This window comes from Petromyzon marinus, chromosome 14, assembly GCF_048934315.1.
Source record: "Petromyzon marinus isolate PM22_M1 ecotype Great Lakes invasive population chromosome 14, UKy_Petmar_22M1.pri1.0, whole genome shotgun sequence".
NCBI lineage: Eukaryota > Metazoa > Chordata > Hyperoartia > Petromyzontiformes > Petromyzontidae > Petromyzon > Petromyzon marinus.
In genome coordinates this window covers 12,771,231-12,915,409 of record NC_133680.1, presented here as the reverse complement: position 1 = coordinate 12,915,409, position 144,179 = coordinate 12,771,231, and the positions used below count along the sequence as shown (strand labels likewise).

General features: G+C 47.4%; 2 protein-coding genes across 8 annotated transcripts; both read right to left on the bottom strand.

The window, feature by feature from the left end:
- Positions 1–72,473: 72,473 nt before the first annotated feature.
- LOC116942311 (von Willebrand factor A domain-containing protein 5A-like) lies at positions 72,474–132,521 on the bottom strand. Of its 7 annotated transcripts, XM_076067100.1 has the most exons (24): positions 128,555–128,946; positions 110,884–111,007; positions 109,826–110,031; positions 104,855–105,071; positions 104,310–104,473; positions 100,158–100,266; positions 98,140–98,291; positions 96,288–96,376; positions 93,979–94,123; positions 93,699–93,778; positions 91,068–91,182; positions 90,525–90,683; positions 87,542–87,651; positions 86,012–86,226; positions 85,058–85,153; positions 84,239–84,346; positions 80,891–80,992; positions 78,760–78,858; positions 77,333–77,404; positions 76,705–76,788; positions 75,389–75,495; positions 74,646–74,769; positions 74,447–74,530; positions 72,474–73,651 (listed from the first exon to the last, which is right to left on the bottom strand). In XM_076067100.1, exons 2-23 carry the CDS (start codon positions 110,924–110,926, stop codon positions 74,460–74,462), a joined length of 2,667 nt encoding a protein of 888 aa, XP_075923215.1. In that variant the 5' UTR covers positions 110,927–111,007; positions 128,555–128,946; the 3' UTR covers positions 72,474–73,651; positions 74,447–74,459. The 7 variants fall into 7 exon arrangements, with proteins under 7 accessions (XP_075923215.1, XP_075923212.1, XP_075923214.1 ...); XM_076067097.1 differs by lacking the exons at positions 74,447–74,530; positions 128,555–128,946 and adding an exon at positions 131,180–132,521; XM_076067099.1 differs by lacking the exons at positions 74,447–74,530; positions 128,555–128,946 and adding an exon at positions 131,180–132,521 and having other exon boundaries at positions 110,884–110,965.
- On the bottom strand, positions 111,041–119,705 carry LOC116942256 (TRPM8 channel-associated factor 2-like). Its single transcript, XM_076067095.1, has one exon. It carries the CDS (start codon positions 117,997–117,999, stop codon positions 114,946–114,948), a length of 3,054 nt encoding a protein of 1,017 aa, XP_075923210.1. The 5' UTR covers positions 118,000–119,705; the 3' UTR covers positions 111,041–114,945.
- Positions 132,522–144,179: the final 11,658 nt, after the last annotated feature.

The following is a 144,179-nucleotide window of genomic DNA, read 5'->3' as shown; positions in this document are numbered from 1 at the left end:
GCGCCCAACCTTATGGAAGAGGTACGTGGATGACACTTTTGTCATCTGGCCACATGGCCGGCCTGCTCTAGACCAATTCTTCGACCACATCAATTCCATACACCCAGCCATCCGATTTCCCATGGAAGTCGAAATAGATGGCAAGCTACCTTTTTTGGATGTCCTAATTAAAAAGAGACCTGATGGTTCAATGAGCCCATCTGTCTACAGGAAAGCTACCCATACGGATGCTTATCTGAAACCGGATTCCCACCACCATCCATCACAGAAGAATTCTCTCATCAAGACTCTGTATCATAGAGCCCAATGCATATCCGACCAGGAACACATAGGCAGTGAACTCAAGCACGTACACCAAGCTCTTAAGCCTAATGGTTACTCCGACTATAAAATCCGCAAAGCTATCACTCAAACCATGAAGAAGAACCCTCTTGAGGAGCCTTTCAAAACCATCACTTTACCCTACATTGCGGGGATCACAAAAAAGATCTCCAAAATCTTGAATAAACACAAGATCCAGGTCCGTTTCAACACATTACATAAAATCCGTGATCTGGTTCCATCTGTAAAAGATGTGATTCCGGACATACAATACCCTGGTGTCTACAAACTAAGTTGCCTCTGTGGTAGTAGTTACATTGGAGAAACCAAACGCAATGTCTCGGAGTGCATTCGTGAACACAAAGCAGACCTTAAACACGGTAGGACCAACACCTCGGCCGTGGCAGATCATTGTTATAATTCAGTAGGCTCACATGCCATTGACTTTTCCAAGACAGAGGTTCTTTGTAAGCCATCTGGCTACCATGAGAGATTCGTTCATGAGGCTATCCACATATACAAGCACAGAGACAATTTCAACAGAGAAGATGGATTCTATCTTAGCAATCATTGGAAAGATTTGATAAACGATTTCAGGTCTTAATTGATTGTTCACGCTTACAGTGGCTTTCAGACAGCATACATTAAAAAAAATTTTTGTCTCCCCCCTCCTCTTTTCAGAATATAGATGGACTAGTCCTAAATAAACTGCCAAATCGCTGCGCGTGGCGCTAACGTTTTTTATAAATAAATAAATACGCCGTTTAAAAATAAATTTATGCAAACCAACACACCTGAAGACGACCGTTTGTGTTATGGCCGAAACGTCGTGAGAATTTTTATTGTTTTATATATTTTATTATTTTGTTGTTTCCCTTCAACGTGACTTTACCGAAAGAACTAAGAATAATATTTATATTATGTTATTATGTCCCTTCTACGTGGTGACTTTACCGAAAGAACCAAGAATATGAATCCCTGCAGTCACGAAAGCTTCAAATCAAAATTTAAGTTGATCCGTGTGAACCCACACGGTTTAGCCGTATTCTTGTACGGGGAAAAATTTAGTTTTCTGGTCCATACGGCGTACAGCCGTTTCAATACGGTCAACAAAATGTACTGTTTGTGTTTCTCGCTTGCGATGGGACTTTGTAGGATGAACGTTGAGATTTTTAACGGGACGGGGTGACAAATGAGATCTTAATTGGTCTGTAATAAGATATAAGGTATTTAAGTTCAACGCACAGTTATATGCATTCAATGGGGCCTAGGATTCGTAACAAGTGACATTTAATACCTCAATCGATAACGAACCAGGGGAATGTATAACGACTGCCAATTAAAAAAAATCAGTAATTATTACGTCAACAAAAATCGCGTACAGTACTTTTCAATATTTCCAATCGACTCCATTTAATAATTAAAAACTGGAATCGATTACGAACGCCTTGACGTAGACGTCATCGAGAATCAATTCTTCTGTCTTAGATTCTGTTAGGATCGATCCCCCTTCCAGCCAGGGCCCGGCAAGAAGACTGCTCCGTCCGCTCTGCTGTGACCTCAGCTGCCTGCCGCAAAAGAGGTTAAGACGTACGATTGTCGCTGCACCATTGACGAAAGCTGTGCTTAGCTGGCAACGAGGAGATGTAGAGGTGTGGCTATCAGGCGCTACGTAGCTCGCTGCTATCATATTCAGCGAGGTACCTGTACTGTAGGAGGGGAGTGGCCGTATCGGTGAATGGCCGTCGTACAAGTGAGGTACTCTTTGTCAGCGATTGGCTTCATTATCACAATCAGAATATTTATACTGGATGGATCGTATGAGCTACAAAGAAAGTTTTCACAGATGTCCAGTGAAGTGACTGGTTAGACGAGCGAGGCGCTGTTTGTCGCTGCGTGGCTGCATTGGCGCCGTGGGACCCGTTTTAATCGGTGTAGTGTCTGAAAGAGTTGCAGCTGTATATTGCTGTACTGTATGAGGGTTCTGCTGCTGTCGTCAAGCGCTTCTAGGCTACTGTAGCTGTGTGTAGCTCTTCTTTTGTATTTGGACTGTGCCCGACAAGCTAAGGCCTGCAGCGATAGCCATTATACACCTCCGATTTAGCACGGTTGGTTACGTACGGCGCAAAAGAGGTTCAGCGTATCAGGGCTGTTTGACTCACCTGTGGCACTTGAACGCCTGTGGACACATGGGATTGAGAGACACGACCACGGCTATGGACATAGGTTACCCATCAAGAGTATGGAACTTACGTTTGTGCAATACCGAAGAACATGAGACTGTGGATTTAACTGCAGCTCCTGGAGATGTGAACCCATCAGTGTGTGGGGAATTCGAAATTGAGGGCTCGTGGGAAATTAGAAGCTGAGGAATACATTATGCGGGACCCTGGGACATGACTACTGAGCGAAGGCTTCCATGACAACAACATCTGTCATAGTCATTCGACGCAAATATCCGTCTAGCTTCAGCTTCGTCGTCGATGTTATCAATCAATGTCTGGTGGATGCCTTCTTGAGTAGGTTTGCTCACTTAGTCCACACCACCTGCCGTCACCCCTTCTCGCGACGTGTTGTACCCCCATGCCCACTGTTTTTTCTTAAGTTAAATAATGTCTCGAACTTGTACGTTGTCAATTGGAGATGCGTGCGGATCATCATACGTTGTTAGAATTGCTTGTGTATGGCTGCTTTACAGCTGTGAACTCGGCTGTGTACAATGTAACGTTTTACTGTAGAGTGCAGACTTAACCTTGGCATGACACCTTGGGCTGTGGACTAAACTGTGCAAAACATTTGGAGTTGACTTAGTCGAATGTCGTCACCAGCACTATGTACTGAGAGCGTAATGATTTACCTAACCACCACGGTGATCCGAAAAATTAATTCATAAAAGTCTCTCTCGTTTTTACCATCTCGTTTCTATTGTTGCTTGCTTTTGGTACGTCTCCATTTGTACACCTGCTTACTCCATAAGCCTAAGTAATGTTTGGATATGGTTGCCCTATTTAGATTTCACATACATTGAACATTTTCATGTTTACTCGATTCGCTGCATGTATTGTTTGCCTTTGTATGATATTAGTCGATGAAAAGATGCATCTATACTCAACCAAAGTACGTACTTTGTGGGCCTGGTAGAACTGTGGAAGAATGGACAAGGTTTTCGATGCCTCCTGGGGTCTGTCCAACGCTGAGCTCCTCCAGCAGGTACTGATGCACTGCCATTGGGTTGGTTCTGTACACCAAGGCCGTAATTATAATATATTGGGGGGGGGGGCACATCCCCAATATTCAAATATGCTCAAAATGTCCCCCAATATATTGCTATAAAAAATGCTATGCTATGTAAATAAAAACAACAATTTGCTAAACCTTAGACACAATATCTGGACTTGTATTCATATAAATCAATGCTTAGATTCCTGTTTATATGCTTGTGGTTATGGTTGTAATTTATTAATCCCTAATCTCTGTCATTACATACAATGAAACAAGAAATGGTAAAAAAGTCAAAAAACAGAAATGTAATACAATACTCTATTAGACATTATTGTAAAAAATAAAAAAGTCCATCCCATGTGTCAGTGATTTTTTTAATATTTTAGGCAGGAAATTAGTTTTAAAATTTAGATATTTTTTTGGGTTGGGACCCCCAGACACCCTGGAAGATTTGGTCCCCACCAATGTTGACTCCATGGCTACGGCCTTGCTGCACACCATTGGTGTGGATGGAATATTTTCCTTAATGAGAGCAGAATAGGAATTTGAAGTCTTTCAAGAGCAACCTGCACATTAACAGTCACATATGTTACTTCAAGAGGCCCTTGCATGCCAAGAACGCCGGTAAACAGTGTGGAACATTGCAGACGATCAGAATAAACATACATTTGCACACCTAGCTTTGACACGAAGATAATCGGGTAACCGTCAACCACAGAATACTGTATCAATTGGCCAATGAGCACATCTCTATCATGAATGAGTGCGTGCGGTCGTTGCCATGATACACAAACTTTGGGCCATAAAGTAAACCACTGCCATTTTCGCTCCTTCAATGGAGGAGGGATAGCAAAACTACACGAGCTCTCTCCTGAAGTGCTCCCGTGGGTAGCAGACCTCTGTTGGCATTTAGCTCCTCAACATTGCCATACGCAAGAATAGAATAGTGCAGCTCAGATACTTGAAGTAATGGATATATAACATTTGTGGGCCGCTTTGACGTGATAGGCCTCATGGGTTCATGGATTGTGTGATGTGAAGTCGTAGATGAGATTTGGCCCACGGGCTATAGGTTCCCCACTCCTGGTATATACACACATTTACAATAACATTACACATATAAGCAATGATGTCTATATTTAAGATGGCTTTCAGGAACACAATAGTCCAGTACACATTTCATTGTAAAAAATTATATTTCCAGCCCTCAATCTTCTTATGTAGAATTTGTAACGGAATTTGTAATGGCATATTACTTTCATGAATCATAGATATAATCGATTCTCACACCCATTAATTTATTAAAATCAATGAATCATTATTACATGCCAATTATTTACTTTAGGGGACTGACTTTGTCCTTAATTAACATTACTTTTATTAATATTTTTGGTCTTTTCCCCATTTTTATCCCAGTTGTGCTAATGATGTTACGTTATAAGATTAATATATGGTTATCTCAAAGCATTGCAACCATTTGTTTTAGAGAATGGCTTACAGAAGCAGATATAACAGAGCAACCTCTGAAATTATTTCAAGTGACCTTTAGGCCACACATTCAGGGGCAGCATTTTCTCACTCCTGAGAGTAACCTGTCCTATGATGGTCAAACCAACATTTTTATTCCTTTTGATGAAGTTGGAATTAAACCAAATTAAGTGCAGAACCAAATGTAATGTGATGCTTGTTTGTGCAATCATTGGTAGCAGGGCTGAAACCATAAACCCGCTTCACTTGAGAATCCCGTTTAATCAAAGCTATGTTAAATCTAACGCAGAATCTCGGCGAGCTGCCCAACATCTCCAATAACTTTTGAATCTCCTTCAAATTTACTACCACTATCCAACACATGAGAGCAGATGGGGTTGCTGAGCTGGTTGTCCGGCAAGGAGACCACAAGTGACGCATACCAAGCAATCACAGCCGGCAAGGTCGCGTACGAGCTGTACAACCGCGTGACAGGCAAGGCTGAGATCGACAAATACAAGGTGCTTGTCCATGCATACCGGGAAGTCACCTACGGAGCACACTTCTTTGTGGTCCACTTTGCATGCCTGTAATTTAAGCGTGCATAATAGTTAAGATTACTGATCGTAATTTCTGAAATACTTCCTGATTGATGGCCTTATTATCTTACCTGATAGGATGATCCCAGCCCAGCAACTTTACACCAGATTGATCTTGTCCATTCCGCTTCCTCTTGTCTCTCATTTGTACTCATCCCTTCAACCCATCCCTGTAACCCCATTTGTATTCCTCTCCCTAGGCTGAGTGCCTGCAGGGCATCGTGAATTTCATCCGGGACAACCCAGGAGCCACGAAAACTGCCATCGACCAGGCCGTTCTGCTCCACGTTCAGATATTTGCTGCTCAGGTGGATGCGATGTAGGACTGAAGTGTGACTACGTAAACACCTGTTTGGTGGACATCTTTAGAATGAACCCCTTGTTGGACACCTTGAAGAATCAACATTTTCTGTTAACTTTGCCATGCAGCCTTTTTCATAACATTTTAAATGGTTTATCTATGAGGCATCTAAATACACTCGTATTTCTATGCATCATATTGGAGTGGGCAACAACACCGTGGACTGGAGTGCAACAAGTGTGGGGGAGCCAACACGTGCACATGGGTTCTTAAGTTACGCAAAGTCACAAGCATATTACAATAAATAAATTGGAGTTTTATGCCATGCAATGGATCGCATCGCGCGGATTATCACATTTCAACAATGAACACGTATGTATTGCCATTGATAAGACAATAGGTTTTTCCCCTTTTTTCTGGCAACAAAACAGGAGTTAAGATGTTAAAACACCAAACTGAAACCTTTTACAAGGAATCATGTCTGCATTAACCACAATGCTTGTGGTCAGAATGCAAACAAAACACATACTCTAATAATATGATATTGCCATTGAATTGTAACTTCATATGTACGTCAATAATACAAACAACTTTCGATTTAAAGCTTTCGTGACTGCAATGATTCATCTTCTTTGGTTCTTTCGGTAAAGTCACGTAGAATGAGAATAAAATAATAAATTGATAAAATAAAATAACACAATAATATTCTCACGACGTTTCGGCCACAACACAAGCGGCCTTCATCAGGTGAAGGGAGCGAGACTGTCTGGTAGGACAGCGCTGGAGTGAGAGAGCCACGTTCAGATCACGGCTTTTAAGCTGTGTGAGAAGAACAAAGAGCCTTGACGAAGGAATTAGCATAAAATTTAGCATTGAAAAGGCTGAATGATTAGCTTGTGACTGGTCACAGAAATAGCTATGTTAAAAGTTAAAGCATACACATCCGCAGAGGCACCCATTGTTAAAAGGAATTAGCATAGAATTTAGCATTGAAATAGCTAAATTAAGGCATTCGCTTGTAACTGCTACAGAAATAGTTACGTTGAAGTCAGAGCATACACATTCACCGAGGCACTTAGTACAAATCAAAACAGGAGAATTTAGCATTGAAATAACTAGGCGAATTTAGCATTGAAATAACTGGGTGATTTGCTGGTGACTGGTCACAGAATACTATATACTATATAGTGAACCAATAAAAACTAAAATATAAATTACCTTCATGTTATCAATAAACTCTATATTCTCCAATCAGCTAAGCTACCAACCATAAGTCGTTATATATCACAATGCTATATGGCGAAAAAATGGGTGGATTCTTACCCTCAAATTTCCGTACCACGGATAGCTACGGGCCCCGTTCAGACGGACGAGTTCGTCCATGGTCGGAACAGAGGAGGGGGAGAGAGACAGCTGCGAAGCCCTAGTATACTCCATGTTGTAAACCATACCATTAACCGTGGTGTGAGAGGTATTAAGAGGCAATGCTGGCGAAAGAGCTGCGGTCTGAAGGTCATCGTAAAATTACAATTAATTAATGAAACGTCGTGAGAATATTATTGTGTTATTTTATTTTATCAATTTATTATTTTATTCTCATTCTACGTGACTTTACCGAAAGAACCAAAGAAGATGAATACAAACAACATTTAAGAATTTGCTTTGAAATGTATCCACAATGCTTGGTTAGCTTCCTTTTCCTTTGTTATTTGGCAGCGATTCGGCATCAAGACGTTGGGTCTCAGTGGGCCGTCGCCTGGTGGATGCAGCAGCGCCACCCAAGGTGGGCGGCAGCCTGCTCCGTCGAATCTCGAAGCCTGATGTTTATGTACTTCAGGGAGGACTTGAGGGTGTCCTTGAACTGCTTCCTTTGTCCTCCCCTCGTCCGCTGCCCATTAGAGAGCTGGGAGAAAAGGATCTGGTGGGGAAGGCAGTTCTCAGGTACGCGGAAGCAGTGGCCAGTCCATCAAGGTTGTTTTTTTAGAAGTATTGCTTCAATGCTGGTGGTGTCAGCATGGAGGACACTTGCACTTGATCCCCTGGATTTGATGGAGGCAGTGCTGTTGGAAGCGCTCAAGCGCAATGACATGGCACCAATACATAGACAACCTACCGGCAAGACTTAAAATCCTAGCATACCATCTTTAAAACTATCACATCTACACAAACACCGAGTACACACAACATGTAGCTTCAGATAATTAATTTCGGTGCAACAAAAAACAGATGGTTACTCATGACAGCCACATGGTAGATTATGTTGGCACAAACAAAACCTTTCCGTTAACGCTTATCAGAATATTTATTTATACAGCAGGAATCCGATGAGCTCTAAACCTCTTTTTCACAGGTGTCCAGTCGGGGCAGGTGAGAATAATACAACACGTAACACAAAAACTTGACAGTGAAAAGTATAGCAAATATATACAAATAATACTAAACTATTTTTTATCCTACCAGGTAAAGCCTACTGAGCTATGAGCCTCTCATTCAGAAGCAACCTGGCAACAAATGATAGCTTAATAAACTGGTTTATCTTATAGAAATTTATTACAGCAAAATAATCTAAATAATCTAAACAAATTTTGATTTAAATCTTTCGTGACTGCAGTAATTCATATTCTTAGCTCTTTCGGTAAAGTCACGTTGAAGGGAAATAATAAAATAATAAAATATATAAAACAATAAAAATGCTCACGACGTTTCGACCATAACACCGGATGGTGACCGTTTGTGTTATGGTCGAAACGTCGTGAGAATTTTTATTGTTTTATATATATTTTATTATTTCCCTTCAACGTGACTTTACCGAAAGAGCTAAGAATATAATCTAAACAAATGTTTGTACAAGTGACCCCATCATATCAGATGTTTATTAATTTCCTTCCTTCTGAGAAACCTAGACCATTATCGCTCACTAGGCGGGTTAGGATTGAAAACTAACTACAGGCAGTCCCCGGATTATAGGGATGAAACTACAGTAATTAAAGAAAACAGTACGGGAGGCACAACTATTTCCGGCTATGGGATTTTATCTAGATTTGGGGGAAATTGTTGAGTTTCCGACACGGAAAATTCAGGTTGCGGATCTTCCTCGGGAACCTAACGCTTCCGTAACCCGGGGATTGCCTGTAAGGAGGGAGCATCTGATATCAGTCTAAATCTCTAAGTCTCCAATGTGTCTGCTAAGGTGCGCTTGTGTGTGTATGCAGTGTGTCTCCGGCTCGTCTTCTTTCTTCCTTGAGTGTCCTTCTTTGTGTAGTCCGAGCACTTGGGAGCTCTCTTTGTGTCCTTGATGCCACCCAGTTTGAAGACTGATGTCCACTGGGATGGCATTCTACTCTGGTGACCTACACATAGCACACATCATCATCACCACAATTATTCCACTGGCCAACGGCACCACAGAAAACTACCTGTCATTGAAACTACCTAGATAAATTAATTGCACCGAAAATGGCTGATAACTCACGTGGTAACCACCTTCAAAATATAATTGTGGGCCGAGTAAGAGTGTGTACAACACTGTCAGACAACACTGTTTGACTTAGGGTAAATTCTCCAGTTTGAGGTTTTATGGTTTGTGAAAATACATCATGAGTACAACTTACCTCATATAGAAGAGGATGTAGGCCTGGTCTTGAAAAACTTCTGAATTGGCGACTGGCTCCACGTCAGCATCGTCCATTCTGAACCAGCTGCCATTGCTGACCTGAAGGAAAAAATACATCTACACTTAATTACGATCATTACCCAATTGCACCTGACTCATTTAAAAGCCAGCCATAGTGACAGATCATGAAAGTAGAATGTTATATGGAAGTTAACACGTGTACTAATATGCTTCGTGTGTGTGTATGTATTATCATAGTGGGAAACATTAGCGTAGCGGTTAGCACATTGCACTACGAACCCGGCAACCAGAGGTCGATTCCCGCTTACAACGTAACACCAGTGACGATTATCTCAACTGGTCCTGGGCCTCATTCCCTCGGTCCACTCAGCCTCAAATGAACACATGGTGCAATATGTAAAAAATACCACTCAGGGGACAAAGGCGGCCGGGCGTAGTGCTGGCCACCCACCCCCGCGTGTGTCATTCTGGCTTTGACAGGTGCTCATGAACAGCACTTGCCCCAACAGTCGGATAAGGCTATATGGGGGATATTTGTTTTTTTCGTTTATCATGCAGAACATCACCTTGTTGTACGAGTAGTAGTGGCCGCTATTGGTGGTGGTCCCGTGGTGCACAATCACTGAGTAGAGTGAATAAAGTTCCGACTCTTGCACAACCTGATTGGACATAAACGGCCGTATGTCCAGTTTTTCAGGGAAGAGGAACTCCTACAAGGGATGAGGGAGGAGACAGTGATGGGCCAAGCATTAAAAGAGAGGAAAATAGGGAGCTGGCTAAGCAGGGGCAGAAGAGGGGAGCAAATTAACGTATTGGCGGTACACTGGTGCACCCTATATATATAAAAAAACTAAAATCACATTTTTCACAATGATGATATATTTTCCTGCGATTCGCAACCCATTTCAGGAAATATTGTGGGGGTGTGTCAAAATAATTTATCGTGATCTCAAATCAGTCGGAAGATGAGTGTCGATTCACATTTTGATGTTCTACTGTTTTATGAGGACCGGTGTGTCATGCTGCACCGGTGTACCGCCAATACGTCCAAATGACAAAAAAAAACGTTGAATACAAATATATCTGAATATCAGATTGCATTCTGTGCAGCAAGTAAAATTCACCTCGTCGATTTTGTTGCCAAACTCATCGTATCGCTTAATGGTGACGATAAGCACATTGGGCACCACGTGCAGGCTCACTCTCTTCGTCGATTTCCCCACGCGTGAGCACCTGTTCGCCAGACAATAGCAACGTTAGTTTACGGACGAGGTGCGTGTTTGATCACACACTGTATAAATGGGGATATACACGAACGTTTCAAGGTGCACGATGGAAGATTGCATACTCACATTCCACATCTGTATTCTGCAAGATTCTCGGTCTTTGTGAATTCATAAAAAGCCTTCACCAGGGATTTCTGTCAAAAGCCAAGAAAGCACAATAATGGAAAAGTATTACTTTGAATAGAAATTCAGAAAAAAATTAGCTAAGTTGCTCTCTGCAGTCAACTGGTTGTGGTACATAAATATAATGAATGACAGAAAAAATCGACATCAGGCTGCAGCCTTCCCAATTCTTACGTTGATATTAAGAGAGATGTCAAGGCAAGCGTCCAACGTGTCTGAGATGCTGAAGCACTGCCTGCACTCAACTGTGAAAACACATAATATGAAAACATACAATATTACTGCTGCACATTGCATAATCATAATCAAAAGTATTCACACGTTAACTGCCTAATATCATGAAAATTTTCAGATACCACCAACCCAGATGCGACTATAATTATAAACATATTTGGTGAAAACTATAATGGCTATTAAATACATTTATTGTTGATACTGTGTTGGCAGTGGTGCCCTAACATAAATCACAGGTACTCAACACATTCGTCAATAGCACTGCCTTACAAGTAAAAATATGCAATTGGTGACATTTTCAGGAGTGATCATTATTCATAGCACAGAAGCCAGAAACATAGGGTGGGCTACGAGTTGGATACTGCACTGTACACCACGTGGCCTGATGAGAAATTACATTTGGCGTACACAAAGCTTTGATTAACTCTTGCGTAATAAACGTGTGAAATCTACTTCCGTATTCGGCATCTTTACTCACTTGTGTAGTCAATGATGATCGGGATGGTCTGATAATAATACAACTTTCTACTAACGATGAAATACCGGCAACTACAAAACACCGCTCAGTGCCACGCGCACGATGGCTCCGCCCTCTCTGTCCAAAATGGCTCCACCCCTTTTTACCCTGAGGACCTCATCGAAATACTCTACACATGTATGATGACAAACTAATTTGTATTCAATGTTAAAGTTTAAAATGTTGCTGGCAGATTGCATGTTGGGTAGCCTCGTCGCAGCGTGGTCAAAGAAATAAGCATTAGCACAATCCAGTTAATGATGTTCGCATATTGTTTTATATTTTTATTATTTTATTGTTTCCCTTCTACGTGGTGACTTCACCGAAAGAACCAAGAATATGAATCCCTGCAGTCACGAAAGCTTTAAATCAAAAAATGTTCGTATAGTTGATGTAACACCTTTTAACCCAAGAACTCCACGGGAATGGGAGTAGAGTGAATGATATAACTTGTAAACAATAAAAAAGAAACGGGAAAGGGAATGCATATTTTGTGCATGTGTGCTTATGTCCTTGTGTACGTGTGTTTTTTACATCTACAGAGAATATAAGGTCGCATGCGAGAGCTTGCATAGCCCAGTATGGATTGTGACATTGGGTGAAATCACTACTTAAAGGGTGGATGTTTCCAAAAGGAGCACAGGTACCTACCTCTCGATTTCAGGTACCCCCTGAAGATCTGGTGGATCAATGTTGGGGTCTCCATGTCAATATTCAGCCTGGAAAAACACGCAATGAAACACACAGACAGCAACTCCAGAGGCAATGTCTTTACCAGATGAACACTCGGGAGAGTTACATGTTTTTCCCTCCTAGTATTAACTCGCTGAAGTGGCAGTCTTAACTACCTCGCCAGCTATACAGGTTATGGGTTTGATCCCAATGCTGACGCCTGTAAATTTGCAGTTGGCATTTACTCCCTGTGGTTGCGTGAATTTTTTTTATACGAGCCCACCGATTTTTCCCTCCACATTTAGAAACATGCATTTAGTGTATTTGTTAAATAATAATTAAAATAAAGTGAATACAAATATGAATAATAAAATATACAATTAAAATAAAAAAACAAAAAAACCCACTAATGTAGACTGGTTCTTAATCGGAGTGAGCGTACTGGCAGTCTATAATGTAGACTGTAGTCTAGTTCTTAACCTCGGTGAGCGTACTGGCTGTCTATAATGTAGACTGTAGCCTGGTTTTTAAGCTTGGTCAGCGTATTGGCAGTCTATAATGTCGACTGTAGGCTGGTTATCCTGAGAACAAATATTTTTTCTGAACAATCCAGGCATCCATGTGCTGGTATTGTGCAACTATTTATGAGTTTGCTGGGGCATGCAGTACTTACTGGCTTTGGTTGAAGAGGCAGGATTGGTGCAGGGTATCTATCACGTAACTCAGAAAGACATGCGCATCTTCCTGCCTGCCAAAACACAGGTCCTCGCCGATGTCTGTGTGGAAATGGACAGAGGTTACAGATGATGTGGTCACACAGTTGCTGGCACAGTTAGTATATAACTTATGAAGTCCCTCATCAACTAAATCGGAAGATTTGTGGGTTAATCACAGAACTGGGTGTGGCTGGCAGTGTTTAGAACGAGCATCAAGAGAGTAATGCAAGACCGGAAGAACATCCGATGCATTGGAGTTGTAAAATCAGTGCTGACCAAAACGAGTAATTTTCTGTTCGATATTGTATACAAAAACTGATTCAAACTGCCCTTTCAGGAGATCTTTAGATGACCGATATTTCAACGTCAAAGACACTTGGGAATTGTGCTGGAACTTACTTTTGAAATTGAGAACTATGTCAATGGGATTGATGGCCATGCCCCGATTCATGAAGGTGTTGAAGACGTGTTTCTCCAACAGACACATCATGCAAAACTCAGTCTGTTTGCCTGTGAAGTGGGGCAGGGGTGACACACAGTGAAAATACAAACCAATCGCACAAATTGCTCAGCTGCGCACAGCCAAGTAATCTACACAACACTCGATTGTAGCTCGTCTCGAATGCAAAATATCTGGGAGAACTCACAGGTCCCTGAGTGATCGCTGTAAAGCAAAAAGTTTGCCAGCGGCGCCGTGTACGTGAGGCCCTGCAGGCTGGCATTCACGAAACACGTATTCCCGAGGTTGTTGAGCCCAGCACCCTCATGTAGATCCTCCTGCCACTTGAGAACTAAGTTGTCTGTCGCAGGTGTTATGAATTCTAAAGATGGAATGCTGTCCTCATCTGCACACATGATATGATGGAAACACATCATTAACGCTCACAGCACTTTTATAATAACTCACAGCACTGCTGAAGGGAATGGTTTAAAAATTGGGTGCCTTAGCCTGTACCCGTGCTGGCATTTTTTTTTGTGGTGCTGTTAGGTAGACACAATCGTCTTCACCAGCTGGCGAGATGTAAATGTATTAAATGTTTTTGAAGTGTTCAGCACTAGTAATAAGAATTGCCTGAAGAGCATCTTCAGCCTGTAAGTTTTACATCGACAGCAATGGCTAGACAACCACAGCAGCGTGACGAGATATCAAAGTGTACGTATGTGTGCACGTTGAACTTCTTTCACACCGCGCGTCGCCATCCATACTAATCAGAGGGACAGGGTCACGCCAGCAAACACTTACCTCCCGCATTAGGTTTGTGCAGCCCAGTCGTGTTGGACTCGGTCACGAAAGACACGGCGGATGGAACGGTGCTGTGTTGGATCTCCAGCCCCTTGTCATCTGCTGCTGACACCGCCGGGGGTGATGTGGATGCCTCATCCTTGACGACGATGCTGGAGATGGTGTCCCCTTCTGCCCGTTGAATACTCTTGGCCTCCTCCTACGGTAACAGTAAAAGCAGCCTTAAGTCACGGACACGCATCGCCACTACACTGCAGCATTGCTCAAACTGCGAAGTGCGGATTCTTATTTCGAATAATGTTGCTGCACTTTAAACAACATGGCAAGCCAATCTAATAATGGAGACTCTGCTTTGCTTTTAGATACCTAGGATCTATCCTTGTTTCCAAAGAAGTTGGACAAAAACATACTCCATGTCTAAATTCTCCTTAGTGATATTCTGAAGACGTTACATTAAAAAGATGCATGTGATATCACTTGAGCGCAAATACAGACCCATATGGACACACATTCCCATACGGGTATACATCCCATCATATGCCCTCCCCATTCTTGCAGTGCGTGAAATTGGAAATCATGCATATTTTAAAACTCAAATGGCATAATGTGCTATTCATGCATCGGTTAGCAATCTGGTGTTGTCGTACGGAATTTGGTGCTTCAATTTCCTGGCATGTCAGTAGAAATACATCCTTCCCACCTTTATTCACCCAGCAGTATAAATAGGGACACCACAGGTAGTCGATGGACAAGCCATGTGTGTTGTGGGGTCAGTTGTGGGTGCTCCCACATTTTCCAAGATATTTGGTGGGTGTAGAAGGTGAGTTTCCTCTCGTGCAAACCCAACCGCGAGCAATCGTATGATCAAACAATTTCAAGGCTGCACCTTTACGTGTGGACTAGTCTTCTTTGCAAGCTTTGCAACGTAAACTTAAATAATTTTTTACCTTAATTTTATCAATACTGATCTATACTACAGGTTTTTTTTCTTGTTAGATCGTGTAAATATATAAATGTTTCGTTAAACCGGCCACCACCCGACACAGCCAATTAGTAAGGTTTGTCACGTAAACAGAACGTGCCAATTCGTTACGAGTACAGCACACCGGTGTGTTGGAGAGCCAAGACACAACATTTACAATCCGAGTACGACGTTTCGCCAGTAATCTAACCCAAAAGAAAAAAAGAAAGGAAAAAACGGTATTATGGATGATTTTGCTCGCGAAAGCATACGTGATAATTGAATTTTGCCTAATCACCTACTGTGATATATCCTTCCTCTTTGCTGCTCCTACAGCCTCCCTTACCTTAGTCAGATGATCTGCATTGCTTTCATCAAATGATGATGTCTCCTCACCGTCCTTCCCCGCACCTCCGAGCAGCACGTTTGCCTAGGTACGGTGCGAAAGAAGTTCAACATGCATCACGACTTTAAACTGGTGTTGCAGCTTTCAAAAGACTCGAAAGAGGGCTGCCTTTTTTATCCTCACTTTCTGACTCAAACTGTTGTTGAAGCTTTCAACAACGTGAGCCTGCTTTATGTCGGCTTTAGCGTCACACTCTGTGGGAAGATTATATAACTTGGCTCAACGTAGTTTTTTAGGTAGTTAGTACGAGTTTTAAATTAATGTAGTGCTTCAGGCTTTCCCTGTCCATATATAGGTAAACCAAATCAACCTCTGAACTTATATTTTTCGTTCTCCAACTAAAAAATAAATTGTTATTGAATGTTTCTAGTTATTAGCACAGACTCCGGTAGATGTACCCAGTCACCTGCTGTGATTTATCCTCCCTCTTTGCTGCTCCTACAGCCTCCCTTACCTTAGTCAGATGATCTGCATTGCTTTCATCAGATGATGATGTCTCCTCACCGTCCTTCCCCGCATCTCCGATCAGCACGTTTGCCTAGGTACGATGCGAAAGAAGTTCAACATGCATCACGACTATAAACTGGTGTTGCAGCTTTCAAATGACTCGAAAGAGGACTGCCTCTTTTTTAATCTTATTCAACGAATCTGACTTCTGTCCATCAGATGATGATGATGTCTCCTCACTTTCTGCCTCAAACTGTTGTTGAGGCTTTCAACAACGTGAGCCTGCTTTATGTCGGCTTTAGCGTCACACTCTGTGGGAAGATTATCACTTGGCTCAACGTAGTTTTTTAGGTAGTTAGTACGGCTTTTAAATTAATGTAGTGCTTCAGGCGTACCCTGTCCATATATAGGTAAACCAAATGAACCTCTTAACTGTAATGTTTCGTTCTCCAAATAAAAACGAATTATTGAATGTTTCTAGTTATTCGCACAGACTCTGTTAGATGTGCCCAGTCACCCGCTATGATTCATCTCCCTCTCTGCAGCAGCTCTTACTGCCCTTACCTTAGTCAGATCATTTTCCTTGTGTCCATCGATTGATGCCTCCTGACTCGTTGACGTTAAACTGGTGTTGCAGCTCTGAAAAACGCTCTCACTGGAACGGCTGCCCACCAGACTCGAAAGAGGGCTGCCCTTGCGAACCGTAGCAGGACTGCCCAGCGAGGTCCCAGCATAGGTGTCCTCATCGTCAGAACTGCTTCGGCAACAGCAGCATAGCTTTTTGAAAAACTTTCTGAATAATTTCTTTACACCTTTCTTCATGGTGGCCATGCTACCAATGTGCCAGAGCACCGAAACTTTCCAAAAAATCTTATCACGAGAACGCCAGAGGGCAAGTGAAGACACCTCTGCTTCCCAAGAAATCCGAAGAGCCACCGTGAGATCTCACTCCACGCATCACCAGTAGGATGTGACGTCACACGCCGGACTGCAGTGACGTTACAATACGACACCTTATGACGAGTGTCACATGACGTCACACGCCGGACTGCAGTGACGTTACAATACGACACCTTATGACGAGGGTCACGTGACGTCACAGACTCCCGACTACACCGACGCCACACAACTAACTGCATTTTTATTCTTGGTTCTTTCGGTAAAGTCACGTAGAAGGGAAACAATAAAATAATAAAAATATAAAACAATAAATTTCTCACGACGTTTCGGCTGCAACACAAGCAATCGTCATCAGGTGTGAAAACCACAACAAGAAAATTTGATGATGATTGCTTGTGTTGCAGTCGAAACGTCGTGAGAATGTTATTGTTTTATATATTTTTTATTATTATTTTATTGTTTCCCTTTTACGTGACTTTACCGAAAGAACCAAGAAAATGAATACCTGCAGTCACGAAAGCTTTAAATAAAAATTTAACTGCATTTTCTTCTTGTGCTTTTCACACCTGATGATGATTGCTTGTGTTGCAGTCGAAACGTCGTGAGAATTGTATTGTTTTATATTTTTATTATTTTATCGTTTCCCTTCTATACGTGATTTTACCGAAAGAACCAAGAATATTAATCCCTGCAGTCACGAAAGCTTTAAATCAAAATTTAACTGCATTTGTTGCTCAAATAGCTTTCCTTGGTGCTAATTAACAGAGCTATTGCTTGCCTGCATTAGAAGCGTAACATCACACACAGCCCACTGTATGCGTTATTCTTCACTTAACATTAAACACCAGAATACACTCTAGCAAGAATTCCATCCTGGCATTGAGGATACCTTACGTTACATTACAGGTTTCCCAAAATTCCACTTTTATTAATTTACTCCCAAATTAAATTGTTCTGTACTTGTGACATGCTAAGCAACTAACGCTGTCTGATTGGCAACACACCTGCTCAAGCTCTGGGATAACAGGTGTGTATTGGGCATCAGTGCTTGTCAACTTTGCTCTAATTAGTGTATTTTTTAATCTTCAAAAACGTATTTAATTACTCATTGAGGTTTAATGAGCTCACCTGCCTCGATTTTTGTCCAGTTGTTGCAGATACGAGTCAGAACACTTGATTCATGTGCAGTGATATCAATGTGAATTAAAGTTCTCTGTTACCAATTAAGTACAATTTTGACTGGAGAAGATCAATCGGTGGAGTTTGAGAATCTGAGTCGGTACAATCGCGAATGTTAATCAAATCTACATATATGAGGGCTTAGCCTGCTTCACGTCGGCTTCAGTGGCACAATGTAATTTTTTCAAGTATTCAGGACGGGGTTTAATTAATGCAGCGCTTCAGGTTGACCCTGCTGAAATGTAGCTAACCCAATTCAATCTCCGATCAAAAATGTTTCGGGATTCAAAAACAAGATAAAAAAACAAAACTTACTCTTTGGTTCTATTGGGTAAAGTCACGTAGGTGAAAATAAAATAACAAAAAATCACGACGTTTCGGCCACAACACAAGCGGCCTTCATCAGGTGAAGGGACGAGACTGTCTGGAGGACAGCGCTGGAGTGGAAGAAGCCACGCTTAGATCACGACCTTTAAGCTGTGTGAGAAGAAAAAGACCAAGCGACTTGACAAAGGAATTAGCATATAATTTAGCATTGAAATGGCTCATTGAAATAGCTAAGTTAAAGTATACACATCCGCAGAGGTACCCCTTGACAAAGGAATTAGCATCGAATTTAGAATTGAAATAGCTGAGTGATTAGCTTGTAACTGGTCACAGAAATAGCTATATTTTGATTTAAAGCTTTCGGAACTGCAGTAATTCATATTCTTAGCTCTTTCGGTAAAGTCACGTTGAAGGGAAACAATAATAAATAAACTGCCACATCGCTGCGCGTGGCTCTGACGTTTTTTTATAAATAAATAAATGCACCGTTTGAAAATAAATAATTTAATGCGAACCGACACACCTGATGACGACCGTTAGTGTTATGGTCGAAACGTCGTGATAATTTTTATTGTTTTATATATATTTTATCATTTTATTGTTTCCCTTCAACGTGACTTTACCGAAAGAGCTAAGACTATAGAAATAGCTATGTTAAAGTTAGAGCATATACATTCACCGAGGCACCTAGTACTCATCAAACAGGAGAATTTAGCGAAACACAACCACGCTCAGACATCGGACCTGTGTGCGAGCAAACAAGGTGTTCTGACAAAGAAATTAGCATAAAAATTAGCATTTGATTGGCGGATTTTAGGAAAGAGGTGGTGTACGTGCCGGTGGACTTGCAGTTTGGCGCGGGGGGAGGGGGGAAAGTGGGGAGTTTACCTATTGATGGTGTGAAAAGGGGGAATTTATAAGAGCTGCGAAAGTTTGGGCTACCACTACTTGAAAAATATACTGTACCATTGAAATTAGTTTAATGTTTAGTTCGATTTAGAACATCTTTCCAATTGTTGCTTAATTTGAAACCATCCTCTCGGTGGAAATTGTGTCTGTGTTTGTAGATCTGAATTGCTTCGTGAACAAATATCTGATAAAAGCCCGGGGGTTTGCAAAGAACCTTGGTATCGGAGAAAATTATATCATGATCCCCCACAGCGTTGTAACAGTGATCAGCCACGGTAGAAGAATTCGTTTTGCCGTGTTTCAAATCTGATTTGTGCTCGCGAATTCGGTCAGAGACATGCCGCTTTGTCTCACCGATGTAGCAATCACCGCAGGTACAACTCAATTTGTAAACCCCGGGGTACTGTAAATCAGGAATGACATCCTTCACGGATGGGATCAGATCACGAATTTTGTGTACCTTATTGAACCGGACCTGGATCTTGTGTTTGTTTAGAATATTGGAAATATTTTTAGTAACGCCTGCTATATATGGAAGTGTGATGGTTTTGACCGGAGTATCAAGTGGTTGTTTCTGTATGGAGGGAGAGACAGCTTGGCGGATGGTACGGTCAGAGTAACCATTCCTTTTGAGGGCTAGGTGTACATGTTTTAATTCACTGGTCAGGTGGTGTTGGTCCGAAATGCAATGAGCCCTATGGTATAAAGTTTTGATGAGAGAATTCTTTTGGGCTGGGTGGTGGTGGGAATCAGGTTTCAAGTAGGAATCTGTGTGGGTGGGTTTCCTGTAGACAGAATGCCCCAATGAGCCATCAGGTCTCCTCTCAAACAGAACATCTAAGAATGGTAGCTTGCCATCTTTCTCCACTTACATGGTGAATTTGATGGCGGGATTTCTAGAATTGATGTGGTGTAGGAAAAGGTTCAGAGCTGGGAGGCCATGTGGCCAAATGACGAAAGTGTCATCCACATATCTCTTCCACAGGGAAGGTCTGAGGGTGGAAGTCTGGATGGCGTCTGATTCAAATTTCACCGGCACGTACACCACCTCTTTACTAAAGTCCGCCAATAAAATGCAAATTTTTATGCTAATTTCTTTGTCAGAACAACTTGTTTGCTCGCACATAGGTCCGATGTCTGAGCGTGGTTGTGTTTCGCTAAATTCTCCTGTTTGATGAGTACTAGGTGCCTCGGTGAATGTATATGCTCTAACTTTAACTTAGCTATTCCTGTGACCAGTTACAAGCTAATCACTCAGCTATTTCAATGCTAATTTCGATCCTAATTCCTTTGTCAAGGGGTAACTCTGCGGATGTGTATTCTTTAACTTAGCTATTTCAATGAGCCATTTCAATGCTAAATTATATGCTAATTCCTTTGTCAAGGCGCTTGGCCTTTTTATTCTCACACAGCTTAAAGGTCGTGATCTAAGCGTGGCTTCTTCCACTCCAGCGCTAATTCCTTTGTCAAGGAGTACCTCTGCGGATGTGTATACTTTAACTTAGCTAATTCAATGAGCCATTTCAATGTATAATTATATGCTAATTCCTTTGTCAAGGCACTTGGTCTTTTTCTTCTCACACAGCTTAAAGGTCGTGATCTAAGCGTGGCTTCTTCCACTCCAGCGCTGTCCTCCAGACAGTCTCGTCCCTTCACCTGATGAAGGCCGCTTGTGTTGTGGCCGAAACGTCGTGATTTTTTGTTATTTATTTTCACCTACGTGACTTTACCCAATAGAACCAAAGAGTATGGATCCTAGCAGTCACGAAAGCTTTAAATCTAAAAACAAAACTTGTTATTAGCACAGACTATTATATGCCCAACACTTCTGGAGTACAGCTTAATCACAACCGTTCATGTGTATTACATTACATTTTGGATTCACAAGCAATGACTTACGTCCGTGCAAAAAAGGCCTGTCTTTTTTGTGATTTAATTCACGAACTTTTAAATTACTTTCTGCGAGCAACAACAACAACAACGCCATGGCCCGGTGTTTGGAGAACTCTCGCTACAGCGCGTTTCCCAGGGCGGGTCGATTCTGGGTGGACTCTCCAAAGCCTATGTCGCCCGTGGTTGAGAGCCTGGAGCAAGGGGATTTGACGGCGGACCACAGCTTTGCGACTCGAGTGCACGGGCACGCAACAGAGTGGGGCGCCTTGAAAGGGGCTCCCGTGGTGGAGGGAGGTGTCAGTTTGGCTCTTGGCAGCTCGCTGCAGTCTCCTCCGCCTTTGGAACGAAGAAGACGGATTCAGGAGACGTGTCGTGCGGCCGGTCAAGTTCCAAGGAATATGCGATGGTGACGGCGATGATGATGGCAGAAGTAGGCGGTGGTGATGAAGAAGATGGTGTCAATGTTCGTGGTCATGATGCCGACGGTGGTGGTGAGGACATTGATTTTGCCGACAAAATCATGAATGTTGCAGAGTTTAAAAGAAATCGCAGTGGTGAAGTTCGTGACGACGATGATGGTGGTGTTGGTGATGACGAGCTCAGCGACAATAGCCTTAATTCCGGTGAGTGCGACAAAGGCAACGTCAACAATGACCCTGACATTTTTTTCAATGACGACTTCAGCGTCTCTTCCGTCGAAACGCGCAACTCGCCACCCGCCGACGCGCCAGCTCGATCCTTCTCCAAAGCACCCGAGGCTCCATCGCCTCGCGCAGCAGCGCAACACGACCAACGGGGATGGAGGAGACGAAGGCGGATCTCGGGCACGGGAGAGGGGCCTCTCGTGGGGATTTCAAAGGCCGTGCCCGCGGGCCAATGACCCAAGAGCTCGCACCGCCGAGTCGGTCGGACCGGCAGGCGGCGAGGAACCGGGGGAGAGCAGCAGTTTATTGGAGCTCTCCTCCGCAGAGACCCCGAGGCTTGGCGAGGAGGCGGAGCAAGAAATCGGCGGGAGCGGTGAGAAAATGAATCTAATCTTTTGATAGACACGCCACACACGACTAAAATAAATCGGTCATCAATCAACTGTTGGATGAGCGCCTCTCGGCGCCGCGCGGCGCGTGGGGGTTGTTTGACTATACTTCACAACATTGGTCAGTGCGGGGTAAAAGGCGGACAACATATACGTGGATGCATTGAAGTACAGAACGATTGTTTACGTAGCCCCGCAGAAGCCTATAGCACCTGTTTTTGCGTAGTAGTCATCGCCCATACAAGCCCTATCCAGATTAAACCCTGCTTAGCTCTCTGATCTTTTGGGATTGGACTCGTATTCTTCATCAGCTGCATTGACGATTGAACCTCGCCATCAATAGGTCATCCCTAACAGTTCATCATACTCATCCTCGAAATTATGTTTTGCCATAACGCTTGTTTACCCAATAATAAAAAAAATTCAGGCCGGTCCTAGCACGTTTTTGCAGTTTGTGGGGGTGATGATTGCCATGATTCCAATCGCGGGTACTTTTTTTACGTAACAAATTTGTATAAAAACGTCGGCACGCACAATGGCTTCATGCTTGCGAATGACGCCACGGGGATCTTGGATGCGGACTGCGAAGCAGACTGCGTATTTAAAAATGCATTCTAATCTATTGTTGTTGTTGATACTCCAGAGGTGTATAATTATCGGGGCGTCCGCAGGAATCGTAACGTAAATCCTCTGCAACGTGGAGCGGACGCAGAATCGCCGCCGATTATCATAATGGCACACACACACGCGTGATCATACGGTTTGATTTTTTTTTTAATTGAGGGAAAGGGGTTGGTGGATCACGCAGATTTGTCCAGTCCCAAATCGGCTCGACTCCCGAGGATGCAAGGCGATGCCTGTGCAGACACAGAAAAAAACCCACACGTTATCCTCGTGTTACGCGTTGTTCTCTCCCAGTATTCCTTTCACGTGAAGCCAAACTTCATGAGATTTGTAAAACGTCCCAACGCACCAGAACCCTCCTGACGACAAGTAATCTCGAGACTGAATGTGATTTTCCTGCGTAATTAGCATTATTCATCACGTGGCCATTAAATGTGGTGTATTTTTACATTTTTAAAGTCCAAGTTGTGTCACTTGAGGTGAGCTACCAGGAGAGGGCAGTGTGCAGAAAAAGGATTTGAATCATGTACACGGAGCTTTTTGAGTAGCGTGTTTTACCTCCCGCTTGGGTGGCTTTTCTCATGGTCCATGCAACACAAATATGGTCTAGAGCAGTGGTTCTTAACCTTGTTGGAGGTACCGAACCCCACCAGTTTCATATGCGCATTCACCGAACCCCTCTTTAGTGAAAAATAAAATGTGATTTTTTTCAAATTCAAGACGTAGATATGTTTTTTACTGGTACACAAAATGAGCCGTGCATGAACATTACCTTGTTCAAAGAATAAAACCAACACAATGCATAAACTCACAACAAATTACATACCTGGAAATCAATGTGACTTCTGCTGTTGCCTTTGAGAGATCAGTTCAGATATGCGTGGCTTCACCTTGGCAAGTGCCACACTGTCCAGCATCCTCGAAAAGGATTGCTCACAAAGATATGTTGTAACAAATGGTATAAAAAAATCCAGGGCTTTCTTAGCAATAACTGGATACTTGTTCATTTGTCGACACCAAAACGTTGAGAGCGTTGTTGTTCTGAAGAGTTGCTGTTGAACCTGGCTCTGCTGAATTTCAATGATTTCGTCGAGGAATTCATCATTGACATCTGCTGTTTCAACAGCAAACGTGAACGGCTGTCTCACCCATGCTGGATATGACTCTCTTGTAGGGAAATATCCGTCGAGAGACTTTGCAAGCTCATCTAAGTGCGTGGCAATTGTTTGCTTCAGTTCCGTGGATACAGAAATATCTCCGATTCCAGACACATCTTCGATCTTACTTGCACAGTCGTCCAGAAGCGGGAAGTTTGCGAAGTTATTGTTCTCTGTTCGTCGTTTCCATAACGGTAGCTTTTTTTGAAAAGCCTTCAGGTGTTCTTCCGCTTCCATGATATTGACTCCACCACCCTGCATCTGCTGATTGAGATGATTGAGAGCTGCGAATATATCAGCCATGTACGCTAAAATGAGAATGAACTCAGGATTTTTGAAGCAATCTGCATGGCAGTGTTGGTGCTCTTGCAAAAACAGGGCTAATTCCACACGCATGGCAAAAACACGATTCAGCACCTGTCCCCGGGATAACCACCGAATATTAGAATGGAGCAGAAGTACCTCAAATTCAGAGCCCATTTCTTTACACAGCTCACTGAAGATGCGGTGCCTCAGAGCACTTTTTCGCACATAGTTCACACATTCCACCACAGTTTTTAATACTTCTGCCATTTTTGGAGGTAAGGTTTTTGTTGCCAACGCATGCCTGTGCAGAATACAATGCGTCACAATGATGTGTGGTGCATCGGCCTTTACTAGCGCACCAAAACCAGACTTTCTTCCCAGCATGACTGGAGCTCCGTCCGTACAAACTGCAGAAACCATATCCCATGAAAGATTGTTGTCTCTGAAGAAGTCATCCACAAGCTTCTTCACATTGGCTGCCTTCATTGTTGTTGTAAGAGGCTTACAAAATAAAAACTCTTCTTTTATCATGTCGTCTTTCACATAGCGTACAAAAACAGCAAGCTGGCTTAGATCAGAAACGTCTGTGGTTTCGTCGAGTTGAAGGCTGAATTTTGCCGGGCTTGAAATCAGATCCGCGACTACTTGAGCCAAGATGTCTTTACTCATGTCTTCTATTCTGTCACTGACGGTGTCATTTGAAAAGGGAATTTGGGATAATTTACCTTCGGCCGCTGTTCCGAGTATCAGATTCGCCATCTTTAATGCAGCTGGTTTCACAAGTGTTTCACCAATGGTGTGTGGCTTGCCCTGCTTTGCGATCAGGTAAGCAACTTCGTACGATGCTGTCAGGATCGGTTTGTTAACAGGTACAAATCCAAGAGCAGGCAGAGTGGCCCTTTCATCGAATCTGGCTCTCTTCACCCTGAATTCAGCAAGTGTTGTGTTCTTGTATTCCCCGTCTCCATGCAGCTTCAAGAAGTGTTCCTTTAGTTTTGCCGGTGCAAGACTAGAGTTGCTCAACTTGGCGTTGCAAATCATGCAGATAGGACGCTCACTCCCATCACGTTCCGTGATACATGAGAATCCATGTTGTACATATTCGTCCGACCACTTTCTTCTTTTGCCCGACATAGTTAGTATGGATAAAATATTAAAGAAATCACACGACATACGACAACAACAGTCACACGTTGACTACTGAGTACGCACTAAATTCCCCGCAGCGCTGATTGGCCAAGCAGTGTAGCATGATCATCTGCAGCCAGTGATGGCCAAGCGGGCCGTGTGTGTCATCACAAATTTACACAATAATTCAAGTGTGTCCGGACCTCCGTGGCGGGGGCTCTGCCGAACCCCTGAGATCGACTCACCGAACCCCTGGGGTTCGATCGAACCCAGGTTAAGAACCACTGGTCTAGAGCCACGACCCATTGGAGGCGAACCTTACTGATAAAATTCCATCTTGCGTCTCTCGACCATACAAATAAAAACACACACTTGAGTCCATTAACCTATCTATCTTTTTTGATGAATGCTATCCACGCAGGAGCATCAGCAGCCATGATCAATTTACGACTTGATGAAGGCCTCCCCAAGCCGTTATAGGACCGCGAGCGATGTTCAATGTAACAACGCATAGAGCCACGTGCGCACGAGCCGATGTAACCGCTCCATCTGCGCGATGGAAGTTCTCTTTTGGCATATTCCTCTTCTTTGGCTGTAACTCCTTAATTGATCTCGACCATCGGTAATTCAAATATTATTACTGCAATTACAAAGTGGAATGACCTTCCCGCAAGGAGCGCCCGTGGATGATCCGTGGACCGAGTGAGTGTGCGTGCAGATCGAGGCGGCCGTGGAACACGAGCTGGTGGAGGAAGGAGGTCACGTCCCAGACCCAATCTTCATGCTCTAGGCCAGTGTTTTTCTCTAATTTTCAGAGGTGGGGGGGGGGTGGGGGCTACTTTCGCCAATAACACATCAGAGTGATGGTCGCCACGTATTTAAAATTATTGTGATTTGACAGCACGATGAACATTTTTCAAATGTGTCTTGTCGGGGGCTGCCCGTTAGGGGCCACACTAAAGGCCATCAGGGGCCACCAGTGGCTCGCGGGACTTGCAATGAAGAACACTGCTCTAGGCAATCATCGGCACCCTCACCGGTTGCATTCAATAATCGATTATTACGAGGGCTTCTGCACACTGGTATGATTATCTGACCATACTTCACCATTCCGATCATTGTGGTTTGAAGGCAGGGACCAAACGTGGGGATCATAAAAGTACAGTAGAACAGTGGATATTGCTGCATGTAGCCCCAAAGCCTTTAACAAGCTGGTAGGACGACCTATTTATCATTATCCAGCTCAAGTCTGCTTGGCTTCCGAGATCGGGTACATTCCGGGTGATTGTCACAGGTGGCATTAATATACATGGTAGAAATGTAATTACATTACTGCAAGGTAGACCTTATAAATGCCACATGAGCAGACGGCCATAGTGGGTATACAATAATACGTGAGTTTTTTTATGTAAGTATAATTTGTAAATGTAATGACGATCTGTACAAAATCGGAAAGCGTCTTATAATGGCATGTACGTTCATGTGCTCAATTAAAAGCACACCAGGGTACAACATATGTACAGTACAACGATGGATTGCAGATTTAGGGCCTGCAATCGATCGAAGTTTCAAACTAGTATTTTTTTCGTGAACGGCATCTGCAGCATCTGGTTTAAGTACGGCAGCGCTGACGACAATTTCACACATGCGTGGCCACTTTTATCCTTGGTTAGTTTATAACATGGAACACACAAGCCCGAATGACTGCCACCAGAAATGTGCGACCTTGTTAAGTGAGCGCTATATTACAACACAACATCGCGATAGCATGTGCAAAAAATATATATACTGTTTATACGTATATCACAGCGAAATTGCTTTTTCTCAAGCCAAGCCAATGTGTGGAAGCAGACAAGCGAGCGAATGAAGTTGTGTATGCACGATGAATTATCCTCCACCCCATTAGACACTTTACACACATTACTCAATCAAGGTACAACGAAGCAGAAAGAAAAACAAAGCAACCTACTTTTCGTTACTCTGTTAAAAGGAATAAACACTTTGCATAACTATTTCAAGAGCGTTTATTTGCGTGGCACATCACGGATTATTCGCGGTAACTGCAGCAAGAGGACAAACTAGCACGCTGCGGCAAACACGATGCTGCAAAGGGATCTGCCGGTGCACTTTGAAGTTGCTAGGCGAGCGCGAGAGGAATCTTCGAGGACCTAATAAACGCTTGCCTTTTATCACAAACTCTATTGGTGGCGGTGGTGTTTGATGGTCGGAACAAATGAAAGTTAAGCAAAGCCCGGCAGTCCCGAGCGTGCACATATCAGGCCAACTGTTGTAAAATGGGACTCCAGACATCGATGACCAACTCTCACCATAGGATCAGTCTGCGAACTGTGCTGTGGCCATCAGATTCATTCACTCAATGAATGGTTGGCCTCTTAATACAAAACCCACGTCTTTTGCAGGCAATAGACTGTCGATTCCAGTGGCATTTAAACAGGCCTTAATTTCAGCCGGATGTCCTCTGGTCAGCGACCCGTTAAAAATTTGTCCAACCACCACATCACATCCGGTAGATCTCTATGGCTGGAAAGTCGCATACCAATTCGGTGTACCAGCGATCTTAAATAAGCTAGAAATGAAGCCCTGCTTGTATTTCAAGCCTTTGTCGTGCTACTTCCTCCTCAATCGAGACCCCAGTTGGTGAAGATGGCTCTCGGCTCGTATCACTTGACCTGCTTCATGGCAGTCAAGCAACGTGTCCGTATTGCTGTGCGTCTGTCGATAAGCCATAGCAAGGGTGAAAGTGGCAAGCAGTTGTTCATGCTGCTATTCTGCCACGAATTATAACGGTGGCCACATTTCCAACATTTCTGGGCAAAAAATGGATTCGCACTACTACGGGTACTCCAGTTGATGTGTAGAGCAGTTGTGGATTTTCCCACAATGTTGCAGCAGAATTTTTTTTGTTTACTTAGTCAGATACTATTCGACAACCACCGACACCTGCTGACTGGCAAGCACGTGTCACGAAGTATGCTGGACATCGGAGGCATGCAAAGGTCCTTAAGCACTGAAGCCGAGACACAAATCTGAGCAATCAACACTGGTTATGGACACTGCTCTCCATAGCAGAGAGACCATATCCTTGGCACCAAATGATGATTGACACTGGTGGGTGGAGGGCAGGCGTGTTGGCACACGATCCATTGTCGCCTCAAGATACGTGGGCCACATCATCTGGACAAAGCGTGGACTGTGGACAAGCGAGCATGCCATGTAAAACTGAACACCTGTGCACAGCAACGATGCGCTTTTTTTGGTTGAGCACCGTAAATTGTGTATTCAGGCATCGTGGACACTGTATTCCTGTCACAGAGCTTCGCAGCATCTGGACGCCCCAGCATCCTACGCCAGGATCCTGTTTGTGGACTTCAGCTCTGCCTTCAACACCATCATCCCTGCCCTGCTTCAGGACAAGCTCTTCCAGCTGAACGTACCCTACACCACCTGTAAATGGATCACAGACTTCCTGTCTGACAGGAAGCAGTGCGTTAAGCTGGGAACACAAATTTCTGACTCCAGGTCCATCAGCACCGGAACTCCTCAGGGCTGCGTCCTTTCCCCACTGCTCTTCTCCCTGTATACCAACAGCTGCACCTCCAATCATCTGTCCGTCAAACTCTTGAAGTTTGCAGACGATGACACCCTCATTGGGCTGATCTCTGGTGGGGATGAGTCTGACTATAGGTCGGAAGCTGACAACCTGGTGACCTGGTGTAGCCAGAACAACTTAGAGCTAAAAGCTCTAAAGACAGTTGAGATGGTTGTGGACTTCAGGAAGAATACAGCCCCCCTCACCCCCATCACCCTGTTAGACTCCCCAGTCAAAATTGTAGAGTCCTTCCGCTTCCTGGGCACTATTCTCTCCCAGGACCTCAAGTGGGAACTGAACATCAGCTCCCTCACCAAGAGAGCTCAACAGAGGATGTACTTTCTACGGCAGCTGAAGAAATTCAACCTGCCAAAGACAATGATGGTGCAATTATATACAGCGATCATTGAATCCATCCTCACCTCCTCCATAACCGTCTGGTACGCTTCTGCCACTACCAAGGACAAGAGCAGACTGCAGCATATCATCCACACTGCTGAGAAGGTAATTGCCTGCAATCTACCAACCCTCGAGGACCTGCACACGACAAGGACCATGAGGTGAGCGAGGAAGATTATGGCCGATTCCTCCCACGCTGGACACTCTCTGTTTCAGCTACTCTCCTCCGGCAGAAGGCTTCAGTCCATCAGGACCAAAACCTCACGCCATAAAAACAGTTTCTTCCCATCTGCTGCTGGCCTGTTAAACAAGGCCAAGGGCTTACACTGATTTTAACATTTTATCTACATAATGACACCTTGCCGATATTAACTATGTTAACCTATTTGTATTTTTTAAATTATATCTTAAAGCTATTTTATATTCGATATTTATTCAATTTTATATACTTCATCCCCTTGGTGTTAGTTAGACTTTTAACCCTTATTATTATAGTAAAACTTGTTTAAAACTTATTTAAGATTTTAAATTCCTATATGTTGAATGTATGCACCATCCTGCCAAAGTAAATTCCGTGTCGGTGTGAACTTTCATGGCGAATAAAACCCTTTCTGATTCTGATGAAAACGACTGACTGTACATACTTGAGTTTGTGCTGCCAAAGGACCCTGATTAGAAATACTCCAGCCCCCTGCGCCCCCATGCATAAAATCATAGCTACAAAAAAGTTTATTGTTGGGTTAAGGTAAATAGTAGTAAGGAAAATAGGATATTAACAAGTGATTTGACCCTACAGCCGCAGTAAACAAGAGAATGCAAGTTAACTAAGTGTTAAACGAGAAATAAAAGACATAACATTTACACACAAAGATTCTGCAACAGAAATTAGGGCACGAATGAGTCGCCACGCTCTAACTCCTCTTGGAAATGTACGTCACCACTCGCCTGAACAAAGTCGCTTGCCCTGCAATAACCGTTTAGGTCGGCACGGAACCTTTATTACTGTTAAGATAAAAATAAGTTTCCTTTGCACGCATGTGTGGGGGCGAATGTCCCCCGGCATCACCGAATTGTCAGGGCCGTTGGCTCCCGACTCCCCCGCCACATTTATCCCACTACCCCCCGGCTGCTCTGTGGGGTTCGGGCTAGCGACCTCCACTACCCCGCCTTCCTGTGCTGCTGACCGCGTCTGCATGTTTTAACCGATGGGTAGGGCGCGTCGCTTTACGCTTGCGGTGCGCTTCGAGGCGGTGTACCGCGAGGAGCGCGTTCGCCTGTAAAAACTCTCTCCCGCCCGTGAACAGACTTGCGCGGCGCGTGTCTCCCTCCCTCCCCCGCTCCACGTGCCCCGGTAATAACAAACACGCCTCTACCCCCTGCCCAGCCCCGTACACCAATCGCACGCGAGGGGGTTGGGGTCGAGGGATGGGCGGGCGGGACGTTTGCCATGCGCGCGCCGCCGATTGAGGAAGGGTCGCCCGGCTCTGAGTTAAAGAGCCCGTTCGAACAGTCGCGCGAATACGCACGCGCTCGGCGCTTTACCTCGCTACTTCGCGATTAGCAATCGTGCGGGCCCGCGACCACAACACCGTTGCACAGGCACACGAGCGCTCTACACCATCGAAAACAGTCGCTTGGGCACGCGCCCGACGAACAGCACACCCGTAAACAGCCGCGTAGGCACGCGCACGCTAAGCGCTCCACCCTGATGTAAACAACCGTGCGTGCGCGCGGCCACCAAGCACTCTTTACTCTCGTACCTGCCGCAAACAGCCGCGTATGCGCACGAGCGCAAAACAGTACTGTACACACTCGTACCGGTATGCGAACACCAAACACTCTGTCTCCCTCCTCGCACTCACAGTGACCACGACACAGCTTTATTATATTAGTGGTTTTATTCCCCGCGAGTATCCCGCTAACTTCGAGTGTGTGTGCGAGTCAGCAGGCCCTCCTAACCTATTCCTCGAGGAGTCCAGATTCAGCTTATCCTGCATATAGCTCCGTTTTCTACCCTCTATTCAATAGCCCAAACTTACCTCTCTTCTACTTACGATTGCTTCCACTCTGCTGCGCTGAACGCTGTGGAAAGGCAATACTGTGAGTCGTCTCCGAGAGGGTTGAGTCTAGCTGCGCTGGGCTCGTCGCACGGACGTCTCGAACGGCTGACCCTCCTGCCCCGTGGACTCCGATGATTTTGCTGAAGAAGACCTCTCTACTGTCCCCCTCCCCTCCTTTTTATCCTACCTATCACCGAACATATTGCACGGACCCGACACATCATCGCCCGTGCCTTTTCCTATTCGAGTCTATTAGCTTACCTATAACAAAAGGCACTCCGATGCTTTCGCACCTATGCTGCCCGGCCCAATCGGAGGTCGTGTTATTTTTATCTCATTGTCATCGAGTCCCTAATCCCATTCATAATAAAGGCGCACTGTGGCTCTCACACCCCAGGGGGCCCTGTCCATTCAGCTGTTGGATATTCTCACCCCTTTGTTATCTAGATCCCTGATCTTAACAAGGGCATTCCGTCCTGTGACCTTAGCTAGCAGAAAGGGCATTCAGATGCTTCCGCCCCACGTCGCCTTGCTCATTCAAAGGCCTGAATGCTCCTATCCTATTGTCATTTGGATCCGTGAGCTCACCTATAATCAGGGGCATTCAGTTCCTAATTCCATTTATAACAACAGGCATGTCATGGTTCAAACGCCTCGTGCCGCGTGTGTAATTTCGTCCGTGGTGGCTTTACGGCCTCTGCCGTGACTACGTGATTTTAATATCAGGTCACGGCGCCGCGGTTCGTGTCAGCTACGGGGGGACTTCGCCCAAATTCCCGGCCGTAGGAAACCATGAAACTTAATCCCATTAGGGGCTTCTGGAAAAAAACCTATTGGCCAGGTGATCTCCCCTTCCGACTCTAAGTGGGGTGTGTGTGCGTTCGTGCTGAGGGCGGGGGGGGGGGGGGGGGGCGCGGCGCAGTGCGCCGAGTCGGCGTTGTCACCCCCCGGGGGTGGTGTCACGGCGGTGGAAACGGTCCCCGACAGAGCTACTCCGTAGTGGTGGCACCACACAGCCCCCCGAGGTGCCTGTTCCCGTTCCGGGTTGACTGGAGCGCATCGCCTGGGTTGCCCCTACGAGGTAGCGCCGCGTGGTCCGCGGGACTCGTCCGGCCCTCGTGGCTGGTTTTGGCGGTGGCGGCCCCGTCTCTTGGGGTTCCGGCGGCGGTCTCCTCCTCCACTCCAGTGGCTCTCTCCGGTCCTGGGTACCTGCGGGCTGGGAGACAAACTCGGGGGGCGGTGGGGTTCAATGGTCGTCGTCCCCGTCTCCCCTGGCTTGGGTCGGGACCCTCTGGGGCCCGGGGCCCCGTGGGGCCCGGGGCCCCGTGGGGCCCATATACGGCACGAGGCCCCCGAGTATGGGGGGTGTGGGGACCCGGGGGTTTCGGGGTCTTTGAACGGTAGGGTTCTCCCTCGCTGGGGTCGCCCTCCATGGTTTCAGTCGCCGGACATTGACTACCATCTTCCGGCCCCTCTCTCTTCCTTGAATCAGTACCGTCCAGGGGGAGATCTGTCGCCCCACCGTCCAGGGTCCCCGCCAGTAAGTGGTTAACTTCCCCACCTGTCCGGCCCCGACGCGAGGGGTGTGCAGCCACACTTTAGAAGCCACCGAGTAGAAGGTGGGCTCCATTCGGGGTTGGGCACTCCGCTCCTGCCGCTGGTGTGCGGTCTCGCCTTGCGGGTAGGCCCGGACCCTAGCTTCTCATAGGGTCTCCATCAGGTGCTCCATGGGGCAGCTCCCTTCCTCCCGTTGTGGCGGAGGGACACCGAACAGCAGATCTGTGGGTAGGCGAGACTCGCGACCAAACATCATTAGGAACGGGGTCTGTCCCGTGGATGTGTGTACCGTGGTGGCGTAGGCGAACAGAGCATAGGGGAGGTGTTCGTCCCAGTCCTGTTGATTCGCGGCCGCCATGCGTTTAAGCTTCCCGGCTAGGGTCTGGTTCATCCTCTCTACCATCCCATTTGCCTGGGGGTGATATGCCGTAGTTCGGTCCTTCTGGATCCCGAACTCCCGGCACAGCGCCTGGAATACCTCTGCCTCGAACTCACTACCTTAGTCAGTAATGACTTGTTCGAGGATCCCGTGTTAAAGTACGTAGTGTTCTATGAACGCTCGGGCCACTACAAGGGCTGTCTTATCAGGGATGGCCACCGGTACGGGATAGCGTGTGAAGTATTCCACCGCTATGAGAATATACCGGTTGCTCCGGTGGGATCGCGGGAATGGTCTCTGCAGGTTGATTCCAACTAGCTGGTTCGTCCGGCTGACGCGGAACGGTCTCAGGAGTACCTGATAATGCGCCGGTTTCAGCCCGCATTGCTGATACGCGTGGCAGCCTTGCACCCAGGCGGCCACGTCTTGTGCCAACTTGGGCCAGAGATACTGGCGACGCAGGGTTTTCCGAGTGCGCCGTTCCCCATCATGGCCCCCGAGCGGGTGGTCGTGTACCAGCCTTAGCAGCTGGGGTCGCATCTGGGCGGGAACGCAGATGCATCCCGCCTGGCCGGCTTCGGTTAGTTCCCATACTACCCCGTTCTGCACGCACAACCGGGTATACAAACCACTCCAGGGTCCCGGTAGGGCGTCCTTCTTCTCCCGTAGGGCCGTCTCCACCGCTGCCAGATCTGGATCCCGCAGCTGGGTCCGTCTCAGCTGCTCATCGTCCAGGCCCAGGAAGGCGCAGCCGACGTCCTCCTGGATCTAATCGGGTGGGGTTGGGCGACCCGTCGGGCCCCGGGGTGTGGGCTCCGTGCCCGTCGAATGGTCCCCCGGGTCCCTGGTTCCCCCTGCCGGGGTCTCTGTTGCGCATACTGCACTGTCTCTCACCGGGGGGGGGGGGGGGGGTTAGTCTCGGTGCGCTCCGGGGGGCCCACCACCTGCCGGCAACGGCCCCCCGTGAAGCACGGGCAGACTTCCTCCACCCTTGTCTCGGCGCACACCGCGGGCCGCCTCAACAAGGGGTCCGCGTTTGCGTGCGTACGCCCAGCTCGGTACTCTATTTGCAGGTTGTACTCCTGTAGCTGCACCAGCCATCGGGCCATCTGCCCCCGCGGTTCCTTGAATGTAAGGAGAAACTGCAGGGCATAATGGTCGGTGCGCACCCGACATTTCCTGCCGTACAAATACGGTCGGAACTGTTCACACGCGAAGATCACGCCATACAGTTCTTGACGGGTCACGCAATAATTCAGCTCGGCCCCACTCAGGGTCCGACTGGCGTATGCGATGACCCGCTCTGTCCCACCCTGTACCTGTGACAGCACCGCGCCTAGCCCACTGCTGCAGGCATCGGTGTCCAAGATAAAATCCGTGGTGAAATCGGGGAAAGCTAGGGTGGGGGTGTGGGTGAGGTGGTCTTTGAGGGTGGTGAAGGCCGTTTGGCAGGCCTCCGTCCATCGATAGGGGTTCTTAGGGGAGGTGAGTTGTGTGAGGGGGCGTGCAGCCTCGCTGAATCCCTTTACAAATCGACGATAATAGGTGGCGAGTCCCAAGAATGACCTGATCTCCGTCGGATTCCTGGGCCGTGGCCATTCCACTACGGCGCGCACCTTTTCCGGATCGGTGCGCACCCCCGCCTCGCTGACTCGGTGTCCGAGGTACCCTACCTCGCGCTGCGCAATGTAACACTTACGCGGCTTGAGCTTGAGATGGGCTGCTCGCAGTCGCTGGAACAGCTCTCGCAACCTGAACCAGTGCTCGGACAGAGATCTGCTGAACACTATCACATCATCCAGGTAAAGCAGGCACTGTTCCCACTGTAAGCCCCCATTACCAACTCCATCAACGGCTGGAACGTCGCGGGCACGTTAGTGAGTCCGAACGGAAGCACTCGAAACTTGAACAGCCCCATCGGGGTGGTAAATGCGGTTTTTGGCCAATCCTCCTCCACCATCTCCACCTGCCAGTACCCGGATGCCAGATCGAGGGTGGAAAAATACCGTGCTCCTGCGAGGCTGTGAAAGGTGTCGTCGATGCGCGGTATGGGGAAGGCGTCGCCGAGGGTGACTGCGTTCAACTTTCGGTAATCAACGCAGAACTGGGTCGACCCGTCCTTTTTCATCACTAGCACCACTGGGGCAGACCAGGGGCTCGTCAAGGGCTGGATTATGTTATCACGTAGCATATCCGCGACTGCCTCCTTGATCTGGGTCCGTTCAGGCGCACCCACCCGGTATGCGGGGAGTTTGATAGGTCGGGCTGCACCCGTGTCAATTGTGTGCTTAACAAGGTCTGTCCGACCTACATCCGAATCGTGCTCACTGAACACGTCGGCGTACTCCTGCAACAACCCGCGCAGCTGATCGTCCTCCCCCTTAGGTAAGTCCGCCCAAGGCACATGTAACGCATCATGCAAGGGGATGATCTCGGCTCAGAGAGTCGGGCCGACCCGCCAGGCCAGATCCTGGTTGTCCTCGGGGCGGCCAGGGTCTTCCGCCCAGAGTGCAAACACCGAGTCGTTAGAGTGGCGCGCATGCAGGGGGTGTATGGTGGCTACTGTGGTGCGCCGTCGTAGCATCGCCGGGGTACTGTGTGGGTTAAACACCCGCATGAACCGTCGGCCCCCATCTGCGTTTACCAGCGTGGCTGACCCTACGACTCCGTACCGCGCTGCCAACTCCGGGTGAGGAGTTAGCATTACCTCGCCCGATTGTCGGTGTGTGGGGTCGGCGGAGGGGGTTGCCACTGGCACCAGCATCTCGGCGAGCGGCCCGATGGTGACGGCTGACACCACCGTAGCGGCCACGGGTGTGAAGCGAGGGCGATTTGGCTCGGGTCCCAGGAACGGGATCCGCTCCCCGCTGCCCTCCACGGTGGCGCATCGCTGGCGGGACTGCACGTTGAGCTCCAGCTTTTCCAGGAGGTCCGTACCTGCAATACACTCGTGGCACAACACACTCGAGACGTAGAATTCCTGGGTGCACACCTGGTTTCCGAGACGGACCTCGAGGGAGGTCCTTCCCAGCAACCCCATCCCGGCTCCGCTCGCTGTGTGCAGCGTGCAATTCGGGGCCTGCAGGCGGCTCGCGTCAACCCCGAGCACGCTGCAGTGCACGGCGCTCACGAGTGAGGCTACGGCCCCCGTGTCCAGTAAGATCCGGGTGCGCTGACCGTTCACCTGTCCTTCCACCAGCGACGTGGCCCCCGTGATTCCCGCCACCAGCTCCCGCAGCCAGTTGCCCGTGCTCACCATGTCTCTGGGTGTTGTGGTCGGAATCTGCGTGGGGGTCACTCGCTCACCATTATTATTATCGTCGTTCTGCAAAGGGACCGTGTTGACTGCACCCCTAGGTGGTCCACTCTCTAGGGGGCATTGGCATTTAACCGTGGCGCATTTCTAGCGCGGGCGATCTGAGGACAGTCCCTCACGAGGTGCCCTTGACGGTCGCACAGGCAACATGCTCGGGGAAAGGCGGCGGCCCCGTAGGAGCCTCCCCGCCCGCTCCCTCTTTCCCCTCCCGTACCCCGCTGCCCAGACTCCGCCTCGAGTCGGGCTACCCTCCCGGCCAGCCCTCCCACCTCGGTCTGAACCGTCTCCACCGTAGTCTGCAGCGCAGTCATATGTACCCATACTTGGGTTACCTTGTTGTCCACTTGGGTTACTCGCTCACCAACTTGGGTTACCTTGTTGTCCACTTGGGTTATTCTTTCACCTACTTGGGTTACCTTGTTGACGATCCCCCCGATGCCCGTCTGTACCCCCGCTACCCATCCCGGGGTTGTCTGGCGAGATACCGGGGGCTCCCTTTCCCGAACCCTTACTGTCCTAGCAAGCACCTGTTCCTCCTCTTCCTCCTCGGTGGACAGGCTTGCGACGGTGCGCTCCCATCCCAGTTCTCAGAGCTGCGCGCGTTCGCTAGAAATTCTTTCACATTTGTGCGCGTGCTCGACAAGGTCGTTAAAGGGGAGACGCGTACAGTTCATGTCTGGCTGCCACCACGCCGTGCGAGTTAAATATCGCTGGATTTTTTCTGCGGCCAGCTCCTCAATCACCTCCGTCGTGTACCCCGGGCGTGCGATCTTTGTTAGCTCGCGCAAATCCTCGGCATAATCGCGCAGGTCCTCGCCGGGTTGGCGACAGCGTGCCTCTAAGAACGCTTTTGCCATCTCCTCATCGCGCGTACCGAAACGCAGATCAAGTCGGCGCATCAGCTCCTCTAGGTGTGTCTGCGCGCTTGCGGGTAGGGCTTCCACAAAATCGGCTGTCCGCCCATCCAGATTCATATTAAGTTGACGTAGCGTCTGCGCGTCCGTCCACCCATTAATTTCCTTAGCCCCTAGGATGTTGCGGGCAAATGCTTTCCACGAAGGGGTACCCCGGCCGGTGAATATATGCCTTATTTTCGCGTGGGGTAACGCGGGGGTTCGTACCGCTTCTGACGCCAAACTGTGGGGGCGAATGTCCCCCGCCATCACCGAATTGTCGGGGCCGTTGGGTCCCGACTCCCCCGCCACATTTATCCCACTACCCCCCGGCTGCTCTGTGGGGTTCGGGCTAGCGTCCTCCACTTCCCCGCCTTCCTGTGCTGCTGACCGCATCTGCATTTTTTAACCGATGGGTAGGGCGCGTCGCTTTACGCTCGCGGTGCGCTGCGAGGCGGTGTACCGCGAGGAGCGCGTTCGCCCGTAAAAACTCTCTCCCGCCCGTAGAAACAGACTTGCGCGGCGCGTGTCTCCCTCCCACCCTCGCTCCACGTGCCCCGGTAATAACAAACACACCTCTACCCCCTACCCAGCCCTGTACACCAATCGCACGCGAGGGGGTTGGGGTCGAGGGATGGGCGGGCGGGACGTTTGCCGTGCGTGTGCTGCCGATTGAGGAGGGTCGCCCGGCTCTGAGTTAAAGAGCCCGTTCGAACAGTCGCGCGAATACGCGCGCGCTCGGCGCTTTAACTCGCTACTTTGCGATTAGCAATTGTACGGGCCCGCGACCACAACACCGTCGCACAGGCACACGAGCGCTCTACACCACCGAAAACAGTCGTTTGGGCACGCGCCCGATGAACAGCACACTCGTAAACAGCCGCGTAGGCACGCGCACGCTAAGCGCTCCGCCCCGATGTAAACAACCGTACGTGCGCGCGACCCCCAAGCACTCTTTACTCTCGTACCCGCCGCAAACAGCCGCGTATGCGCAGGAGCGCAAAACAGTACTGTACACACTCGTACCGGTATGCGAACACCAAACACTCCGTCTCCCTCCTCGCGTGTGTAATTTCGTCCGTGGTGGCTTTACGGCCTCTGGGGGAGATCGCCCGAATTCCCAGCCGTAGGAAACCATGAAACTTAATCCCATTAGGGGCTTCTGGAAAAAAACCTATCGGCCAGGTGATCTCCCCTTCTGGCTCTATGTGGGGTGTGTGTGCGTTCGTGCGGGGGTGGGGGTGGTGCGGCGCAGCTCACCGCGTCGGCGTTGTCACGACCCGGGGGTGGTGTCGCGGCGGTCGAAACGGTCCCCGACGGAGCTACTCCGTCGTGGTGGCACCACACATGTACTGCTTTTCAATAATCAATACTGAAAATGGAGCCAGACTTCAACGGGTTAATTTTTTAATTAATTAAAAGGTTTTGATTAAAGGATTCATGACTGAGACGCGGTCTAAAAGCCAGTGGTAGCGACACAACGCCAGCGTTCAACTTTGGGAGTGGTGAATTATTGAAGCTTGCAAGGGCTCGGCTTTCAAGGTGGGTGGTGGGGGGAGGGACGGTGGGGTTGAAATGGGGGGGGGGGAGCAAAGAAATTATCACCTACAAACTGTACATATGGCGAAAACTCCACCAGCAAAGTGAGGGGAGTTCACAGTAAAAGCAATTCATACAGCTGTGGAGCAGCATCACCGCATTACAATGCCGTCGTGTTAAATTTGGGCTTGCCGGATAACGTTATCTTCTTTCGGCAAAAGTGTGTCATTGCCACTTACAAGGATCGTGGGTGGGGGGGGGGGGAGCTTTTAAAAGTGTTTCTTGTAGGCCCTTCTTTGTCGTTCCCTCTAGCACCGCCTGGGTCCCCTCGGCACACGTCCGAAAGAGCTTCAGTTTTCAAAATTCGAGTGCAATCTGTTTCGGTATAAACAAGATGACGCCTTCCAGTGTGGAGAAAGATGTCACCGCAAAAGTCCCCCATTTGGAACACCGAAGTGCTGTTACCTCCCTTAGGACCGCTGGGTGACCACCTTTCTCCAGGGCAGCCGGCCGCGGGCAGGCGAGTGTGGGTGGGGCGGTAGGTGGTGGGGAGGGGGGGGAAATAAAATGACACTTTCGGTGAGTTCTTCATTGAGCGTGGAGACGAAACCCCAACGATCGCCGGTCAGAATTTGGCCCCTCAGGGCTGCGTAGAAGAGGAGTGCTGGCAGCCAGAGGCGCTGGGAGTGGGAGAAAAGGAGCAGATCACATTGCCTCGGGTGAGGTGGAGAGGTATTCCTCGGCACGCCTGTGCACCTCCAATGCCCGCATGGTTGACATGTCCTGGGGAAGCTCAGACTTCCTCCGCAGAAGCACCTTCTTCCATTCGCCTTTCGAGTTCTGCACATCGCCAGCACACACAACGTGAGTGCAGGGAGATACGGTCATTAAAGTGGAATCCTTTTAACTTTTAATCAGGATGTCATATCCTAACGAGTGAAATGGATTAGAGAAGGACAACTGGGCATAAACGTAACTTTGCATGATAAAATATTTTATTGGGCATACAACTTTGGTTCACATTTTATACACATGTAGTGGAGTAGAAGATACACATGGGTAAATTGGCCATATACAGTACATACAAACAGTGTGGGTCACATAAGGTCGAGCAGGTGATGAAGTCACGGGTGGCGTAAGCAAACCAAAGTAATTAGGGGAGTCAAGGCACGAGGGCTGTGATTGGTCGAGAGGCTGTTAGCGTTAAGTGGTGGCGTCACGAAGTCTGGGCCTTTGGGCAGGTGCGAGCTGGCGGGAAAATGCCAGCGAGGCACGTGGCAATTAATTAAGGCTGATTGTAAAGGGGATAAAACGCTAGGTGATTTGGACGGAAAGTTGAGTTGTTGTTGGGGAGTTGTTGGCGAGAAGTGGAGAGAGCAGCGAGAGATGCGAAGAGGGGAGCCGGCAAGTGTTAGTAAAGAATAGATTGAGAGCCGAACCCAGAGGACAATAAATAGCGATAGGTAGAGTTAGCGTTAGCAGAGTGGTAGTTATGGTATAGGTAGGTACAGGGAGAGTTAGAGATAGATAAGTCACTGTGTGTGAAGAGATAGACGAGTTACTGCGTGTGAAGAGATAGACGAGTTACTGCGTGTGAAGAGATAGAGGAGTCACTGTGTGTGCGGAGATAGATAAGTCACTGCGTGTGACGAGATAGACGAGTCACTGTGTGTGAGGGAGATAGAGAGAGAACCACTGTGTGTGCGGGGAGTGAAGAAGAGACTGTGTGGGGAGACAAGGAGTATGAGCGGACGGTGCTGAGGGGAATTCGAGTGTTCGAGTTGGCGGAGCGCGGAGAGGAGAAATTATAGTGTGTGCGGAACGATGGAAATAAAAGTGACGGTGGAAGACAGGCGATTGTCGTCCGAGTGAATCCAAGGCACTACACACATATACAAGCATTTGTTAAATTAAACGTTTATAAACATGGGAGGTAGGGGGGAGGGGGCTGGCTTTCATTTCTCTGCCGGAGTCAAAGGCACAAATGTACAAAAATTCCGCATTAACCACTGCACTGCTTGCGGAAGCACAAAACGCGATTACAAAGCGTGCGGAAGCGGGCTGGTCATGCATGGCCCTTTAGGACCGACTGTGCCGGACAGTGCGCCCATAAGGGGACTTTTTGCCAGAACGCTGCACACCTGCACCTGCACCGCCTCGGTCTCTTGTTGAGCAGCATGATGTCTTCCGAGGATGGGGTACCAGTCTCCATGGACACAACCGCACCGTTCAGGTCCTGCGCCGGATCACAACGGGCTAAGGTTGACATCTGTGTTCGGCAGGACCCCCCCCACCGCACTTGCCCTCGTGCTTGCCCAAAGTGCATAATTAATTATTAACTCGCTCGCCCACGCCGTAGAAACACCATTTGGCACTTACGGACATGGGAGTTGGGCAATGTAAAGGCGTATTTTTCGGAATATGTTCATGGGTTCAAAAGCAAATACACTCATAGCTTGACTTTAATGGGCTCGGGTTGGCTGTAATATCAGTGCAAGAGGATGATTATGCCTTTACTGTGCCATGCATATACAATATGAAAGTCTAGTTTACGCCACCTGTACTTCACCTTATGCATTGTTATGAATCGTTCATGCAGGTTAACACCCTCCTAAATTAATGTGTACTGCAGAAAAAACACCCAACAATAACACATTTAAATTCAGGGGAGCGAGGTGGCTGAGAAGTGAGAGCATGGAACCAGAACTGCCGAAATCCTGGATTTGAATCCAAGCAACCACCCAGATTTAAACTGGGTTTTGGAGTGGAATGAGTTGATGGTCTCAGCTCAGTCACCCAATGAATGCACCCAAATAACACTTAATGTAACACTTAATTTGGCGAAATTCCAGCTTTGAGAATAAAAAAGCAGTTTCACTGTCATCCTACACAAACCAATCTCACAGAAAAGTGCAGGGATTTTGCACATTCTTTTCCATGTTCTTTGTGGTCCAAGTGTTATGCCAGGCAATATGCACAGATTATAATTGTTTTGTAGACACTAATCTCTAGTTCATTATTTTGATCCCTTTTCACCTTCAATAATTGCCCTGGATACACACTTAGATTTCCCAGATGTCTCCCTCTAATATTTCTCCAGTTTAAATAAAAGATTGATCCAGTTTAAACAGCGACTTTGATTCAATGATTATTTCCTCTTGTTCAGTGAACTTTTTTCATGGCTTTTGTTTTGCTCATTTATCTTTCGCCCCACTTTGCAGCCTTCTTTGGTATTTCTTCAATAATTTCCTGTATTACTTTACTTTTGGTTGTTATAATGACGATGTCATTAGGGAATCTTAGATGGCTAATTTTTCTACAATTTATCAAATCCAATTTTCAGAAAATGTGTGAGTGGATTTGTGAATAGCCTTGTTTGACTCACCTTCCACTATGGATTTTCTTACTTCCTTCATGAAAATATCAGTGTAGGTTGTTAATATTTTGTATGTTGTTTTTATTTCCAAACATTTGTTATATTTAATGTAGGCCTTGATTCGAGAACTTAAATGACTATCAATTTTCATTGCGTCAAGTACTTCTTTCAGTCTACAAAGGCCAAGCACAATGGTAAATGATATTAATTAGTTTTCAATTTAAAATCTAACATATACATAGGTTTTATAATTTTGCTCCAATATCTGGTCCCGCTTCTTTGATGGTGTCTACAGTTATACCATGGTTTGCTGCTTTGCAAGACCATGAGATATAGCCATGGCTTGGAAAGGCCTTAATTCAGCTGTGGATGGTTGAACAAGATAGCAACATAATGCTTCGCAGAGACAGAATCATAAAACCAGGAAATCGTAACACATGACCCAGCGGGAAGCACATTCGCCACTCGTTACAGAGGTTCACGGTTCGAATCCGTCGGCCGCCCTCGTTATTACTGCGGTGTGCATCAACCATAAAAATAAGTGCCATCGACTTCAGAGTGGACGTAAAAAGAATCCTTTACATTATTCGCAAGAATGTGTGCCGGCATTCAAAGGGGTCAAATTATTACATTTACCAAAAGATTTCTTACTGGGATTATACGTAGCAATCATCACGTCCTAGCGGGGAAAAGTTGGTTAGACCCTCCTGAAAACAAGTCATGAGACTCCATGAGGTTTGCTTCGGTAATCAGGCCTAGTAAAAAACCAAATGAAACTCAATGTATAAATAAATAAACACTTTAACTCTTGCTACAAATTATACCTGAGGATTCGATTTGGCGAGAATTTCTATCTTGTACCAGGCTTCTTCCCTCTCTTTAAACTTCATTTTCTCTCTGCAAAACCACAAATGTTAAATGTTAATAGTAACAGGAAAATGCACAGTCCTTGCTACTAAGCCTTTACATTTTTCATGTTTTACAAGAGACACATGGTCCTGCTTGGCCTGTCGAGTTTATAGTTTTAGACAATGGTTATTACGAATTTTTAAGGTAGTACTGTATTTAAAGTCACGTGTCAATCCACTGCTGGATGAGGGTCTCTCCACACTGCGGGCCGTGAGGTTATTGACCATACTTCACCACGCTAGTCAAGGTGGCGTTGCATAGATGAGTGCAGAGAAAAGTACAATTGATATTGCTGCACTGCCCTCTGCTGCCCACAATAGCAGCCTGGAAAGAGCCAACACTAACAATCAAACATAACACCGTAAAAATATTTTAAAATCACCCCATCGCAGAGATGCAAAAAAACATGACTACATATCACCGTGACCTGTTGTAATATTTACTGTGAATCATCAAATAATAAATTGTTTAAATGCACGCCTATACAGGCCACCATACTTCAATAGTGATTACCGTTGGTAGGGCTATTTTAATACACACAATGGACAGGAAGGACAAGATCAAAGGGCTCGCATAATGCACATGCATAATGTACGACTATTGTACGTTGCCTCAGTAATCCCCCCCCCCCCACACTTTGCGCAAGAGCGCAGAAGTGTGGTTACCACATCTACGCCTCTATAAGGAAACAGGTGGACTTCACAAACTTGGCTGTCGCCTGATGAAGCTGGTTGTATCTTCTTTGGTTCTTTCGGTAAAGTCACGTAGAATGAGAATAAAATAATAAATTGATAAAATAAAATAACACAATAATATTCTCATGACGTTTCGGCCACAACACAAGGGGCCTTCATCAGGTGAAGGGACGAGACTGTCTGTAGGACAGCGCTGGAGTGAAAAAGCCACGCTCAGATCGCGACCTTTAAGCTGTGTGAGAAGAAACAAAGCGCCTTGACAAAGGAATTAGCATAGAATTTAGCATTGAAATGGCTGAGTGATTAGCTTGTGACTGGTCACAGAAATGGCTATATTAAAGTTAAAGCATACACATCCGCAGAGGCACCCCTTGACAAAGGAATTAGCATAGAATTTAGCATTGAAATATCTAAGTTAAAGCATACACATCCGCAGAGGCACCCATTGACAAAGGAATTAGCATAGAATTTAGCATTGAAATAGCTGAGTGATTAGATTGTAACTGGTCACAGAAATAGCTATGTTAAACAAATCAAACAGGAGAATTTAGCATTGAAATAACTAGGCGAATTTAGCATTGAAATAACTGAGTGATTAGCTTGTGACTGGTCACAGAAATGGCTATGTTGAAGTCAAGGCCTACACATCTGAGCTATTCACAGTAACTGGGTATACACTACAATATATAATGCATACTATATAGTGAACCCATAAAAAACTAAAATATAAATTACCTCAATGTTATCAATAAACTCTATATATTCTCCAATCAGCTAAGCTACCAGCAATAAGTCGTTATATATCACAATGCTATATGGCGAAAAAATTGGTGGATTCTTACCCTCAACTTTAGCAACACGGATAGCTACGGGCCCCGTTCAGACGGACGAGTTCATCCATGGTCGGAACAGAGGAGGGGGAGAGAGACAGCTGCGAGGCGCTGTTATACTCCATGTTGTAAACCATACCATTAACCGTGGTGTGAAAGGTATTAAGAGTCAATGCCAGCGAAAGAGCTGCGGTCTGAAGGTCATCGTAAAATAAATTAATTAAGAACGGAAATGGTTTAAAACATCTTTCCAATGGTTACTAAGCCAGAATCCATCTTCTCGGTTGAAATTGTCTCTGTGCTTGTATATGTGAATGGCCTCATGAACGAATCTCTCATGGTAGCCGGTTGGTTTGCAAAGAACCTTCGTCTTGGAGAAGTCAATGTCATGTGAGCCCACTGAATTATAACAGTGATCTTCCACGGCAGAGGAGTTCGTTCTACCGTGTTTCAAGTCTGCTTTATGTTCGCGGATGCGGTCCGAGATATGTCGTTTGGTTTCTCCAATGTAGCTACTACCACAGAGGCACTTTAGTTTGTAAACGCCCGGATACTGTATGTCTGGAACAGCATCTTTTACAGATGGAACCAGATCACGGATTTTATGTACTGTGTTGAATCGGACCTGGATCTTGTGTTTTTTCAAGATTTTGGAGATCTTTTTAGTGACCCCTGCAATGTAGGGTAAGGTGATGGTTTTGAGTGGCCCCACAAGAGGATCCTTCTTCATGACTGGAGTGATGGCTTTGCAGATAGTGTAGTCGGAGTAACCATTAGCCCTGAGAGCCTGGTGTACGTGCTTGAGTTCACTGGTAATGTGTTCCTGGTCGGAAATGCATTGGGCTCTATGGTGTAGAGTCTTGATGAGGGAGTTCTTCTGGGATGGATGGTAAGTAAGCATCTGTATGGGTAGCTTTCCCGTAGACAGACTGGCACATTGAACCATCATGTCTCATTTTAATTAAGACATCCAAAAAGGGTAGTTTGCCATCTTTTTCGACCTCCATGGTAAATCTGATGGCTGGGTGTATGGAATTGATGTGGTCGCGGAATTGGTCTAGAGCAGGCTGGCCATGTGGCCAGAAGACAAAAGTGTCATCCACGTACCTCTTCCATAAGGTCAGGCGTAGAGCGGCAGTCTGAATGGCGTCAGTTTCAAATTTTTCCATGAATACGTTGGCTACAACCGGAGATAGGGGGGAGCCCATTGGGGTGCCCTCAGTTTGTTTGTAGAAAGTTCCATTCCAGGTGAAGTATGTGTTGGTTAAGCAATGTCTCACCAGGGGGGTACATCAGTATGCAGTCCTTGATGAACCAGGTCTTCAATGATAGCGATGGTGTCAGGTACCGGGACTTTGGTGAACAAGGACACCACATCAAAACTGACAAGCAGGTCGTCTGGGGACAGGGAAATGCCTTTGATTGTCGATACCAGGTGAGTAGAATTTAGTACTGCAGATGTGTTTTTTTCCAGTGAAAGGTCGCAGTATATCAGCAAGAATACGTGCCAGTTTATAGGTGGGGGAGTTGATAGTAGAGACGATGGAACGAAGGGGTGTATCTTCTTTGTGTATCTTTGGAAGGCCATATAATCTTGGTGGTCTGGCAGCAGAGGGTTTCAACGAGAACTGTTTGGTCTCATCAATTAATGCTGTTGAATCAGAGATGATTTTGTTCGTTTTGGTAACCAGGCTGTTGGTGGGATCTCTTTTTTATTTTTGTATAGCTGCCATCGTTGAGTAGTTCTTGAATTTTGTTGTTATATTCTGTTTTGTCCATGATGACAGTGGCATTGCACTTGTCAGCTGAGAGGACGACAATATCATCTCTCTTTTTTAATTGAGATAATTCAAAACGTTCGTCTTTGCTGATGTTGCTGGGTGGCAACTTAGCGTTTTTTAGGGTTGCAGCGATTTCAGATCTTGCTACGTCTGCAGAGATGTGACTCAAGCCCTTGAGTGCAACGTCGACATGGGCAATGATTTCATTAACCGGTAAGTGTCTCGGTGTGACAGCAAAGTTTAGACCTTTAGCTAAAACGGATTTCAGACCATCAGAAATGGAACTGTTACTGCGATTAATTACGACTTTGTTGACGTCTATTTTTTCTGTGTGTGGATCCGATTTTTTGTTGGAGAGGTGATTGAATTTGGAAATCAAATTGTCCCTACATTTTGTCGACATAGTGGCAGCCGAAGAGGTAGTTATATTGTCTACATGTTCCTAATCCGATGTAGACATTGTTGCTGTCAATGTTAAGTGTGATTTGTAGAGTGTCTTGTCTAACTGATCGAGTTCGGTGCGTGTAAGTCTGATTTTTTCCGAGATAAGAGCGAAGCTAGTTCTAGCTAGAATTCGTTTTGCATTGAGAGAAGTTGCAGCAGCAGAGGTTAGTGTAAATGCGGTTGGTATTACCTTAGAGTCGCGGCATCTCTTCAGAAAGGTGAGAGACTCGATTAGTTGAGCCTTCTTATCCCGGAGTCTGTTGAATGAGCTTAAGGTTCTGTGGAATCCCTCTCCGTAGAGGCGGTAAATTTTCGATTTAAAGCTTTCGTGACTGCAAGGATTCATCTTCTTTGGTTCTTTTGGTAAAATCACGTAGAATGAGAATAAAATAATAAATTGATAAAATAAAATAACACAATAATATTCTCACGACGTTTCGGCCACAACACAAGCGGCCTTCATCAGGTGAAGGGACGAGACTGTTTGGAGGACAGCGCTGGAGTGAAAAAGCCACGCTCAGATCGCGACCTTTAAGCTGTGTGAGAAGAAACAAAGAGCCTTGACAAAGGAATTAGCATAGAATTTAGCATTGAAATGGCTGAGTGATTAGCTTGTGACTGGTCACAGAAATGGCTATGTTAAAGTTAAAGCATACACATCCGCAGAGGCACGCCTTGACAAGTTTCAGTTTCAGTTTTCATTTATTTGGTAGAGCTCTGTGAGCCATTCGGCTCTTGAATCGGGTGCAACCGCAACAAACAAAAAACATGAACAAGAAAACATCTTAAAGTGACTATGTGACTGTGCAAACAGAAAATCCAGGAAAAAAACAGCAAAATATTCCTGAAAAAGCACCATACACCAACGCTGTGTGCAAAAATCCTAATGGAATGCAAGTAAAACAACAACCACAAGACAACTTAAATTAAGGCCATCAGTCTAACTCCGTACTACAACAAACAAACATGACCAAACCAAAAAACTTTTCGACATCACCAAAATAAAGCCATAAAAGCAATGTAACAGTGATCATAGGAACTGTGACCGAATTTTCACAATAAACGACAAACAACATTTAACACCAAACCCTAGAGCCATAGCTGGCTGCATGAGTCACTCCACAATAGGAGCACATCAAATTTCGATTTAAAGCTTTCGTGACTGTAAGGATTCATCTTCTTTGGTTCTATCGGTAAAGTCACGTAGAATGAGAATACAATAATAAATTGATAAAATAAAATAACGCAATAATATTCTCACGACGTTTTGGCCACAACCCAAGGGGCCTTCATCAGGTGAAGGGACGAGACTGTCTGGAGGACAGCGCTGGACTCCAGCATTGGGTCAACTTAACAAAGGAATTAGCATAGAATTTAGCATTGAAATAGCTAAGTTAAAGTATACACATCTGCAGAGGTACCCCTTGACAAAGGAATTAGCATAGAATTTAGCACTGAAATATGAAGCACGGTCATTCAGGCACTAAATTAAAACATGAAACCATGAAATCAAGCTCTTACGAAGCAGGAGCTTAAACTTAATGAGAAACCAAACTCCATGTCTCGGACCGCATTCGCGAACACAAAGCAGACCTTAAACACGGTAGGACCAACACCTCGCCGTGGCAGATCATTGTTATAATTCAGTAGGCTCACATGACATTGACTTCTCCAAGACAGAAGTTCTTTGTAAGCCATCAGGCTACCATGAGAGATTCGTTCATGAGGCTAGCCACATATACAAGCACAGAGACAATTTCAACCGAGAAGATGTATTCTGGCTTAGCAATCATTGGAAGGATTTGATCAACCATTTCAGGTCTTAATTGATTGTTCATGCTTACGGTGGCTTTCAGACAGCATTAATTAATTTTTCGTCTGCCCCCTCCTCTTTTCAGAACATAGATGGACTAGTCCTTCTAAATAAACTGCCAAATCGCTGCCCGTGGTGCTAACTTTTTTAAATAAATAAATACACCGTTTAAAAATAAATACATAAATGCAAACCGCCACTTCTTTCCAATGTTTCTTGCCGTTGGTTTTTCACACCTGATGATGACCGTTTGTGTTATGGTCGAAACGTCGTGAGAATTTTTATTGTTTTATACATATTTTATTATTTTATTGTTTCCCTTCAACGTGACTTTACCGAAAGTGCTTAGAATATGAATTACTGCAGTCACGAAAGCTTTAAATCAAAATTTACACTACAATTACTTTGATATAAAATATAATTTGTATACAATTACAATAAAAACATTGATGACATGGCCGTCTAGATGCGTTGCCTAGCCAAGGTCACCCTCGCGATGATGTCTTTGGGTCGTACATATTCCTAGGTCCGTGTGCTCCTCTCCCAAGCTTTCCATGCAATTCTGAGGGTGCAGCCGACGTTTAAGTACAATGATCATAGAATGTTGACGTGGATGACTGAATGACGAATGTGAGTGCTTGCATGATGATGATTAAGGGTACTGTCCAGGTACTGCCCAGTGCTGATGACATCCCCCCACTGTGCCCTAGGTCTCACTCATCCCCCAGAATCCTGTGCTGAAGGAGCGGAGTCAACAGAGTACCACCAACTCCTCCACGACGCCTGCCTCCTGACAGCCGAGAAGCCCCTGCTCGGGTATGAACAGCTGTGCAGCTGCTGTTGCTGCCTGGACCTGTGCGGGCCTCAGTTGTCTCAGGTCGACCCTGCGCCAGTTCCTACAGTCGGGTTCTGGGAGGCGGCGGCTGTCAAGGACATCTGCCTCGAGATGGAAGCAGCCATGAAGCCACCTAAACGACGCCGATGGAAAAGAGCAGCTGGACCCAACAGCAGCAGCCGCTTGGCTCGTCCCACAAAGCGTCCCCGAGCTCCGGTGGGGGTGATGACGCGGGCACAGAGGACTTGCCCCTCCTTCGTGGCTGAAGAGCAGGGCTACGAAGTGGGAGGCCACCCGTGAGTCAACCTCTCATATTATAATGACTTTTGCGGGAGGCCTTCACTCAGCAAGAAGAGGTGCTGCCACGGGGAGAAGATTTTCGTCTGAAAATCTTCTCCCCGCCTCCCCTCCATCCTGCCCGACCATCTCACCCCCCACCATCACTCTCCAAACCACCCTCCACCATCACCATCCACTCACCCCCCACCTTCACAGTAAGCCCCAACCCCCATCATCACTATTCGGTGTGCCCTCCACCATCACTATCCGCCCCAAACCCCACAATCACCATTCAACCAGCCCCGCAACATCACTATCCACCCAATCCCCCACCATCACAATCTGCCCCATCCACCACCATCAACGAACTCCTCATCCCCCCCCACCACCATTACTATACGCCCATCCCCCCACCATCACGATCTGCCCGACCCACTACAATCACTATTAGCCCCACCCCTTACCAATACAATCCGCCTTACCCTTCCCCATCACGATCCGCCTCACCCCTCACCATCACTATCCGCCCCCCCCCCCCCCCTAACATCATTATTCACCACCCCTCACCATCACTATCCAACCCAGCCACTACCATCACAATCCGCCCGACCCCCTACCATCACTATCCGCCCCAAACCCCACAATCACCATCCAACAAACGCCGCAACATCACGATCCACCCAACCCCCCACCATCACAATCTGCCCCACCCACCGTCATTACTATACGCCCATCCCACCGCCATCAGTATCTGCCCCACCCACCACAATCACTTTTAGCCCCACTCCTTACCATTCCTATCCGCCTCACCCTTCACCATCACTACCCTCCTCAATCTCCCCCATCACAATCCACCCACCCCTCACCATCACTATCCACCTGAACCTGCACCAACACGATCCGCCACACGCCCAACTATTACTATACGCCCATCCCCCCACCATCACTATCTTCCCCACCCACAACAATCGCTTTTCGCCCCACCCCTTACCATCACTATCCGCCTAACCCTCCACCATCACTATACTCCTCATCCTCAACCAACACGATGCTCCTCACCCCACACCATGACGATGTGCCCCACTCCCCACCACCCTCCACCTCACCACCCTCCACCCCACCACCCTCCACCCCACCACCCCAGCACCCTCCACCCCACCACCCTCCACCCCACCCCGCCACACCACCGTCCACCCCACCACACCACCACCCCATCACCTTCCACCCCACCACCCTCCACCCCACCCTGCCACACCACCCTCCACCCCACCCCGCCACACTGCCCTCCACCCCACTCTGCCACACCACCCTCCACCCCACTAAACCACCCTCCACCCCACCACACCACCCTCCACTCCACCACACCACCCTCCACCCCACTCCACCACCCTCCACCCCCCCACACCACCCTCCACCCCGCCACACCACCCTCCACCCCGCCACACCACCCTCCACCCCGCCACACCACCCTCCACCCCACTCCACCCCGCCACACCACCCCGCCACACCACCCTACACCCCGCCACACCACCCTCCACCTCGCCACACCACCCTCCACCCCACTCCACCCTGCCACACCACCCCGCCACACCACCCTCCACCTCGCCACACCACCCTCCACCCCACTCCACCCCGCCACACCACCCCGCCACACCACCCTACACCCCACACCCCCACACCACCCTCCACACCACCCTCCACCCACTCCGCCACACCACCCTCCATCCCACCACCCTCCACCTCACCCCCTACTTTCACTATCCACCCAAACCCACCATCACTATCCGCCTGAACCTGCACCATCACTATCCGCCTCACCCCCAACCATCACTTTCGACCCCACTTCCGCTGCTTCTTTGCTTTCCTGGAACTCTCCCATGGAAGCAAAAAAGCTGCCAAGGCGTCCAAGAGTCCCAATAAGTTGAAGTTAGCTGTCGAGACCAAGAAGGTGCTGAAGAGTCCGGCCAAGTCCAATGCTACGAAATCAAAGAAGTGAATCCGCTCGGGCGACGCGCGATTCACTCCACCACAAAGGCTCTTTTCAGAGCCACCGACTTAGTGCAAAAAGTGAACCAAATGCTGCTGCGTTTAAGTTAATGATTCGTAACCAAACAGAATAATTACAGTGTATTGCTTTGATGTTGAATGTGAGGAGTCGGAGACTGATAAAGCACTTCTTTATTCTTCAAACCACAGCCACACTCGTTCCTCAAACCAACCCCGAACACGCGTCTCACCGCGCCCCCTTTAAACCCTCCAACTCCACCTCCTTCCTAATCCACGTCTCTGTCGAGCACGCCGCGTGCGTGTGACGTCAGCGCCCTTGACCCCTTTCTCGTGTATTCCTTTGCGTGTGATTGGTGTGTGCGATGTTGAGTGCGGAGATTGTGTGTCTGTGTGGTGCGAGTGTGTGAGGATGGCTCGGACATCCCCTACAAATGCATGTCACATTTTGTAAGTCAAACATATTTAAACATTTCCAACAAAGGACTGACGTGGGAAATCTCCAGTGACAAAGTACAATACATATTTATTTAATCAAAATCCAGATTATTGAGGAACCTCACACTATTCATTATTTGTTGCGCCTCCTAATTTCATCATAATGTTGAATGTGCCAAATATAGTACCGTATTCATTACAAAGATACATTGATTCCAGGCAGTTTCACTCAATTTGCTTGAGGAAGCAGCATCGCTTCAGGACACCAAAGCAGCTCATCGCCACATGACCGTGACGCGGCATTCTGCAATGATACAATCCACGGCCCCAGCCATCGAGCCCAGTGCACGCTGCCGACCAATCGGCGCGCTCCCTTAGTGCAACGTCACGACTCCACTGACCAATGAGCGATCTCGGATCGCCAGGATCGTTGCACGCCAACCGTTGCACCACTGCTTCCCACACTGACAAACAAAGACAAAGATCCCCCGTGTCGCCTCAACAGAATGTTGGGGTAGGTACTGTTAGCGAGCACCTATGAATACCGGCACGGTACAGTAGGGGTAGGTAGGTAGCACCACGCCCGACCCCCTTTGTCTCCCAGTAACGATGTGTAAAAAGTGTCGATATTTACAGAAAACACCACGTACTCATTTGAGGCTGAGTCGACCTATGCGAGGCCTAGCACCGATTAAATAATCGTCACAGGTGTTGACCGTGAGAATTGAACGCGGTCGCCGGGTTCATAGCGGAGCACGACACTCACTCACACACACCTACCCAACCATCTCCCCACCATGTGACACACCACCCATCTAGGGTGCGTCTTACATTCTGGTGCCTGTGATGCCAGATTTTTATGAATGTGTGAGTGGAACAGTGGCCCAGTGGTTACACACCGCACCAGGTACTTACTTACTCAGTCTCTGAAGAACAGATGGTGATCATTCAAACTTCATATGCGCAAAAAGAGGTGACGTTACCACCACGCTTGTGCCAGACTTGGTGCACTTCGAGGTCACGTGATTGGGGCAATTGTCTGCGTTTTATCCACACGGCGCTCCATGAGTTGTTGTGAGCGTCGCCTCTCTGCCCTCCATTGTTGCTGAAGAGCGAACGCCTCCAAGTTCTCAGTCGCCTCCTTCACGATCTTGACACCCCTGCTGGTAGCGGTTATCGTCAAGTCTCAGCTCCACATCCTCCTGTACCACATTGGCCCGGCTCTTCTCGAGGCTGTGCTGCGTTCGTTTAGCCCCCTTCTATCCGGCCAAACAGAAGCTGCTTGGGCAACGCAGCCTCGCCTGTCGGAGGAGCTCATCGATGGCACCGTAACCACAAACACAAAGGTCCCCCTGCATAGCCTTAACAGACTGTTTGGGGAAGTGTTACTAGCAGCAGCTCTGAAGGCTGGAACAGCGCACGAGGGTATGTTGTGGCCAGGACCACGCCTGGACACCTTTGTTTTCCTATTGGTGATGTTTACACACCGCACCAGGTACCCACTTGAGGCAGAGTCGACCTAGGGGACGCCCGGAATTGTTTCAGATTATCGTCACTGCCGAAAGTCTTTGTATGAGGTGGACTGGTGGCGCAGCGGATAGCAACACTGCACCATGTATCCAGTGACATGAGTTCAATATCCGGCCACCGCTAACTTCAGCGGGTGTCCTTATTCATCGACCGCCACAGATCATCATTCGCAGCTGCCATGTTCAATCCACTGTTGGATGATGGATTACCCAAGCTTTCACACGTAAAATACACACACACACACGTGTATGTATATGTAGTGGAGTAAACAATACGCATAGGAATTGGCCATATACAGTACATACAGACAGACAAGGAGGACGGGTCACATGAGGTCGAACAGGTGGTCGAGTCGCGGGTGGCGTAAACAACCCGAAGTAATTAAGGGAGTCGTGGCACGAGGGCTGTGATTGGTCGAGAGGCTGTTAGTGTTAAGTGGTGGCGTCTGGATGTCTGATGGAGGGGACAGGTGCGAGCTGGCGGAAAACGGCCAGCGAGCCACGTGGATTAATTAAGGTTAATGCGAAAGGGGATAAAACGCGAGATGGTTTGAACGGAGGGGAGTTGCTGGGGAGTTGTTGTTGGAGAGTTGTTGCTGGGCAGTTGTTGGCGAGAGGTGAAGAGATACGAAGAAGACAGCTGGAATGTTAGGGAAGAATAGATAGAGAGCCGGACCCCAAAGACAGTAAATAGCGATAGGGCGAGTCAGCGTTAGCGGAGATAGATGGAGTCACTGTGTGTAAATAGATAGATGGAGTCACTGTGTGTGAATAGACAGACAGGATACTGTGTATGAATAGATAGAAGAAGAACCACTGTGTGTGGAAGGGAAGTCACTGCGTGTGAAGAGATAGTGGCGATACTGTGTGTGTGAGGAGATAGAAGACGAACCACTGTGTGTGGAAGGAAAGTCACTGCGTGTAAAGAGATAGCGACGATACTGTGTGTGAGGAGATAGAAGACGAACCACTGTGTGTGGAAGGAAAGTCACTGCGTGTAAAGAGATAGCGACGAAACTGTGTGTGAGGAGATAGAAGACGAACCACTGTGTGTGGAAGGGAAGACACTGTGTGTGCAGAGATAGAGGAGGAACACTGTGTGTGGAAGGTGATGCACGGACGATGCTGAAGTAAATCGGAGTGTCCGAGTTGGTGGAGCACGGAGAGAATTACTGTGTGTACAGAACGATGGAATATAAGTGACGGCGGAAAAAGAGACGGTTGTCGTCCGAGTGAATTCACGGCACTACATTTCGTGTCAGAAAAAGTACGGAACATGCCACGATGTCAAGGAAAGCGGCAAAGAAAAGAAATGTGCCAATGGACTCGGGCGGCGACAGCGACAACGACGATTTGCAGCCCGGCCAGATGGCCGGCAGTACTCCGGACGGTGACAGCGGTTCGGGTGGTGCTGAAGGCCCGGGATCGCCAGAGGATTGGCGAGTCCTCATAACCCAGTGGGAGGCCAGAATGGAGAAGTTGTCGGAGGAATTCCAGAACTTCTTGACAGAGAACCGCATTCAACCACCCGTACCGGGTCCACCGCCGGAGGTTGCCGCTCAGCCGGAGCGGTTGGAAGATTCTGACGACGAAGATGACCGGTCGGAGGGACCGCCACGACAGCTACACGTACAACGATTTGAGGCCAAAGTGGGAGATTGGACGGCATTCATACGAAGATTCCGTGCAGCTTACGAGTCCCTGAATTGGACGGAGAGTGCCGCGTTACGAGCACTGCCGACGGCATTGGATGATGACTCCTTGGCGACTTTTAACGGACTCCCTGCCGCTGTCAGAAAAACATTGGACGGTGCTATTGCGGCAATGAGGAAGGTCTACGAGCCGCGGTCGGTCGCCAAACGTCGATTTCAACAGAGGAAACGGGAGGCCACGGAGTCCCCCCTGGCATTTCTCAGCGCCTTGCTGGCCCTCGCCCAGGTTGCGTACCCGGCGATGGACGAGGAGGGCTGGGACTCCTTGCTGCAAGAGAAGATGTTACAGCTGGCGAAGGAACTGAAAGTCGTCTTGTCGCTCCCGGACAAGGATGATGACGACGACGCGTCATCGTTGCTGATCGCCAGGAACATACAGGTCAACCTTGATATACGAGACGAACCAGCGGCGGCGGTAGCGCAGCCATCGCTGACGACCCCTGCCGGGGCTGCGAGCATGGTGGCGGTGGTGGTGGACGAGGCACCACCGATGACAGCGGCAGCCGGGGTGTCGACCAGAGACCGACGGCGTTGTCCCGGGGCATATGGAGACGGCGTGCATCGGACATGCTACGAGTGCGGGCGGAGGGGTCATCTCGCCCGCGACTGCTGGAGCCGAACAACTACGGCAGGCGGTTCCCCCAAGACCAAGGATCCCGGGTGAGTCGAGATGCATTCAATACACGGCCGCCCTATCCACATCACTCATCTGCGTCATCTCAACCGTATTCATCGGGTTCGGATAGTACGCATGGCTGGGATATGTGGGGCGCGTTGGTACATCGTGTGTTGGGGGCCGCGCCGGGATCGTCGGATGTGATGGCATGTATTCAAGGTGTTATGGTACGGGTTATTGTGGATACCGGGGCGTCGGCAACTCTCATTTCGTTGCAAACTTTTCGGTCGCTGCCGACGTTGCCTGGATCGTTAGCGCCAGTGGAAGGGCCATGTGTAGCGGTAAACGGGGGTAGTTTGGGCATTATGGGCTGCGTGGTTGCGACATTTCAAATTGGGGAGGTTATTGTGACAGGAAGTGTTTTGGTTTAAACGGCCTTGGCGGTACCATGTTTATACTCTTTGGTTCTATTGGGTAAAGTCACATAGGTAAAAAATAAAATAACAAAAATCACGACGTTTCGGCCACAACACATGCGGCCTTCATCAGGTGAAGGGACGAGACTGTCTGGAGGACAGCGCTGGAGTGAAAAAAGCCACGCTCAGTTCACGACCTTTAAGCTGTGTGAGAAGAAACAAAGCGCCTTGACAAAGGAATTAGCATATAATTTAGCATTGAAATGGCTGAGTGATTAGCTTGTGACTGGTCACAGAAATGGCTATGTTAAAGTTAAAGCATACACATCCGCAAAGGCACCCCTTGACAAAGGAATTAGCATAGAATTTAGCATTGAAATAGCTAAAATAAAGTATACACATCCGCAGAGGTACCCCTTGACAAAGGAATTAGCATAGAATTTAGCATTGAAATAGCTGAGTGATTAGCTTGTAACTGGTCACAGAAATAGCTATGTTAAAGTCAGAGCATATACATTCACCGAGGCACCTAGTACAAATCAAACAGGAGAATTTAGCGAAACACAACCACGCTCAGACCGCAGACCTTTAAGCTGTGTGCGAGCAACAAGGTGTCCTGACAAAGAAATTAGCATAAAAATTAGCATTTGATTGGCCGATTTTAGAAAAGAGGTGGTGTACGTGCCGGTGGACTTGCCGTTTGGCGCGGGGGGGGGGGGGGGGAGGGGGAGTTTACCTATTGATGGTGTGAAAAGCGAATTTATAAGAGCTGCGAAAGTTTGGGGTACCACTACTTGAAAAATATACTGTACCATTGAAATTAGTGTAATGTTTAGTTCGATTTAGAACATCTTTCCAATGGTTGCTTAATTTGAAACGATCTTCTCGGTTGAAATTGTGTCTGTGTTTGTAGGTACCGTGTTTGTTGGGCACGGATTTTTTTGCAAAAGATGCCAATTAAGATTTCAGTGGAAAAAGGTTGTTTGGAATTACCGTCGGGGAAATGTATTAAATTTTTGGGGACGCCTTCGAAATTTGCGGTGGCGAACGCTATGGTGCAGGCCGTGGTGAGCCGCACTGTGCGCGTCCCGCCGGCATCGCAAATATTGGTACCACTGCGGTTAAAGAAGGAATTACCTTGGGATGAGCTACAGGAGGGAGTGCTGTTGACATCCTCAAATGCTGTGTCGAGAATGTCCACCGTGGTAGGAGCTTTGACCATAATACCAACTTATTGTGATCCCTTCATTCAAATTGTAAATTCGGGGCACGAAGAGGTTGTTATTCAAGGGGGCACTATGTTGGCGCACGCAACCGGTGCACCGGGTCCAGAAACAAAAACATGTTTTGCTACGGGACAGGATGAAATGTTGTCAAGGGAGGAGAACGATCCGGAATGGTTAAGGGATCTTTACAAACAAAACCCAGAGTTATCGCCTGTGCAACGGTCGAGTTTGCATGCGTTGCTAGTGGAATTGAAGGATGTGTTCAGTTCAGGGAAATACGACGTGGGTCGAACGACGTTGTTGCAGCATCGTATTGACACGGGGAACGCACCCCCGATCACGTTAAATTCGCATCGTGTAGGTCCTCTTGAGAAAGAATGTATTCGGCGATCTGTTGATGAAATGCTAGAGCAGGATATTATCGCCCCATCATCCAGCCCGTGGGGAGCCCCTATTGTTATCGTTAAAAAACGTGACGGAACCATGCAATTTTGTGTTGACTATCGGAAATTGAATAAAGTTTCGGTGGCGGAAGCGTACCCGCTTCCACGAATTGATGATTCGCTGGATGCCCTGTCCGGCGCCAGAATCTTTTCGGCCCTCGATTTGTTGTCGGGCTTTTGGCAATTGCCCCTGGATAAAGAGTCAAGACCTAAAACGGCATTTTGGACACCACACGGATTGTATCAATTTAACGTCCTCCCGATGGGACTCCACTCAGCGCCGGCGACCTTCCAGCGATGAATGGAACTCGAGTGTCGGGCCTGCAGTGGGAGTCATGCTTGATATATTTAGATGATGTGATTGTTTTCAGTAGGAATTTCTATGAACATTTGCAACGGCTGCGCGCCGTTTTTGGCAGAGTGCGGCGCGCTGGATTGAAATTTAAACCACAGAAATGCCAATTGTTGAGAAAATCGGTGAAGTATTTGGGGCAACGTCGTTAGTGCGTCAGGAGTGGCCACTGATCCGGAAAAGACGAGTTGTGTGCGTACATGGCCAGTGCCGAAAACAGCAGGGGAAGTGCGTAGCTTTATGGGCTTTGCGTCATATTATCGGCGGTTCGTTAAGGATTTTGCCATGATTGCTCGACCATTGCATACGCTGACCGGGAAAGGTGTAAAGTTTCAATGGGGGATTGCTGAACAAAAATCGTTTCAAGCGTTGCGAGCCGCACTGGCGGACGCACCGCCGTTGGGATACCCGGATTTTACGAAGCGATTTATACTTGACACGGATGCCTGTGATACGGGCATAGGCGCGGTTTTGCCACAAATGGTTGATGGCGTCGAGAGAGTGGTGGCATATGGCAGCCGGGTGTTATCGCCGGCGGAGCAATAATACTGTGTAACGCGTAGGGAATTATTGGCGATTGTCCATTTTGTGCGCCAGTACTGACCGTATCTATACGGCAGGGAATTTTTGATCCGCACTGATCATGCGGCGCTACAGTACTCGCTGCGCGTGGATCAGCCGTCGGGGCAAATGGCTCGCTGGATTGAGACCCTTCAGGAGTACTCTTTCACGATCCAGCATAGGAAAGGGACGCACCATGTAAACGCAGATGCTTTGTCGAGGTTGCCACGACCGGCTGAGACATGTCGGTGCAAAGAGGGCTCGCTGCGTTGCGGCCCGCCGCTGCAGGAGGTTCCGCAAACGGTCGCTGCAGCAGGGTTCGGGGGTTCCAGGGATAATCCCTGGAGCAGAAATTGGACTGTTGGGGTTGTCATTGAAGCAGTGGAATCAACTGCAGGTGCAAGATTCCTCGCTGACCAGGATGAGGCTGCGTGCCTCTCGTTCAAGGGGATCGGAGGATCGCCCATTTTTTATGTTAACGGAGGGGTTGCTTGTTCGCTGGGATGTAGAAGCACAAAAATTTAGTATTGTTGTCCCGAAAGTGTTGCGGGGGAAACTTATTAACGAGGTACATGAGAAATTGCTTCATCCGGGCGAGAAGAAGACCGCGTTGACGGTGGGGAGTGAATTTTACTGGCCGGGAATGTTTAACGATGTGAAACAGCATGTAAAAGCGTGCCAGGAATGTGCAAGGAGGAAAGCGCCGGCACGGCCATATCGTGTCCCTTTGCAATCGATTCAAGTTTCGAGAGTGAACGAAATTGTGGCACTGGATATTTTGGGTCCGTTCCCCGTCACCCCCCGAGGGCACAGATATTTGCTCGTCGGGGTGGAATACTTAACTCGTTGGCCGATGGCATGGCCGCTAGTAGACCAGTCAGCGACGTCGATTGCTGAGGCTTTCTTGAATGGATACATATTAGATAAGGGGGCCCCGGAACAGTTGCTTACTGACCAAGGCATACATTTTTCATCGAAATTGATTAAGGACGTGTGTGACTCGCTGGGGACCAAAAAGATCCGGACGTCCCCATACCACCTGCAGACTGACGGGATGGTCGAGCGGCTGCATAGGACGCTGACGTCCATGCTTTGTCACCAAGTAAACACCCCTCAAGATGATTGGGATCTGCATGTTGTAGCGACTCTGGCCGCGTATAGATTGGCCCCGCATGCCTCAACGGGGTACTCGCCATTTTTTCTGATGTATGGATGGGAACCGGAAGCGCCGGCTATTGTGAAATTGGGAATTCGAAAACGGGAGAAATCTACGACGGTGCCTGCTCCGATGCAGGTGGCTTTGGACCATCTAAGAGAAGCCCGAGAGGCTGCATTGCAAAATATGTCACGACGACAAGCCGCTAACAAAAGATTGTTCGGCAGGCAGTGGCCACGAGAGCCGTGGAGTGTTGGAGATAAAGTCTGGTTGCACTGCCCCATGATGCCGGTGGGAACGGCCCCGAAGTTTCACCGCCCCTGGCAGGGGCCCGTTGATATTGTGGAAGTTTTACAGGATCAGAGTGTGCAAATAAAATTCGTCGTCGGACATGGTTTGTTCACCCGTCGCGCCTGAAGAAATTTGTGTTACCATATGATGCGTCATCCCCCATCCGAGAGCGGCCTGTAATGGATGTGTCCAACGAAACTGTGGGGAGGTCACAAGTGCGCGTGTCCCAGAGATCTGCCCACCGTGTGCCTGCAGGATCGCCCTTTTTGGGCAGGGTTACCGACCGGACGCCGATTGAATGGCCACAGATCCGGACCAATGGCCGTCCCGACCGTGAATGACGGACAGCCCCGCCAGCTGAGTGTCGCTGGGACAGGGATGAGCGCAGGGTTCATTGGCAAGACGAGCGAGGCCCTCCCTTACCGCAGGGTATCCCGTGCAGGGGAGATGGACCGGCAGCGGGAACCCGTTCCAAGAGGAATATGTTACATTGACTTTGGGGGTTGGGAATTCTGTATAAAGGTGTTGTGTGCGTGTCGTTGCGTGATTGTACAAAATGGTTGTATATTGCAAATGCGTTATGTATATATGTTGTCATCGTTCCGTCTGCTTCACTCCACTACTCCAATTCGAGTATTTCGTAGCCGGGGACGGCTAGGTTCTTTCATCACGGGGGGGGAGTGATGTAGTGGAGTAAACAATACGCATAGGAATTGGCCATATACAGTAAGACAAGGAGAACGGGTCACATGAGGTCGAACAGGTGGTCGAGTCGCGGGTGGCGTAAACAACCCGAAGTAATTAAGGGAGTCGTGGCACGAGGGCTGTGATTGGTCGAGAGGCTGTTAGTGTTAAGTGGTGGCGTCTGGATGTCTGATGGAGGGGACAGGTGCGAGCTGGCGGAAAACGGCCAGCGAGCCACGTGGCAATTAATTAAGGCTAATGCAAAAGGGGATAAAGTGGTTTGAATGGAGGGGAGTTGCGGCTGGGGAGTTGTTGTTGGAGAGTTGTTGCTGGGCAGTTGTTGGCGAGAGGTGAAGAGATACGAAGAAGACAGCTGGAATGTTAGGGAAGAGTAGACAGAGAGCCGGACCCCAAAGACAGTAAATAGCGATAGGGCGAGTCAGCGTTAGCGGAGATAGATGGAGTCACTGTGTGTGAATAGATAGATGGAGTCACTGTGTGTGAATAGACAGACAGGATACTGTGTGTGAATAGATAGAAGAAGAACCACTGTGTGTGGAAGGGACGTCACTGCGTGTGAAGAGATAGCGGCGATACTGTGTGTGAGGAGATAGAATACGAACCACTGTGTGTGGAAGGGAAGACACTGTGTGTGAAGAGATAGAGGGACAATGTGTGTGGAAGGGGATGCACGGACGATGCTGAAGTAAATCGGAGTGTCCGAGTTGGCGGAGCACGGAGAGAATTACTGTGTGTACGGAACGATGGAATAAAAGTGACGGCGGAAAAAGAGACGGTTGTCGTCCGAGTGAATTCACGGCACTACACATTCATTGCGTTATATCCAATTTGCGTTATGAAAACACGCGTCATAGGAGAACAGACTGTACTCTTGCGAATAACGGTCACAGCATCTTTAACGTCTACTGTTAAGCAGACGGCGCCGTAATTTAAAGGTTCATGCACCGGGGCGGCAGCTGGATTTTGAACCGCAAATCTCTGCAGTTAGCGGCAGGCGCACGGCGACTGCTGGGCCATGGCACTGCCCTGAAGTGAACGGGGCACGTCACCGATTCACATGGTTCTGTCAAAACCCTTCTGGGGCCGTTCCGTGACATGAGACTTGGGTCGTTCCTGTCTTGAATTTGACATTTTGCTGCTATAAATGTCCATATGATCATGCACAAATTCGTTGAGCTATCGTTTGTGGCCAGGTCGCTTCTAAAAAAGAAGCTAAGAGCTCAGATGCGCTTTACCTGGTAAGATTAAAAACATGTATTTTAGTTGTATCCTTTTTCAGTGATTTTATTACCTTTCCTATACTTTGCACTCCTATCGTGTTTTTGTATTGTTTGTTGCAACGTTCTGACCTGCCCGTACTTAGCATCTATGAAAAATTTCTTTATAGCTCATCGGATTCCTCCAATATGAATAAATATTCCAATTATATTTTTGACATTTAACTGCATTATCGCAACTTGGGAAATTCAGCTGAGTTGCAAAGTAGCCAGCCCGATGTTAAAGAATGCAAAGGCCGAGCAACCGAAACACACAAATATAAATAATTTTGTATGCGGTGGTTGGCATCGCTAGCACGAGGGGGGTCACCCCGAATGTGTGGGTGTTGGCGGCTACGCTGCGTGCCTGGTACCAGCGGTGTCAAGATCGGCCTCCGTGGAGGAGGCTCGTCAAGGACCCCACTGCCGGGGAGATGGAGACAATCGAATGTTGGCGCCGATGATGGCAGCCTCGGCCGGTTGGTGCGCCCTGTTTTGTCCGGTTTTGTCTTGTTTTGCTTGATCATCTGTGCTGGTGAGAGAAGCCTGCTATTCAGCACACCCGTGCTGGTGAGAGAGGCCTGCTGTTCAGCACACCCGTGCTGGTGAGAGGGGCCTGCTGTTCAGCACACCTGTGCTGGTGAGAGGGGCCTGCTGTTCAGCACACCTGTGCTGGTGAGAGGGGCCTGCTGTTCAGCACACCCGTGTTGGTGAGAGGGGCCTGCTGTTCAGCACACCCGTGCTGGTGAGAGGGGCCTGCTGTTCAGCACACCCGTGCTGGTGAGAGAGGCCTGCTGTTCAGCACACCTGTGCTGGTGAGAGGGGCCTGCTGTTCAGCACACCCGCGCTGGTGAGAGAGGCCTGCTGTTCAGCACACCTGTGCTGGTGAGAGGGGCCTGCTGTTCAGCACACCCGTGCTGGTGAGAGGGGCCTGCTGTTCAGCACACCTGTGCTGGTGAGAGGGGCCTGCTGTTCAGCACACCCGTGCTGGTGAGAGGGGCCTGCTGTTCAGCACACCCGTGCTGGTGAGAGGGGCCTGCTGTTCAGCACATCCATGCTGGTGAGAGGAGCCTGCTGTTCAGCACAAACGTGTTGGTGAGAGGGGCCTGCTGTTCAGCACACCAGTGCTGGTAAGAGAGGCCTGCTGTTCAGCACACCCGTGCTGGTGAGAGGAGCCTGCTGTTCAGCACACCTGTGCTGGTGAGAGGGGCCTGCTGTTCAGCACACCCGTGGTGGTGAGAGGGGCCTGTTGTTCAGCACACCCGTGCTGGTGAGAGAGGCCTGCTGTTCAGCACAAACGTGCTGGTGAGAGGGGCCTGCTGTTCAGCAAAACCTGTGCTGGTGAGAGGGGCCTGCTGTTCATCACAACAGTACTGGTGAGAGGGGGCTGCTGTTCAGCACACCTGTGCTGGTGAGAGGGGCCTACTGTTCATCACACCAGTGCTGGTGAGAGAGGCCTGCTGTTCAGCACACCCGTGCTGGTGAGAGAGGCCTGCTGTTCAGCACACCCGTGCTGGTGAGAAGATGGCGCCGATGATGGTAGCCTCAGCCGGTCGGTGCGCCCTGTTTTGTCTTGTTTTGTCTGTCAATTCAGTGTTTTGCCAAGATTTTCGGAGTTCCTTAACAAGATACAAACTTTTAAACATCAGGGAAACAACGCCTGTGGATTTATTTCCCACTTTTCTGCTTCCAGCGGCAGAATTAGTGGGCATTCTAGTCAAAGCCGCGCTAGGCTTTGCTCAAGCAGCGAAACGCCGCCCAAGGGGTAAACAGTCGGGGGCTCTCGTACGACTACGCAGACGCGGGATCCGAACAGTGCTTCCGAGCTTTTTCCTCTCCAACGTACGTTCACTGTGCAACAAAATGGACGAACTTCAGCTACTGATGGTGAAAACAGAGACTTTCTTTCATCTTCTGTTTTGTGCTTCACGGAGACATGGCTGTGTGATTTGATTCCGGACACTGCGCTACAACTGGCAGGATTCCTTCTTGTAAGATCGGATCGTGACATAGCACTCTCAAGATGAAAGGCGGTGGAATTTGTTTTTACATCAACAGTGGCTGGTGTGTAGATGTCACAGTGATTCTGCAAAATTGTTCTCCGCTCCTTGAATCATTTTTTATACACTGAAAACCTTTCTACTCGCCTCGCGAGTTCGCGTCGCTCATTTTGGTCGGAGTTTACTTGCCATCGGGTCCTCAGCTTAAAGAGGCCCAACGCATGCTCGCCGACCAGATTCTGAGTGCGGAGCAAGCAAATCCAGATTCGCTGGTTATCGTACTTGGCGACTTTAACAAAGGTAATCTCAGCCACGAACTCCCCAAATGCATACAATTAATTAAATGCCCTACCAGAGAAGGGAACACTCTGGATCACTGCTACACTACAGTCAGTAGAGCCTACCACGCCGTCCCCCGAGCAGCACTGGGACACTCTGACCATGCCATGGTCTACCTGATTCCTGCATACAGGCAGAAACTAAAGCTCTGTAAACCTGCTGTGAGGACATCTAAACAGTGGACCAGTGAGGCTGTGGAGGATTTGCGGGTGTGCTTGGACTGTACTGACTGGGATATGTTCCCGACTGCTACCAATAGTCTGGATGAACTCACAGAGGCTGTGACGTCGTACATCAGCTTCTGTGAGGACTGCTGTATTCCAACACGTACCAGGGTGAACTTCAACAACAACAAGCCCTGGTTCTCAGCAAAGCTCAGAAGGTTGAGGTTGGAGAAGAAGCGTTTAGGAGTGGGGATAGAGACAGATTCCAGGAGTCGAAGAACAGGTTTAGCAAGGCTGTGAGAGAAGCTAAACGACTGTACTCAGAGAGACTAAAACACCAGTTATCTGCTAACGACTCTGTTTCTGTCTGGCGAGGGCTCAGGCAGATCACCAACTACAAGGCCAGAGCCCCCCACACCACTAACGACTCCCGCCTGGCCAACGACCTGAACGAGTTCTACTGCAGATTTGAAAGACAATTGGACTGTCCTGAACTACCCCTTCCCACCCAAGAGGCCCCATCTCCCACCCCTACTACAGAGACGACTCTATCCTTTGAGGAGGGAAAAGTTAATAGACTTTTCAAGAGGCAGAACCCACGAAAAGCAGCTGGCCCGGACTCTGTCTCTCCAGCCACCCTCAGGCATTGTGCTGACCAGCTATCTCCGGTGTTCACCAACATCTTTAACACCTCCCTGGAGACATGCCATGTACCAGCCTGTCTCAAGTCCTCCACCATCATCCCTGTGCCCAAAAAGCTAAGGCCAACAGGACTAAATGATTATAGAGCGGTAGCCCTTACCTCTGTGGTAATGAAGTCTTTTGAGCGCCTGGTTCTGGTAAACCTCAAAGCCATCATAGACCCTCTCTTGGACCCCCTTCAGTTTGCCTCCAGAGCCAACAGGTCTGTGGACGACGCAGTTAACATGGCCCTCCACTTCACCCTACAGCATCTGGACTCCCCAGCATCCTACGCCAGGATCCTGTTTGTGGACTTCAGCTCTGCCTTCAACACCATCATCCCTGCCCTGCTTCAGTACAAGCTCTTCCAGCTGAACGTGCCCGAATCCACCTGCAGGTGGATCATAGACTTCCTGTCTGACAGGAAGCAGTGCGTTAAGCTGGGAACACAAGTCTCTGGCTTCAGGTCCATTAGCACCGGAACTCCTCAGGGCTACGTCCTTTCACCACTGCTCTTCTCCCTGAACACCAACAGCTGCACCTCCAATCATCTATCCGTCAAACTCTTGAAGTTTGCAGACGACACCACCCTCATTGGGATGATCACTGGTGGGGATGAGTCTGACTATAGGTGGGAAGCTGGCAACCTGGTGACCTGGTGTAGCCAGAACAACTTAGAGCTAAATGCTCTAAAGACAGTTGAAATGGTTGTGGACTTCAGGAAGAATACAGCTCCACTCACCCCCATCACCCTGTGCGACTCCCCAGTCAAAACTGTAGAGTCCTTCCGCTTCCTGGGCACTATTCTCTCCCGGGACCTCAAGTGGGAACTGAACATCAGCTCCATCACCAAGAGAGCTCAACAGAGGATGTACTTCCTACGGCTGCTGAAGAAATTCAACCTGCCAAAGACATGATGGTGCACTTCTATGCAGCAATCATTGAATCCATCCTCACCTCCTCCATAACCGTCTGGTACGCTGCTGCCACTGCCAAGGACAAGAGCAGACTGCAGCGTATCATCCACACTGCTGAGAAGGTGATTGCCTGCAATCTACCAACCCTCGAGGACCTGCACACCTCGAGGACCATGAGGCGAGCGAGGAAGATTGTGGCCGATTCCTCCCACCCTGGACACTCTCTGTTCCAGCTACTCCCCTCCGACAGAAGGCTGCGGTCCATCAGGACCAAAACCGCACGCCACAAAAACAGTTTCTTCCCATCCACTGCTGGCCTCTTCAACAAGGCCAAGGGCTTACATTAACTTTAACATTTTATCTACAAAATGCCACCTTGCCATATTTACACTCTTACCCTATTTGTATTTTTTGTATTTTTAGATTGTATCTTATAGCTACTTTTGATTCAATATTTATTCAAAATTTTACATACTTTAGCCCCTTAGTGTTAGTTAGACTTTGTACCTTTAGTATAGTTAGACTTGTATACCACTTATTTTAGATTTAAGATTACTATATGTTGAATGTATGCACCTTCCTGCCAAAGTAAATTCCTTGTCTGTGCGAGCTTTCATTGCGAATAAAACCCTTTCTGATTCTGATTCTGAACATCCAGCAACAACGGGGGGCAGTGGAGCGACGCTCACAAGAACGGAGCGCTGGGCCACTGAAACGCAGAGTTGGCAGTGGAGAGCACAGTTGGTGCATCTGCCAGTCATCTGAGTCGGTCAACCTATGGCACCTGGATCTGTTCCGTGACCTCCTGCCAGCAGCGAGCCTTCAAAGTGCACCTTTGCCTGGCACAAGCCACGTGGTGAGGTCACCGCCATTTCGTGAACGGCGGTTGTTTATGCACGCCTGTAATGCAGCCCTCCGGAAGCATCAAGTGAGTGAGAGAAAGAGAGGAAGTGAGAAAGAGAGGGAGTGATAGAGTGATTGAGAGACAGTGAGAGAGAGGTGGGGAGAGTAAGGCGAGGGAGTGAGAATGTGAGAGTCAGGGGTAGGCGAGGAGGGCATGAAGGGGACGTTGCCCCGCGCTGCCGCTATGAGGCATGGGAGGATGGCGGCATGACAGGCCGTGCAGGTAACACGAGATTAACTCATTCACATCTTCCTCATCCGGCCATGGTCAATCATCCACTGCTGAATGAAGGCCTCCACCGCAGCCCCGCTCTACATGAGCTTATGTTGTCGCCCCATCTTCTCGGTGTGCGTCTTCTTGGGTGCCTTTTATTAATTTGGCTCCCGCTCCATCGTTCATCTCGAGCACGGCCATTTACCTCCAGCCGTCGTGGCAGGTCCTGCCCAGGACCAACGTATACTCTCAATAGTTTGAAGAATGCAGAGGTGGCCATCTGGCGTCTTTTGTAAAATGTGCGGCTCTTTAATCTCCCGCATGGGGCATTACGTAGAAGATACTACTGTCAATATATACACACTTATACATATATACACACTTGCTTATTTGCAGAACTCACGGGGAAATGTTTTGGCACCTGGTCTGTTACATGTTGGCCACCCCTGGCAAGTTTCTAAATTGCACGTGTTCTCCAATCCCCGCGATCCTCTTCTTCACAATGTGCAGTAAATTCCAAGCGTGCATCTCTCCACGTATCTTTGCACACCTTATCAGTCTTCCTCGTCAGGGATCATGTTACTGATCATGTTACTGATCCCTGTCTCAGAAGGCAGAGCGCAATCATACCAGGCTCCTCGAGGAATAAAGACGGTCAGCGTATCGTGCTTCTGCGGCCGTCTGAGACGCTCTTGCGATATTAGGAAGCCACCTGAGCTATGCACTTTTAAATCGTCCAGATTGAAAACTAATTTCTTTAAAACTTCTTTTTGTGTTTAGTTAGTTATCCTTCCCTCACACCTCCGATTAGCATGGGTTGGCTACGTATTGTGCGAAAGAAGTTCAACATACAGTACATAAACTGTCTGTGATGTTGTGGGTGGGAATACAACACATTGTTTGCTCGGATTCGCCTACAAAGGAGTGGGCAGTGTGGTGTTTGTGGCGTGAACATGACATCGTGTGGCCGGCCATTCTCACGGTGGAGGACCTTTGAACATTTAGTGTTGCCCTCAGAACCACTTGTGCTTCTGTTTCTGTCGTGACCCTATGACCTCTTACAGAACGAAGTTGAATAAGAACCCTGTATCACGTTAGTTCCCACATCCTTTGATTTTTCTGTCAGCCTGTGATCTCCTTTACAATAAATTGCTGGGTAGATAGGCAGCGTCAGGCCCAGTCACATTGAGCTACGATGTGGAAGTGGAGGAGCGAAGTTGAAGATACTAACTAGAAGTGGAAGGAGCTATGTGGAAGAATCATATACTTAATAATAGCAAAGTCTCAATGAAGCCGGGCAGAGCTCTTGAATTGCAAAGCCTTGAGAAGGTCCGACAGATGGATTCAATTTGAGTTCAGTGTGGGTTAAGTCTTAAGGATCTGGCCATCATTTTGTGGGTCTGGGTTCTACCATCGATGCGTTCCCAACAAGGCAACACACGCAAGAGTTTGGGATCCCAGGGTCACCCCTTGACCGAGGTGTAATTGTGATGCCGCAGCAGCAAAGCCATTCTGCCGACGCCGTGGCCGCGACGCCGCGGGGCCGATGCTGCTCTTCCCTCACCACCCCCCACATGAACACACACACACACATAGAGCCCCCGCATGAACACACACACCCACATAGAGCCCCCGCATGAACACACACACACAAACACCTCCACATAGGGCCCCGAGGGGAGGTCACCTGGCCGACAGGTTTTCACACAGAAGCCCTCTCATGGGACTTATCTTCACGGTTTCCTGTGACCAGGGAATTGGGCGATCTCCCCCGAGGCTAACTCGCACCGCGGCGCCGTGACTTGGGTTGTAATCACGTGGTCACGACGGGGCTGCTGAGCCACCGCGGGTAGAAAACACCCACAACACACACGGGTAGGCAGGTAGGGGGCGGAGCCACGAACGGCGGGAAAACAGGGCCGGCCCTCTGATTGGTAGGACAAATGTGCTTGTGCACCAACGCAGCAGCCCCGCGGTCGTCCCTTTTGATGTAGAAGGTAAAGTACGGACGTCTGAGAGTGCACCGGTCCGGGGAGAGTGGCGGGAAATCCAAGCCACCTGATTGGTCGGGAAGGCCAGCGGATCAGCGCCGAATTCTCATTGATAAGGGAGTCGTGGTCTTCGCAAGTCAGGGATCGGAGTAGTCACCTTGCCGGCCACTGGATCGTCCGTGAGACGAGTCTCAGCACAGCCAGGCACCGCTCCCGGCGGGAACTTCCTGCAGCCTCGCCTCTCCACGGCTTCCCACACATCCGAGCCGAACCGTGAGTACGCAAGAGAGAGTTGGGATTTACCGTAAGATCCTGGGGAGTTTAATTCCAAGTAGACGAGGTAGATCGGGTTTAGACCATCGGGAGATAGGTTAGACCTGCCCTGCTGACTCAGACTGATTCGGGTAATAGTAGCTCGTAGACACGGCGGGAATAAATCGTTCGTGATCGATAACAGCCTCGTGTGGTTTCTACGAGCGCGAGGAAAGTGCGTGGTGGTGTGTGCGCTCGCCGTAACGCGTGTGTTCGGCGCGCAGTGTCACGGTAGAAGAAACGCCGCGCCTGAAGGACTCGGCGAGTGAGCGCTTCGTCCTGTGACCCCAGACTCCCGCCCTGCTGCGTGCGGGCTAACACCAATCCCGAATATCTGCCCCCACAGCCCTTTAAATCATCTCCAATACAACCCCCCCCCAATCGGCTACGTGTGTACGAGTGACGTCCATGCCCTCTGACCCCCGACCCCCCGTCCCACGCGTGCGATTGGTGTGTCGCTCTAAAACTGACTCCGAATCCCCGCCCCGCAGCCCTTTAAACAATCTCCATTTCCCGTCCTCGGTAGCAACGCGTGTGCGAAGGACGTCATTGCCCTCTGACCCCTGACCCCCCGTTCAGCGCGTGAGAGTGGCGCGCGGGGTTGCGTGAGCGGAGACGTCGCGTTTGAGTGGCTGAGAAGCGACGGATTGATTCCAGGCAGCCGTACGCCAGCCCCGAGCTATGCCCCACAAACAGGACCCGCGGGCCAGAGGGGCTGCGGTGCGAGGAGGAGCCGGAGAGCGGCAGCCCTCTCCCCGCGAGCGTGGAGTTGAGTAGCGGCGGCTCTCACACGAGCGAGGAGTCCGGAGCCCGCAGCCCTCCCGAGATCAGCCCTCCCCCGGAGGTTGAGCCGGGGACCCGCGTCCCCCACATAATTCTGTCACCCGTGCCGGAATGTTTGAGGAGACGAATAACAAACAAACAAAACTAGTGTCACATGGGTAGACCTCCACAGCCACTGTCAGGATCCGTTTCAGGATAGAAAAACAAAGAGGATATTTGAAAAGTCAGTCGAATAATCTTAGGAGAGATTATATCTATACTCTTTGGTTCTTTCGGTAAAGTCACGTAGGTATAAAATAAAATAAATCACGACGTTTCGATTGCAACACAAGCGACCGTCATCAGGTGGAACAGATACAGCATGAGAACTGCTGACATAGGAGAAAGAGCTGCTGCAACAAGAGTTTATATCGGATTTTGGTGGGCTTAACCCAAGGGTAAGTGTGCGGAGCTAGAGAAGGAATTTGTACGTAAATGTAAATGTGAGAGATTAGCATGTCAATGTGGGACGGTCCCAGCCACCGGAGGTAATGGGAATCCTGTGCCTGGGCTGCCTCGACCAAGGGTAAGTGTGCGGAGCTAGAGAAGGAATTTGTACGTAAATGTAAAGAGATTATATCGTGCAGAAAAAGACTGAGAACATACCTGTCACCCCATACGATTTACCTGGATTCTTGCACAGAGAAATTGAGTCTTCAGGACCATACGGTGTACAGCCATTTCAATAAGGGCAAAAACGTGTTTTTGTCTATTTGTTGTAATTTCTCTCCCTTGTGATGGAACTTTGTAGGATGAACGTTGAGATTTATAAGGGCACGGGGTAACCAATAAGGTCTGAATTGGCCTGTAATAAGGTAGGCACTGATAAGGGGTTGACAGGTTTGCTGAATACACTTTTATTGTTCCACGTTTGTGGATTTACTATAATTAAATGGGTGACACCAAGGCTGCGTATGAATTGAGTATTTCATCATAGCTATAATGACAAGTGTGGTTGATATATATTTTAACAAACACGAGGTGGCGCCCATGAGTAATCTGCTGAGAAGTGACCCAAACGATACGTTTATATTTTCCCCATTCTCTACTAAAACGTAAAATTCCAACAATGTAAAATACAAAGTATACAAAGTAAACCCGTAACTGAATGTAGATTTTTTTTTATTCATGAAGTTAAGTTTCATGGACAGCAATTACAGTCGAAACGAAGACCAAACAGAACGATGCCCTGAGGAGGGCCATATTCATATATTGATGTGAAGCAAACTAAACTCATCGCCCTGGCACGTCTTAACCAAAAATCAGATGAAGAGGAACATTCACCGAGGTGTGAACGTGGCCCACTGATGTGCAGGAGTAAAACTATGCATTCTAGACAACAACAACAGCAGCAGTAAACTTGTACTACAATTCCCAAACATTTTCACACTTTATGCGGGTGATCACTTTGAACTGTAACTCAAAAGTAACTGCAATGGCCGTATTGCACAAATAGAAATGCCAACGCGTACAGTGTATCCACAAATTGTAGGGCTCATTCATTTTGTTAAAACCCCACTGATGGGATAAATTTGGCTGCCGTATGAAAGACCACATTTGGGTCATTTGCAGCTCGTAATGTTATTTATATGTAGCGTTTTATATTGTATGCGTCTAAAAAGTTATATTAAAAAAAAACCCCAGCCCTTAAAGAATTGAAAATCACAATCCAATTCTGGAACTCACAACCAACTGCTACAGGAGTTACTTCATAGTCGATTACTGAACTGGGGCTCTTTGGAACGTGATATGTTTCTGATCAGCGTGGAGATGCAGATAACAAATCAGCATTAATTGGCTCACTGTTCCCCCTTCAAATATTGGGGGTGCCATTTTAAAATGATTGGGATCCCCTGAAAAATCCAATTTTGTGGCACGCGGTATTTCAGCTCACGTTATTTCGAGGACACGCTAAAAATAACAGACCCCAATGCAAACCAGAAGACATCGGGTATTATTGCAGAAGTGTATCATTGGCATGAAAAAAATTAACAGCAGGGTGGATCCTCGCATGCAAAATCCTCTATTTAATCAGTTGAGATCCCGTTTGAAAGTTTTTATTTCAGTTAACTTGAAAATAGACAAAATATGTAGTTTAGCAAACGAAGCAGAGCACACAGTAACCAGATCTTACTTTACGTGCGTGTGCCCATGCTCATGAAGGCTGGCATGTAATTTGTAAATCACTTCGATGTGCAATGCTTAGCCGTTAAATGTCAGAGGACTTGACAGTCGAACCGAGAACTCTGTTGGCAGCTTCGACGGCGACGCTTTTGTCGATCCCTGAAACGACACGATTGGTCATCAGCAGCGCATGCGTGTCTCTCTTCAAGGGGGGTTGATGCCCAAATTACACTTTGGCACATGGTGGCAACGTCTCTGAAGTTCTGGGTTCACACTCGAGAACTGTAAAAAGCTGTTGTTGAGGTATGGAGGAAAAGAGATTAAGATTGAAACGAGAGGATTTCTCCACAACCCTGGCTGCAGCCTGATGAGGCTGGTTGTAATTACCGGCGAAACGTCGTAACTCGAATTGCAGATGTTGTGGGTTGACTCTCAAGCACACCGGTGTGCTGAACTAGTAACGAATTGACATGTTTTGTTTACGTGACAAACCTTACTAATTGGCTGTATCAGGTGGTGATGGTTTAGCAACGTATTTATATTCTTTATATTAACCCAAAACCCTCTATTATGGATAATATTGGTCGTGAATTGAGTTTGTCGTATTATTCAACTCAGCTAATGTGACATTTCACAATCACTGGGCACAGTTGCCACAATTTTCACAGTTGTCCTCAGCTTTCATAATTTTGGCCCAACAGAGGTCCTTGGACTTATTCAGTGTCCAACACATTTATTGGATGTCTACGCATTGTGCAGTGTGGAATTTGTGGAGGATGCTATGAATTTCACGATTTTTAATCACCGTGGAAACGTAGCGTCAGTGTAATGGGCCTTGGCAACGTGCGGCTCAGTGTCATGCGAGCGTCAGGAGTTTGTGTGCACTCACACCCGTGTAAGGAACACTGCTAAAGAGAACCCTATTAAGTAAATAATTAAGCAATCAATACTCACCGAGTCAAACGGATTATTTTGTTGCTATGAATGTCCACGTGATAAAGCCACTTCGTTGAGCTATAATGTGTGGCCAAGTCGCTTCTGAAAAAGAGCAATGTAGCTCAGTGGGCCTTACCTGGTCAAATAAAATTTAAAGAAATAGCCTACTGGAACTCCTTGACACATGCATTAACGAGACGAGCTTCCGATGCGTTACCTTGCTGGCTGAGCCACAGCGAGGCTTTCCTGGCGAGCAGATCCCACTTGAGTTTCTGCTCGGCAGCCTCAGACTGCAGCCAAACGAGCGCCAGCACCGTGGCCCACACCTCGCTCGCCATGCCCTGCCGGAGAACAGAGATTTTGCTGTAGGATGTAAACACCCCCCTCTGCCTCTTCCCCCATCCTCACAGGCTTCCTGGTCGCGTCAAAATAATTACCCACCGGCCGCCACTGGCAACACCACCTCATCCACAACACCGCCAAGCAGCTCTTCCACTGCCACTGTGATGAAGGACAACAACCCCTCCTACGCAGATTACATCAACCTTTTGCTCACTACTTTCGCACTGGGATCCACCGACTGCAACCTAAAAGACTACCTCAGCACTGAGCGCTATTAAAACGAGGCTGAATGTCTGCTTGTCCGACTGGGCAATGCCTTTCCCCACTGGGCAACGACTTGCCCCACTGTGACTACACATGAAGCAAAAATGCACGATAGCGGGTTCGGAAGAGGATTTCCGCAAGAGGACTAAGTGGGCAGCCGAGGGGGTGTGTCTAATCTTCGCAGGCAGTTTAAAATATAACATCCTGCACGCACTTTCCCGGTGTCGGTGGACTGGCACTACGTATACTCGCAAAAACTGGAGTCCGGCAGGTCGCGAATAGGGAATTAGTATACATTGAGTAACTTGCCAATATGCGAAACTCGTGAATTCAGAATCCCATTGCAAATCTCACCTTTGGCGCCTCGCTCTGAAGGTTTTCCAATGGCATTTGGACCACGGCCGCCAGCTGCTCCAAGCTCTTCCACGATCCGTCTGCCTGCTGCAAATAAACTAGTTGATCTAGTATGGTAGAACACACAGAGAGAAAAAGAGAGAACAAAAAAACGTCATTAGCTGACCCAGCAGACCGTGCCCATGGTAGTCTCGGTGGCCCTCTTGGAGGGGAGAGTTTTATTGTGAAGGCTGGCGAGGCCAGTGATGTCGCGCTACCACGTGCGGCAGACTTTAGGATGTCGGGGCGAGGCGGCTGGTCAAAGGATTCCTCCAGGATAAATAACGATTCTGATGGAAGAAGAAACCTCCAGCTGGAATGTTACGTCATCCATTACAGTGGCGTCACGTATTTACTCGACATAGTTCGCTTGCACAGGCTTATTTGGATGGTTGATAGGGAAATGAACGTGTAGTGTAAACAGTATAAACTCTCGTACAGTGGAGTGTAGAAATTTGAATGGTTGATCGGGAAATGAACGCGTAGTGTAAACAGTATAAACTCTCGTACAGTGGAGTGTAGAAATTTGGTTGGTTGATCGGGAAATGAACGCGTAGTGTAAACAGTATAAACTCTTGTACAGTGGAGTGTAGAAGTCAGCAGACAGTGTAAACAGGGCTAAATAGGGTGTTTTATGATCCTTTATAATTATTTTACTTACCTGATTAAGCGAATCATTCAACACAACTTATATATCATGGAACCTCGTTTTCCAGTACCAAAATATGCTAATAGGGGTTTCCCATTTTTTCTGGTAACAAAACAGGTGTTAAGATATTAAAACACCGAACTGAAACCTTTTACACCGTTTTAGACGAGGCTCAAAAGAAAGCTGTCTCTGGTGTGGACCAATCAGTTTCAAAGACAATGCATATATACTATCAGAGTATTTTTTTGTTTGCATTCTGATCACAAGAATTGTGGTCAATGCAGACATGATTCCTTGCAAAAGGTTTCAGTTTGGTGTTTTAACATCTGAACACAGCTGTTTTTTTGCCAGAAAAAAGGGAAAAACCCATTATCACAAGGTTATATAATTGGTTTAAGATATTTGAAACAAATATTTAATTTCTACATTTACATTAATACTACTTGCAAGTTGATTTGTTCGTGCTTTTTGCGATGCATTCAAATATATATATTTGAAATATATATTTGACTGCATGGCTTAGTCACTATCAGTGAATTCTCTAACAAAGTGTTTTTGTGTTTTTATCAAATGACACACGTCATGTGTGCAGGAACAAGAAGGTCAGCCCCGAATTTGCCTTACTCACCCATCTGAGTGCAGGCAGGCCTTGTTATACTGCACCAACTGGGAGAGGTCGGTGACATTTCCTGGGATCCTGTTCTGTATCTTTCTACAGGAAAGAATTAACAAGTTATACAATCAACATCTCACCGTGTATTATTATGAATTGCCATTACTGCCTTCCACTAAAGAAACCCACGTGCTGGTCTTACGATCTGGCATCAATTCAAGTCGTGGCATCAACCTGATCCATTTTGTCAGTGTGTAATAGCTGTTCAAATGTCTCTCCAAATGCCCGTATGTGTTCAATTCAATGAGAAAAGCATTTTTCTTCAGCCGATTTAAAATGTAACTTGGCTTTTCTGTGTTTTGTTTTTTCCATCGTCTTGACGCCCTGCGGCCGACAGGCACCCGTGGCCTCTCCTGACCATGTCCTCTGGAGTCGGCATGTCACAAAATACCCCTTTGTTTCACTGGCACATCCGAGTCAGAGCATATTCGATTCCAAACCGATCTGATCTGATCCATGATTATGCCAATCTGATCACTCAATCCCGGGTGAATATGACTCGATCATGGCTGATGACGATGGTAGCTGTTGAGTCTAAAAAAAAATTAATTTGAACGTGAAAACAAGTTTGGATGCCACTTACTTTCAAGGGACAGACTGGATATTCTTGGCATGCAGGATTTACGACGTTTCAAGCAGAGCTCTGAACCAGGTGCTGCCGGGATACAAATGGCAGAAATTCACGAGCCAACATTAAATACAGAGCATCAATGATTTGCTCAATAGCTCTGCTGTGCACCAATTTCAGTGAAGCATTACAAAGCCTAGCTCTCAGATGTGTTTTTGGGTTGAAGCGAATTTTTATGACGATAGACGTGGTGGTGGTGGTGGCGGCGGTGGTGAAGAATTCAGGAGGACGACTCCTCGGAAGAATGCGGGTGTTTGAGAACAACGCCGCACAGCTGTTATCATTTGAGCACTCTGGGAGCACGAGCGGCAACACTTTCCCCGACTGAATTCGCGTTCTCAATTAATGGACCTTACAGTCGACTCGTTTATACCAACATGTATAAAAGTACGTATAAAATAAAAATGCACAATAGCGAGTGCAGAGAGTGGGACTACGGCGAGGCTGAGGACAAAGCGGGCAGCCGAGGGGGCGTGCCGAATCTTCGCAGGCAGTTTCAATTATAAACTTCTGCGCATACTTCCCTGGCGTCGGTGGTCTGCAGGCACTATGTACACCCGCGAATGCGGGAGTCCGGCGGGTCGTGAATAGGGAATTAGTATACATTTAGTAACTCGCGAATGATGCGAAGCTGGCGAATCCAGAACTCACGCATAGCGAGGGTTTACTATGCAAATGCGAACACCAAAACTTACGGAGTGGATGAAATAGAGAGGAGATGCAAAACCGAGAAGAATCTGAATATATAAGGTGTCCGTTGTATGTGTGCATGTGCCACTTTTAACAAACCTTATACAAATCCACATTTTTCAAGCTGTGTGTACAAATTTGGTATCGATTGAAACCCCATCTCGTCTGTAGGTGTGTAACCAAAATACGTAATTTTTTTCCCCACGACATTTCTTTGCCGAATTATGGCTGCAAAACTAAAAATGAAATTCCATAAGCTACAAAATTGAAAACCCCATAAAGCGAACCTACTTCTGTGCACTACAAAATTAAATGTTGAACGCTGGCCGTGAGGACCAACTGGGAGCCTAGCAACAGGCATCATCACGAGCATTGCAGGAAGTCATAGGAGGTCATCAGTACGCCTGGCCAATCAACTAAGTAAAAATGTAAGAATTCAGTGATTGAATTAGCACACAATAATCGAAGCAGGTGAGCTGCAGAACGTCAGACATCATGCGGAACATGCGGTTGAACCCAAAAAACATCACAGAGCTTGGCTTAAACTTGATTTGGAGCTTTCGTGACTGCAGGAATTACTCTTTGGTTCCTTCGGTAAAGTCACGTAGCAAGAGAAAAGAGCTAGGCTTGGCATGGTTCAAAGAAAATCACTTCGATCGGATCAGTTCACGTGAGCTGGATGGTGGTCTCACAGGCCGGTGACGTCTCGCTGGAGGTTTCTGAAGTTGAAGCCAGTGAGGAGGACCTCGAGTCATAGCCTGTGTCTGGGCTGGTAACTCTGGCCTTGAACACTTCAACACAAAGTGCAGAGTGAATTTTTTCTTTTCTACAGTCTCAAAGAAACATACATGAATTAATTAGGACTCACTGTCTATCATCAACCATGTAATTTGTTCATAACAGATGAGAATCAAATGAGATGAACGACATGGATGTGATGGTGTCATACGCAGCAATCTTTTATTAAAACCCTGCAGTCACTCATATACTATTTTTTAATGTGAAAATGAGGGAAACCATGGAGGTCATTGAAAATAAATGGATCAATCTATTAAAATATGGAATTGTGCATGCAATATTTTGTTGGCTGATGCAATACACATGTGAATGTACATGCAAATTAATGTGTTTTGTAGACACAAATGTGGATGCAAATAATACACCAAAGCTCAAAGGACTAAATGGAAGAGAACAATTGAGATGCAAAACCAAGAAAATTTTAAAATGTCGAATCTATGTGGGTATGTGCCACATTGAACAAACCTTATACATAATCCACATTTTTAAGCTATGTGTATAAATTTGGTATCAATTTAAAGCCCATTGTTTGGAGGGTTTCTCTATGACCTTTTCCTGCCGAGTTATGGGCGCAAAACTAAAAATTAAATTACATGAACTACGAAATTCAAAACCCAGTAACACTAACATGCTTATGTGCACTACAAAATCTAATGTGAAATGCTTACTGCGAGGATCAAGTAGCAGCCTAGCAACAGGCATCAATCACTAGCAATGCAGGAAATCATAGGCGGGCATCAGTAGGCCTGGCCAATCAATTAAAACGAATGAGTGATTGAATGAGGTTAGAATGTGAATGAATGATAGTATTTGAGTGATTTAATTAAGTAAAAATGTAAGGATTCAGTGATTGAATTAGCACACTGTATACTCGAAGGAGGCGAGCTGTGGAACCTTGGACATCATGCGGAACATCACAGAGCTAGGCTTGTCATGCTTCGCTGAAATCGGTACACAGCTGAGTTATTGAACATATAACATCAATTATTTGCTCAATAGCTCAGCTGTGTCTGACTTTCCGTGGCTCACCTCCTTCGATTGTACGGTGTGCTGCCTATATAAACCAAAGTCATGAAGATGCACGTGCACACATGTCACGTGTATGAATGTTTGTGTTGCGCGTGTGTTGAAATGGTGTTGGGGTACATGAATTTAGTGGCAAACAGTTCTCACAATTGAGGTTGAGAGCCAGTGCAGGATAGCAGGGGGCCCAGAACATTCAGAAATGTAAACAAATGAGATTAAAATAGCAGCTCAACAGCTCAACTCTGGAAATATATCAATAGTGTGCAGCATTACTGCAGTCATGTTTACAGAATGTGGCTTAACACAATTGGAGAAATCGCTCAAATAATTAAGGTTGCATGGGTTAGGAAGTAGTTTCTACTGGATGGGAAAATGTAATTTCCATCCCATCAGGCAAGAAGGGAGCGAGAAGGGAGTGTGGTAACTCGAGAGGGATGAATTTACTGAGCATCCAGAAAGTTTCACTGAAAATCACAAAAGCCCAGACAGAAGGGCCGATCAGAGAACACATTCCTGCGGAGGGAGCTGGTAGGAACGTTGGGTTGCTCGGTCAATGGCCAGGGTCAACGGCGGTGTGGTGTATTTCGCAAATATGCCCGACTGTGAGGGCGGGCACAAGCCGGCGTGAGTAGGTTAAACGTTGAGTTTTATAAGGGCACCACGGGATGACCCTCCCCTCCCCACCCAGCCCCTTCCCACCTTCCCCTCCCCAGCCAGCCCCTCCCCACCCTCCCCCCTCCACCCAGCTCCACCCCTCCCATTTTTTGATGCACGACAGACGGACACAATAATCCCCTGTGGGCTGGTGGTGTAACCAGGAGGTTCCTATCAGTAAAATTGGTCTGAATTTAGAGGAGGCAGGAGAAGGGGAGATCAACGTTTTACTCTCAAACCTATAATATGGAAGACATGGGAAATTTGAGTGAGCGGATAATTTTGTTAAATCAAAGACAACCACTTTGATCAGATTATTTCACGTGAGCCAAATGATGGCCTTACAGGCCCATCGTGACGTCTTGCTGGAGGTTTTTGAAGTTGAAGACCGTGAGGAGGACGCTGAGTCATAGCCTGCGTCTGGGCTGGTAACTCTGGCTTTATACCCTGCAACACAAAGTGCATAGTGAGATGGTTTCTTTGCTGCAGTCTCAAATAAACAAAAATGAATTTATGAGGACGAACTTTTACCATTTTTGTCTGTAATGAATGAGAATCAAATGAGATGAACGTGGATCTCATGGTGTGATAAACAGCAATCTGTTATTAAAACCCTGCAGTCACTAATTTATTTTAAAATACATGTGAAAGTGAGGGAAACCACGGAGGTCATAGGAAAATGTAATGATTAATGGATTCATTTGTTAAATTCTATTTGTACACTCAAGACATATTGCACGACATTTTCCGTGCAATAATCAAATATTTTGGACTTATGCAGATTACAAGCCACTGTTAATGCACTCGTACATGCATATATAGTATACACGTGTCTATGCTATTGCTACACCAAAGTTAAAGAAGTTAATGAAACAGCACAAAGAAGATGGGAAACGAAGAAAAATCTAAACATGTAAAATGTTTAGATTTTGGACTGAACCCTGATGTACCTGCACTGGTTAGGCACTGCCTCACCAACACTTACTTTACCTGAAATGGTACTTTCTACAAACAAAATGAGGGTACCCCTATGGGCTCCCCCTTGTCACCAGTGATAGCCAATGTTTTCATGGAGAAATTTGAATCGGACGCCATCCAGACATCCACCCTTCGCCCTTCCCTATGGAAGAGATATGTGGATGACACTTTCGTCATTTGGCCACATGGCCTCCCAGCACTGAACCATTTCCTAGACCACATTAATTCCAGACACTCATCCATCAAATTCACCATAGAAGTGGAGAAAGATGGCAAGCTGCCATTCTTGGATGTTCTGTTTGAGAGGACTGATGGCTCTTTGGGACATTCTGTTTACAGGAAGTCCACCCACACAGACTCCTACTTGAAGCCTGATTGATTCCCACCACCACCCAACTCAAAAGAACTCTCTCATCAAAACATTATACCATAGGGCTCATTGCATTTCTGACCAACACCACCTGGCCAGTGAATTAAAACATGTACATCTGGCCCTCAAGATGAACGGATACTCTGACCGTACCATCCGCCAAGCTGTTTCTCCCACCATACAGAAACAACCACCTGATACTCCGATCAAAATCATCACGTTACCATACATAGCAGGCGTTACTAAAAAGATTTCCAAAATTCTAAACAAACACAAGATCCAGGTCCGGTTCAATACAGTACACAAATCCGTGATCTGATCCCATCCGTAAAGGATGTCATTCCTGACTTACAGTACCCCGGTGTTTACAAATTGAGCTGTACCTGCGGTGACTGCTATATCGGGGAGACGAAACGACATATTTCTGACCGAATCCGCGAGCACAAATCAGATTTGAAACACAGCAGAACGAATTCTTCAGCCGTGGCTGATCATTGTTTCAACACAGCGGGTTCTCATGACATTGTTTTCTCTGATACCAAAGTTCTCTGCAAACCTCCCGGCTATTACCAAAGATTTGTCCATGAAGCCATCCAGATATACAAACATAGACACAAATTCAACCGAGAGGATGGTTTCAAATTGAGCAACCATTGGAAAGATGTTATAAATCAAGTCAAACGTTAGCTGCCTTATAATTGTACAGCCATTTCCATCTCTCAGTGGGTTGTATGCCAAACTTTAGCTGCCTTATAATTGTACAGCCATTTCCATTGCTTTCTAACAAAAAATGGGGCTGTACTCGCTTTTCGCGCAGTGCACCAGCCCTCCCCCCCAACCCCCTGCAGTTTAACAATAGGCGGCTTAACTCAGCCCTCCCCCCACCCACGTCCCTTCCTGGCTCCTCCCCCCCCCTTAACCTGTATATAATCCCGGCTGTCTCAGAGCTGTCCACTTGACACAGATATTCTGCTGTGACTGTTCCACCTGAAGACGGAAGCTTGTGTTGCCTCCGAAACGTCATGATTTCATTTAGTTGTTTTATTTTATTTTACCTACGTGACTTTACCGAAAAAACCAAAGAGTATGTAAAATGTGTCCATTGTATGTTGGTATGTACCACTTTGAACAAACCTCATACAAATACAACATTTTAAAGCTACTTGTACTAATTTGGAATAAATTTAAAGGCCATCGCCTGTGCGTGTGTAAGCGGAACAAGTTTTTTCTCCATAGCCTTTCTTTGCCGAGTTACGGCCACGAAACAAAACACGCAATTACATGAACTACGAAATTCAAAACTCTGGAACGCTAACATGCTTATTTGCACTACAAAATCTAATGTTAAATGTTGGCCACGAGGACCAACCGGCAGCCTAGCAACGGGCATCCCTAGCAACGGCTAGGCCTGCAGAAGCAGAGCCATCAGTAAGCATAGGGAATTAATAAAAAAAATGATTGAGATGAGTGATTGAATGAGTTAAGAATGAAAAGATTGAGTGATGGAATGAGCCCACTGTGTAATCGGAGGTGAGCTGCGGAACGTCGGACATCATACTGAACAACACGTGGTTGAACCCAGAAACACATCAGAGAGCTAGGCTTGTCACGCTTCCGTTTAGCACGGTTGGATATGTACGGTGTGAAAGAAGTCCAACAGACAGTGTGCTGCTTATATAAAGCAAGGCCAGGAAGATGCACGTGCACACATTTCACTAGTAGGAATGTTTGTGTTGCTCGTGTGTTGAAATGGTGTTAGGGTACATTAATTTAGTGGCAAACAGTTCTCACAATTGAGGCTGAGAGCCAGTGAAGGATAGCAGGGGTCACAGAAAATTCAGATATGTAAAAAAAATTAGATAAAAAATGTAGCTCAACAGCTTACATCTGGTAACATATCAATAGAGTGTTGCAGTTACTGCAGTTATGTAGCTTAAAAAAATGGGGAGAAACCGGTCAGATATCGGAGGTTGCATGGGTTAGGAAGTAGTTTCTGCAGGATTCGAAAATCTAATTTCCATCCCATCACGTAAGAAGGGGACACAAGCGAGTGTGGTAAATCGAGAGGGATGCATTTACTGAGCATCCAGGGAATTTATTTTCAAGAATTTTGCTGAAAATCTCAAAGACGCAAACAGAAGGGCCGTTCAGGGAAAACTGGTCTGGATTTAGAGGCAGGAGTAGCCGAGATCGACGTTTTACTATCAAACCTATAACATAGAAGACGTGGAAATATCATCATACTTTGATTTGTTTCACATACTTTATGTGAGCGGAACATTCTGATAGATCAAAGACAACCACTTTGATAAGATCAGTTCACAGGAGCTTGATGATGGTCTCACAGGCCTGTCGTGACGTCATGCTGGAGGGTTCTGAAGTTGAAGATGAAGTCTGTGAGCAGGACGCTGAGTCACAGTCTGCATCTGGGCTGGTAACTCTGGCATTGTACCCTGCAACACAAAATTCATAGTGAGATTGTTTCTTTGCTGCAGTATCAGAGAAACATGAATTTTATTAGGACTCACTATCACCATTTTTGTTCATAATAAATGAGAATCAAATGAGATGAACGTGGATCTCATGGTGTGATAAACAGTAATATTTTATTCAAACCCTGCAGTCACATTTATATTTTAAAAAATATATGTGAAAATGAGGGAAACCACGTATGTCATATGAATTGTAAGGGTTAATGGATTACTTTGTTGAAATATATTTGTACGCTGAAGACACATTGCATCAAATTGTGCATGCAACAAGAGTTGAGAGAAAGGGAACTGAGCTGATCAAGAAAGGCTGGAATATATATTGGAATAATTTTGCACGAAATTGCAACCTCAAATTGTGACAATGCATTCAATTACAGTAGAATGTTTGGATTAATTGTTACAAGTGTAGTCAATAATTTACACGAACAGATTGACATAGTCTTCTTTGTTTTTTTCGGTAAAGTCACGTAGAATTCTACGTGACTTTACCGAAAGAACCAAAGAAGATGAATCCTTGCAGTCACAAAAGCTTTAAATCGAAAGATTGACATGGATCGGACAAATGTGGGCATCACAATATATATTGCCATGATGGATAAAAAGATAGAAGCACACTGTCAGCTATGGCTGACAAACTGAAGGCTCGGATTTACATTCAAACCCAACACTTACACAGACTCTTGTCCAAAAAGTCCATCCAAGGCCCATGTCTATGATGAGAGAAGTCAACCGGCATGAAATCCCTGGTAGCGTGGTAGACCATGGCGCCTTGACAATACAAAAAATACAGGGGGGGAATTAAACATCTGTGCTACGTAAGGATAAGGCTTTTCACGTATAGGACCCTTGTCAAAATGCATCGGCAACTGGGACAGCATTATGTCACGACTCATCTCAACCGTTTCTGTGCTCAGCTGCAGTTGAGCAAACGGATTTCCGTTAACAGGGCATGCAGCACTGGCCTCCAACTGGACCATTAATCCGCCAGTAGGGGATGAAGTATCAACGTGTTTTCCTAAGTAATTAGCTATTTATTAAATTTGGCAAAATATGGGCCATGAAGCCTACACAGACGGCCTACTTGTTTTGTTTCAAATAATGTCACCGTATCTTTAGCGACCACTGTGAAGCAGACGGTTAGTCATTATTACGATGAAAACGCCTGCAGCATTAACCATAGCGGAAACTCGCACGTCATGACACACGGTACAACCTGAAAACACATCGGAGGGCTGTAAAGTTCAACTGCGAGCACGTATGTAAGAGTATCATGAAACATCTGCATTATTTTGACAGCATGCCACTCGGTTACATGTCATCGTTTAGTTTTTGGTAGCTATTAAAGACTTAATGATAGCTGCTTCTCTCTCAGTATGTGTGGATGCCATTGGTCTACTAGAAGCTTCCCTGTCTTTACGTTGCTCATTTGCCGGTTGAGTTGGATTGAGTCTTTAGTTTGTTGTCCTTCCACCCCCGCGCACCTCCGATTAGCAAGATCGACTACCTACGGTGCGAAAGAAGTTCAACATACATAGTATACATGCACACCAGAGTGCTGGACGATCATTCTACGATCCACGCCACGCTCCGCACCCGGTACACACCCTCAAGTTTACCCCAACTTACTCCTAGGATAGGGCAGTGGCACGGGACGGGCCTGCATGGGGTCGGCGATGGGTGGTCGGGGTGAATTGTCCACAGCCACAAAGGCGGTGTAGGGCGACACGATTCCGGCCTCAATGCTCAGCGCCACGGCGCTCTGCCTCGCGTCGTCGCTGGGACCGCCGGCTGCCCTCGGGTGGCGGGTGAGCGCCTTGGCCATCAGCCGGTGCAGCACGAGCCTGTGTGGATGAGCACGGGCACCACCACCACCACCGCCACAACCACCATCGTCGTTGTCATTAGCATCGCTGGCAGTAAATAATCAATCGGCATTATGCTGCAGAAACTGAAGCAGCCAGCGATGCTGTGTGTGATTGCAAAAACAGCATCGTCACCATCATCATCGTAATCAAAAGAGTGCGCATCGACAGTTTGATCTACACAACATCACTAGCAGTAGCATCACTGACGATATCACCGCCTGCAGCGGAAATATGAGCAAGGTGACACAGCAAGATGACATTAAATGTAATGTCATCTCCTTGGCCTGTAGGCTAATTGTTTGAGTGCTGATTTTATTACCAAGTTTTGGCCAACCCTTTGATCAATTTGGCCAGCTTCTATAGGTGTAGGTCCCTATTACCAACACAATGTTGTACTCATCTTTAATACATATTGGATCATCATTATGATAACAGTGATAATCCATAAACAACCTAATTTGGATGAACATTAATATGGAAAGTGGCAATGACCGAGTTTGTCAAAAGAGATAAGTCACTGAGCGAAAAGTGAGCATCGTCGTGTGTGTACGTGTGTGTGTACGTGTGTGTGTGTACGTGTGTGTGTGTACGTGTGTGTGTACGTGTGTGTGCGTGTGTAGGTGTGTGTGCGTGTGTGTGTGCGTGCGTGTGTGCGTGTGTACGTGTGTGTGTGTGTGTACGTGTGCGTGCGTGTGTGTACGTGCGTGTGTACGTGTGTGTGTGTGCGTGTGTACGTGTGTGTGTGTGTGTACGTGTGTGTACGTGTGTGTGCGTGCGTGTGTACCTGTGTGTACGTGCGTGTGTACGTGTGTGTGCGTGCGTGTGTACGTGTGTGTGCGTGTGTACGTGTGTGTGTACGTGTGTGTACGTGCGTGTGTGCGTGCGTGTGTACGTGTGTGTGCGTGCGTGTGTACGTGTGTGTGCGTGCGTGTGTACGTGTGTGTGTGTGCGTGTGTGTGTACGTGTGTGTGCGTGCGTGTGTATGTGTGTGTGCGTGCGTATATACGTGTGTGTGCGTGTGTACGTGTGTGTGTACGTGTGTGTACGTGTGTGTGCGTGCGTGTGTACGTGTGTGTGCGTGCGTGTGTACGTGTGTGTGCGTGCGTGTGTACGTGTGTGTGCGTGCGTGTGTACGTGAGTGTGTACGTGTGTGTGCCTGTGTACGTGTGTGTGCGTGTGTACGTGTGTGTGCGTGCGTGTGTACGTGTGCGTGCGTGTGTACGTGTGTGTGCGTGCGTGTGTACGTGTGTGTGCGTGCGTGTGTACGTGTATGTGTACGTGTGTGTCGTACTGATCCTTGCGGTCATCAGGCTCGCAGGTGAACACGATGCGGTTCTCAGCCGGCTTCCCGCACAGCGAGTACTTGAGGAGAGCTTCTCCCTGCCACGGAGCTGCTGGGGGCTGCGCAACCCCCCCAAACGCGTCGACAGGTGATGTGATCACATGACTGAAGAACAAAACATTCGCACTCACCAACACTACCTGAAAAGAAAAAATGTATAACTGGCCACACACCAAGAGTCCATAGAGAGAGAGACTGCGTGAATAATAATGCCATGATATTTCACAGGGGCTGTGGTCCCCACTGTCGAAGCAATGAGCTACTGGTTTGGACGTGATGTCGGCACGGCGAGCTGACAAGTGATGTTGGGCAAACCTATCACCGAGGCATTGGAGAGTCAGCGTTTGCAGCGATGCAATAAACCAGATTGGTGGAGATGCTCGTCAACCTATGGTGTGTTACACGCAATGCTCTGGTTTCTTTTTATCTGCTTCTTTAAAAGTGAAAATGCACGTGTTGCATCTTATCCGACTGCATGAGGTGCCTGGTAGCTATTGTTATTGCTGGTATTTCACATTGAGCTGTGCACTAGCAGGTTGCCACTGTGACAAGATGTTAGCTACCTCGCCTGGTATGTAGGAGCTCGTGGGTTCGATCCCGACCCTGACGCCTGCTGTATATTGGGAGTTTGCGTGTCCTCCCTGGGGTCGTGTGGATTTTTCTCCGGGTCCTCCGTTTTTTCTCTCCACTTTTAGAAACGTGTCTTTAGAGTATTTGCCTGCTATACATTTCCACTTGATGATAAGCCACTTTCGTTGAGCTATAATTTGTGTTAACCAGGTCGCTTCTGAAAAATAGCTGCATTGCTCAGTTGGCCTTACCTGGTAAAACTAAAAGTTTCAAAAGTTCGAAGGATCCCGCGAGGTAGCTGCTTAAAAATGTCGCCTGTACCCGTGTCGCCCCTTCCAACATGAAACAACTTGAGGATTATCAATGTGACAGCCAGGATTGAAGAGTGCGATGTCAGCACAACCTGCACCCAGTTGCTTGACTGGTTCCATGGTTGCTTCAGTGTACACCAAGGAGGCAGGTTGGTAGGCGCTGTCTCTTACATCGTCAGGGTGTTTGCACGTATTAAATAAACAGCTTCATTTAATTGGCTTTGCCCTTGGAATCTCCATTGTTGCTGCACAAGCGATGGTGGCAGAGAAACTGTGAAAGTGGTAATGTCATCTTGGTGTGGACAGGATGCAATAAAGTGTCGAGCAGGTAGGAGTGTGAGCGTTGGTTTGTATGGCACAGATGTGGCTCGTTTGTCATCTTGGATCGGACAGTCTGACGTTCAGAAAGGAGAGGCTGTCTTCTGTTATTAACGAAGTTCATTTAAAATTCTGGATGAAAATTGTGAATGAATGAAGGCGTTAAGTTCCACTTTGAAGTGAGAAGTAATGCCAATGCAGTCATCGATGTATGTGGCAAAGAAGTCGGGTCTGGTGCGTGTGAAGATTTGACGTATCAAATGTCCGACACATAGGTTGACAAAGCTAGGGCATATGCGTGTGCCCATGGCCACCACATTGAGTGCTTCAAATATCTTAGGCTTACCGATTGATTCAAAACTTACATTTCAACCCCCTATTGATCACATCTAAGGAAAAATGAAATAAAAAGTTTGGCTTTTATACAGAAACAAACATTGCTTTCCCATTCGATTGTGCCTGCAAATTGTTAATTATCATTCTACCACTTTTTGACTACTGTGACGCTGCTTACAGATCAACTACTAACGAAACACGAAACGGACTAAACCCGCTTTATCATTCTGCTTTTTCCATTTCCACTGGATGCACCTCTAATTACCAAGGCTGGCTACGTATGGTGCCAAAGAAGGTCAACATACATACCTACATACAGGATCCAACATTGTGACCTCTACGAAATATCCAATCTCACACCGCTTGATGCAAGAAGGAATCTGACATTGGGCCCGGTTCAAACATAAAATCCTTCTTGGAAAATCTGCGCGATAATTTATTAACCCCATTGTTAAACCCAATTAACCTAAGATATCCATGTAATTCCCTTTTAACTATCCATAGAGCAAGAATTGGAATAGGCGACAAAGCCTTTGCCATTGCAGCAACAACGTTTTGGAACAACCTCGTTTCCGCCCTTAACATCGTAAGTCGTCCTTAAAAGAAATATCCTGATGCAGAAGATTAGTACTGGATACGATCATAATTTGCCAACGTGATGCGTAACTTTGATATTTTCCCGTGTATCGACAGTTCAATCCTAATGTGCAACTTTATTGAGGGACGACTGTGTGTTGTCTTGCTGTGGTCTGGGACTGTTTGTTGTTGTTGTTGTTTTTATTGTTTTGCTACCTTGCCCAAGCTTGCATTTAGTGTTGAAAATCGGCAGGAATTGATGTACTTATGCAATTTGTAATATATACTTTATATAAATTTATTTATTACTTATCCACTTGCTTGCCGTTGCTCTACTTTTAACTCCTATCTCTTTTTTTAAATTGTTTGTTGGTGGAACTTGCTGACCCACGCCTACTGAACATCTGTGAACAAGAGCTTCATAGCTCATCGGACTCCTCCTCCAGGATAATTACAGATTCTGGTAGGGATTAGCCAGCCAAAAGCAGACGGACACACAATTCTGGCCGTCACCTGATCAGGCTGTAATTACCGGCGAAACGTTACGATACTTGAATTGTAAATCTTGCAGCGGGTTTACTCTCAAAAACACAACCAGTGTGCTGAACTAGTAACTAATCGGCAAGTTTTGTTTACGTGACAAACCTTGCTAATTGTCTGCATCAGATGGTGGCGGGTTAAACGACACAATTATACTTACGCTATCTAACTAAAAAAAAAACCTCTATTATGTATAACATTGGTTCGCGAAAGGCCAACTACATGTTAAACCCAAATTCGCACACACTCAATGTGTGTTGTGAGGTTCACGCGAGTCTCACCGTCCCTGTGAACTGCGCGTAGACAATCATCTTCTGTCCCATGAAAATGCTTCTGGGAAGCGTGGGCACCACGGTGACAGTGACGCCAGGCGGGAGAGACCATTCCAGCTGGGGGTTGCCCAGCAATGGCTGCATTGCGCACTTGAGCATCCTCAACACCTGCAGACACGAGAAAGAAAACATATGTAACCCTGACATCTTTCCGTTAATTGCACGTTAAATTAAATTGCTGCTAAGTGTAGGTTACAGCATCGGTTACAGAGTATGACTGTACTAGGTAATGTCCTACAACACACATCCTTGTGGGTGACAGACCAGGCACAAGGCACCATAGATCATCCCCAAGTATATTGTGTTTCATGCGTAACTCTGTGTATTGTCTACAGACTGTGCTCCTCAGCTGTAAAAATGTTTTCTGATACAAAGGCTTGAACCCGAGAATTAAAATTTGCAGTTCAGGACGCTGATGCAGCCATGAGCTTCTGGGATGTTTTGTTGTTGTTGTTGTCCCATTTACAATATGGGATGATTGCTGTGCCTCACCTTTGCCTGAAGCTGGTCGGAGCTTGTGACAAACTCTGACAGGCCGTTTCCAACGCGTGCTACCTCCTTAATGAGCTGTGTGGATACACCTTGTCCAATCCCAAACGCAAAGCACCTGTGCACAAGCGGCATCCTCATCATCTGCAGCCGACATCTACGCAATACAAATTACCAATAGCTGCATGACCATAGGGTACATGACCTACACGACTGTCGCTTATCTGCCCCGACCAATTAACCAGCCACACCCAATGCACTATTTGTGCACAGTGGTGGCACTGTCATTTCTAATCGATGTTCACAAATCCGACAGAGTCAGATGCAGTAATGTTGTCTCAATCTCAGTACACACACTTGCTTCTAAAGTACAGTGAAACATTTTGGCAAGTTTAAAGCAGTCTGTGCACGTATTATTATTTTTGTCCGGTAATCTATTTGCGCAAAATAAAATGGGTGTTCAAGACTGGAACGTTTTTGGGGCTGAAACGTATCGCAGGTTTAAAACACGAGGAATCAATGGGAAATGCGGTGATTGTTTAAACGAGTGTTCGCTTAATGAGTAATTTTCGCGGAACGTATCTTGCTCGTTACGAGACAACACGGCTCTATTTGATCACTGCGCTGATGAAGGTGGTGCGGGGAGGATGGCGCCAACGGTGATTTGCCCTCTATTGCCCATTAGTGCCAGCAAGAAGTGCGCACTACTTGAACATTTGACACAAGACAGAGGAAAGTGAAAACAAATGACGACATGTGCAGTGGACACCTACGGAGCTACAGTGAGGGAAAAAAGTATTTGATCCCCTGCTGATTTTGTACGTTTGCCCACTGACAAAGAAATGATCAGTCTATAATTTTAATGGTAGGTTTATTTGAACAGTGAGAGACAGAATAACAACAAAAATCCAGAAAAACGCATGTCAAAAATTTTATAAATTGATTTGCATTTTAATGAGGGAAATAAGTATTTGACCCCTCTGCAAAACATGACTTAGTACTTGGTGGCAAAACCCTTGTTGGCAATCACAGAGGTCAGACGTTTCTTGTAGTTGGCCACCAGGTTTGCACACATTTCAGGAGGGATTTTGTCCCACTCCTCTTGGCAGATCTTCTCCAAGTCATTAAGGTTTCGAGGCTGACGTTTGGCAACTCGACCCTTCAGCTCCCTCCACAGATTTTCTATGGGATTAAGGTCTGGAGACTGGCTAGGCCACTCCAGGACCTTAATGTGCTTCTTCTTGAGCCACTCCTTTGTTGCCTTGGCCGTGTGTTTTGGGTCATTGTCATGCTGGAATACCCATCCACGACCCATTTTCAATGCCCTGGCTGAGGGAAGGAGGTTCTCACCCAAGATTTGACGGAACATGGCCCCGTCCATCGTCCCTTTGATGCGGTGAAGTTGTCCTGTCCCCTTAGCAGAAAAACACCCCCAAAGCATAATGTTTCCACCTCCATGTTTGACGGTGGGGATGGTGTTCTTGGGGTCATAGGCAGCATTCCTCCTCCTCCAAACACGGCGAGTTGAGTTGATGCCAAACAGCTCCATTTTGGTCTCATCTGACCACAACACTTTCACCCAGTTGTCCTCTGAATCATTCAGATGTTCATTGGCAAACTTCAGACGGGCATGTATATATGTGCTTTTTTGAGCAGGGGGACCTTGCGGGTGCTGCAGGATTTCAGTCCTTCACGGCATAGTGTGTTACCAATTGTTTTCTTGGTGACTATGGTCTCAGCTGCCTTGAGATCATTGACAAGATCCTCCCGTGTAGTTCTGGGCTGATTCCTCACCGTTCTCATGATCATTGCAACTCCACGAGGTGAGATCTTGCATGGAGCCCCAGGCCGAGGGAGATTGACAGTTCTTTTGTGTTTCTTCCATTTGCGAGTAATCGCACCAACTGTTGTAACCTTCTCACCAAGCTGTTTGGCAATGGTCTTGTAGCCCATTCCAGCCTTGTGTAGGTCTACAATCTTGTCCCTGACATCCTTGGAGAGCTGTTTGGTCTTGGCCATGGGGGAGAGTTTGGAATCTAATTGATTGATTGCTTCTGTGGACAGGTGTCTTTTATACAGGTAACAAGCTGAGATTAGGAGCACTCCCTTTCAGCAAATCTGGTGGCCAACTACAAGAAACGTCTGACCTCTGTGATTGCCAACAAGGGTTTTGCCACCAAGTACAAAGTCATGTTTTGCAGAGGGGTCAAATACTTATTTCCCTCATTCAAATGCAAATCAATTTATAACATTTTTGACATGCGTTTTTCTGGATTCTTTTGTTGTTATTCTGTCTCTCACTGTTCAAATAAACCTACCATTAAAATTATAGACTGATCATTTCTTTGTCAGTGGGCAAACGTACAAAATCAGCAGGGGATCAAATACTTTTTTCCCTCACTGTATGTTGAGCTTCTTTCGCACCATATGTAGCCAACCGTGGTAATCGGAGGTGCGGGGGAAGGACAAGAAACTAAAACAAAAAGCAGTTCCAAGCGATGTCCAGGATCCACCCTGTTTAGCTTCCAAAGTCTGGCAGTTTTGGGTGCATTGTGAGTGATTTCAACAAAGGCTGTCAAAGGACTCCAAATACGTTTCCTAACATTACATCATGGTTGATGCGTGGTAGATTACCTGTGGTCCATGGAGTGATTTTTCACCTTTTGTATAACACCTTCGGTGTTCATAACCATCTCATCAGTCAGCAAGAAGAGCTGAAATGATACGAGGCAAGAAAAGTCATCATAACTAACGTTACCGCATCACGTGACTGTGATGGATTAGCTGCCATGCATTTCAACGCTGGCTAGTAAGCTTCATTCATAAATTAAAGGGGACAAGTTTGTCAGTTAAGTATCTCAGACAAGATTCTGCGAAAACCAGCACAGGTGGTGACCCGAGCTCTCACGTGTACCTTGCGGGGGTGCTCTGGCTTGCAGGGCTGTCTGTAGATGTCCGCCAGAGGCTCCAGGATATTTGTCCCACCCATGTCGGCGTCCGCGCGCTTCACGTGTGCCAGAGCGGCCTCAATTGTCTGCTGGTTGTACGGCGTGCTCTCGCTAAGAAACATTTTGCGTGGAAATTAATTTTGAATTTGGAATCTGCTTCATTCGGTTTCTTATAATAAAAGGTGGTAAGGTGGATGGATGGGTGGTGAGCGCACAACGCTATAAATCGGTGACCCCAGTTCGATTCTCGGTCAAGGCTAACACCATTGGCAAGTGATACCAGAACCGGTTTAGACCTCTCTCCCTCCAACAATCAAAATTTACGGGCATCGTAAAGTTTGGTCACGTTAAACCACCCTGCCCAAGGGTATTAGGCCTACTCTTCCATGCCGTTCAAGCATCTATGGAAAAGGTGGGAGTACCCATACTTTATCCCACCGCACACAACCTGCCAATTGACTAACGGTGGTGTCCCCATTTATGCTGCTGGGTGGACCAAAAGTGGGGGGCGTGGTGAAAAAACTTGCCCATTGACTCAACTGCCATGCCAGCAGATCAGATCGAGCAGGCGACGTGTGGATTGGTAACCCAGTGTGCGTGGAAGCATCCCTTTACCGAGGAAAGCCTTGCTCTCGAGAATATTAACCCATTCACGTTCTGATGGCGTACATGTACGCCAAAAACTGATGGCGTACATGTACGCCATCAGTTTTTCTTCCAAATCAGAAGTAAAAGGCCATGCGGGAGGGCGTGTGGCACAGTTTGGCGCCACCTATCATAGAGTGGGGTCGTGTCGCTAAAGTTCTCTGCGGTGAGTGCAATGTCTTTTAAAACAACGGTGCTACGCCTCTGCAAATGAAATTAATGCCGATCGGCTTGCGCGTTCCGAGATTTGGCGGTGAACGGGACACCCACCCTTGCAACTTGCAGGCGTCTCGGAACGGGAAAGGGTGAATAACAAAGGAGACTCTTCCAACACGTCCGGAAGTGTCAGGCATGTACCCTCTAGAGGGGATCCCTAGAGCCTCTGCTAGCAGAGGCCCTTCCTCCAGCGGTGGCACGAGCGAGCAATTCCAGGGATGCACCTCTACCTTTTAGGAAGTCAACCCAGACTGACACGGGCTATTAGCCCCTGTGCCGTTTGCCCATGTGGTAGGTACTTTACGTATAATAATAGGGTTTTTCCCCTTTTTTCTGGCAACAAAACTGAAACCTTTTTACAAGGAATCATGTCTGCATTAACCACAAAACTTGTGGTCAAAATGCAAACAAAACACACACTCTGATAATATATGCATTGTCCTTGAAACTGATTGGTCCACACCAGAGACAGCTAAAAGAAGGGGAAAAACCCTATTATTCTACTTTGGTACTGGCAAAGGAGGTCTAATGATGTAGATGCTTACCCGGAGCCCTCATTACTTTAATAGTGTATTGTCTTTGAGCTGTACACCTTTTGGTGTCCTCTGGTCTAGCACCAATTGAGACGAGGCTCCAAAGAAAGCTGTCTCTGGTGTGGACCAATCAGTTTCAAGGACAATGCATATATTATCAGAGTGTGTTTTTTGTTTGCATTTTGACCACAAGTATTGTGGTTAATTCAGACATGATTCATTGTAAAAATGTTTCAGTTTTGTTGCCAGAAAAAAGGGGGAAACCCCTATTATTATACTTTGGTACTGGCAAAGGAGGTCTAATGATGTAGATGATGAGGAACTTTACATGTTGCTGCAGGCAAGGCCGTAGCCATGGAGTCAACATTGGGTGGGACCAAATCTTCCAGGGTGTCTGGGGGTCCCAACCCAGAAAGATATCAAAATTTGAAAACTCATTTCCTGCCTAAAATATAAAAAAATGCACTAACATATGGGATGGACTTTTTTTTTTTACAATAATGTCTAATGGTGTATTGTATTACATTGCTCTGTTTTTACTTTTTTACCATTTCTTGTTTTATTGTATGTAATGTTGGAGATTAGGGATTAATAAAGTACAACCATAACCACAATCATATAAACATAAATCTATGCATTGATTTATATGAAGACAAGTCCAGATATTGTGGCCAAGGTTTAGCAAATTGTTGTTTTTATTTACATAGCATAGCAATTATTATTTCTTTTTTATAGCAATATATTGGGGGGGACATTTTGAGCATATTATAATTATGGCCTTGGCTGCAGGACTGACGTGCTGCTGAAATTACCATATACATTCCATTTTTTTACTCCAAACAAGTTTGGCTAATTTAATTGACTTCGCGCAACAAACTCACCCAAAAAGGGATATGTATCGGGTGCCAAATCTGTAGATGTTGAATAAACAGCCCATGGGAAGACTCTTTATGAGCAGAATCAACGTTTCCTACAGACACAATGCGGAAATACAAACTCGGCAACAAACACTCACATACAAATAATTCGTGCATTTGTTATTCGCGTCCCTAGCAGGTGCTATGCTTCACAGGCGGATACTCCGGTTTTGCCCTCCACGTTTAGAAACAACACGCGTTGAGAGTATTTGGCTGCTATAAATGTCCACGTGATAAGCCACTTCGTTTAGCTATCATTTGTTGCCAGGTCGCTTCTGAAAAATGGCTATATAGCTCAGTGGGCCTTACCTGGTAAAATAACACATTCCTGCGGAGGGAGCTGGTAGGAACGTTGGGTTGCTCGGTCAATGGTCAGGATCAACGGCAGCGTGGTGTATTCCACAAATATGCCCGACTGTGAGGGCGGGCACAAGCCGGCGTGAGTAGGTTAAACGTTGAGTTTTATAAGGCCACCACGGGGTGACCAGCCCCTCCCAACCCAGCCCCACCCCTCCCACCCCCTACCCACCCCCACCCTCCCCACCCAGCCCTTCCCCACCCAACCCCTCCCCACCCTCCCCACCCAGCCCCTCCCCACCCTCCCCTCCCAGCCCCACCCTCCCTACCCAGCCCCTCCCTCTCCACCAAGCCCCTCCCCACCCTCCCCTCCCCTCCTCACCCAGCCCCACCCCTCCCATTTAAGGATGTACGACGGATGGACGGACACAATAATCCCCTGTGGGCTGGTGTAACCAGGAGGTTCCTACCAGTAACAGTTTAAATAGTTTTTAATAATCTGCAGTAGATTCACAGTAGGGGGCGATGTTGCCATGTGATTTGGCGCAATGCAATTTGAGTCATTTTCAAAAGCTTTGGACTGACCGCGGCACACATGGGCTAATCTTCATTGCATGACATCAAGAGCTATTTAACAGAAAAAAATGTTGGGCTTAACACACGCTCAGTATTGACCCAGATGGCCGTTGACCGGCTCAGGATGCACCACACGTTCCCAATGAGGGGCGCCAGGGAATCTGGCTGAAGCGACACAAACCAGCGTGTGTGCAGGGGCGCTCGGGCCCAGAATATTGAAGACGTCTCAGCAGTGACAGTAGTTGTACGTTGTTAAGAGAGAGCCGAGCTGACATTGGCTGCAGGGAAAGATCTGGGTTGCACGACCAGGGTCAGAATGCCGTGTGCGTGGCAGCATTAAGTGTGTTCGCAGCCACGTCATTGCTCACTGAAGCTAAATGTTTAACAAATTGTGAATTACATATATATTTTTTATTTTACTTGTGCGCCACCTGGCGTCATATGGTGCAGTGGTTGATAGTGGTTGATAGAGACTGACCGGTATCTGCTTCTCAGTGTTCGTGGATGCCATTTAGCCTAATGAAGGCTTCTCCTCAGACCTCATTTGCTGCTGTACATGGCTGCACTACACCTGGAGCTCTACAATCCGAGGCCAGAGCCCATAAGCCAGCATTTTCAGCTGGCTTATTATACTCATGACATGACACGTTTGCTACGATGAGGACAGGGGCCTGGATTTAACTGATGGAAGTGGTGAGGAATTGTGCTGCTCCATTGTCATGACATGTGACAGAAGAAAGTAAGCACGTATATTTCGATAATAATGCGCATAATAATGAGGATAATTTGGAGGCATAAGAACTCGCCGCATTAATAAGGTGGGTTTGGCACAGCACTGGCATGGTTCATTTGTACAGTGGAAATGAGATCCAATTGACCTACTTAACGTGATACTGTATATTCATGTGGACCTGACAATATTCCAGAGGAGTGTTTGTGGTACCTTGGCACTTGCGATAGGCTGACCTCTCATACTGCCTGAGCAGTCAATGATAAAAATGAACTCCCCATGCTCGGAGGTTGGCACTGCAGTCTGCTCCATATCACCCGGGAAGAAGTTCAGCATAGCCACGGTGTCCGCCAAGAATGAGACCTCTGAGAAACAAATACCAACGTCATCATAAGCAGCAACATCGGAAGTAGCGTCAACATTATAACTATCACCAGCACCATCACCACAATCTTCACCAAAACCACCAACAAAAAAACACTCTTGCTGCCATCATAACCAACCATCACGAACAGGATCAATACCACCACAAACAATTATTATGACCATCGCCGCGAAAACTATCAACAACCCCATCACCTCCACCACCACATCAGCAATCTTCATAGTTACAACTACCACCTAACTAAACCACCATTAGTATCACCAACAGAACTAATGACACTACCAACACCGCAAAACTAATAACACAACACGTCAACTCTGACAGGAGGTTACGGAACATATCAGGTTTCATGGGTTAACCGAGTTGACTGGCAGATGCACCACCTTTGCTCCCTCTGTGCAAACTCTCTAAAATTATTCGCCAGGTACAGCTCCTTGTAACATTGTTGTGAGAGTTGCTCTTCCGTCTTGCATTGCTATTGGAGATCGGCTGTGTCTAACTGCCCAGTAACATCAATCATTCCAACTCTACTCCTAACCTAAAAATATACACTTTTTACAATACAAAAATTATGTTAATACCACTTCAGGGAACTCACAAAAAGATATACAAGTTGGCATGACTAAATCTAACTAAAATTATGTTTTGATTTACCAGGTAAGGCCCACTGAGCTATAGAGCGCTTTTTCAGAAGCAACCTCTCTATCACAAATAATAGCGCAACGAAGTGGCTTATCATCATGTGGAAATGTTATAGCAGCTAAATACTCTAAACGCGTGACGTTGATTCTAAATGTGGAGGGGAAAACCGGAGGACCCGGAGAAAAATCCACGCATCCACGGGGAGAACATGCAAATTCCAAATATACAGGCATTAGGGTCGGGGCCGAACCCACGACCTCCTGCATACCTAGTGAGGTAGTTAACATCTCGCCAAAGTGGCGTGTGATGGGCTTTTTATCGGAGGCCGTGGTGCCTGATGTACGAAGTTTAAGGAAACCATCGGGAGATGCCTGGATGGATTTTTTTCCTCTTTGGTGTGGTAGAGCGCCTTGTAACTACACAGGGCACTCTCCATCGTGCGGGGACAATGAACACCGCGTTCCATATTTGTGTCGTCTACTTTGAGGATGTCCACAGCTATAGATGATTATTATTTTTATCTCATTATGGAGTAGATGGGTGTAAATAGTTTAAGTGATAATTGTGTTGAAAATCTATTTTGTCATGCAACCGGCACCACACTGTACATATACAGTGGCACTGTCACGAAAGGATATGGCGTAGCCTCCAGCACAACCATTATAGAGGTCGCACTCATTACATTAAAAGGTCGCACTCATTACACACAAAATGCTTGCCACGAATGAACCACAAAACCTTGCTGATCTCGTCAAAGAGGATAAACCATCACGCATACTCCGGTCATCCTTGCGGCGGCTTTTAGCTAACCATCGAACAAAGACGGTCACTGCTTCTGCGGCCGTCTGGAACGCTCTTGCTTCCGATGTTATGAAGCCACTGGAGCTATGCACTTTTAATCATCTGGATTGAAAACTAATTTGTTTCAAACTGCTTTGTGTTTAAGTTTGTTGTCCTTCCCCTGCACCTCCGATTTGCACGGCTGGCTACGTACTGTGCGAAAGTAGTTTAACATACTTCGTACGAACATACATACAACCACAACACCCTGCGTAGTAGCTTTTAAAATTTGCCAACTATTAAGCCCAAGAGGGGGGAGGGCCTCCTCCTCCTGCGAACAGACACCAGTGGGGGTTGCACCGCCATGCTCCATCGCACCGCTCACACAGGCACAATGCATTTCCCCTGACCACCACGTGCTCACCTGCCACTGGTAGGCCAGGCTCCACTAGTGCAAAAGGTTGATGCTTCTGCTCATAGCTAATCAGGACCTCAATGTCGTGATCAAACCTGAAGTCTCCTTCCAGAGACACCTGTTGGGGAGTTCAGAAAAACACAGTCACTCTTTTCAGGGTTTGCCAGATGACACACTTTTCTCAACATATCAGACTGAATAAACACATTATAGGCAGTCCTCAATATGAGAGAAGGGTGTGTAGCCATCATAAGGCATGGTCATAAACCACAGTCGAATAACATTAACATGATATGAGTAAGGTTGCTTCAATATAGCGGTATTACGTTATATCGTACAATTTGAAATCCATGATAATCGTATCATCTATATTTCTAAATATCATATTGTAATTATCATTGCTAATATACATTAATTTAGTTACTTTCCCAACAAAAAAATATGAATTACAAAAAAATACGTCTGTTATGTATAATTTTCATATTTTGCAGAATAAAATTCTTATAATATAATAGAGAGCATGTGCGTGGTATATTGTTATAATGATTAGAAGAGTAATGGCTTATTTTGAATTAGCTGTTGTTGAGGAAACTTGAAGTGTTTGTTATTCGTAAATATTATTCAAAGCTCGTGAACAAAACAATAAACATGAACAATTAAATTGCAAAGTTATGGAAAACTGCTATGGGGCCGTCCGTAAATTACGTCACGCACCTGGGGGGGGGGGGATCAGACATTTGTCACGATGTGTGGCGAGGGGGGGGTTTGAGAAATGTGATGTCACATAAAAATGCGCAACTTTAAATAAATATAGACAACACGTTCTACTTAATTAAATAGACTTTTAATAAAAAATGTCTCTACTCTTTGGTTCTTTCGGTAAAGTCACGTAGGTATAAAATAAAATAAATCAAATCACGACGTTTCGATCGCAACACAAGCGACCGTCATCAGGTGGAACAGACACAGCATGAAAACTGCTGACATAGGAGAAAGAACTGCTGCAACAAGAGTTGATATCGGATTTTGGTGGGCTCAACCCAAGGGTAAGTGGGTGGAGCTAGAGAAGGAATTTGTACGTAAATGTAAATGTGAGAGATTAGCATGTCAATGTGAGAGATTAGCATGTCAATGTGAGAGAGAGATTAGCATGTCAATATGAGAGATTGGCATGTAAATGTGAGACGGTCCCAGCCACCGGAGGTGGAGGAGATCCTGTGCCTTGGCTGCCTCACAGATATTTAGCCTGGTGATGTACTCGGAGAGTCGGAAATAACAGCTGAGGCAGGCAGGTAGGATGGAAACATGACAGTCAGTTAAGACTTTACTTGGTTAATAACATCCTTCCAATGATTGCTCAGTTTGTATCCATCTTCCTGGGTGAAGTTACGTCTATGTTTATATATCTGGATGGCTTCATTAACAAACCTTTGATAGTAGCCTGAAGGTTTGCAGAGCACCTTGGTCTCGGAAAAAACAATATCATGAGAGCCCACAGCGTTGTAACAATGGTCAGCCACGGCGGAGGTATTGGTTCTGCCGTGTTTCAGATCTGCCTTGTGTTCGCAGACACGGTCCGAGACATGTCGTTTCGTTTCCCCAATGTAACAATCACAACAGGTGCAACTTAGTTTGTAGACTCCAGGATATTGCATGTCAGGAATGACATCCTTCACAGATGGGATTAGATAATGGATTTGTGTACTGTACTGAATCGGACCTGGATCTTGTTTGTTTAAGATTTTGGAAATCTTTTTGGTAACGCCTGCTATGTATGGCAACCAAAGAGTATGGATCCCTGCAGTCACGAAACCTTCAAATCTAAATGTTTTATCCTACATCAGAGTGCAGCGGCACATTAAATACGCACTACAATGACAACAGTTTAAAGCGATTTGAAGCATGTTTTTTTGGGGGGGGGCAGAGCTTTGTGACGTCATATTTGAGGGGGGCTCTGACTTTTTGTGACACCGTGTGACGAGGGGGGGGTCAAAAATCGTCTTAAAAATCGCGTGACGTCAATTATGGACAGCCCCTATGACGATAATCTTCCTATCATAACAGTTCATGTCACACAGTATCGTGAAAAATTATACCCTAATGATTAGTAAGTACATTGAGCAAACACATCTGAGATCCTGCATTCGGGACAAAGAGTAGTGGGTTAGGCATGAATTTGTCACGACCTTGTAAGTGTGAATGTGTTTTTTTCGAGTGTTCGGATTGATCGTCTCAGCTCAGCTATTAATAGTTGCGCGATGCCTCCAAACCCCATCTGAGAATAGTGATTAGCCTTAAAGAAAACGAATGTCTGGGAATATTAAAAAAAATATTCTCTTTTTTTCCCCTCTATATTTTCCCCCTTTTTGAACTTGGTCATTTTGTATTTCCCTGCTATGTGTATTGTACGCTGCTTTGAGATGCTGTGGCATTTCGGAAATCCCTCACAGTCGAGGGTGATTGTCTTTCCATCAATGTCTTATCTGTGGATGCAAAGACGACAGGATGACAGAATCTCGAGTCGCAGCTCGGGCGCGTGTTTTCGAGCGGGTTGGATGCCCCTGGGTTGTTGATTCGGTCTCCAACATACCGTTCCTGCCACTCCCGCTTTTGCTGCGCCTCTCATCATCGTAGAGTTTTCAAGTGCAGAGATCCTTGCAACAGCTTCTTCCACCACTTATTTATGTTGGCCTTGAGGACATCTTTGAAGTGCCTTCTCTACTCTCTTCTTGAGTCTTATACCTTGACTGAGCTGGGAGAATACACCTTAATTTGGCAATCTGGGCTCGGAGATGTGGACAACGTGGCTGGCCAAGGGAAATTTACGTGGACTGATCACCTAAATATTTATGGTTTTTGCTTGTGAGACGATGCTCATGTTGGTGCATCTGTCTTCCGAGTGGATTCTAATGATCTTCCACAGGCAACATTGATTACTAAACTAAACCAACACTTATTTTAGCAGGTAAGGCCCACTGAGCTATATAGCTTTTTTCAGAAGCGACCTGGCAACAAATGATAGCTCAACGAATATAATGCAGTGATGTGGCCTAGCTAGCATAGGCCACGTCACCGTAATATATTCATCTGCTGAAGCGTATGAAGCAATGTCATTATGGCGATCATTTTACGTGGAGTGACTTCATGCATGGTACCGTCTTCCTTGCAGATATTTGGCTGGTGCAGTGGGCGTGACGACATTACCCCTAGTAACTACTGCCATGCCCCTAGATTTGCGATGTATGTCCAGTATGTTGAACTTCTTTCGCACTGTGCGTAGCCAAACGTGCTTGTCGGAGGTGTGTGGTAAGGACAACAAACGAAACACAAAAAACAATTGAAAAGAAACTAGTTTTCAATATGGATTTTAAAGTGCAATTGCTTCCTAATATTGGAAGGAAGAACATTCCAGAGGGCCACAGAAGCGCAATCTAAAAATGTGGGCGATGCAGCGACCTTCTTTGTGCGATCTCAGTCGGACTCGACATTTACTTTAATATCTTTAGATTTTACCCTACGGCATTGCAACGACTACTACAGTCGCAGCCTGCTGTTTCATGACGAACATTTTACATTTATTTTCCCATCGTGCCAGCTGAATGACCACGCAAGTTTCTTAAATCCCCGACCAGTCCTCTGTCACCACACACACTATAAATAGGTACACCATAATACATTGATAAAATAAAATAACACAATAATATTCTCACGACGTTTCGGCCACAACACAAGCGGCCTTCATCAGGTGAAGGGGACGAGACTGTCTGGAGGACAGCGCTTGTCTCGTCCCCTTCACCTGATGAAGGCCGCTTGTGTTGTGGCCGAAACGTCGTGAGAATATTATTGTGTTATTTTATTTTATCAATGTATTATTTTATTCTCATTCTACGTGACTTTACCGAAAGAACCAAAGAAGATGAATCCTTGCAGTCACGAAAGCTTTAAATCGAAAAGGTACACCATAGTTGGTCAATCGACAGGTTGTGTGTCCAGCGTGGAAGAGTAGACTCAGAGGGGCTCTCTAGAGCTCCCTCTGGTGGAGACGTTTCCATCAGCAGTTGCATGAACGCTTAATTTCACGGCTGCAATATTACCTTTTACCAGAAAGCTATAACAATAAAAAAAACCCAGAGGGCAGCAACTGTAAGCAGCGAGACGCACCTGGGCTGAGGTTTTGCCAGGCTCGGTGAACGCCACGGGCCCCAAGAGATCACTGGGAGAGGAGACGTCGAGGATTCCTCCAGGGTTCTCTGCCGTGAGCGTGAAGGAGAGCGTGTATGGGACGTTCTGCGAGGGCGCCAGGTACTCCCACGTGATCATCGAGCCTAGCAATGACAAAGCGGTGGCGTGATAGCTCTCGCATGCGTTTCCGACGTTGTACTGCGTGTTTAAGTTGATTTGAGAGGTATCAAAACTTTGAACGTGGGGTAATCTTAATTGCATGACGTCACGAGATATTTAACTGAATTCGTTTTTTGTTTGTAGGGTTATCACGCCCGGAGTAATACTCCAGTTGGCCGCTTGATTGGCTCAGGAAGCACCACACGTTCCCAATGAGGGGTGCCCGCGAATGTGGCTGAATGTCAGCATTCAGCCGGATTCTTCGGGAACCGAATGGTAGCAACCACCGCTACGACGCCAAACCACAACGTGGCTCCAAGTCCCCGCACACCCCCAACTCCGTGAGCACAGAGGGAAGCCGGTACCTTGCGGCGAGTAGCGGGGGTTGAGCACCGTGGGCAGACAGAAGCGAACGGCGCCATCCGGCCCCACGTCCAACTCCGACACAAACTCGAGCGTCACCTCCGCCTCTTCGCCGGCGCCGAGATTGCCCAGCACGCAGTGAAAGACGTCGCCGCACTGCTGCGACAGCTGGGCCGCCATGTGCCCCTTGGCGATGGCGTCGTCGTACTCCTCGACGGCCTGATAATAAGGACACCACAACTGGAATTACCTGCAGGCCGTGCGTGCCGTGGACGTAGAGTTTGGGCTCGTTTAGTACGGAGCTGTGTACATCGTGTGCGCTCGTTTTCCGTGGGATACTGGGGCTCATAAATACATCATTGGAAGTCCGTCGATCATAATGCATAAGTCTGGTGGTATAACTCATAAGACAAATATCGCCCGTGTAGCCTATAACACACTGAAGGAGCAAGCTCTATTAGTGTGCACCTATGAAGGCGGGGATGGCCAGCACCATGCCTGGCCACCTTTGTTTCCCCAGTGGCGATGTTTACTCATCACACCAGGTACTCACTCATTTGAGGCTCATTCGAACTAGGGGATGTCCAGAACCGGTTCAGATATTCGCCACTGTTATTGGTCGTGAGTGGAAATCGAACTCGGGTGGCCAGGTTCGTAGGGCAGTGCTTTGGCCACTGCAGTGCTCTGCCCACTTCATACATGTGGAGTTCAACTGAGTCGCAGACGCACTTCTTGGAGGCAACACATTTATTAATACCAACATACGGGGTAACTGCCCCTTAACAAGATAACAACCTATGATGGTGGACCACCAGGCTGACTGCACTAATTGGTGTAGTTAACCGGGTGGTGACAACGTAACGAGATACAACGAGCTACAACGGACCGGACCACAGCTTGGGTCCAGGTCCATGTGTTGGTGACTCTGTAGAAAGTAGAACGTAGATTTTTCAGGATAATAACAGCAGCCAGTCCCTCTTGGGGACCGGCTTATATCCTCTATGGCGTGGCTGGCTCCGCCATTGGCCACGATCACCTTCCAGAATCCTTGAGCAGGATCTCGACCCTGACACGTGACCACCCCTAGCCCCCACTTGGGGCACCTGTGTAGACTTTACCGGTCACGTGGCCTCTGGGGTCAACCAGAGTGCCACGGCCCTTGAGAACCCCATTCCCATGGCCGGCACTCTCACACCCTATCCTGTAGGGGTCGGCACTGCACGCCAAGCATGGTGCCACTCAGCGCTATCGATCAGCGCTCACCGAGCCCCTCTCAGGCCGGTACTATACCCACATATACGTGGTGCCCGCGATGTCAATACATTGCACGCCATGCCTCTCTAGGGCCGGCCTTACACAGTGACATCCGCGATGTTACTACACATGCAAAGACAAAGATCCCCACCGCCTTAACAGGCTGTTGGGGCATGTACTGTTAGCAAGCAACTATGAAGGCCGGCACAGCACACGAGAGGGTGGGTGGCCAGCACCACTCCTCTTTGGCGACATTAACACACCGCACTAGGTACTCATTTGAGGCTGAGTAGACCTAGGGGAGGCCCAGGACCGATTCAGATAATCGTCCCTGGTTTTGGCCATGAGCAGGGATCAAACTCGGCTCGCCGGGTTCATAGCGCAGCATAGCGCTAACCGCACTTGGGCACACGCACACGCGCACAGACGCACACATGCGCACGCACACATGCACGCACAGACACGCACGCATAGACACGTACACACACAGACACGCACATATGCAACAACAACCGCCATTCGCCACTAAGTGGCGGTGACGTCACCACGACGCTTGTGCCAGGCCATGTGCACGTTGAGGCCACGTGAAGTGTCGAACGCCCGCTGGCAGGAGGTCACGGGGCAGACCCACCAGGTGCCACGGGTCGACTGACTGAGATGACTGGCTGATGCACCACCTGTTCCCCCTACTGTGCCAACCTGCTGTGCTTTAGCCACCCGGCGCTCCGCTCATTGTTGTGAGCGTCGCTCCTCCACCCTCCGTTGTTGTTGGAGGGCGACTGCCTTCAACTGCCCAGTAGCGTCCTTCACGTGCCTCCTCCACAGAGGCCGATCTTGACACCGCTGGTACCAGTCATCGGCAAGTCCACTCAACTCCACGACCTCCTGTACCACATCACTCCATCTCTTCTCTAGCCCGTGCCGCGCCCGTTTAGCCCCCTCAATCCGGCCGAACAAAAGCTGTTTCGGCATGCGGTGGCTGGGCATGCGGGCTACATGACCCAGCCAACGCAGCCTTGCCTGCCGGAGGAGCTCACCGATGGGACCTTGCCCAGATCTTTCAAGGATTTGTGAGCTCCTCACACAATCCAGCCTGGTTCAACCCAGGATGGATCGTAGGCAGGCTAGCCTAAATGTTTCTAACCAGCCAAGATGTTCCATTAAGGGGGTCCACGTTTCGCAAGCGTAGAGAAGGGAGGGAATGACCGTGGCCGAGAAGACCTGAAGCTTAGTGCGGAGCGACAGACCAGGTAGCTTCCACACAGCGTTACGCAACCGATTAAAATATATTCCCGCTAGATTGATTCGGAGTGAGACCTCTGCTGTTAAACTGGAGCCGGTCATAAGCACACTGCCCAGGTATGGGAAACTCTCCACTCTCTCCACAACTGCCCCATCACCGATTGGGAGTTGTGGGGGTGGAGTGTCCGATGGTACAAAATACCCAGGCAGGTGCTTAGTTTTGGTGGGGCTGATGGTAAGGCCCCATCTCTTAGTGGCATGCTCCAGTCTCAGCAGCAGCATCTCCAACTACTTCTCTGAATGAGCAGCTATTACCAAATCATCGGTTTACATAACGTGGTTGAGCCATCCCTTGACCGCACCCGGGCATCGATCAGCCTCCCATTATATCTGTACCAAATGGAGATTCCCCCGGTACAGCTATTGAAGGCTTCACGAACTACGTGGTCAAAATAATGTGGGAGCCAGAGGACATCCCTGTCGCACCCCAAGGTGTACAGGGAATGGCTCTGACTCCCGGCCACGTAGTTTTACCTGGGCCCGCTCACCATCATGAAGGTCCTTAATGATCGTGAGCAAGGAGTCAGGGGCTCCAAAAGCACGAAGAACAACCCAGAGCCCAGGCCTACTGATGGTATCATAGGCCTTGACCAGGTCAATAAAGCAGAGTTGTAGGTCTTGTTGGAATTCCTTACACCTCTTCTGTAGCAGACGGACAGAAAATATGGCATCTGTGCAGGACCGCCCTTTCCTGAAACCGCATTGGGGCTCCGCAAGCCTCTCCTCAGCGTGCCTGGCAAGGCGATGTTGAATAATCCTTGCCAGGACCTTTCCCGGCACACTGAGGAGTGAGATGCCCCTGTAGTTGTTACAGTCTGTGCGGTCCCCCTTCTTAAAGAGAGGGACCACCAGGGCATCCTTCCAATCCTGCGGAACCCGTCTAGTGGTCCAGACTGTTGTTATGATGTCATATAGTGCAGTCTGTGCTTGGGAGATCATCTCTGCCCGGTGCCTTTCCTGGTCTCAGGCTCCGGATCGCCTTCAGTACTTCCTCAACAGTACTTCCTCAACAGATGGCACTGCAGCCAGCCAGCCACAGGGGGTGACTTCTTCCAATATTTGAGGCACCGCAGCCTCTGCAGGGTCATCCCCACTTTGTGCCACGATGTTTTCCTGGCTGAAGGATTTCTCCTCCCCCAGGACCTCACAGAAATGCTCAGCAAATCTGCAAACCTGTTCCTGGGGGTCGAAGATTGGAACACCATTTTTCCCCTTATGATGGTAATAGGTGTGGCGCTGCAGGTTACTTTTTTGATGGAGTTAAATAGAGATTTGTGATCACGGGCCACGCAGCAACCCGCGACCACCACCCATCCTTGCAGCGCCTCATGGCTCTCTGAACCTCCGACCGAAGGCTGCGGTAAGCCTCCTCATTCTCTGACGTGGGATTCTGTCGACAATTAGAGTGGGCCTGTCGCTTTTTCTCAGCCAGCTTGAACACCTCCTCTATCAGCCAGGGACTCTGGGGAGGTCTGGACCGTGTACCCAAAGCAGCCATTGCAGCTGCATGAGTCACAGTCCTAAACCTCACCCATTTACCCTCGACATCAGGAGGAGTGGGGGACGATGCCAACCCCAGCCGCAAGCGATGATGAAATTCTCGCTTGCAACTTTCATCAGATAAGTGAGACCAGGCCACTTTAGGTTGGAATGGGGTCCTGGGTGTACACCCACCACCGGAGTGGAAGAATGGCAGGCGCATCTTACAGATGACTAGTCGATGGTCAGAGGGCAGATCAGCTCCACGGTAGGTCCTGGTGTCAAGGACATGGGCTTGCATCCGCTGGTCCGTCACTATGTAGTCCAGCAGATGTTCTTGCTTAGACCCGGCATGCATCCAAGATGTTGTGTGGATGCGCCAATGCCGGAACAGCGTGTTGGTAATGACAAGCCCATGGACTTCACAAAAATATAGCAGCCTCCTACCGTTGTTATTGAGCTGATCTGGCCCATGCCCTCCAATCACTCCAGAGCAGGTGCCAGCATCATGATCAACTCGGGCATTGAAGTCACCCAACAAGATGACTCTATCCCGAGGGGCCACTTTAGCCAGCACCTGTGACAGGAGGTAATAGAAGGCATCTGACTCATTGGCTTTGCTTGCATCCCTCCACGGATGTTCGTCTTCGGTGGGGGCATAAGTAACCACGACCACCACTCCTCGCCTCCGGTTGATGGGAAGGCGAGCCCAAAGTAGCCTGGGGCTTACAGCTTCCCATACCTCACCGCCATGCTCCCACGCCCCCTTCATTCTTTTGTTCACATGCACACACACACACACAGACAAGCACACAGACGCGTACGCACACACACACACAGACAAACACACAGACAAGCACACAGACACGTACGCACACGCACAGACACGCACACACACACACACGCAAACACACACAGACATGCACACACATGCGCACCTCCGATTTTTCCTTTACTGCCGCAACGATCTCTCGGTCCCCGACGCGCGCGCAGAACGCGTGCACCGCCGAGTTGTCGTTGAGCGGGAAAAAATAGGAGGGCTCGACGGGGAAGGCCTCCTTGTTGTGGTAGATCATGGAGGCCACCACGTCGGCCACGAAGCCCTGCACCAACGCCTTCACGGCAACGCTTCGCAGCGGCACCACTGGAAGCGACCACAGGAGCGGGAATCATTGATCAGCGGCGGAACTATCGTTTATCGGCGGCAAAATATCCAACGTGACTGCCAACACCATAACGAATTCGCATCACCACCGTTATAAGTAACACGTCACCGTGAATAGCAGCAGCAGCAGCAGCAGCATCCTCCTCACTATTGTGACCATAACTTTCGACATTTAGAGACGAGAGAGTACTGCTTGTTGTTCTAGGCATCAGCTACTACTAGAGTAGTGGTTCTTAACCTGGGGTGCACGCACCCCCTGAGGGTGCGAGACATGGCCATCTTCTTTTTAGAAGGTAAATCATCGAAACACAACGCACGGGCACGTAAGTACAACTACGTTGTTTCATTAAATCCTATGTATATATTAACATTATGACATTGTTTATGATTGAGAAACCAAAGGGATGCAAGGCTGCAGTAACGGTTTAAGAACCACTGCACTCGACCTAGCCGGGTAAGATGGCGTCGTCATCATTTTCCACTGCAACAACCGGGCCGGGGCCGTGCCAAGCCAGCCCGGCAGAGCGCCAGGTAAGACTCCACGGTTGTTTTTCCATGGCGGGTGTCGGAACCATGGTTTCTGCGTGTCACTGACTCATTATTATCATCGTCACAGGCACTGAACGAGTAGAGGCGCACGTAGACGGCGCGACGATGCCACACACAACGAAGGGCGCCGTTTGCCCCGCTCTCGGCCCTGATTGATGCCGAGCCAGATTCCTTCGCCGCGCGAGGTCAGCACATCACGGTGTCTGGGTCAGCTCGCAAGTCGCCGAAGCGTTTGAGAACTGCGGTGGTGAGGTAGGTGACGAGCCACTCGTCACCGCTCACCTCTCTCCTCGTGCTCGTGATGATAGACGAGGCCCCGATGCATCGTTCCGGCCGAGATCTCCGTTCAGTACGACACCGCTGCCTGCTCAATACGGAAGTGAGTCAGCTCCGATTGTCCACACACCTTTAGAATGTGACGGGCACAACGAATCGCACGCTCACTCCTCTGCAGCCATTTCACAATGGGGGGTTTTAAAAAATGGAAATGTACTCAATGTGCACGTATAAATGTATTTAAAAGCAAAATCAAATGGTATAACCTCAGTGCCAGATTATCCTAGTAGCTAAAGTACCTACATATGCTACGGCCCCGCACTTTCAAGGGCTCCCGTGCTAAATGCTTTCAAGCTGTCAATTCCGGTTCAGTGATTCTGCACTTGCTCTATTACTATAGTACTATACCGCCTTCAACTTTTATGAACGACTGGGTGTTTAAGGTTAGCGATTTGTTGTAATATCTGGATGTGAAAAAATACAATTTACTATGCAAGTTAAACATTTGTGTTTTAAAATTTACGTGTGTTTTTTTTATATAGGGTCCCTTCATAACATATATGCAAAAAGGCCCCGCACTAGCTTAATCCGGCGCTGTATAACCTACATGTGCCTTTGAGAAAATCACCCACAATGTGCCCGCTTCCATCAGACCTCGCAAGTTGAAGCAGGGTTGAACGGGTGACCCACATGCGTACAACAGCTATCGTAGACATCTGGGCAGTAGAGGGCAGTGCAGCAAACTCCACTTTTTGGTATTCTTTCCGCCTTCATCAAACCGCACCGACCAGCGTGGTAAAATATGGTCAAGGAACATTGTCTGTACAGTTTGTGGAGAGTCTTTCATTCAGCAGCAGGTTGATCAACAGGCTTGTGAGGGTGGGTGGGGCTACTGCTTCTAAATGGCAAAAATAATGGGAACTCATACTCTTTGGTTCTTTCGGTAAAGAGAGCTGTTACAACTAGAGGTTAACATATATAACCTCTTGTTGTAACAGCTCTCTCTTTGTGTTCTTCCTGGTTCAGTTCCACTGCTGGATACTTTTTTACGCCTGAGGACGACCGCTTGTGTTGCGATCGAAACGTCGTGATATATTATTTTTTTGTTTTATTTTTCTACCTACGTGACTTTACCGAAAGAACCAAAGAGTATGGATTCCTGCAGTCACGAAAGCTTCAAATAAGAGGAACTCCCAAATGCCTCAACCCAAAGTTCCCTCTAAAAAAAGGAACACAGCACAAGCAAATCCAGCAGCCACGGTGCACACGGGGACAGAGTCCAGTCACAGCTTTTTTGGGGGGGGAATGCTGTATTTATTCTCAACCTCAACTCCGACGTTCTCACCGTCCAAATGGAACCAAACGACAGAAACCAGTCATCCAAAGTTTCAATAGCTTTTTCTCGAGCCCCTAGGCCTGCCAACGTAAACCGATTCCAGGACGATGGTTCAGGCATATAGATCACCAGTAACATGGGGTTCACAAGGGCTTCCAGGCGTCACAATACAAAATGGAAAAACGTATAGGCAAAAGCACCGTTAACTTCAGTCGAAATTATTTTGTTAGGCTATCACAAGATCAGCATAATACGAACAGACTTTCGCGACCAATATAATGATTCATAATATATTTTTGCATAAGATCACAACGTAACCTGAACGAACGTGGCAATTTTATTATTGCTTCAGCACACCAATATGTTGGGAGCGAGATGCACACACATTGAACAATTGCGTTCGATGTTTCGCTCATAGTTGCAACCAGCATCATCAGGTAGGTGCCAGAATTGTGAACATGTCCTCCAGTCTTGGGCCATAGATGATATGATGTCAACAATGTGCACCCACAAAGGAGCAGAACGTGCCAGGAAGTAATACCTCGGGGTTAATATATTTGCCTAAATTATGTTAACAGATCATAGTTGTGTAAAATTACAATAAACTATTTCATATATGTTAAATGTCCCTTCATATAAGCACAATTTCCAACTTACGCAACACATCCAACACAAAGATAAATTACCCAACTCCAGGGCCAGATGATGTGTACTGGCGGCAAATGTTACATTGGCCAGACAGGTCGCAAAATTAGTACACTATTCAAAGTACATCAAATAAACATCAAATACTCTTTGGTTCTATCGGTAAAAGTCAAGTAGGTATAAAATAAATTAAATCACGACGTTTCGGGTGCAACACAAGCGTCCGTCATCAGGTGGGACAACCACAGCAATTGTTTCTTGCTGTGGTTGTCCCACCTGATGACGGACGCTTGTGTTGCGCCCAAAACGTGGTGATTTCATGTTTTTTTTATTTTATACCTACGTGACTTTACCGAAATAACCAAATAATATGGATCCCTGCAGTCACGAAAACTTCAAATCTAAACATCAAATACTGTACTCACAGACTCATTTATCTGTGTGTGCAAAACATGGATGTCAGGAAGGGCGCACAATTTAATGATTTAAGATTAAAGTCTTGCGTACAACGAATTATTGTTGCTAAAGAGTAAGTAGGAAATCAATTGAAATTGAGAGAAATTGAAATAAACTTCAACAAAGCAGATGGCTACAGAATGAACACTGCCTGGATATAAATTATGAATAAACAGTTCATAAATTGTATTGACTACATTAAATAACACTTCGCAAAATTCAAGACATAATACATCTCTCCAATCAACCATTATGACTAAAATCATTGTCGTACTAACATACATCATGCTAATTTAATTTATCTTATTATTCGATGAATGCTTGGGGGTGGGTCGGTTGCTGGACTGTTGTAATAGCATCCCACGAGTGAAAACTGAGGAACCAACTCTAAGCGAATACAATTGATCTTATTACATAACACTTAACTACATTTATGATAGTAAACAGCTCGAGACATTTCCACTCAAATCGATTATGTATTATAGCCTAACACCAACGATATCTACTATCGACCTGTCACTAATTCCTGATCGCACCAATCCCCAAAATATCAATTAACTAACCCTATCAACCAATTAACGCTGAACTAGAATCACAACAGCATTAACCGCCAGCTTTATAACGCCATACACCGTGTTATAAGAGGAAAGCCGATTTTCACTAACCACGACTCTAACCCGCCAATCACGACTATTTATCAACCAGCAATTACTGTTAATGTGAAACAGTCTGTCCCGTTGATGTAACGGCACCCATTTAAGGACCCGGACTAGGAAATGCTTCCACACAAGAGCTGAGCTTTGGTTAAACGCCTGATGATGACAAGCGCAGTCTCCGGCAAAACAAAAAAACATAACATGCTGTCGTCAAAATTCTACTTGCTTCTTCGACTTTCCGGAGGTTCGCCGATAAACCAAAATCGATTGGCGTGTTTGCCCACACGGCAATTAGATTCGATTACCTCCGTCGTATGGTGGAGGGTTACAGTTAAAGATTTGACATTTCATATGCCTGCACTGTGATGTACTCCAGAGTACTCCATGAAACTAGCATAGTCCGTGAAAGCCTACGTACGAAATAAAGAGCGTTGCATTTTTGCGACGTAATGTTACGGCATCTTACATTGATGTATTTCAGAACAGCTTTGTTTTACAAACTTTTATTTTAATAGTCATGTAATTGTAATTACGTTCATACATAAAAGCGAGGGATAGATATAGTCGCATTGGATTATAATTCAATGTTATCAGCCACTGAAAGATTGCGTATACACCACATTTAAGCACTGTACATACACTCTCGTATACAGGCAAAGATCCCCCATATATCCTTGACGGTTACACTCCATACCAAGTACTCATTTAAGGCTGAGTTGAGCTAAGTGAAGCCCTGGACCAGGTTCAGATATTCATCACTGGTCGTGGTCGTGAGCAGGAATCGAACTCAGGTCACTGGGTTCGTAGCACAGGGCGCGAACCACTACACCATTTCCCACACTCCCACCATCATCACCATAGCCACCTCCATGACCACCTCCACCCCCACCTCCAGCACCACCATCACAACCACCACCATCACAACCACCACCATCACCACCTCCACCACCACCATCACCACAACCATCACGACCGCTAAGCGTTGGGGTGGGCTGCTAGAGCCACCATGGGGTCGTCATCCCATGGGTCCAGAGTGGCCAGTTTGGCCTCCAGGCCAGGCCTCAGGCACCAACCCCACGCGGAGAAGAAGGGGGCCAGGTTGTGGCCCACACAGCGTGAGAACCGCTCGGCCCACTCGCTCATCTTGGCCTCCATCGTGGAGGGCGTCGAGGCCGCCCGCTGGTAGTCTCCAAACAGCCGCACGAAAGGGTCCCAGCCAAAGGCCTCCTGAAGCTGCAAGTAGGTCTCCAGGCAGGTGAACACGGTCCACGCGGCGAGCGGGCAGCCTGCGTCCACGTGATCGCGGAGGCGCCGCTCCCGCTCGGCAGGGCGCAGGTCAGGGTGGGCGCGCGCCCGCGCCACCCCAAGCACCTCCTCGTGGACGTAGACGGCGAAGAGGTTGTTGGTGGCCTCCGTGGTGTGGGGTGGGAAGTTCCAAGCGGGCCGCTGGCGGTTGTGGCCGAGCTCGTGGAGGGGTCCCCACATGCCCTCCGCACGCATCTCCTCCTCGTTCAGAAGCTTGGGGATGGATGCGCGGTGCACCATGATGGGGTATCCCGCATGCATCCAGCCGTGGCTGATCTGCTCGTCCACCACGATTCGCTCCGGCCGCGCAGACGGGTGCGGTTCGGCGGCCAGGTAGGCGATGGCTCCCGTCATGCGGTCCCACAGCCGCATCAGCCTCTCGGGGTCGGCCAGCCCACGCGCGGCCTCCGACGGCACCGTAAGGATGAGGCTATCGCAGGCCAGCTCGGACCAGGGAGCGGGGTAGTGCCGTTCGAACTCCTGCCAGTGCTGCAGGCTGGTCTCGCCCAACTTGAAGTAGGGGGCTCTCGCCGCTCCCCTAACCCTCACGCGGATCTTCCCCAGGCTCACCCCCTCCGGCACCAGCAAATACAAGAGCCCCCCCCAACTCGACGCCACCTCCATAGCTCCCCGGTCCATCTCTCCGCGCACCACTGGCATGCTGCGGGTAACTTCTGGGTGGCGTTTCATAGTTTTGGAATCGTACAGCTGATCAGTGTGGCATCCCAACTGGATCTGGATGCCTCTGCCAAGTGCGAGCGATGGGAGGTCGAGCAGCACGCGCTGAGCAGGTGGAGCGTAGAGGCCGGTGCTGACCCATGTCAGCCCCTCCTTGCTAGAGACATCAATGGTGACTTCTTGCCAACCTCTATACGTCGGCTCCAAAGGTCTTCCTGGAAAGATGTCTCCGAGACTGAAGAACTCCTCTCCTCCTCCTCTTCCATGTCCTCCACATCGTCCACCTCTGCCACCTCCACCATTGCACAAGGCCGCCAACAATGTCACCAGCAGACCGTCCACCACGTTGTGGGCCTGCACGGGCCTCTCTGGACCAACCGCAGCCAGGTCGGGCCACAGTGGCCCTCGGAGGAGGTCCCACACAATGGCCCGCAGCGGACGAAACGCCGGGTCGCGACTTCCGAGCAAGGGGACCAGGTCTCTTCGCAGGAGGGAGACCAGGTTCGTGAGACGTGGCCCGGACAGCTGGGACTTCTTCATGAGGTGACATGCAAAATCACGCAGGCCCAGGCGCAAGGAGATGGGGGCAGTGGAGCGAGGGCAGTCGAGAGCGGGGACCGTCTGGAGAGGCCGCCCGGAGAGGAGGAGGCGGCCTTCACCACAGGCTACGGCCGTGATGGTGAGGCCCATGCTGTTGATGATGCGGTTCCCAGGGTAGAGGTCCACAGCAGACATCCCCGGACGGCTGGAGCTCCACCACCACGCCTGGCCCGCTACGAGAAGCCCTCCACCACCTTGCGCCACGAACTCACGGATCGCCTCCACCTCCTCGCCATCCCTCCCCCAATCCCCCAAGCCCCCCCCCTTTTCCTCCTCCAAGCCAGCGAAAGGTCCGTAAGCCGGGCAGCAGAACACAGAGAGGTTGGGTGGCCGGGCACCCCTGGGGAACGAGTCGAATTCGACAACGCGGGGCACTCCCAGGTTTGTAAGTGTCTCCTTGAGTCCAGCCAGGTGAGACCCGGCTCGTATCCCCACGGTCCCCACCATGGCCAGCCCCGTGGAGGGGGGAGGGGCGTCCCCCCCTGCCAGCCACGCGAGTGCGGAGGCGAGGGCGGGGCGGGCGCTGGGTCGGGTGGCCGCGATGGTCTCGTGGCCGAACACCACAACGCGGCCCGCCCCGTGACGCGAGGCTCCAACCACAGCGCGGCCCTCGCCGTCCACCAGCAGGGGGAAGGCCATGGAGCCGTGGGCCACCACCTGCGAGGGGCACTCAGTGCCCAGGGCTATTTCTGCACAGTCAATAGCGGCTGCTATCTGCTCGTAATCAGCGCCATAGCAGGGCTTGTAGCTGTACAAGATCGCCGCCTCCGGCACCTCGTCGCTCACCATCACCGGCCCCTTCTCCGCCGTGTCTCGGCTCACCAGGATCCCGGCCGCTCCCATGACCCTGTTACCAGGGAATCCATCCAGGGGGTCCGCGGGGTTTCCGTTCACGGTCGTCCAGTACCAGGCCTGGCCCCCCACCAGCAGCCCCCCACCACGCCTCACAAATCTCTCCAGGGCCCCCCAGTCCCGTGCGGCGTAGGCGTCCGTGCAGAGGACGGAGATGCCCCCATGCGTCTCCTTCCGTTTCTCGTCCACCTCCACCTCATTATTCTCCTCCTCCTCCTCGCTCAGGTCCGATGGCTCATCGATGACGCCGAGCCCCTGCCTAAGCAGCAGCTGGCTCAGTGCTGATCCACGCAGGCTCTGGCTCAGGGCGATTGAGCCAGCATGCGAGGAGGCGGGGGAAGAGGAGAGCCAGGCGATGGAGTTGAGAAGGAAGTGGTGGAATTTGGGCGAGGAGAGGTAGGTCTCGTGGGAGAGGACAACCATGCGTCCTGAACCCAGGGTGGAGGCGGCGATGAGCACCTGGTCGGAGGAGTTGACGGCCACGGGGAAGGCGTGTGGCAGGGTGAGGAGGAGGCGGGACGGCTGAGCTTCGGCATCAAAGTCCAACTCCGATATCCCAGCAGTGAGCTCGCGGTACGCGTCCCAGATGTCCATCTTGCTGGGTGGGTGGGTGAGTGGTTGGTAGAGAGGGTGAGTGGGTGGGTGAGTGGATTTGTGAGTGTGGATGAGTAGGTGAATGGATGGGTAGGTGAGCAGACGGGTGATTGGGTGAAGCGAGTGACTGCGAGAGGAGTGAGTGGTTGCTGGAGCGGGTTTGTGGCTGGGTGAGTGGATTTGTGAGGATGAGTAGATTTGTGAGGATGAGTAGGTGATTGGGTGAGAATGAGTGGGTGGGTAAGGTAAGTGAGTGGTAGAGCGGGTTAGTGGGTGGCCGGGTAGGTTAGTGAGTGGGTGAGAATGAGCGAGCAAGTGAGATAGTGGGTGGGTGAGTGGATGGGTGAGAATGAGTGAGTGGATAGGCGAGTAGGTAGGTGAGTGAGTCGCTAAGTGAGTGGCTAGGTAGGTGGGTGGGTAACCTCCGCAGGAGACAGTGAGGCAAGGCTACATTCAGAGGCAAACACTGAGCTGGTGAGCGCGGCGTGAGCAGGGCGAGAGTGGGAGAGGATTGTGTGCATCAGGATGTGCGTGTTTATGTAGGATGCGTGTGAGAGAGTGTGTGTACGCGTGTGTGTGGACTTGCCGATGACTGGTACCAGCGGTGTGAAGATTGGCGTCTGTGGAGGAAGCTCGTGAAGGACGCTATTGGGCAGTTGGAGGCAGCCGCCCTCCAACAACAACGGAGGGTGGAGAAGCGACGCTCACAACAACGAGCGGAGCGCCGGGTGGCTAAAGCACAGCAGGTTGGCACAGTAGGGGGCACAGGTGGTGCACCAGCCAGTCATCTCAGTCAGTCGACCCGTGGTACCTGCTGTGTCTGCCCCGTGACCTCCTGCCAGCGGGCGTTCGACACTTCACGTGGCCTCAACGTGCACATGGCCTGGCACAAGCGTCGTGGTGACGTCACCGCCACTTAATGGCGAATGGCGGTTGTTGTTGTTGTGTGTGTGGTGGGGAGCGGTGGTGTAGCGGTTAGCGCGCTGCGCTACAAACCCGGCGACCCGAGTTCGATTTCCGCTCACGGCCAACACCAACAGTGACGATTATCTGAACCGGTCCTGGGCCTCTCCTAGGTCGACTCGGCCTCAAATTAGTCAACATCGCCACTGGGAGACAAAGGCGGCCGGGCGTGGTTGCTGGCCACCCACCCCCTCTTGTGCCGTTCCGGCCTTCGTCGACTCGGCCTCAAATTAGTCAACATCGCCACTGGGAGACAAAGACGGCCGGGCGTGGTTGCTGGCCACCCACCCCCTCTTGTGCCGTTCCGGCCTTCATAGGTGCTGTGCTCGCTAACAGCACTTGCCCCAACAGTCTGTTAAGGCTATACGGGTGATCTTTGTCTTGTGTGTGCCTGTGTGAGTGTTTATTTTAGTGTGTGTGAGCGTTGTTGCACACGCGGGAGTGTTCTTGCACAAGTGGCAGTGTTTCAGTGAATTTGTTAATTTTAGTTCCTACTTCAGACACCTCGCTTGACCCTGCAGCAAGCTCTGTCCTCCCCCGTGTTGCGAAACAGGGAGTAATTAATTAATTAAATCATAAACGAATACATTCATCATTCCTCTTGGTCACCCCAGCCTTGAGTCTCAAGACTCATCTTCAACAAAAATCCTGCAGCGATGTCCCGTCGCTGCCGTGCGTGGTCACAATAGCTACCTGGGGTACTTTACCTTTGTTTCTGTGTACGTGGAGGATTGTGGTGTCACGTGAGCAGCCCCCACCACCCATTCCCCCCCTCCACCCCCCCTCCACCAGGTGTGGTTCGGGGTGCCACGTGACTGAAGCTCATTAATATTCATTAGTTACCTGCTGAGGAATGTACCTCGAGTCACCCACTCAGCTCTCGAAGCCCTTCGAAAACATCGTCGCGAGAATTCACAGAGACCCGTAAGTAAGACTCATCACACGGAGGCACACCGACCCACACATTCTCCGTGTGGTGAGTCTATTGGTCGCTCTGAGGCCAAGGGTCTCTATGTGGTGAGTCTATTGGTCCCTGTGTAATGAACATATGGCTCTGGCGTACATATGGGAGCTCTATCATGAGTTTATACGGGTCTCTGTGTAATGAGAATATGGCTCTGGTGATCATATGGATCTATGTGATGAGTCTATAGGTATCTGTGTAATGAGCATATGGCTTTCGTGAGCATATGGATCTGTGTGATGAGTCTACGGGTCTCTGTGTGGTGAGTCTATGGGTCTCTGAATTCCTCACAATCCAGCCCGGTTAAACCCAGGGTGGATTGTCGGCAGACCAGCCTGAACGTTTCGAACTGATGTACATGTTCCATTAGAGGGGTCCACATTTCGCAAGCACAGAGAAGAGAAGGCATGAATGTGGCCGAGAAGACCTGAAGCTTCGTATGGAGCACACGGCCAGATAGCCGATGAAAAGATGCCGCTTGACTGATTCGGAGTGAGACCTCTGTTGCCAAACCGGAGCTGGTCATAAGCACACCAGGGACGTGCAGTCAGGGGAGGCAGAGCCTCACCTGTCATACTCCAATGAAAATAGCTGTTACGAAAAGTAAAACAAAAGTATAATCAAATAAAATAAATATTACAATTTTCCCCTGATCTGTGTTATAAATGTAATTTCTGTACGATTCCAATAATTTTTATAGTCAACGACAAGCTCAGACTCCCCTCTGATTGCGCAACCCCGCAGTAACTGGGTGGAGCGCGGGCAATAATCGCGTGCCTGTTGCTATCTCAGTATGTCACCAATGTAATGTTTGTAGACCCCATCATTTCATGTCCTCGCCTTCCATACTCCAGGTAACTTATTTCACGTATGTGTATAAATATATTTAGGCTCGCTGGTCTCGTCATGAAACTGCAATGAAAAAGCACCAGGGGAGGCAGCTATCACATCTGCCTCACTGAGGGGGACGTGTCAGACACGCCCCCCTCAGTGAGGCCACGCCCCCTCCGTGAGGCCACGTCCCCCGCAGTGTGTGAATCTGGCTCCGACACGAGCCAGTGCCTCCCCAGCCATTGACCTCACCGCACGTCACTGAAGCACACTGCCCAGGTATGGAAACTTCTCCACAACTGCCCCATCACTTGTGGTAGGTTGAGGGGTGGAGTATGGGATGATACAAAATACCCAGGCAGATACATAGCTTTGGTGGGGCTAAATGGTAAGGCTCCAACTCTGAGTAGCATGCTCCTAGTTCAGCAGCAGTATCTCCAACTCCTTCTTTGAGTGAGCAGCAACCACCAGCTCATCAGCATACATAACATGGTTGACCAACAGAGCCATCCCTCGACCGCAGCTGCAGCAGTGGTGTAGCTAACCGCGAGCTAACCACTACACCACCGCTCCCCACACTCATATACATACTCTCGTATACATATGTAATGTAGCTCTCAGAGACACCGTCTTGTCCTTCTGTATATTTATTATGAATAAAGTCCACTGACAACTCAACGAGTAACCACGGGTGACTATATACACTTGGCAAGTTATACGACTCTATTCTGAGACAACATAGCCTCTAGTCTCAAGACAATTCGAAGACGATGGAGACGACCCGTTCCAAGGCGGCGGCGACGACGGCGATCCCCCACACCAACAGCCCCCAGGTCCGGTTCGCGCCGGCTCTTATACCTCGCCCGGTCCGGCCATGCCCCTTATGCCTCGCCCGGTCCGGCCACGCCCCGATTCTCGAATTCTCTTCGCCGCACCTGGCTCCATCAATCTCCGCCCTTATTACACGTTGCCGCTATTGGATCCCGTGCTCCCCCTCACGTGACCCTGTCAACGCTCGTCCCATCAATCATCTTTAGCACGTCCATTAGTAACCATGGTCCCGGGGAACCAGACTGTCCCTCTATCGCTCCGCAATGTCTTTACACATACATACACTCGTATGCAAAAACAAAGATCCTCCGTAGAGCCTTAACAGACTTTTGATTTAAAGCTTTCGTGACTGCAGGGATTCATATTATTGGTTCTTTCGGTAAAGTCACGTAGAAGGGAAACAATAAAATAATAAAAATATAAAACAATAAAATTCTCACGACGTTTCGACTGCAACACAAGCAATCATCATCAGGTGTGAAAACCACAGCAAGAAAATTTGAAAAAAGTGGCGGTTATTTTTAATGTTAGCACCACGGAGTGCGATTTGACAGTTGTTCAGATGGACGAGTCCATCTATGTTCGGAAAAGAGGAGAGGGGAGAAGAAAATAATGGATGCGGTCTGAAAGCCACCGTAAGCGTGAACAATCAATTAAGACCCGAAATGGTTTATCAAATCCTTCCAATGATTGCTAAGCCAGAATCCATCTTCTCAGTTGACATTGTCTCTGTGTTTGTATATGTGGATAGCCTCATGAACGAATCTCTCATGGTAGCCAGATGGCTTGCAAAGCCATCTGGCTACCATGAGAGATTTTATTATTTTATTGTTTCCCTTCTACGTGACTTCACCGAAAGAACCAATAATACCTAACAGACTGTTGGGACAAGTACTGAGTCGAGCAATGGGAGGGCCATGATCGGTTTATATAATCGTCATTGGTGTTGGCCGTGAGCGGAGATCGAACGTACAGTCAGTGGTATAACATGTGTTACGGTTCCAAGGGGAAAAAATGTCAACTCATAAATTAGAAAAATATTGTACATTTTCATGTAATACTGTATTCAATATTGTGCAGTAAATAAGCAAAGCACTAGCCCTGTGCATGGGGTGTATGGTGCATTTATTTTGTTTCGTTGCAGTCAGGGGATTTCCACACCATGTGCCAATGTAACCAAACACGATATTTAAGGGGCTTTTTTTACTGAAGCTGCTCTAACCAAGTTCCCCTGGAATTCCCCTGATCTCGTCATATTTGAGAAGCTAAGCTGGCTGAGCAGTTAGGAGACTTTAGCCCCTTCTCGCAGTGGCACCTCCACCTTGATACGCGTTTTTGCATCACCTTAAACCAACAACTAATGTCACCATATAGGCGAAATATAAGTTAATTCAAATCCAGATGCACTATATTGGCAACCACAAACAGGACAACTCTTGAAAGAGTCCAATGAGACCTGGTGACAAAGATAAGAGCACCGCACTATTGGAGTCCCCTAAACTCTAAGACGAATACAACGTTGGGAAGATGTCACTGCAGATGTGGACTTCATTTATTCTGGCCCAAAAGTTTGGCAGCCCCTCCGGAAACAAAGTGTCTTAAAATTCACAGAGCGCATTCCGCCAATGATCACAGAAGATGCTGTGGCTTCCCCATATGTTGTTCTGTTAAAAACACCAATGGATGATCTTAACAAAAAGCGATAAACAGGTCATCATTACCTTGAGCCAACTATCACGAGCAACAGATCGAACGAGATAAGTAGCAGCAGCCCTCAAGGGCCACACATTTCAACAAGGCAACGGAATATGATGGCCTGTGTCCTGAGTTCCTAAAGAACCCGGGGCTATAATGGGCAACAATGCCTTGCAACATCATACACGGGCAGGCTGAATCCCGAAAGGGTTGAAGCAAAGCCAAAGTCATCGTCACCCTGAATCCCAGAAAGCTGCAAGTCCCGCCCTGAAGCTTTTTTTAAATGTAAATGTAACGTTTAATCCAAATGAATGTATGAAATGAAACATTTGTTTTTTTAAAGGGTGTGTTTGTTACTCAATAGCCACTATCAGGGTAACTTTCCACATGCCAATGTTGAATGTAATGCTCACCAGGCTCCATGGGTGAAAACAAGTGCAGTCTTCAACGCTTATCCACTCTGTCTCTGTGGCCTCTCTCTATGGGTTATGACCAAAGGACCATTGCCCTAAATGTCGCCAATTGTCCTTCACTTTTAAGGCCACACAGTGATTTAGACACGGAACTAAACAAAACAACAGTTTATTTTTATTTTACCAAGACCCACCTAGCTATAATCTAAAGCTCTTTCTCAGAAGCGACGTGGCCACAAATTATAGCTTATTTAAGGAGCTCTCTGACGTGGACATTTATAGCAGCCAAATATGTTCTCCAAACGCTTGTTTATAAAAGTGGAGGGAAAAGCGGGCCCGTGGCTAAAACCCACGAGACCACGGGGAGTGAGACACGCAAAGTGCACAATATACAACAGGCGTCGTGGTCGTGTTTAAACCCACGACCTCCTGCATACCAGGTGAGGTAGTTAACATCTCCTAGCCACCGTGGCCTGCTGAAGGAGATCCCTAAACAGCCACTCATCTACCCACCAGACGGCAAAGTCACGCGCGCGTTCATCTGTCGCTTCTTGCAGGTTTCCTAAGAGGCCCCAAGGACCCCCATGGCGTGAAGGCTGCCACAGCGTTGCCTGGCACGATTCGCCTCGCTCGGCGGGGCCCTGGACGAGGGTTTGTGCCAACCAGGGGTCGTAGGAAGGGACGTAAGGGCTGCTCAATGTCTTTCCTGGTGTCCCGTCTAACCGAGAACAAAAGTTGGGCAACGTTCCAAAATCTGCGGTTGGAAGCAAACGGATAACATCAACTTTTGTAACTGCGGAAAATGGCCCATCGCGACTTCCACGGCCACTGAAGCAAGTCACGGTGACCACGAAACACAACGATTGTGATCGCCCATCATTGTAATTGCGGCTGGGCTGCGTCCCCACCTGCTGCTGCAGCGACTCCACGACACCTACTTGCTCTGCTGCTATACTGCTTCAGGCATCGCTTGCTACCGGTGTATATACATTAAAGAGATTCAGACTATAGCCTGCAACAGACTGTTGGGGGCAAGTGCTGTTAGCGAGAAGCACTCGTCTACACACACACACGTCGACAAACACACACGTCTACAAACACACACGTCTACACACACACACGTCTACACACACACACTCTACACATACACACTCTACACACACACACTCTACACACACACTCGTCTACACACACACACTCTACACACACTCTACACATATACACGCTACACACACGCTACACACACTCTACACACACACTCTACACACACACACCCTCTACAAACACACACTCTGCACACACTCTACACACACACACTCTACACACACACACTCTACACACACTCTACACACACACACTCTCTACACACACACACTCTACACACACACACTCTACACACACACACTACACACACTCTACACACACTCTACACACACCCACTCCACACACACACTCGTCTAAACACACACTCTACACACACACTCTACACACACTCGTCTACACACACTCTACACACACACACTCTACACACACTCTACACACACACATACTCTACACACACACACTCTACACATACACACTCTACACACACTCTACACACACACACTCTACACACACATACCCTACACACACTTTACACACACACTCTACACATACACACTCTACACACACTCACTCTACACACACTTTACACACACACACTCTACACACACACACTCTACACACACACACTCTACACACACTCTACACACACACACTCTACACACACTCTACACACACACACTCTACACACACACTCGTCTACACACACACACTCTACACACACTCAATAACACTCTACACACACACTCGTCTACACACACACACTCTACACACACACACACACTCTATACACACACTCTACACACACTCTACACACACTCTACACACACACACACTCTACACACACACACTCTACACACACTCTACACACACACTACACACACACTCGTCTACACACACACACTCTACACACACACACTCTACACACACTCTACACACATACACTCTATAAACACTCTACACACACACACTCTACACACACACACTCTACACACACTCTACACACAAACACTCTACACACACACTCTACACACACACTCTACACACACACTCGGCTACACACACACACTCTACACACACTCTGCAGACACACACTCTACACACACACTCGTCTACACACACACTCTACACACACTCTATACACACACACGCTACACACACACACTCTACACACACGCTACACACACACTACACACACTCTATACACACTCTACACACACACACCACACACACACTCTACACACACTCTACACACACACTCTACACACATTCGTCTACACACACACACTCTACACACACAACATACACACACGCACTCTACACACACACACTCTACACACACTCTACACACACACACTCTACACACACTCTACACACACACACTCTACACACACTCTGCACACACACACTCTACACACACGCACTCTACACACACACTCGTCTACACACACACACTCTACACACACACTCTACACACACACACTCGTCTACACACACTCGTCTACACACACACACTCTACACACACACACTCGTCTACACACACACTCTACACACACTCTACACACACACACTCTACACACACACTACACACACACTCTACACACACACACACTCTACACACACACTCTACACACACACACTCTACACACACACACACTCTACACACACACACACACTCTACACACACTCTACACACACACACTCTACACACACACGCACTCTACACACACGCACTCTACACACACACTCGTCTACACACACACTCTACACACACACACTCTACACACACACTCGTCTACACACACACTCTACACACACACTCGTCTACACACACACTCTACACACACTCTACACACACACACTCTACACACACACTCGTCTACACACACACACACACACTCTACACACACACACACTCTACACACACACACTACACACACACACTCTACACACACACACTCTACACACACTCGTCTACACACACACACTCTACACACACACACTCTACACACACTCTACACACACACTCTACACACACACTCTACACACACTCTACACACACTCTACACACTACACACACTCGTCTACACACACACACTCTACACACACACTCTACACACACTCGTCTACACACACACTCTACACACACACTCTACACACACACTCGTCTACACACACTCTACAGACACTCTACACACACACACTCTACACACACACACTCTATACGCACACACTCTACACACACACTCTACACACACACCCTCTACACACACTCGTCTACACACAAACACTCTACACACACACTCTACACACACACACTCTACACACACACTCGTCTACACACACACACTCCACACACACACTCTACACACACTCTACACACACACAGACACTCTACACACAAACACTCTACACACACACTCGTCTACACACACACACTCTACACACACACACTCTGCACACACTCTACACACACACACTCTACACACACACACTCTACACACACACACTCTACACACACTCGTCTACACACACACACTTTACACACACACTCTACACACACACACTCTACACACACACACTCTACACACACACACGTCTACACACACACTCGTATGTGCATACTCTCACACAGAGCTGATTAGGTGTGCGCACCCAACCAGCTCCGTCACCGAGTTTTCATTTTAATCCAAACAATGCGCAACTTTCTTGATATTGTTTTTCCCGAGATCAAGGTACTCTGCAAACCTTCGGGCTACCATCAAAGATTTGTCCATGAAACCATCCAGATATGTCAACACAGAGACAATTTCAACCGAGAAGATTGGTATAAGCTGAGCAATCATTGGAAGGACGTTATTAACCAAGCAAAGTTGTAACTTGCTGTGCTGCTTCCATTCCTCCCTGCCGTTTGGCTGTTATCTCCGACTCTCTGAGTTGCATTGCCCTGTTAGGTGCTTCTTCAATAACGAGCTGGGGTCTCAAGAACATGGCCACCTCTGCTCTCTTAGCCTCGATGTATCGATGGCTCTGGCTGTGTGATGGGATGTGTATCTCACTGGCGCGACCACCGTTGTTGTGGTTCTCTTGCGTGGACGCGTTTGCCTCGCACAACGCAGTTGGCAGCGCCGCAGCTTGTGTTACACATAGACATGACATGAACTTGCCAATCCCCCTAACCTCTCCCATCAACATAGTGCTAATCTCCCATTAACACTGCTCTTGTGCGCATATGCGGGGACGATGCTGTTATGCGGCAACGGAAGCTCATTTCGTGCTAATCTCTCTCCCTAATGTCTCTCTCCCCAATCTCCCCCATTAACACAACTGACGTGTTTGCGTCCGGGGATGGAATTCCTTTCCAGCTCAGACCCCGCCGGCTTGCCCTTCGCCACATCTATAGCCTCTTGTTGTAACAGCTCTCTCGCTGGCTCAGCAGTTCCACTGCTGGATTGTTTTTTTCCGCCTGAGGACGACCGCTTGTGTTGCGATAGAAACGTCGTGCTATATTATTTTTTGTTTTATTTTATTATTTTTCTACCTACGTGACTTGACTGAAGAACCAAGGAGTAATGCGCAACTTTACTCGGCGCATATTTTAGCAACAAACAAAACCCAGCGCGGGATTCTAAAACGTCACACTCAAATTCAATATATGTTTTTTTTTTAAATGTGATACCAAATCATGCGCAAGAAGAGAGAGACGTTTAATAAAGCGGTTTGCGAAAACGAAACAAGTTAAAAGTGGAAACGTACCTGGTTTCACTTCCACGGACGTGCCGAGCAGGGGAAGCCAAGCCGTGAGCGAGCGAGCGTGTGTGTGAATGTGTGTGAGTGTGTGAATGTGAGTGTGTGCCAGGCCTGGTGGATGCCGAGCTGTGTTTATTGTGTTGCGTTACGGTCAGGGGGGATTTCCAGACCATGCGCTGTATCGAGAGATACATTTACGCGAGTGATTGAGGGAGGGGTTTTCCTGAAGCTGCTATAACCAAAGTCACGTTGAAGGCCCCCCGGTTGGCCACCACGTACGGCGCGAAATAAGTCCAACACATTTCCCGTCGCATTCGAAAAACTGAGCAAGGCTGAGGAGTTGGGAGAGGCGGCAGTCGTTCCCTTCTTGCTCCGCGAGCTTTCACATCACCTCAAATCACGCAGGCACACAACAAACGTCACCGTTGCGGCCAAATCATCTCTCTTATATTCAAATTGTGGGCACGTCTCGCTTTAACGGGCGCGTCTCGCGTTCCGCGGGGATTGCTCGTTGAGCGAACACTCGCTAAGCGATCGTCGCTTTCCCCCCATTTACTCCGCACGCTTGCGGGCTGAGAAACAAATTGACTGCCATATAATTTTACAATGAAAGGAACAAAACATCAAATTTAGAGGACAAACACGACAAAGCACAAGAGCAAGATCCCCTCGCATAGCCCTGGCATCACCACCTCTCTCTCCACTCAATCACACACTCACACCTCCTGCCACCCCACGCATTACAGTTAAGCCACGAGGGGTGTTTATGGGATCTCTGGGGGTCTCAAAGGTGTGTGTGTCTCTCAGTTCATGCGCCTGGGGGTTAGGGGTAGGGTTATGACGGTGCGGTGTGATGTCCTCTGGCTCCTGCACTCTACACACACACACACTCTATAAACACTCTACACACACACTCTACACACACACACACACTCTACACACACACTCTACACACACACACTCTAAAACTCTACACACACTTTACACACACTCTACACACACTCTACACACACACTCTCTACACACACACGCTACACACACTCTACACACACACACTCTACACACACACACACTCGTCTACACACACACACATCTACACACACACTCTACACACACTCTACACACACACTCTCTACACACACTCTACACACACACACACACTCTACACACACACTCACACACTCGTCTACACACACGTCAACACACACACACTCGTATGCGCATACTCTCACACAGAGCTGATTGGGTGTGCGCACCCAACCAGCTCGGTCACCGACGTTTCATTTATATCCAAAAAATGCGCAACTTTCTTGATATTCTTCTTTGGTTCTTTCGGTAAAGTCACGTAGAATGGGAATAAAATAATAAATTGATCAAATAAAATAACACAATAAAATTCTCACGACGTTTCGGCCACAACACAAGCGGCCTCCAGACAGTCTCGTCCCTTCACCTGATGAAGGCCGCTTGTGTTGTGGCCGAAACGTCGTGAGAATTTTATTGTGTTATTTTATTTTATCAATTTATTATTTTATTCTCATTCTACGTGACTTTACCGAAAGAACCAAAGAAGATGAATCCTTGCAGTCACGAAAGCTTTAAATCGAAATTTCTTGATATTGTTTTTCCCGAGACCAAAGTACTCTGCAAACCTTCGGGCTACCATCAAAGATTTGTCCATGAAGCCATCCAGATATGTCAACACAGAGACAATTTCAACCGAGAAGATTGGTATAAGCTGAGCAATCATTGGAAGGACGTTATTAACCAAGAAGAGTCGTAACTTGCTGTGGTGCTTCCATTCTTCCCTGCCGTTTGGCTGTTATCTCCGACTCTCTGAGTTGCATTGCCCTGTTAGGTGCCTCTGCATTAACGGGCTGGGGTCTCACTAACATGGCCACCTCTGCTCCCTTAGCCTCGATGTATCGATGGTTCTGGCTGTGTGATGGGCTGTGTGTCTCACTGGCGCGACCACCGTTGCGGTGGTTCTCTTGCGTGGACGCGCTTGCCTTGCACAGCGCAGTTGGCAGCGCTGCAGCTTGTGTTACACATAGACATGACATGAACTTGCCAATCCCCCTAATCTCTCCCATCAACGTAGCGCTAATCTCCCATTAACACTGTTGTTGTGCGCATATGCGGGGACGATGCTGTTATGCGGCAACGGAAGCTCATTTCGTGCTAATCTCTCTCCCTAATCTCTCTCTCCCTAATCTCCCCCATTAACACAACTGACGTGCTTGCGTCCGGGGATGGAATTCCTTTCCAGCTCAGACCCCGCCGGCTTGCCTTTCGCCACATCTATAGCCTCTTGTTGTAACAGCTCTCTCGCTGGTTCAGCAGTTGCACTGCTGGATTGTTTTTTTCCGCCTGAGGACGACCGCTTGTGTTGCGATTTAAACGTCCTGATATATGATTTTGTTTTATTTTATTATTTTTCTACCTACGTGACTTGACTGAAAAACCAAGGAGTAATGCGCAACTTTACTCGGCGCATATTTTAGCAACAAACAAAACCCAGCGCGGGATTATAAAACGTCACACTCAAATTCAATATATGTTTAAAAAAAAAAATGTGATACCAAATCATGCGGTTTGCGAAAACGAAACAAGTTAAAAGTGGAAACGTACCTGGTTTCACTTCCACGGACGTGCCTAGCAGGGGAAGCCAAGCCGTGAGCGAGCGAGCATGTGTGTGATTGTGTGTGAGTGTGTGAATGTGTGTGAGTGAGTGTGTGCCAGGCCTGGTGGATGCCGAGCTGTGTTTATTGTGTTGCGTTATGGTCAGGGGGGATTTCCAGACCATGCGCTGTATCGAGAGATACATTTACGCGAGTGATTGAGGGAGGGGTTTTCCTGAAGCTGCTATAACCAAAGTCACGTTGAAGGCCCTCCGGTTGGCCACCACGTACGGCGCGAAATAAGTCCAACACATTTCCCGTCGCTTTCGGACAACTGAGCAAGGCTGAGGAGTTGGGAGAGACGGCAGTCGTTCCCTTCTTGCTCCGCGAGCTTTCACATCACCTCAAATCACACACAGGCACACAACAAACGTCACCGTCGCGGCCAAATCATCTCTCTTAATTTCAAATTGCGGGCACGTCTCGCTTTAACGGGCGCGTCTCGCGTTCCGCGGGGATTGCTCGTTAAGCGAACACTCGCTAAGCGATCGTCGCTTTCCCCCCATTTACTCCGCACGCTTGCGGGCTGAGAAACAAATTGACTGCCATATAATTTTACAATGAAAGGAATTAAACATCAAATTTAGAGGACAAACACGACAAAGCACAAGAGCAAGATCCCCTCGTATAGCCCTGGCATCACCACCTCTCTCTCCACTCAATCACACACTCACACCTCCTGCCACCCCACGCATTACAGTTAAGCCACGAGGGGTGTTTATGGGATCTCTGGGGGTCTCAAAGGTGTGTGTGTCTCTCAGTTCATGCGCCTGGGGGTTAGGGGTAGGGTTATGACGGTGCGGTGTGATGTCCTCTGGCTCCTGCACTCTACACACACACACACACTCTATAAACACTCTACACACACACTCTACACACACACACACTCTACACACACACTCTACACACACACACTCTAAAACTCTACACACACTTTACACACACACACTCTACACACACACACTCTACACACACACTCTCTACACACACACACTACACACACTCTACACACACACACTCTACACACACACACACACACTCGTCTACACACACACACATCTACACACACACTCTACACACACTCTACACACACACTCTCTACACACACTCTGCACACACACACACACTCTACACACACACTCACACACTCGTCTACACACACGTCAACACACACACACTCGTATGCGCATACTCTCACACAGAGCTGATTGGGTGTGCGCACCCAACCAGCTCGGTCACCGACGTTTCATTTATATCCAAAAAATGCGCAACTTTCTTGATATTCTTCTTTGGTTCTTTCGGTAAAGTCACGTAGAATGGGAATAAAATAATAAATTGATCAAATAAAATAACACAATAAAATTCTCACGACGTTTCGGCCACAACACAAGCGGCCTCCAGACAGTCTCGTCCCTTCACCTGATGAAGGCCGCTTGTGTTGTGGCCGAAACGTCGTGAGAATTTTATTGTGTTATTTTATTTTATCAATTTATTATTTTATTCTCATTCTACGTGACTTTACCGAAAGAACCAAAGAAGATGAATCCTTGCAGTCACGAAAGCTTTAAATCTAAATTTCTTGATATTGTTTTTCCCGAGACCAAAGTACTCTGCAAACCTTCGGGCTACCATCAAAGATTTGTCCATGAAGCCATCCAGATATGTCAACACAGAGACAATTTCAACCGAGAAGATTGGTATAAGCTGAGCAATCATTGGAAGGACGTTATTAACCAAGAAGAGTCGTAACTTGCTGTGGTGCTTCCACTCTTCCCTGCCGTTTGGCTGTTATCTCCGACTCTCTGAGTTGCATTGCCCTGTTAGGTGCCTCTGCATTAACGGGCTGGGGTCTCACTAACATGGCCACCTCTGCTCCCTTAGCCTCGATGTATCGATGGTTCTGGCTGTGTGATGGGCTGTGTATCTCACTGGTGCGACCACCGTTGCGGTGGTTCTCTTGCGTGGACGCGCTTGCCTCGCACAACGCAGTTGGCAGCGCAGCAGCTTGTGTTACACATAGACATGACATGAACTTGCCAATCCCCCTAATCTCTCCCATCAACATAGTGGTAATCTCCCATTAACACTGCTGTTGTGCGCATATGCGGGGACCATGCTCTTATGCGTCAACGGAAGCTCATTTCGTGCTAATCTCTCTCCCTAATGTCTCTCCCCCTAATCTCCCCCATTAACACAACTGACGTGCTTGCGTCCGGGGATGGAATTCCTTTCCAGCTCAGACCCCGCCGGCTTGCCCTTCGCCACATCTATAGCCTCTTGTTGTAACAGCTCTCTCGCTGGCTCAGCAGTTCCACTGCTGGATTGTTTTTTTCCGCCGGAGGACGACCGCTTGTGTTGCGATAGAAACGTCGTGCTATATTATTTTTTGTTTTATTTTATTATTTTTCTACCTTCGTGACTTGACTGAAGAACAAGGAGTAATGCGCAACTTTACTCGGCGCATATTTTAGCAACAAACAAAACCCAGCGCGGGATTATAAAACGTCACACTCAAATTCAATATATATATTTTTTTAAAATGTGATACCAAATCATGCGCAAGAAAAGAGAGAGACGTTTAATAAAGCGGTTTGCGAAAACGAAACAAGTTAAAAGTGGAAACGTACCTGGTTTCACTTCCACGGACGTGCCTAGCAGGGGAAGCCAAGCCGTGAGCGAGCGAGCATGTGTGAATGTGTGTGAGTGTGTGAATGTGTGTGAGTGTGTGCCAGGCCTGGTGGATGCCGAGCTGTGTTTATTGTGTTGCGTTACGGTCAGGGGGGATTTCCAGACCATGCGCTGTATCGAGAGATACATTTACGCGAGTGATTGAGGGAGGGGTTTTCCTGAAGCTGCTATAACCAAAGTCACGTTGAAGGCCCTCCGGTTGGCCACCACGTACGGCGCGAAATAAGTCCAACACATTTCCCTTCGCATTCGGACAACTGAGCAAGGCTGAGGAGTTGGGAGAGACGGCAGTCGTTCCCTTCTTGCTCCGCGAGCTTTCACATCACCTCAAATCACACAGGCACACAACAAACGTCACCGTCGCGGCCAAATCATCTCTCTTAATTTCAAATTGTGGGCGCGTCTCGCGTTCCGCGGGGATTGCTCGTTAAGCGAACACTCGCTAAGCGATCGTCGCTTTCCCCCCATTTACTCCGCACGCTTGCGGGCTGAGAAACAAATTGACTGCCATATAATTTTACAATGAAAGGAACAAAACATCAAATTTAGAGGACAAACACGACAAAGCACAAGAGCAAGATCCCCTCCCATAGCCCTGGCATCACCACCTCTCTCTGCACTCAATCACAAACTCACACCTCCTGCCACCCCACGCATTACAGTTAAGCCACGAGGGGTGTTTATGGGATTTCTGGGGGTCTCAAAGGTGCGTGTGTCTCTCAGTTCATGCGCTTGGGGGTTAGGGGTAGGGTTATGACGGTGCGGTGTGATGTCCTCTGGCTTCTGCACTCTACACACACATACACAACACACACTCTACACACACACACTCTATAAACACTCTACACACACACACGTCTACACACACACGTCTACACACACACGTCTACACACACACACTCTACACACACACTCTACACACACACACTCTAAACACACACACACACACTCTACATACACACACGTCTACACACACATTCGTATGCGCATACTCTCACACAGAGCTGATTAGGTGTGCGCACCCAGCCAGCTCGGTCACCGACGTTTCATTTAAATCCAAACAATGTGCAACTTTCTTGATATTTTTCGATTTAAAGCTTTCGTGACTGCAAGGATTCATCTTCTTGGTTCTTTCGGTAAAGTCACGTAGAATAGGAATAAAAGAATAAAATAAAACAATACAATTTCTCATGACGTTTCGGCCACAACGCAAGTGGCCTTCTTCAGGTGAAGAGACAGGTCTGTCCGGAAGACAGAGCTTGAATGAACGCTGTCATGCATGGACCGCATCTATTAAGCTGTGTGGGCAGAGTTAAAATATGAATTTACATGTTACCAGCATCACCTCCAGAGAGGAGGAGGGAGGGGGCTGGGAACACAGGCAGAGAGGAGAAAAGAAAAAAGAAAAGGGGCAAGTGCAACAGCCAAGGTGCGCTGTTGTGTCCTGAGTTGCCTTATGACTATGCTATAAACTGGACTACTATATAATACAATATTATACCTGCCAATCTAAACTACATGGTATAATATCATATCCATAGACAAATTTCACCTTTGAATCATACAATGCGTTACTTTACACTACCCTATACTTTAGAATATAAAATATTAGACTTGTGACATTAAACTATGTCTCATTCTATGAACCCAACTATATACCACACTGCTGTATATTCACTATGCAATTACAATTACAATGTTATACTATTAATTATTGTACTACATGTTATAAACCATACCATTGACCGTGGTGTGAGAGGTATTAAGAGGCAGTGCCAGCGAAAGGGCTGCGGTGTTAAAGTCACCGTAAAATACAGTCAATTAAGAACCGAAATGGTTTACAATATCTTTCCAATGGTTACTAAGCCAGAATCCATCTTCTCGGTTGAAATTCTCTCTGTGCTTGTATATGTGGATGGCCTCATGAACGAATCTCTTGTGGTAGCCAGATGGCTTACAAAGAACCTCCGTCTTGGAGAAGTCAGCGTCATGTGAGCCCACTGAATAATAACAGTGATCTGCCACGGCAGAGGAGTTCATCCTACCGTGTTTCAAGTCTGCTTTATGTTCACGGATGCGGTTTGAGATATGTCGTTTGGTTTCTCTAATGTAGCTGCTACCACAGGGGCAATTTAGTTTGTAAACGCCCGGGTACTGTATGTCTGGAACCACATCTTTTACAGATGGAACCAGATCACGGATTTTATGTACTGTGTTGAATCGGACCTGGATCTTGTGTTTATTCATGATTTTGTAGACCTTTTTTGTGACCCCTGCAATGTAGGGTAAGGTGATGGTTTTCAATGGCTCCTCAAGAGGATCCTTCTTCATGACTGGAGTGATGGCTTTGCGGATTGTGTAGTTGGAGTAACCATTAGCCTTGAGAGCTTGGTGCACGTGTTGAGTTCACTGGCAATGTGATCCTGACAGTGAATCAGCAGAAGAAGCAGTCATGTTGTCTACGTTGTTCCAGTCAGAAGGTGACATTTTTTTTCTGCCATTTTTGGATGTTCTGTTTGAGAGGAGACCTGATGGCTCATTGGGACATTCTGTCTACAGGAAACCCACCCACACAGATTCCTACTTGAAACCTGATTCCCACCACCACCCGACTCAAAATAATTCTCTCATCAAAACGTTATACCACAGGGCCCATTGCATTTCGGACCAACACCACCTGGCCAGTGAATTAAAACATGTACATCTGGCCCTCAAGAGGAACGGATACTCTGACCGTACCATCCACCAAGCTGTTTCTCCCTCCATACAGAAACAACCACTTGATACTCCGATCAAAACCATCACACTACCATATATAGCAGGCGTTACTAAAAAGATCTCCAAAATTCTAAACAAACGCAAGATCCTGGTCCGGTTCAATACAGTACACAAAATCCGTGACCTGATCCCATCCATGAAGGATGTCATTCCTGACTTACAGTACCCCGGGGTTTACAAATTGAGCTGCACCTGTGGTGACTGCTATATCGGGGAGACGAAACGACATATCTCTGACCGAATTCGCGAGCACAAATCGGATTTTAAACACGGCAGAACGAATTATTCTGCCGTAGCTGATCACTGTTACAACGCTGTGGGTGATCACGATATAGCTTTCTCCGATACCAAGGTTCTCTGGAAACCCACCAGTTTTTTTATCAGAGATTTGTCCACGAGGCAATTCAGATTTACAAACACAGACACAATTTCTACCGAGAAGATGGTTTCAAATTAAGCAATCACTTGAAAGATGTTCTAAATCAAACCAAACATTAAACTAATTTTCAATGGTACAGTATATTTAATCAAGTAGTGGTATCCCAAACTTTCATAGCTGCTTATTTTCCCTTCACACCAACATTATGTAAACTCCCCCCCCCTCGCCGGTCCAACATGTCCCCCCTACGTACATCGTGCTCATTTTGCTAATTCCTTTGTCAAGGCGCCTTTGTTTCCTCCCACACAGCTTAAAGGACGCGACCTGGGCTTGGCTGTCTTCACTCCAACGCTGTCCTCTGGACAGTCCGGTCCCTTCACCTGCTGAAGGCCACTTGTGTTGTGGCCGAAACGTCGTGATTTTTTTTAAAAATACGTGACTTTACCGAATAAAACCAAAGAGTACGGATCCTTGCAGTCACGAAAGCTTCAAATCCAGAACATCTATTGGTAGTCAACACAGTAGTCAACACATCTAGTGGTAGTCAACACAGTAGTCAACACATCTAGTGGTAGTCAACACATCTAGTGGTAGTCAACACAGTAGTCAACACATCTAGTGGTAGTCAACACAGTAGTCAACACATATAGTGGTAGTCAACACAGTAGTCAACACATCTAGTGATAGTCAACACAGTAGTCAACGCATCTAGTGGTAGTCAACACAGTAGTCAACACATCTAGTGGTAGTCAACACAGTAGTCAACACATCTAGTGGTAGTCAACACAGTAGTCAACACATCTAGTGGTAGTCAACACAGTAGTCAACACATCTAGTGGTAGACAACACAGTAGTCAACACATCTAGTGGTAGTCAACACAGTAGTCAACACATCTAGTGGTAGACAACACAGTAGTCAACACATCTAGTGGTAGACAACACAGTAATCAACACATCTAGTGGTAGACAACACAGTAGTCAACACATCTAGTGGTAGTCAACACAGTAGTCAACACATCTAGTCGTAGTCAACACAGTAGTCAACACATCTAGTGATAGACAACACAGTAGTCAACACAGTAGTCAACACATCTAGTGGTAGTCAACACAGTAGTCAACACATGTAGTGGTAGTCAACACAGCAGTCAACACATCTAGTGATAGACAACACAGTAGTCAACACATATAGTGGTAGTCAACACAGTAGTCAACACATCTAGTGGTAGACAACACAGTAGTCAACACAGTAGTCAACACATCTAGTGGTAGTCAACACAGTAGTCAACACATCTAGTGGTAGTCAACACAGTAGTCAATATCTAATAGTAGTCAACACAGTAGTCAACACATCTAGTGGTAGACAACACATCTAGAGGTAGTCAACACATCTAGTGGTAGTCAACACATGTAGTGGTAGTCAACACAGCAGTCAACACATCTAGTGATAGACAACACAGTAGTCAACACATCTAGTGGTAGTCAACACATCTAGTGGCAGTCAACACAGTAATCAACACATCTAGTGGTAGACAACACAGTAGTCAACACATCTAGTGGTAGTCAACACAGTAGTCAACACATCTAGTGGTAGACAACACAGTAGTCAACACATCTAGTGGTAGTCAACACAGTAGTCAACACATCTAGTGGTAGACAACACAGTAGTCAACACATGTAGTGGTAGTCAACACAGTAGTCAACACATCTAGTGGTAGTCAACACAGCAGTCAACACATCTAGTGGTAGTCAACACAGTAATCAACACATCTAGTGGTAGTCAACACAGTAGTCAACACATCTAGTGATAGACAACACAGTAGTCAACATATCTAGTGGTAGACAACACAGTAGTCAACACATCTAGTGATAGACAACACAGTAGTCAACACATCTAGTGGTAGTCAACACATCTAGTGGTAGTCAACACATGTAGTGGTAGTCAACACAGTAGTCAACACATCTAGTGATAGACAACACAGCAGTCAACACATCTAGTGGTAGACAACACAGTAGTCAACACATCTAGTGGTAGTCAACACAGTTGTCAGCACATCTAGTGGTAGACAACACAGTAGTCAACACATCTAGTGATAGACAACACAGCAGTCAACACATCTAGTGGTAGACAACACAGTAGTCAACACATCTAGTGGTAGTCAACACAGTAGTCAACACATCTAGTGGTAGACAACACAGTAGTCAACACATCTAGTGGTAGACAACACAGTAGTCAACATATCTAGTGGTAGACAACACAGTAGTCAACACATCTAGTGGTAGACAACACAGTAGTCAACACATCTAGTGGTAGTCAACACAGCAGTCAACACATCTAGTAGTGGTCAACACAGTAGTCAACACATCTAGTGGTAGTCAACACAGTAGTCAACACATCTAGTGGTAGACAACACAGTAGTCAACACAGTAGTCAACACATCTAGTGGTAGTCAACACAGCAGTCAACACATGTAGTGGTAGACAACACAGTAGTCAACACATCTAGTGGTAGTCAACACAGTAGTCAACACATCTAGTGGTAGTCAACACAGTAGTCAATATCTAGTAGTAGTCAACACAGTAGTCAACACATCTAGTGGTAGTCAACACATCTAGTGGTAGACAACACAGTAGTCAACACATCTAGTGGTAGTCAACACAGTAGTCAACACATCTAGTGGTAGACAACACAGCAGTCAACACATCTAGTGGTAGTCAACACAGTAGTCAACACATCTAGTGATAGACAACACAGTAGTCAACACATCTAGTGATAGACAACACAGTAGTCAACACATCTAGTGATAGACAACACAGTAGTCAACACATCTAGTGATAGACAACACAGTAGTCAACACAGTAGTCAACACATCTAGTGGTAGTCAACACAGTAGTCAACACATGTAGTGGTAGTCAACACAGGAGTCAACACATCTAGTGATAGACAACACAGTAGTCAACACATCTAGTGGTAGTCAACACATCTAGTGATAGACAACACAGTAGTCAACACATCTAGTGGTAGTCAACACAGTAGTCAACATATCTAGTGGTAGACAACACAGTAGTCAACACATGTAGTGGTAGACAACACAGTAGTCAACACATCTAGTGGTAGTCAACACAGTAGTCAACACATCTAGTGGTAGACAACACAGTAGTCAACACATGTAGTGGTAGTCAACACAGTAGTCAACACATCTAGTGGTAGTCAACACAGTAGTCAACACATCTAGTAGTAGTCAACACATCTAGTGGTAGTCAACACAGCTAGTGGTAGTCAACACAGTAATCAACACATCTAGTGGTAGTCAACACAGTAGTCAACACATCTAGTGATAGACAACACAGTAGTCAACACAGCAGTCAACACATCTAGTGGTAGACAACACAGTAGTCAACACATCTAGTGGTAGTCAACACAGTAGTCAACACATCTAGTGATAGACAACACAGTAGTCAACACAGTAGTCAACACATCTAGTGGTAGACAACACAGTAGTCAACACATCTAGTCGTAGACAACACAGCAGTCAACACATCTAGTGGTAGTCAACACAGTAGTCAACACATCTAGTGGTAGTCAACACAGTAGTCAACACATGTAGTGGTAGTCAACACAGGAGTCAACACATCTAGTGATAGACAACACAGTAGTCAACACATCTAGTGGTAGTAAACACATGTAGTGGTAGTCAACACAGCAGTCAACACATCTAGTGATAGACAACACAGTAGTCAACACATCTAGTGGTAGTCAACACAGTAGTCAACACAGTAGTCAACACATCTAGTGGTAGTCAACACAGTAGTCAACACATCTAGTGATAGACAACACAGTAGTCAACACAGCAGTCAACACATCTAGTGGTAGACAACACAGTAGTCAACACATCTAGTGGTAGTCAACACAGTAGTCAACACATCTAGTGATAGACAACACAGCAGTCAACACATCTAGTGATAGACAACACAGTAGTCAACACATCTAGTCGTAGACAACAGAGTAGTCAACACATCTAGTGGTAGTCAACACAGTAGTCAACACATGTAGTGGTAGTCAACACAGGAGTCAACACATCTAGTGATAGACAACACAGTAGTCAACACATCTAGTGGTAGTAAACACATGTAGTGGTAGTCAACACAGCAGTCAACACATCTAGTGATAGACAACACAGTAGTCAACACATCTAGTGGTAGTCAACACAGTAGTCAACACATCTAGTGGCAGTCAACACAGTTGTCAGCACATCTAGTGGTAGACAACACAGTAGTCAACACATCTAGTGGTAGACAACACAGTAGTCAACACATCTAGTGGTAGTCAACACAGTAGTCAACACATCTAGTGGTAGACAACAAAGTAGTCAACACATGTAGTGGTAGACAACACAGTAGTCAACACATCTAGTAGTAGTCAACACAGTAGTCAACACATCTAGTGGTAGTCAACACAGTAGTCAACACATCTAGTAGTAGTCAACACAGTAGTCAACACATCTAGTGGTAGTCAACACAGTAGTCAACACATCTAGTGGTAGTCAACACAGCAATCAACACATCTAGTAGTAGTCAACACAGTAGTCAACACATCTAGTGGTAGTCAACACAGCAATCAACACATCTAGTAGTAGTCAACACAGTAGTCAACACATCTAGTGGTAGTCAACACAGTAGTCAACACATCTAGTGGTAGTCAACACAGTAGTCAACACATCTAGTGGTAGTCAACACATCTAGTGATAGACAACACAGTAGTCAACACATATAGTGGTAGTCAACACAGTAGTCAACACATCTAGTGGTAGTCAACACAGCAGTCAACACATCTAGTGGTAGACAACACAGTAGTCAACACATCTAGTGGTAGTCAACACAGTAGTCAACACATCTAGTAGTAGTCAACACAGTAGTCAACACAGTAGTCAACACATCTAGTAGTAGTCAACACAGTAGTCAACACATCTAGTGGTAGACAACACAGTAGTCAACACATCTAGTAGTAGTCAACACAGTAGTCAACACATCTAGTGGTAGACAACACAGTAGTCACCACATCTAGTGGTAGTCAACACAGTAGTCAACACATCTAGTGATAGTCAACACAGTAGTCAACACATCTAGTGATAGACAACACAGCAGTCAACACATCTAGTGATAGACAACACAGTAGTCAACACATCTAGTGATAGACAACACTAACTCCATCTGGGGTTCCCATTCTGTGGTGCGCAGACCCCTGGTGGCTCGCGAGGCTACTGCAGAGGGATCCGCGGAAGAAGAAGAATTATAATTATAATAATGATATCCTACACCAGGAGAACGAACAAATTCGAACAAGTCGGTGCTGTCGGCATGAGCTACGGAGCTATTCTTCACAGATGTTCAGTAGCGTGCGGATCAGCAAGTTGCACTCAAACACGGCATGAGTGCAAAAAGCAAAAAGTTTGTCAAGAAAAATAAAAAAACTCCCAACTCTTTTTCTCTAGAACTGCTTTTTGTGTTTAGTTTGTTGTCTCCCGCCGCACCTCCGATTAGCACGCGTGGCTGCGTACGGTGCGACAAGAAGTTGAACATACACTACACTATACACTACATACACTACACGAAACACTACACTACACACCTCCGATTAGCACGGGTGGCTATGTACGGTGCGACAAGAAGTTGAACACACTACACTATACCACTACATATACTATACACTACATATACACTACACTATACACTACACGCCTCCGATTAGCACGGGTGGCTATGTACGGTACGAAAGAAGTTGCATTTGGTGGTCCGCAAATTGTTTGGAGGTTGAAAATGGGGTTTGCAAACTCGAAACGGTTGGGGACCGCTCATCTCGCAGTATTTTTTACCTGTGCAATCGACGTAACATTTGTTTTTATTGTAATAATTATTGCAACCATTTGAATCAATACTTTTTTTAAAACAAAAATTTAGAACCCCAAGTGGTCGTCTTTTTGCTGCCATTGCGACTCGGCGTTCCCCTCTACAGAGGACCGCAGCGCTGGGGGCAAGCTGGCGGGATTTGTCGGCTGCTTCTGCTGCCTTCCAGAGTCGTTCTCCCCCTCTCTCTCTCTGTACGAGAGCGAGCGAATACTCTGCGAGTTACTGCGTGACAAGTATTATTATGCGTGGATTAAATACTTTGTTGCATTGTGCAGTAATGCAAAATGTCCAGTTGGAGGCGCAACACTCATTGCGATGAGCTTGTGGTCAGCTTTTTTTTTTACGCCTGTGTCAAAGGTCATACATCGATAATGCACATTAAATCCAACAAGCTCCTGCTTTCTTCTGGTCAAAGTAAGCAATTATGAGTCTCTGCTGTGTCTAACTTACTGAGAGCAAAATCCCTAACATACGTCAAAAATATTGCGTTAAATTAAATACAAATTCAAATGTGACGTTTCAGGCAACGGCCCTTTGTCATGGCACCTCGATAGGTCAGGGAGATGGCGTGACTAATACTTGCAAGCTGAATTCTATACCGTGGAGCCCTCATATAATGCAATTTCAAGAATGTTTCCAGATGAACAGTTTTGCATTGACATATGAACAGTTATTGAATTGCCATTGCTGAATAAATTTCGATTTAAAGCTTTCGTGACTGCAGGGATTCATATTGTTGGTTCTTTCGGTAAAGTCACGTAAAAGGGAAATAATATAATACTACAAATTAAACATAATGAAATAAAATTCTCACGACGTTTCGGCCACAATGTAAGCAGCCGTCCTCAGGTGAAGAACAGAGCTTTTGGAAAGACAGCGTCTTCATTAGGACACTTCTTTCCAACAGCTCTGTTCTTCACCTGAGGACGGCTACTTGTGTTGTGGCCGAAACGTCGTGAGAATTGTATTTTATTAGGTTTTATTTTTATTATTTTATTATTTCCCTTCTACGTGACTTTACCGAAAGAACCAAGAATACTCAATAGATGTTGCTACTTACTGATTGATGAACAAATCGCGTGTTAGTATTCTCATACTGTATACATATATGTGTGGCATCTTTGTCACAGAGTACTGTTTCACAGCCAAGCCTTGAACATAAAACGTCATAATATATTATAATTATTTTGGTACATCGATT

What these genes read in the sequence shown, in the direction of transcription:
- LOC116942311 (XM_076067097.1), bottom strand. Translation starts at nt 110,926, where the DNA reads ATGCATCGGGGCCTCGTCTATCATCACGAGCACGAGGAGAGAG. An exon ending in CAGTAAAGGAAAAATCGGAG is followed by an intron (nt 105,072 to 109,825) that starts GTGCGCATGTGT and finishes CCTTATTATCAG; the next exon opens with GCCGTCGAGGAGTACGACGA. An exon ending in ATCCAGTCTGTCCCTTGAAA is followed by an intron (nt 76,789 to 77,332) that starts GTAAGTGGCATC and finishes TCTTTCCTGTAG; the next exon opens with AAAGATACAGAACAGGATCC.
- LOC116942256 (XM_076067095.1), bottom strand. Translation starts at nt 117,999, where the DNA reads ATGGACATCTGGGACGCGTACCGCGAGCTCACTGCTGGGATATCGGAG.